This window comes from Ovis canadensis, chromosome 16, assembly GCF_042477335.2.
Source record: "Ovis canadensis isolate MfBH-ARS-UI-01 breed Bighorn chromosome 16, ARS-UI_OviCan_v2, whole genome shotgun sequence".
NCBI lineage: Eukaryota > Metazoa > Chordata > Mammalia > Artiodactyla > Bovidae > Ovis > Ovis canadensis.
Genome location: NC_091260.1, coordinates 43,438,113 through 43,582,291, shown reverse-complemented (window position 1 = coordinate 43,582,291; position 144,179 = coordinate 43,438,113). Strand labels below are relative to the sequence as shown.

The 144,179-nt window shown below is 37.1% G+C and overlaps 1 protein-coding gene across 1 annotated transcript; it reads right to left on the bottom strand.

Annotated features, from left to right (window-relative positions):
• Nucleotides 1–32,338: 32,338 nt before the first annotated feature.
• Nucleotides 32,339–132,094, bottom strand: FGF10 (fibroblast growth factor 10). The gene is made up of 3 exons (XM_069556399.1): nucleotides 129,061–132,094; nucleotides 40,355–40,458; nucleotides 32,339–35,277 (listed from the first exon to the last, which is right to left on the bottom strand). Exons 1-3 carry the CDS (start codon nucleotides 129,398–129,400, stop codon nucleotides 35,080–35,082), a joined length of 642 nt encoding a protein of 213 aa, XP_069412500.1. The 5' UTR covers nucleotides 129,401–132,094; the 3' UTR covers nucleotides 32,339–35,079.
• Between the last annotated feature and the right edge of the window lie 12,085 nt (nucleotides 132,095–144,179).

The following is a 144,179-nucleotide window of genomic DNA, read 5'->3' as shown; positions in this document are numbered from 1 at the left end:
ATATTAAAAGCTTATACTAAAAAATTCAAGGAAGAAATAATGTCAATTTTACACAAACTCTTCTAGAACAGAGAAAAGGTGCGAGAACACTTCTTGATTCAACTTATGAAGTCAGAATTACTTTTTGAACAAAACAAAGGCATTACAAGGAAAGAAAGCTGTAGACTGGTATTTCTCATGAACATAGATGCAAAAATCCTCCACAACATTTCAAATTAAATTCAAGAACTTAAAAATATTACAAGACCAAGACTGAGTGGGATTTATCCTGGGAATGCAAGGCTGGTTCAACATTCAAAATCAATGTTATCAATAAATACATCAGCAAACTAAAGAAGAAAATCCGTATGATTTGTATTTATACAGAAAAAGTATTTTATAAAAGTCAACATCTGTTTGTGTTGAAACTCTTACTAAACTGGGAATAATTTATTGTTTTAAACCCAACAGAGAAAGGATCAACCCAGAAAATATGGCTAGCATAATACTTACTTGTGAAAGACTGAAATAGTTCCAAGATTGGGAAACAGAAAAGTATGCTTATTCTCACCATAACTCTTATTTAACATCATATTGGAGGTCCTAATTGGTGCAGCAAGGTAAATAAAGAAGGAAGAAAATAAAAAATAAATACCATACAAAATGGAGAGAAAGGAATAGAGCAGTTAGCTCTTCACAGATGAGATTATTGTCTTTGAAGAAGCTACAAAGAATCAACAGTAGGTTGTTAGAATTAAAATGTGAATTTAGCAAGGTATCAGATACAAAGTCAAAATACAAAAATCAATTGTACCGATATATACTAATAATGAACAATTTGAAATTGAACTGAAAACTTATTTTTCTTTGTAAACGATGTTATTAAGAAGTTTGATTGGATGATTTGGGAGAATGACATTCTAACATGTATACTATCATGTTAAAATTGAATCGCCAGTCTATGTCTGATGCAGGATGCAGCATGCTTGGGGCTGGTGCATGGGGATGACCCAGAGAGATGTTATGGGGAGGGAGGTGGGAGGGGGGTTCATGTTTGGGAATGCATGTAAGAATTAAAGATTTTAAAATTTAAAAAATAAAAAACTAAAAAAGAAGAAGTTTGATTGGAATTTTGTGTGAATTTTCATAGACCCCCCCCCAAGGAAAATCACTTATTTATTGAGTTGGACTCCTCATGTTTCAATATACCCTTAATCTTATTTCAAATCTCTGATGATATAGTGACAACTCAACAATTAAGTAACACAGATTGACAAGAACTATTATTTTCAACAATAGATCAGAAACTGCTATGGTTGAATTCAAATCAATTGTGGATAGAAAAAGCTTGTGACCTGTGTTATGGCATCTCATCACCCCCAAAGCATATGCTTAATAAGTTATGATGAAGGGACAGCAAACAGAATATTTCCTGAATAGGACTGTTGATGGTGACTGTTGAAGGGACCTTTATATCTCTTGGAACCCAACATGCCACTATGCATTTCATTAAAATGGTCTGTCTTTCTGATTAGCTTATAGGGTGAACCTATTATGCAAGTAAAACAAAGATATGACCTGGTTCATGATATGATATGGTTCAGTTTTTGTTTACTTTTAACTTAACTGTTAAATTTTCTTCAAATCACTGACTTGAAACATGATGAGCTCCTGTCTCCATAATATAGATTTTTCTCTCTGTGTTTTGCAAGGTGCATCACACAATATGGCATTGTCATGTTTGTCACCTGCTAAGCTGGTGTTTCTCTTAAGTTACAATGTTGACACATGTACCATTAAATGTGTTTCCACTAGTCATATGAGGGACTGAAATTTTCTTCTTGGCCACAGGTCTTTAAGGCCCTCAACAGAGGAAGTAATTATTTTCAGGCCACCACAGTGACCTAAATAAAAAACATCTGGTACTTCTACATCCACTATTAAAACAGAGAGGTAATAACAGTAAGACCTACCTATTTGCTGATTAAATAGTTATTTTCAAATGCCATTACATATTCTATATTGATATGGTTGTGATTTTTCTTGAATATTTCCCTATATACATTTTTTCATTTGTTCATTCATTCTTCAAATATGTGAGTACTGAATCAAGATACAGAAATAATTGTACAGGAAGTACTGTAAAGCAAAACAAAATTGTATGGAATTATTTATAAGAACTAGTCAATCCAGAGGCAATGAGGTCTTCAAACCCAGAAACAATGAAAATTCAGATTAGTTCTTTATAGCTATAACCAAGGTTTCCTTTCCCTTCTGTTGTCTAGCTGGGAGAGAATCCATATAAAAGGCTTTTGTCACATAGTCTAAAACCATAACTATTCCAAGATTTTGAATTCCATGGCTAACTTTACTCCCCAGTTCTTTGTTTCAAAGAATAAAAAATTACATATATAAACCGCTTAAAATATAAAATTTTGCCAGAAAGGTAAAAGAATATGTAGCCTCCTGCTGATCTGTCAAAATAACCTAAAGGTAATGTATTTGAGCTGGAAGAAAGTGACCTTGAAGGTTTGTATCAGATTATTACTTATCCGCTGGAGTGGTAGGATCAGCTCAGAAATAGAAAGAAAAGATTCAGAAAGTAAAGTCTAAGAACTTTATGTCAGCAATAGTTTGTATTCATGTCCTTGAATTCTGTTTACCCAAAGGAAAACAAGGTCAAAAAGCCCAGCAAGTTTTTGTGGGCAGCTTTTATTAGTTCAAAGCGTTTATTTGCTTTGGTGGCTAATTCTTTGTGAGCAAATTCTCATGTTTTTCTGTCCACAGTAGCCACTCCATTGTTTGGAGAAGTATACTTTCTGTATTGTAATATTAATAACTAAAAGTAAATTGTTACTGCAGATGTGGAAAGGAGAAGAAAAAAGTTTCATGTTTCTTTGTATGAATGATGCCATTGGAAAAAGGATTTTATAAAATCAGAGGCAAGACTTAGTGCACATAAATGGCATCTATTAGTTTTTACAAGGTTGTTTTGAACTCACACTTTAAGTTTGGAAGTCTTGTTAGAGGAGTGCAGTATTAACAAGCTACAATCTGGTTCTCTTGATTCAGATAAAAATCAATAAAAACATATGGAAATACTAACAGAATATTACTGTTTAAGTGTTTGAACCATCTTAGCAGATATGAAGGAAAAGGACATCACTTTGACATTATTTCTTCAGACTAAGGGGTCTTATGTGGCCTAATGGATGTATTTAAATTTCCAGAAATCTTGTAATGGCTAAGGGAAAATATTTTTATTGTTAATTTTAGCTTCAATGAAACAGAATTTGAATCAGCTTAAGTTGTGCCTTAGATCTCCTGTAACATGATGATTCTTAAGTTGTCAAAACACAAAATATGAGGTTAATTATATCAAATTATATCGTTTCATTAACCATGAAGCTTCCCAGTTAGCGTTAATGATAAAGAACCCACCTCCCAGTGCAGGAGACATAAGAGCTGCGTGTTCAGTCCCTGAGTTGGGAAGATTCCCTGAAAGAGGAAATGGCAACGCACTCCAGTATTCTTGCCTGGAGAATCCCATGGACAAAGGAGCCTGGCAGACTACAGTCCATAGCATCTCAAAGATTTGGACACAACTGAAGTGACTTAGCACTCACACATACATTGATCATGAGAAGAAATTTTAGTAAGTTAAGAACATCAAAGAATATCTAAGCTCAGGTAGTTATTTTACATTATGCCAGAGGATATGCCAGGAGATAAGAGGAGGAGGGACAACAAAGAGACTGATGGAAGAGGCAGTATAATATGGGATAATCAGCATGATGGTATTTGGGTTCCATAATTATATGTTGTAGTGTTGGACTGGCCAAAAAGTTGGTTCGAGTTTCTCCATAGTAACTTATGGAAAAATTCTAATGAACATTTTGACAAACACAACATAAGTGTTGACCATGAAATGTGGGTCCTGGGAATACCAGTTCTTGCTTTGGGAAGATATTCTGCCTCTGTAAATACAGAATTGTGTACAGCAAGACCATGAAAGTAAATGATTCAACCATATTCATTGGAAGGACTGATGCTGAAGCTGAAACTCCAATAATTTGGCCACCTGATATGAAGAACCGACTCATTGGAAAAGATCCTGATGCTGGGAAAGATTGAAGGCATGAGGAGAAGGGGATGACAGAGTATATGAGATGGTTGGATAGCATCACTGGTGCGATGGACATGAGTTTGAGTAAGACCCCAGGAGTTGGCTATGGACAGGGAGACCTGGTGTGTTACAGTCCATGGGGTCATGAAGAATAGGACACTACTGAGCAACTGAACTGAACTGAAGAATCAAAGATGTGCTTAACTGCATGGATCCTTGCTCCAAAAAACCTTTGTAAGCACTGTATGTCAAACTGACTTTCCTTCTTTCCCATGCTGCCGCATTAGCAAACAAGGTCACCACCAGTGACTCTCCAGAACGCAGAGCTTGCTTCCATTATGTACCAGGCAGTCCTAGCCCCCAAGCAGAGAGATGAATAAGACAGCTAAGGTCCCTGTTGCCATGTCACTTACATTTCAGATGGGGTCCTAACATCAGATGGAGACCTGATTCACCTTTTGTTCTCTGTTTGACTTGTCTAAATCTTGTCTCCATTCTTTCTCTTCCCCAAAAGACTAATAGTTCCATGAAAATAGAAAATTGTCATATACTTCTTCCATAACACTAACACTTGCTAGGAACATGACTTGTTGACTGAACAACAGGAACGCGTGTAAAAGCAGAAGAAAAACTAGTAGTTGGGTAAAACAGTCTGTTTTGAATTCACTGTTCTCTGTCCCATCACTCTGTGTCACCTGCATAGATCAATTGCAAGAAATAGAAATGAGTTATTTAGGCATATTCTTAAACAGGGATGGTTGGAGAAATTGTTAAGAGAGAAATCATTAAAAATCAGACAAAATTACTTAGTGCCAAATAGACAGTAGGTGTTCAATTGATACTTCTCCCAAAATAATGGGTTGTCTTAATTATTGGTGGACTGTACTGCATTCACCTCATATCACACTGTGAGAGAGGTTATAAGAAAAACGGTATTTTTGAGTTCTAACTAGTGAATGAATTGATCCACTGAAATTCCAAGATCTAAAGTGGTCCTAACTATTCTATAAGCTATTGAGATACAGCTAAACTCAAATTATGATGGAATGACTCATGGTCTAGAGATTTTTAATTTCATAGGCTACTCATTTATGGTAAGAATGTTTTACAATGTAAAAACAAAACCCAAAACACAAAATTATCTGATAATCACTAAAGTTACTTGGTAATTTTAAATCCTAAAATTCATAAGATTCCTGACAGACTTAAAACACGGAAGCAAGGAATTCCCTGGTGGTCCAGTGGTTAGGACTCCATGCTTCCACTGCAAGTGGCACAGGTTCTATCCCTGGTGGGGGCACTAAGGTCCCACACGCCACTGTGGCTATAAATAAGTAAATAACATTCAATTTGAAAAAAACAGAAGTGTAATGTAATCTTAAAAATCCAAGAAATATTTAAGAGTACTTATATTACTTCAGTGGAAGTTACAACACCCCCATAGATTAGGTTTTGCTCAGCCAATAAGATTTGCTTCCTTGTGGTTTATGTGTGTTTGTGTTTAAATTGCTATAATTCATACAAAGGAATCGCAAATGACATAATTAAACACTTTCTATAATAAGATGTTTTGATATAATATGTAAAAGTACAAAGGATATTATTACTTCTTTAATATGTATGCTCATATCATCAGATAGGAAAGAAATTCAATAATTAATTCCATATCTAGTTTTAACTGGTAATGTTTAATAATTTGGGTTGAAATACAAAATACTCAAAATTTTGAAAAAATGACTTCTCTTACAGGATGCTGGAAACAGACTAAAAAGACTGCTTTACTAAATTAAACATAAGACAGATATCAGATGGGTTAGTATTTTGAAAAGAGGTTATGAGGATGGTCAATTTGAAGAAACACATCAGCACCTCACATTAATTACTCAGGGCAAGAGAGAGCTATAGATTTTTTTATTCTGTTTCCTTTCATTGCCCCTTTAATCATGGGATAATACACTGTTTTCAAAATAAATTATTCACCATGGAAGAAACTCTAGAGGTTGAAGCTGAACATTGGAATTCCTGGAAAAAAATTGAAACTCTAGTTTTGACTCCTTGTATAAAAGACTAGCATCTGTGAAGGCAACCAAAATAATTACTTGAAGTTACAGGAAATGTCATCTGCAAGAGTAGACAGAAGATGAAGTACTAAGAGGTTTCCCATCTCTTCTTATGGTTTAGGGGAAATTTTGAATTCAAGGAGAAGGAGAATTTGGGTGAAACATATTTCTGCTTCCAGTGTATGGAAATGATCCTTTATGTCGAAAAAAATGTGTAGAGGATGAAATGGAAATGATGTATATAAATAACACTTTCAAATTACATATTTTTAATATTAAATTATATTAATGCAGGTGTATAATAGTGGTTCACACTATTTTAAAGGGAAAGCAAGTAAAAACCAAAACAAATGGCAAGCTTTAAGAAGCACTTACACTCTGGCTTATGGAGGGGAATGGCTCACCACATAAATTGCCTTGACTTAATGAGGGCAGCTAATTTGTATGTAAGGAATGATATGATCATACCTGAAAAATATTTAAATTGGTGGCAGCATTTCTACCGACTCAATTATTTCTTTTCACCTAGGAATTACTATTTATTTTCACTACTTTAATTGAAATGGTGAGTTAAACACATTTCCTTTTTTTATTTAAATCATGTATATTAAATATAATAAAAAATACAAATGGGATCTATTCAAATGGTGAATATATAATATCTATTGGCTTCTCGGACTTTGTGGATGTTAAAACACCTGAAGATTATCTTCAAAATGTAAATTCAAAATATCAGCATTCTACACAATTTTTAATTAATCAAACAAAAGTGAGTAAAGGTAATATACTATAATATGATTGCATGAAAAAGGGAAGGAAGACGTGATTGCAAGGATCTACCACAGGGATTTAATGTAAATATTTTAAAAATAATTTTTTGGTATGTAGTTTAAATGGACCCAGAACATGAAAAATGGGTTGTGGTGGAGGAATTAATAATAGAAAGTACTGCATATTTGAAGACATGGAGGCGACAATATTCATGGCTCCTTCAGATTGTTGTTCAGTCACTCAGATGTGTCTAGCTGTTTGCGACTCCATGGACTGAAGGATGCCAGGCTTCCCTGTCCTTCACCATCTCCCAGAGTTTGCTCAAACTCATATCCATTGTGGAGAAGGCAATGGCATCCCACTCCAGTACTCTTGCCTGGAAAATCCCATGGGCGGAGGAGCCTAGTAGGCTGCAGTCCATGGGGTCGCTAAGAGTCGGACATGACTGAGCGACTTCACTTTCACTTTTCACTTTCATGCATTGGAGAAGGAAATGGCAATCCACTCCAGTGTTCTTGCCTGGAGAATCCCAGGGACGGGGGAGCCTGGTGGGCTGCTGTCTATGGGGTTGCACAGAGTCGGACACGACTGAAGTGACTTAGCAGTAGCAGCCGCATATCCATTGAGTCAGTGATGCCATCCAATCATCTCACCCTCTGCCATCCCCTTCTCCTCCTGCCTTTAATATTTACCAGCACCAGGGTCTTTTCCGATAAGTTAACTATTCACATCAGGTGCCCAAAGTATTGGTGTTTGAGCTTCAGCATCAGTCCTTTCAATGAATGTTCAGAACTGATTTCCTTTAGGATTGACTGGGTTGATTTCCTTGCAGTCCAGGGGACTCTCAAAAGTCTTCTCCAATACCATAGTTTGAAAGCATCAATTCTTTGGTGTTCAGCCTTCTTTATGTTCCAACTCTCACATTAATACATGATGACTGGAAAAACTATAGCTCTGACTATATGGATGTTTGTTGACCAAGTAACGTCTCTGGTTTTAAGGTGCTGTCTAGGTTTGTCATTGCTTTTCTTCCAATTAAAAGAGCAAATGTTTTGGGGTGAAATGTCAGCCTTCTGAATGGGAGAAAATAATAGCAAATGAAGCAACTGACAAACAACTAATCTCAAAAATATACAAGCAACTTATGCAGCTCAACTCCAGAAAAATAAACGACCCAATCAAAAAATGGGCCAAAGAACTAAATAGACATTTCTCCAAAGAAGACATACGGATGGCTAACAAACACATGAAAAGATGCTCAACATCACTCATTATTAGAGAAATGCAAATCAAAACCACAATGAGGTACCACTTCACACCAGTCAGAATGTCTGTGATCCAAAAATCTGCAAGCAATAAATGCTGGAGAGGGTGTGGAGAAAAGGGAACCCTCCTACACTGTTGGTGGGAATGCAAACTAGTACAGCCACTATGGAGAACAGTGTGGAGATTCCTTAAAAAATTGCAAATAGAACTACCTTATGACCCAGCAATCCCACTTCTGGGCATACACACTGAGGAAACCAGAATTGAAAGAGACACATGTACCCCAATGTTCATCGCAGCACTGTTTATAATAGCCAGGACATGGAAACAACCTAGATGTCCATCAGCAGATGAATGGATAAGCAAGCTGTGGTACATATACACAATGGAGTATTACTCAGCCATTAAAAAGAATTCATTTGAATCAGTTCTGATGAGATGGATGAAACTGGAGCCGATTATACAGAGTGAAGTAAGCCAGAAAGAAAAACACCAATACAGTATACTAACACATATATATGGAATTTAGGAAGATGGCAATGACGACCCTGTATGCAAGACAGGGAAAGAGACACAGATGTGTATAACGGACTTTTGGACTCAGAGGGAGAGGGAGAGGGTGGGATGATTTGGGAGAATGCCATTCTAACATGTATACTATCATGTGAATTGAATCGCCAGTCTATGTCTGACGCAGGATGCAGCATGCTTGGGGCTGGTGCATGGGGATGACCCAGAAAGATGTTATGGGGAGGGAGGTGGGAGGGGGGTTCATTTTTGGGAATGCATGTAAGAATTAAATATTTTAAAATTTAAAAAAAAAATAAATAAAATAAAATGTTAATACTCATTAAGAAAAAAAAATAAACAAATACTAAAAAAAAAAAAAAAAGAGCAAATGTCTTTTAATTTCATAGCTGCAGTAACTGTCCACATTGATTTTGGAGCCCAAGAAAATAAAATCTATCACTATTTCCATTGTTTCCCTATTTATTTGCCATGAAGTGATGGAACAAGATACCATGATTTTAGTTTTTTGGATGTTGAATTTTAAGCCACCTTTTTCACTCTTTCACCTCCATCAAGAGGATCTTTAGTTCCTCTTTGCTTTCTGCCATTAAGTGAGTCACTCAGTCGTGTCTGACTCTTTCAGACTCCGTGGATGGTAGCCTACCAGGCTCTTCCGTCCCTGGGATTTTCCAGGCAAGAGTACTGGAGTCGGTTGCTATTTCCTTCTCCATGGGATCTTCCCAACCCAGGAATCAAACCCAGGTCTCCCACATTGCAGGCAGACACTTTACCATCTGAGCCACCAGGGAAGCCCTTCTGTCATCAGGGTGGTGTCATTTCCATATCTGAGATTATTGACATTTTTCCCAGCAATCTTAGCTCCAGCTTGTGCTTCATCCAGCCTGGCATTTCACATGATGTACTCTGCGTATAAGTTAAATAAGCAGAGTGACAATATACAGCCTTAATGTACTCTTTTCCCAATTTTGAACCTGGTATAACAGGCAAGTTTGGCCTGCTTCGTTTTGTACTCCAAGGGGCACCTTCAGAAACCTGAATAAGTTCTTTGTGGCTAGGACCTATGTTTGATTTAACAGGATATTAAGGATGATTCCAAGTGGATATAGAGCAGAATATTATGACTGTTTTATATTATGATTTGTAAATATTTGTGTGATTACAAACTACATTTTTCTTAAATAACAATTAATAAATTAATCTTAAATTGCTTATCAAAATTTAAGAAGTTTAAGGGTAAGCTCATGTTACCTGGGCATTTTTCTAGTTAGAAACAAATATTTTTATAGATCCAGTATTAATGATTAGGAAAACTGAAGTTAAATAAGAAACATATTCTACTTTGTTTCTACTGAATCATTTATTAATACAACCTTAAAAGATTCATAGCAACATTTTCCAAATAACATTAGTTTGGCTTTCAAAATTCTTGGTTCCCTAAGAAAAATAGATTTTGCTGTAACACTATTCACTGTTTGATAGAATTCACATAATGCTGTTTGACTCTTCATTTATTCACTAGTGTAAGAAATAGTTGTTGAGGACAGACCTTATGTCATGAATGACCTATATACATAGGAAGTGCTAATCTGTATTAATAATTGTGGAAATAATTTAATAAATAATTTTCCATGATTATTAATGGCAACAGTACGTTACCATAAATGCTAACAATGAGTTACCAAGACACAGATGGGTTGTTAAAATATTTTTTAACGTTCTGCAAATATGAAGTGTTGGTGAGGGTATGCTGTGATGAGAACACTATGGAAATGTAGTTATTACCATAGTGTGAAAACCAATTAAGGAGTAAATGTTCATTTCCAAGCAATTCTGTTCTTAGGTGTGTGTATAGTAAAAGATATGTTTACAGGAGCCAAAGACTGAAATAAATAAACAAAACAAAGTCCTTTACTACTAGAATAAATAAATAAAAAGTGATATCTTCATAGAACTATACAACAATGGATATGAATTAATTGTGGCCAATTTATCAACATGGATGAATCTCAAACTGAAATTTGGGGGAAAAAGTAAAAAGGTACATACAATTTGGTTCCTTTCATACATCAAAAGTAAGCTTAACTACACAATAAGTTGCTTGGAGATACATTTATATGTGGTGAAACTATTGGGAAAAATGAGGCCCTGATTATCCCAACATTCCTTTCTCTTAGTTTTTTTCTCTTCCTTCCTTTGGTGGTACTATTATTCTTTTTGCCTTTCCTCTTTCTTTTCTTCTAATAATAGCCTGTTCAAATCTTACTTGTTTTTAATATCCTGTCACCATATTCCAGAATCTATCCAGACTTTTCTGTAATAAGTCTTTATACAATTATTTATCACATTATAACTGTTGCAAGATTATCTTGTTGCCCATGGTTTATTTATTTATTTATATTGCTAATTTCTCAAAGACAGAGATCATAAGGCCTTAATTTTGATTGCCTCAGAGCCTTCAGCAAAGGATAGAGAATATATCCAAATGCTGATACATTTTTATTGAATTATATTTTGACTGAAAGTCACGTATAAAATTATAAAACCCTTAAAGAAAGTCTCATAATGAAATTACAAGTGGGAAGAATTCTTTGTTGTGTGTCTTCAAAATTTAAAATATAAAGAGAATCATATCAGAGCTAAAGGTACGAAAGTTAAAATAGTGAAGATGGAATTAAGAAAAAGCATTCACAGTGTGTGTCTAGGCATGTGGGCATGACTTGTTAGAACTAAGTAAAGAAATTTGACATGTGTTGTCTTTATCCTGAAATATTTATAAAAATCATTAAAAACCATGTTATCCATCTTAGAGTTAAATTAAAACTAGATAATATAACCTGTAATTCTACTTAATTGGCCACTTGTAAATTCTACAGTATGCTAATATTTTAAAAGCAAATACATTTTCAAGGTTTCACTGTCCATCTTCTTTCTCTGAGGGCACCTCACAATGTAAATGCTTATGACCAATGGACAAAGGGCACTGGGGAAGGTTGACAGGGTCTGTTAGATATTAGGAAACTCAGTTTCTGTTTTACTTTTTCATTTAAAAGATATACCACACAGATAATTTTGTGGCTTGTATGCCCACTTTTGAGAGCTTTTGAATTAATCTAGTGATTGTCAGTGGAGGATGGGGAGAGGAGGAATTACCCAAGAAAAATGTTTACAGTTGACATGCACATACCCTACCACTACCCTTGGTGAGAATTGTGGTAATATATTGTAATGGTCTTTTACTCATATACAGAGAAAAAGAAAGCTCCATTAATGTAAAGACAATTATCCATCTAGAACTGAAGATTATAAAATACAATAATTCCCCCCAAAGAATATACTTTTTCTGTATTCCTTCAATTCCATTTCTTCTTCTCTCACTTATTAAATTACAGACTTTTGAAAAAATCTTACAAAATTATATGTAGTCTATAATTCCAATACATGAGAAGAAATATCCACGTGAAAAGACTTGGGAAAAATAATATCAAAAAATGAAAGTGCTATGTCATAGAATTATGGATTTTGTCTATTATGAACTTTTCATTATAACTATAAAGACAGGCTGCCAACATCTGATCCCCTGCATTACTTAATTTCTCAGAGCCTCTGTTTTATTTTACTAAAACAAATGAGTTGAAGTAATTGATGTTTAATGTATTCAAGTGTTAACATCACAGTAAGTTACATGTGTCTGAAAAATTTAGGGACCCAAATTTTCATTTGAACCAAACACTGGTCAAAAAACAAAAAAACTTGTAGATGTTCTCAGAATTCTTTTGATTTTGTATTTATTGAGCTAGGAGTTTGCATGTGTTACTTCCAATCTTTATAATACTGTTCAAGAACAGAATTACAACCCCTCTTTTATTATAAGCTAGTTGACATTCAATTCAATTCAGTTCATTTCAGTTACTCAGTCATGTCCAACTCTCTGCGACCCCGTGGACTGCAGCACACCAGGCTTCCCTGTCCATCACCAACTCCTGAAGCTTACTTAAACTCATTTCCATGGAGTCAGTGATGCCATACAACCATCCCATCCTCTGTCATCTCCTTCTCTTCACACCCTCAATCTTTCCCAGCATCAGGGTCTTTTCAAATGAGTCAGATCTTTGCATTAAGTGGCCAAAGTATAGGAGTTTTAGCTTTAGCATTAGTCCTTCCAATGAATATTCAGGACTGATTTCCTTTAGGATGGACTGATTGGATCTCCTTGCAGTCCAAGGGACTCTCAAGAGTCTTCTCCAACACCACAGTTCAAAAGCATCAATTCTTGGGTGCTCAGCTTTCTTTATAGTCCAACTCTCACATCCACACATGAAAAACCGTATCTTTGACTAGATGGACATCTGTTGGCAAAGTAATGTCTCTGCTTTTTAATATGCTGTCTAGGTTGGTCATAGCTTTTCTTCCAAGGAGCAAGCATCTTTTAATTTCATGGCTGCAGTCACCATCTGCACTGATTTTGGAGCCCCCCCAAAGAAGTCTGTCACTGTTTCCATTGTTTCCCCATTTATTTGCCATGAAGTGATGAGGCCAGATGCCATGATCTTAGTTTTCTGAATGTTGAGCTTTAAGCCAACTTTTTCACTCTCCTCTTTCACTTTCATCAAGAGGCTCTTTAGTTCTTCTTCACTTTCTGTCATAAAGGTGGTGTCATCTACATCTGAGGTTATTGATATTTCTCCTGGCAATCTTGATTCCAGCTTGTGCTTCATCCAGCCCAGCATTTCACATGATGTGCTCTGCATAGAAGTTAAATAAGCAGGGTGACAATATGCAGTCTTGAAGTACTCCTTTCCCAATTTGGAACCAGTTTGTTGTTCCATGTCTGGCTCTAAATGTTGCTTCTTGACCTGCATACAGATTTCTTAGGAGGCAGGTAAAGTGATCTGGTATTCCGATCACTTGAAGAATTTTCCACAATTTGTTATGATCCACACAGGCAAAGGCTTTGGCATAGTCAGTAAAGCAGAAGTAGATATTTTTCATCTTGATATTGAATTCAGCTAATAAATGACTGAGCAGGGATTTGACTATAGGTATGGCAGACTCTAATGTTTATATTCTCTCTACTACTTTGAGATTGTTGAGGCTAGTTCTTTAATTATGTGTATGTGGTCATTTGTGCCTGACTCTTTGCAACTGCATGGATTATAGCCTACCAGGCTCCTCTATCCATGGAAGTTCCTAGGCAAGAATACTGGAGAGGATGGCTAGTATTCCAAGGGATCTTCCCAACCCATGGATTAAACCTGAGTCTCTTTGATCTCCTGCATTGGTAAGTGGGTTCTTTACCATTGCACCACCTGGAAAGTTCTTTAACAGGACTGTAAAATAGATAATGAAAAACTGTATTCTCTTTCTTTATTTTGGGTGTGTGTGTTGGGGGCGGAATAATGAGAAGATGCAAAAAATGGTAATGATTTTCATCACTATACAGTATACAATTATATTACTGAAATGAATGAAAGATAGTTCTTTCTCAAACTTGGCTACTAAGTTTGGTTTTAGGCTGACCTGCATGACAAGTAACATGAAAAATATTTCCTACAGGTGTTTTTATTTTCCTATATCTTTGTAAACTATTGTATATGTGTGTATACTCTCATATGTACTTATTTTTGAATCTGTAATTCTACATAGGTGGCAACAAATCTGTTGCATATTTCATGCTCAATTAAAAAGAAATCTTACATGATTTCCATGTATTATGGAAAGATAGGCATCTGTCCCCTATTTAATTATGTCCATCCTGATTATGTTAAATGTGTTCTGGCCCCCATTAAGAAAAAAAAAAAAAAACTTTGTTAAAAATGAATTCCCAGCAAGAAACAGAAGGGACTTAAACAAAGGAATTCTAAGGAAAGCTTAACAGAGAAATATCTCAAATCTGAATTCTTAGACTGAATAAAATAATAATCCTTCCCTTCACCTCTCATGACTAATCCATACCAAAATGCAAATGTAACTTGAAACCAATTGTTTTGGAGGCTTCAGAAGTTTTGGTTAATTTTTCCTTCCTGTTACTTTTCACTTTGAAACACCTTTTGGCTTCTGGAATCTGACTGGAGCTAGGAGGGGAAATGCCAAAATTCTATGGGGAAGGCTTGTTCTTGGGGTAAATTAGACCTGACTTGAGGAAGTCAACTTTTGTTATAAACTTTATGTTAAAAAACTCTGAAATTTCCAGGGATTGAAAAAATGCAGAAATTGCAAATAATAAAACAAAATTTCAGTAATAATGCAAAAGTAGGAAATTGTCAGAAGCTCCATGAGGGTGAAGGGTGCAGTTTAAGCTTTAGAACTTAAAGCTTGGGTCCTCTGCTCTGTTTAACATTAATTCTGCTATCGTTTTCAAACTTTTCCTCTGAATTGCCCCAACTTAAAAATACGAAGCAGTAAGATCTCTTCATGCTCAATCATTAAGGACATACAAAAATTTTCAGTTCAGTTCAGTTCAGTCACTCAGTCATGTCCAACTCTTTGCAACCCCATGAATCGCAGCATGCCAGGCCTCCCTGTCTATCACCAACTCCCGGAGTTCACTCAAACTCATGTCCATCAGTCAGTGATGGCCTCCAGCCATCTCATCCTCTGTAGTCCCCTTCTCCTCCTGCCCCCAATGCCTCCCAGCATCAGAGTCTTTTCAAATGAGTCAACTCTTTGCATGAGGTGGCCAAAGTACTGAGTTTCAGCATCAGCATCATTCCTCCCAAAGAACACCCAGGACTGATCTCCTTTAGAATGGACTGGTTGGAACTCCTTGCAGTCCAAGGGACTCTCAAGAGTCTTCTCCAACACCACAGTTCAAAAGCATCAATTCTTTGGCACTCAGCTTTCTTCATAGTCCAACTCTCACATCCATGCATGACCACAGGAAAAACCATAACCTTGACTAGACGGACCTTTGTTGGCAAAGTAATGTCTTTGCTTTTCAATATGCTATCTAGGTTGGTCATAACTTTCCTTCTAAGGAGTAAGCGTCTTTTAATTTCATGGCTGTAATTACCATCTGCAGTGATTTTGGAGCCCCCCAAAATAAAGTCTGACACTGTTTCCTCATTTATTTCCCATAAAGTGATGGGACCGGATGCCATGATCTTTGTTTTTTGAATGTTGAGCTTTAAGCCAACTTTTTCACTCTCTTCTTTCACTTTCATCAAGAGGCTCTTTAGTTCCTCTTCACTTTCTGCCATAAGGGTGGTGTCATCTGCATATCTGATTATTGATATTTCTCCCAGCAATCTTGATTCCAGCTTCTGTTTCTTCCAGCCCAGCATTTCTCATGATGTCCTCTGCATATAAGTTAAATAAGCAAGGCGACAATATACAGCCTGGACATACTCCTTTTCCTATTTGGAACTAGTCTCTTGCTCCATATAGGTTTCTCAAGAGGCAGGTCAGGTGGTCTGGTATTCCCATTTCTTTCAGAATTTTCTACAGTTGATTGTTATCCACACAGTCAAAGGCTTTGGCATAATCAATAAAGTAGAAATAGACATTTTTCTGGAACTCTCTTGCTTTTTCCATGATCCAGCAGATGTTGGCAATTTGATCTCTAGTTCCTCTGCCTTTTCTAAAACCAACTTGAACATCTGGAAGTTCACGGTTCATGTATTGCTGAAGCCTGGCTTGGAGAATTTTGAGTTTTTGAATTTTGGGTTTTGAATTAAACCCATTACCAAGGAGGAATTTTGGACTTTCTGATCCTATGTTGTGGGAAGCTTCCCCTAGGGTATATGCGTGGCTCAACCACTGATTTCCATCAAGTTTCTGCCTAAAGGTCACTTTTCAAAAAGGTCTATCCTAACCACTCTGTATAAAATATTTCTGTATGTAGATTTATTTTTCTACATGGCACTCAATACAATCTAACATATCATATATTTAGTTCTTTGATTTCCATTGGAATTTAAGGTACATGAGCGCAGATTATTTTCTTTTTTTCCCTATTATATACTCAGAACTTAGACTAGCTCTTGGCATGTAGATTGCAAGCAAATATTTGCTGATGGAATGAAAAAAGTATATGCAGGTCAGGAAGCAACAGTTAGAACTGGACATAAAACAACAGACTGGTTCCAAATAGGATAAGGACTATGTCAAGGCTGTATACTCTCACCCTGCTTATTTAACTTATGTGCAGAGTACATCATGAGAAACACTGGGCTGGAAGAAGCACAAGCTGGAATCAAGCTTGCTGGGAGAAATATCAATAACCTCAAATATGCAGATGACACCACCCTTATGGTAGAAAGTGAAGAGGAACTAAAAAGCCTCTTGAAGAACATGAAAGAGGAGAGTGAAAAAGTTGGCTTAAAGCTCAACATTCAGAAAACGAAGATCATGGCATCTGGTCCCATCACTTATTGGAAATAGATGGGGAAACAGTGGAAACAGTGTCAGACTTTATTTTTTGGGGCTCCAAAATCACTGCAGATGGTGACTGCAGCCATGAAATTAAAAGACGCTTACTCCTTGGAAGGAAAGTTATGATCAACCTAGATAGCATATTAAAAAGCAGAAATATTGCTTTGCCAACAAAGGTCTGTCTAGTCAAGGCTATGGTTTTTCCTGTGGTCATGTATGGATGTGAGAGTTGGACTATAAAGAAAGCTGAGCACCAAGGAATTGATGGTTTTGAACTGTGGTGTTGGAGAAGAATCTTGAGAGTCCTTTGAACTGCAAGGAGATCCAACCAGTCCATTCTAAAGGAGACCAGTCCTGGGTGTTCATTGGAAGGACTGATGCTGAGGCTGAAACTCCAATACTTTGGTCACTTCATGTGAAGAGTTGACTCATTTGAAAAGACCCTGGTGCTGAGTGTGATTGGGGGCAGGAAGAGAAGGGGATGACAGAGGATGAGATGGCTGGATGGCATCACTGACTCGATGCATATACGTTTGTGTGAACTCCAGGAATTGGTGATGGACAGGGAGGTCTGGCATGCTGCAATTCATGGGGTTCAAAGAGTTGGACACGACTGAGTGACTGAACTGAACTGAATGGGTTTAAGAAGCCTTGAGAACAGCGTGCTGGGTAGGAGTAAGCATAAAGCAGAGTGATAAAAGACATGGTCAGGGTGTGAGCAAGAAAAAGATACTCAATTTTGAGTCTAGAGTACATGCATATACAGGAAAGTAGTAACCAGCACATTGACTGAAATTTTTAGTATTCTACTGTGATTTAGGAGCACAGTTGAAAGGGAACTGCTACTTGAGTTTAGAACTTCAGTCTTCTCTTCATCAAATTTGTCAGGACAATTGGCAGGAATGTAGTTTAAAAAGAGGGAACTGAAACACACAGAAAGAGGTAGACAACTTGTTTAAACAAGAGGAGAAGACAATTGGGAAAAATTAATTCCAGCTTAATTAAGCTATATATTTTGAACAGTTCAATCAAAATTCCAAAATGATGCTTCTAATTCCTCTTCTCTTTCTGTTTCCTTCCCTAACATCCCTTCCTCTTTACCTCTCCTCACTTTCCATTTCCTCCCCTTCCAAAAGGTACATACTGTATGATTTCATTATATAGCATCCTTGAAATGACAGAATTATAGAGAAGGAAAGGATATAGATGAGAAAAGTGAGTGTGGTTCTAAAAGGGCAAGAAGAGGGATGCATGTGGTAATGAGATGTTCTCTCATAGTGACTCAATTCCAGTATCATAGTCGTTATATTTTGTACTACAGTTTTGCAAGACACCCCATTCAGGACAATTCAGTAAAGAGATGCATGTTATGTCTGTATTACATTTTCTACAACATCCAAGTGAATCTACATGTCTCTGAAAATAAAGTTTAAAAATTTTAAATAATGAGCATTATGATGCTAGGGAACGACTGACACTCTTCCTCTAGCATCTTCCTGTTAAGGCTGTCCTGACACCAAATATTCTACGCATGTTTATTCCTAAATGCAATAAAGCAATATTATCCGTGACTTAAATTCGCTGGTACTCTCCTAGGTAAGCAAGTTGTGATGTACCTATTTGAGAGTAGAAAAAACATCCAGAAGAATCAAAATAGTTTTTAGAGGAACAAGATAATCTGAAAATTTATATAGAATAGAAAAGGGACACAAGGTACCTTGAAACATTTTTGATGAAGAACTTAAACAGATCTCTGTTTCCTTCCTCTGTCTGCCAAAAGACCAGAAGCAAATGAGAGTGTCCATTACACCAACTCTTCTCTAACACTTTGTGTTATCAGAATTTCTAATTTTTCCTAATTTGATGGGTGTGAAGTGATCTCTTTTTGTTTAATTTTCTTAGAAAATCTTAGGAGTTTTTAAAATATATTCTGCATACTAAACTTCTCAGTGCTATGTGCTGCATGTTTCTCCATCTGAAAAGTTGAGATTATGTGAAATAGTTTCCATGCTACACATTTTACCTTGCTTAAAATGTTGTTAAAACTTGCCTGAAACTATCAGGCATTCTAAACTTTTAATCATTATGATTGTGCTGCAGTTTTAGGAATAAACAAAAGTTTTAACAGAGAAGGTAGTAAAAAAATAATACACACACATATTTAAATTTTATTTATGATTAAAATGAGGGTATGTCTCAGTTTGCCTGGGACTATTCCTGAGACTTATGCCTATGGTCCAAGTATAATTGTTAATAATGTCCTTTTCAATTTCAAACACTTTTTTGGTTTGGATGAAAAATATATAAAGTCATCCTATGTAAGTAAGATAGGTGGACCTAGAAGTAAATAGAGATATCATTGGCTATCCATATTAAAGAGAAAAAATTTTATCCATATTTGACACCAGAAATATATTCCGTATGAACTGAAAATCTAAATATGAAAGAAATCTTCACAGTTATTAGAAATAATTATGAGAAAATCGTCACAGTATTACGAGAGGGACGAATTTCTTTAAAATGACATGAAACTACAAATCACATTAAAATAAAAAAAAATTCTTCTGAAGAAATTTAGAGAGCAACTTGACAATGTGTGTAGAAGTTCAGAGATGCTCATACCCACCTCCAGATACACAATGAAGAGATCTTTTGGCTTTGTGCTCTAAGGGATATGTATGGCAACAGTTTGAGGATGGATAAATATGTTGTGGTATTTTCATAAAATGGAATGCCATATAGCAAATAAAACAAATAATATACCAAATAAAACTTTGCACAAAATTGTATAGGAGGGGGATATCTGCCTTTTGAAATTGACTTGGTCACTTGTTTCTGTTAATGCATCTGCATCTCAAGGTTGCTGAAGACAAATGCACATCTCATCAAACATTATTTTTGTGAAAGTGAGAAAAAAGGGACATTGTATATTTTTATATTTTAAAATCTATTAGCAAACTCAGAATTAAGAAAAAAACTCTGTGTATAGCATGTAGTATTTTAGCCACCCAGGGTTATCTTAGACATAACAAAGAGTGAGGTCTTCAAAAAATTCAAGGGCACATATTAGAACTTAAAACATTGCCAAAATTGCTAGCTTATTCTATGTTGAACTCATTAAGCAGTATTAAAATATAGTAGTTCATAAAGTATTTTAGAGCCCTCATAAAAGAAACATTGCACATATAAGGTGAGTTAAATATATACTAAGTTTTCTTGGATCAAACTGTGAGTTGTACCATGTGACTACATCTAAGACTCGTTTTAATCTAAGTTTATTTTTACATCAAAAGGCTTTGTAATCCCTATGTCTATTTCTGGCTTTTGCTTATTGAAATATTTCCTCTAATCCATTAAATGAATAAATCCATTAAACTAATATTTACCCTTGGTCTCATGGAGGGTTGTGTATTTCCACTGGGCTTGAGGAGTCTTTCGATTTTTCATCTTTGGTTTCACTACAGGCCGCTGTAAGTTTACCTCAGTGTTAAAACTGTCTAAAGGAATTTCAGTCCTGAAGCATTTGCTTCCTGAAATTGGCAATTTGAATTTGAGGAACCAATCCAAGGACTAAAACTCAAGGATCTGGGTCAGTATCTAAGGTGAAGGGGAGTGGTAGTCTTGTTCTTTGTCAGTTCTGATTTTGCTTCTTCATCTCTGAGCTGAATATCTGTGTCACGTGTCCCCTTATTCCTCCTTTGACCTCTTTTCCTGCCCCACAGATGGTCGAGTGGTAGAGTTAATGGGAGGGCCTTGGGGCAGGGATGATGGTGATGAGGTTTTCAGTAGAATAATTAAGGGCCTATTTCACTCAGTTCTCATTGAAATACTTCATATTTCAATGAGAATTGGATTATATTGCTGATACTATGAATGGTTCTTTTTGAGACCAATTTGAATAATTTCTTTAAACATGTCTTCCATAGCCATAACCATACTCTGCATGTTTTGTATTTCTTCAGAGGCATGCAGGGTGTGCTCATCAGAATATAAATATAAACTGACAAATACCAACATGCTAAATAACAGTGTGGAGTGCCCTTTGACTTGTGAGAAGCGCTGTACCTCATTTCTTTGACTGGATTTGCTGTGTGGTAATTGTTACGGAAACATCTGGTTACTGTCACATATTTTAGTATCCGATCTCATTGCATGACATTTTGTTCTGTGACATTTAGTTCCCACTTGGGACTTGGAACTGGAAACCTAAAATTAAGTTTCATTTCCAACATAATAATAGGGAATTGTCCTGGGTAATGATGTTTGAGGTTACCAGTAATGGAATTTCAACATAGCACATTGGAAAAAATAATAGTAAATTGTTATCAGTGATTTTCTTTACAAAGATACAAATACTTACACAGGTTCCAGAAACTGTTTGGAGGGGCTGCTCTGAAAATTTTCTTAGTCCTGAGGCTATAATCCTTGGCTTTTTGAACTCGTAGTAAATAGAAATGAACTGTCTTATGGTGAGGTTCATATACCTACATATCTCTCATTTACCCTTTGTATGGCCTTTTTTGTTTCCTGTAAGGAAACATTTAGAAATATTCTTTTTGAAGTGTTTGGGTATATTTTTCTAAGCTTTAGGTTTTCCACAACAGAATACTGTCTATCATCCTTTCTTTCTGCTAGTTCTCTCATAAAATAAAAAGACTTTAGACAAATTCCCATTTTGCCTCTTCTCAGTTTTGGCAATTAGCTTAGTGCCCGTGCGCCTCTAGTTCATATCCTGGGCTTGATGAGAAACCTGTTCTTATGTTCCTATGCTGTTGACTCAAGCTGGTCCTAAATATTGCTGCTTTCCTCCTCATTTTGTTCCTTGTAAGTGTTGAGTCCTTCACTATTGGACTTACTAGACTCACATGTTATTTAAGTTAAACTGATGCAACCATACTTCAGAAGAAGGGGTAGCTGGTTTGTTGATAGTTTTGTCAAATAGTCTACACCTTGAAAACAAACAAAATGTGCTGACAGGTGTTTTAGATTTAGTTGAAGAGAAGATAGACTCTGTGATGGAGATTTGCATGTAGGGAGTTCATTGGGGAGTGTTCACGGGCCATCTTCGAGAGGTGAAGGAAGCAAGGTTAGCCAGAGGGGAAAAAATTTAATCTGAGATAAAGTCACAACAAATGTTTCAGCTGATGACCCCACTGAATTATTCCAAACTGAGCAAGAGGACAAGACTTTTATACTTGCATTGAGCTGTCACTGAATGTGGCTGCCACAGTAGGGGCATGCAACTTGCTTTCAGCAGCCGGGGAATGAGTGCCTAGGTACTGAGAAAGGGATCATGGCAGTGCTCCACTCATTCACTATGCAGGATTCTAAAAGCTGAATTGTCTTGGAAACAAAGATGATAGACGTATTTTTCCTCATTTCCCAATTATTTACAAAAGTATTAAGAATTTATCAGAAGATAAGTGACTACACAGTGCAGAATATGTATGATATTCTTATGTTTGTGTGTGTGTGTGTGTGTGTGTGTGCATGCCGTGTTCCCTATACATTTAAGAGCTATCACTTTCATTTTCTAAGAAAATGAGGCTTTGATAGGGGGAAAAAAGCTGAAATATTGCTAAGCTATTGCTTTGGCCACCTGATGTGAAGAGCTGACTCATTGGAAAAAACCCTGATGCTGGGAAAGATTGAAGGCAGGAGGAGAAAGGGGTGACAGAGGACGAGATGGCTGGATGGCATCACTGACTCAATGGACATGAGTTTGAGCAAGTTCTGGGAGATGGTGAAGCACAGGGAAGCCTGGCGTGCTGCAGTCCATGGGGTCCCAAGGAGTCATACACAAACTAAACAAAAACATTGCTATGCGAAGACATATATAACTTTTCTAGACACTTATGCTCACAGTGTGTATCCTTACTTCCAAATGAATATTTTAATACATCAATCCCTCTTGATTGTTAAACCAAACTTCCCACAGACAGTGTCATCTCCAAAACTGAAGTAAGACAGCTATGTCCATGCTTAAGTTATCTTGGCCTCCTTTGTTCTGATTCCTCAGATAGCCCATCTTTCCAGAGGAGAAAATTGTGGTTTAAAACCAAACTACCTCCTCATGAGCTTGCCCAGGGCCTGGTAATCCACGGTGCTGAGAGAAGCATGATTTTGGTGTACATTGATGGTCTAGTCAATGGTCAGAAAACGATTTTCTGGGAAGAAAAAAATAATACTCAAACCGAGTCTGAAGTCCATGTAGTGAAGTAATCTCTTGAGTAAACATAGAGATTTTGAAGGTGACACAGACATTATTTACAGACACAAGGAAATTTTTGCAAATGTTCACAATTGACCAATAAGAGGGCAGAAAATCAACATATACTGAGTACTTATGACTTGCCAGTCATTATACAAAACAATTAACTAATATAGTAGCATTCAATTCTTACTACTGTCCCAAGTGTATGAATAATTATCCACATTTTTTGTTCATTCATTTTTATCTTAAATGAGGTAAATTTTGTACATTTGCATTGCTAGAAAGTGGCAGAGCCAGGATTAAAACATGATCTCTTTGATTCAAAAGTACATGCTATTTCTCCCCAAAAAGTATCTATGAAGAGAGATGTGTCATTTAAAATAAAACATCTTAGAATTTCATTTCTGAAAATAATTGAAAAATAATATTGGGCTGTAAATGGTGTGGTTCTGATTTTAATTTTTTTTTTAATTTTGGTAACGTGCCAATGTAATAGAGGGAAGCCCTGGAGTAGGAAATGTCAGCCCACTACAGTATCTTTCCTTGGAGAATCCCCATGGTCAGAGGAGCCTGGTGGGCTTCAGGCCATGGGGTTACAGAGTCAGACACGACTGAAGTGACTGAGCACAATAAGAGTAATTTTGGAATCAGGAGACCTGCATTCATTTCCTGGCAGTAAGCTCTGGGAAAGAAAATTAACTTCGACTTCTCACTTATAAAATTAGGATGTAAAAGTAGTATGTAAATGTAGAATTTAAACTAAGTTACTACAGTCAATCCCTTCACAAAGCTTGAGCAAATCAGAGCTATGGTGTGTCCCAGAACCCATCTGTGATGTTTTGAATGTAAGTACTTCTGTGGTTACATGAATCACTGGGTTAGCACTGGGTTATCCCAGAGTGATTTTATCTCTGTAGCAGATGTCTATTTTGTTAAAGGCTGTTAGCTCCTTGCTTGTTTATTTACTAGTTGTACAAAAGAAGACGGAAGTTCAGATGGTAAAGGAAGCAGGGTAAAATCCTGAGCTCTGTAGAAATCCTGGAAATTATTGGCTTCACTGGTAAGAGAGCAGAGAAGGGAGGATAAACAAATGAATGAAGGGTTGGCAAATGTGACGGTAGTTACAAAACATCCTTGTTGTTTTTTGGTGCATAACACAAGTAGTCCATTGTTTTATACATCATTGGTTCTAGAGATGGATTTACTAAAATTTTTGGAAATGGGACCCTTTATACCCATCAATCTTGTAGTTGCATACAAGTAGGATGACAAGAACAAATTCAGTCATGGATTTGGATTCAAAAGTTGATTCTGCAGTTCTACTGGAAAGATTAAGATTTAAAAGTGGAAGCTAAGATTATAAATTAGAATGCATCTAGGTAACAACCTCTGGTGCAAACTGCTAGGATAGCATGAAACAGAAAGTCACTTGGATCAAAACATGCCCTGGAAGGAGGTAGGATCTGGATAAGAGAACAGCTGATGTCTAAGGTGAATAATATCAGTAATGTAAATATAGTCTCCTAATGTTCTATTCTGAGGTGAGCAATATTCCCTTTAAATATAAATTTTGATATATTAGCCAATTCCATTATTTGATAGTCATATCTCCTTTATTGTTTAATTCCAATTTTTTTGAAATAAATATAATTATGTAGTTGTTAACTCATAAAATTTGTTATAAATTATCAGTAATTAATGGAGGCTAGCATAAATAGGTTTATATTTGTATGTTCTAGTTTTTTATTGTCCCTTTAGTTATAAGGTGTTGATTTAAACAATAAGAACTCCCAGTAGAATATCTATTCATCATTATAGTTTTGGCCTACATCAAGAGATGGGAATACCAGACCACCTGACCTGCCTCTTGAGAAACCTATATGCAGGTCAGGAAGCAACAGTTAGAACTGGACGTGGAACAACAGACTGGTTCCAAATAGGAAAAGGAGTACATCAAGGCTGTATACTCTCACCCTGCTTATTTAACTTATATGCAGAGTATATCATGAGAAACACTGGGCTGGAAGAAGCACAAGCTGGAATCAAGACTGCGGGAGAAATATCAATAACCTCAGATATGCAGATGACACCACCCTTATGGCAGAAAGTGAAGAGGAACTAAAAAGCCTCTTGATGAAAGTGAAAGAGGAGAGTGAAAAAGTTGGCTTAAAGCTCAACACTCAGAAAACTAAGATCATGGCATCTGGTCCCATCACTTCATGGAAAATAGATGGGGAAACAGTGGAAACAGTGTCAGACTTTATTTTTTGGGCTCCAAAATCACTGCAGATGGTGACTGTAGCCATGAAATTAAAAGAGGCTTACTCTTTGGAAGGAAAGTTATGACCAACCTAGATAGCATATTGAAAAGCAGAGACATTACTTTGCCAACAAAGGTCCGTCTAGTCAAGGCTATGGTTTTTCCAGTGGTCATGTATGGATGTGAGAGTTGGACTCTGAAGAAAGCTGAGCACCACAAAATTGTTGCTTTTGAACTGTGGTGTTGGAGAAGACTCCTAAGAGTCCCTTGGACTGCAAGGAGTTCCAACCAGTCCATTCTATAGGAGATCAGCCCTGGGTATTCTTTGGAAGGAATGATGCTAAAGCTGAAACTCCAGTACTTTGGCCACCTCATGCAAAAAGTTGACTCATTGGAAAAGATCCTGATGCTGGGAGGGATTGAGGGCAGGAGGAGAAGGGGACGACTGAGGATGAGATGGCTGGATGGCATCACCAACTCGATGGACGTGAGTTTGAATGAACTCCGGGAGTTGGTGATGGACAGGGAGGCCTGGCGTACCGCAATTCGTGGGGTCGCAAAGAGTCAGACACAACTGAGCGACTGAACTGAACTGAACTGAAACTCATCTAAATTGCATATCGAGACTTAGATATAGTTATTTGATTTCTGTCATATTTGGGGTCATTGAGCAAACAATAAAATACATTTTTGGAGAAAAATGTGACATGATTCTGGGGCTATTACAGAAATCTATGGGTTAAGTAAAGATTTACTAAGAAAAACTGTATATTGGATTTTGTGGTGATATGACTTAGGAGTTTGTTGTGATTGTGTGATGTGAAGGTTAGAGTCAACAATTCTGTTGTATTGTTATGATTCCCACATGTGCCTGAGCACCTCCTAAACTTGAGTTCTATGGGTCTTAAGTTCAGACTATATTAGTTTCCTCTGGCTACCATAACAAAGTACCACTGTCTTGGTGTATTAAACAACAGAAATTTATTGTCTCACTGTGCTGAAGACTAGAAGTCTGAAATCAGGGACTGGCAGAGTTGATTCCTTCTGAAGACCATGAGAGAGAATAGCTTCTATGACCTCTTGGCAAAATTTGGTGTTTCTTGACTTGTAGACTCATCACCCCAGTCTCTGCCTTCATGTTCATATTGTGTTCTCCCTATGTATGTGTGTTCAAGTTTCCTGTTTTTATTAGGATATCAGTCATATTGGGTAGGTGTCCACCCTAGTCTAGTTTGACTTCATCTCTACTAATCATATCTGCAAGGACTCTACTTCCTAATAAAGCCACATTCTAAGATACAGGGACTTCAACCCTTCCTAGGGCCTATGTTTAAATTTTAATTTTTTTCCCAGTGGTAGGAATGAACAACTCAGATTTCTCAGAACTATTAAGTTTTCACTAGGGAATATTTATAAGCATGGAAGAAATGTAACTTAAAAAACATAGAGGAATATAACAATAATTTCAAGTACTCAATTGCCTCCAATAATCTCTACTAATTTTACTGTAGAGTCTATACTCATTTGATACAGTTGAAGTAGGTATTAGTTTAAAGTCCATACTTTGTAAGTCATAAACTTCTGCAGTTGAAATGTTGTGATTTGACTGTTTTTTTAGGAGATCCTTGAGGGTGGAATGCAGAACTTTCCTAGGGTAGGATGCGGAGGAAGGATGGCAGATACTGACTTTAAAATACTAGTATTTAAAAAATAATAATAATACTTAATTTCATTTGTTTTCTTTAAGAAGGTAAGCTTGCATTGTAAAATGCATTTTATTTCAAATTTTCAATTTATCAGAAAAGCAAGTAAGATGTTTGAATATTTATTTGCAATACGATTTGTCAGTGTTTCTCTTTCATTTTTCCCAGTTGGAAATCTCCCAAATAAACAGACATTTTTATATCATTTTTATAGATATTGGCTAAATATCATTGTCTAACATATTTATTGATCATGTCTCTGAAAAAAAAAAAAGGTAGTTGAAAAGTCTAGTGTTTTGGAGAAGGAAATGGCAACCTACTCCAGTACTCTTGCCTGGAAAATCCCATGGAGGGAGAAGCCTGGTAGGGTACAGTCCATGGGGTTGCAAAGAGTCAGACACAGCTGAATGACTTCACTTTCACCTTTTATTCACTTAAAGTGCAAGTTTTACTGCTTTTGTCCTTCACTTTTTAAATTTAAATTTAAAAATAAAGATACTTGACTAAAAACAAAGTCTACTGTTTAAATACCAGATGTTAAAATATTTATGATGTTGAGTTGATAAGTGACCCCTCACCTAAATGCCTCCTGTAGCCATAAAAAATAGCCTTTTTTGATTTATAACATCTTATGAAATACTGATTTTAATTTTCTGTTCCTTGAAAGACCTCTCCATGAATATTTTCATTGTCAGCATCTTAAATTGACCCAGAAATGATCATTAAATAATTTCAAAAATTGTAAGATTATCTGTGCATTTAAGATGTGTATAAGGTAATTAAAACTAAACTTCAGGAGGGTTAAGACCATACCGTGGTTGGTTATTCTACAACTAGGGTCACTGCCTAAGTTGTACAAAGGCATATGTTCAATTTACAGTTGTAGTGAAGAACATGGGATGTTTTGAGTCTTCATTTGCTGTTCTCCTCTCTAGAGGATACAGTTGCCTATATTAAATAATGAACACAGGCTCTTTTGTGGAGTATAATAAAAATGTGTAAGATAATACAGGCCACATGCATAGACGGTTGGTATAAGGCTTTTCTCTTTGTGTATGGAATTGTTGCTCTTATCATAGAACAGCCACTATCATGGAACAGCCACATGGAAATATTCAGTATTAGGCACTTAGGAATGAGACCAGCTCCTCTGATCTCATTAGTTTGATCATGATTATTCCATTTAAATGTGGTGTTTGTAAAGGTGTTTCCAGTAGATTGTGCACCTGCAAGTGCATTTTGTGTTTTATTATTTTCTAATTAGCAGCAGAAAAGAGAAATTCATGTTATAAAGCTTTCTTTTCTCTTATATTGAATATATGTAAAGCCTAATGAGAGATATAGAGCAGGTTTTTACTTTTGTCCTTTTTTATTTTACAATTTTTGAAAATTGAATGACATTTGAGTTTCAGATTTTCCTCTTCACATTGACATATTTGAAAATACTAGTACATACTCGGGATAAATATAAAGAAATATTTACAATGTCATGCTGTTGTAATATAGACTGATACTTAGTATGAGAGCTATGTTTTGACTTAGTGCAAACTTGCAAAAGTGAAAGAGGAGAGTGAAAAAGTTGGCTTAAAGCTCAACATTCAGAAAACGAAGATCATGGCATCTGGTCTCATTACTTCATGGGAAATAGATGGGGAAACAGTGGAAACAGTGTCAGACTTTATTTTGAGGGGCTCCAAAATCACTGCAGATGGTGATTGCAGCCATGAAATTAAAAGAGGCTTACTCCTTGGAAGAAAAGTTATGACCAACCTAGATAGCATATTGAAAAGCAGAGACATTACTTTGCCAACAAAGGTCTTTCTAGTCAAGGCTATGGTTTTTCCAGTGGTCATGTATGGATGTGAGAGTTGTACTGTGAAGAATGCTGAGTGCTGAAGAATTGATAATTTTGAAGCGTGGTGTTGGAGAAGACTGAGAGTCCCTTGGACTGCAAGGAGTTCCAACCAGTGCATTCTAAAGATCAACCCTGGGTGTTCCTTGGAAGGAATGATGCTAACACTAAAACTCCAGTACTTTGGCCACCTCATGCAAAGAGTTGACTCATTGGGAAAGACTCTGATGCTGGGAGGGATTGGGGGCAGGAGGAGAAGGGGACGACCGAGGATCAGATGGCTGGATGGCATCACTGACTCAATGGACTTGAGTTTGAGTGAATTCCAGGAGTTGGTGATGGACAGGGAGGCCTGGCATCCTGCAATTCATGGGGTCGCAAAGAGTCGGACACAACTGAGCAACTGAACTGAACAGAACTGAACTGGAACTTGTGTTCATCTCAGTGACCAGTTGCAGAATTATGGTGAGCATGCCTGTATTCAGGACCCTATTCTTGGCTTTGATACAAAAAGAAAGAAAGAATGTTATTTCTCTCTTTTAAAAAATGCCTTTAAAAATCTTGAGATCTCTCTGATTTGAAGGAAAGGATGAAGCCTAGTTAGCCTTAGCAAATAATGCACGATTAAGTCAGTAGTCTCATTTATTTTTATTTTTTTTTCCATCAACATATCTTTATTTTTTTTATTTTATTTTTTTAAGTCTCTTTATTTATTTATTTACTTACTTATTTTTAGTTTTTTATTTTTTAAATTTTAAAATCTTTAATTCTTACATGCATTCCCAAACATGAACCCCCCTCCCACCTCCCTCCCTACAACATCCCTCTGGGTCATCCCCATGCACCAGCCCCAAGCATGCTGCATCCTGCGTCAGACATAGACTGGCGATTCAATTCACATGATAGTATACATGTTAGAATGTCATTCTCCCAAATCATCCCACCCTCTCCCTCTCCCTCTGAGTCCAAAAGTCCGTTATACACATCTGTGTCTCTTTCCCTGTCTTGCATACAGGGTCGTCATTGCCATCTTCCTAAATTCCATATATATGTGTTAGTATACTGTATTGGTGTTTTTCTTTCTGGCTTACTTCACTCTGTATAATCGGCTCCAGTTTCATCCATCTCATCAGAACTGATTCAAATGAATTCTTTTTAATGGCTGAGTAATACTCCATTGTGTATATGTACCACAGCTTGCTTATCCATTCATCTGCTGATGGACATCTAGGTTGTTTCCATGTCCTGGCTATTATAAACAGTGCTGTGATGAACATTGGGGTACATGTGTCTCTTTCAATTCTGGTTTCCTCGGTGTGTATGCCCAGCAGTGGGATTGCTGGGTCATAAGGTAGTTCTATTTGCAATTTTTTAAGGAATCTCCACACTGTTCTCCATAGTGGCTGTACAAGTTTGCATTCCCACCAACAGTGTAGGAGGGTTCCCTTTTCTCCACACCCTCTCCAGCATTTATTGCTTGCAAATTTTTGGATCGCAGCCATTCTGACAACTAATCTCAAAAATATACAAGCAACTTCTGCAGCTCAACTCCAGAAAAATAAACGACCCAATCAAAAAATGGGCCAAAGAACTAAATAGACATTTCTCCAAAGAAGACATACGGATGGCTAACAAACACATGAAAAGATGCTCAACATCACTCATTATTAGAGAAATGCAAATCAAAACCACAATGAGTAGTCTCACTTAGATAGATGACAGGGATGCCTGGCATGCTGCGATTCATGGGGTCGCAAAAAGTCGGACATTACTGAGCGACTGAACTGAACTAGCTAAGAATTGTTTCTGATTTTGTATATGCCCAGCACCACCCTCTTTTGGTACACCGTTTTTCACCAGTTCCAGTAGAATGGGCTGCCAAAATCCACACCATGAAACTGTGGGACACGTGACTAAAGCTTGATCAATCATGGTGCCCATATGCTTTGTCCTACTGATTGCTCTAAAGGTTAGTACCTCACCCAAACTTGGCATACCTTGGATGCTCCCATTTTGGAATCCTGAGAAAAAGAGACTTGGGATTTGGGGCCTTTATAATTAGAAAGACATAAAATGGATACAGGCAGTAGTCAAGCAAATAAAGCCAATCAGAGGTAAGAGGAAATGAGTGCCTAGGAGGAAGAGGACTTTAGTTGCTTCATCTCTCAGTTCTGGTGGAACAAAATTGCCCTTTTGTTTCCAGTATCTTTCCAAAATACCCCCATTCCCCCCTTAAATCTTACTTTAAGTTAAAAAGAGTCTTGTCTAGTGAAACTGACAAGAATCCTTAATCAACAGGATACTTGTTCTCATGTAACTGTGTTACTACTTCTAATACTCTAGGAATCTCCTCTTAAATATTTCATGACTTCTACAAATAACTTTATTTAAACAAAGCTTAGATAAGCTAAAATCTTTGCTGATAAGGCAAAGGGAATTTTAATTTTTGCTGAATGATCATAAAACCTGAATTAAGAAACATCCAAATTATAAACTGTGTATATTAGTGATGATATATTTAAATGGTGTCATAACCTTGCTTGGAGCTTCCCTGGTGGCTCAAATGGTAAAGAATTTGCCTGCAATGTGGGAGATCAGGGTTCAATTCCCGGATCAGAAGGATATCCTGAAAAAGGGAAAGGCAACCCACTCCAGTATTCTTGCCTGGAGAATTTCATGGACAGAGGAGTCTGGTGGGCTACAGTCCATGGAGTCACAAAAAGTCACACAACTGAGAGACTAACACACACGTGCACGCGCGCACACACATACAACCTTGCTTGGATCCTGGCCCCAACTTGCAATATTATGTATTTTTTTCTCTCTACTTTTCAAATCAAACTCATTGGCTTACTCCATCCCCTTGAAATCAGATTTTGCAGGCTCCTGGCTTTCCTCCAAAAGTCTTTCATTGTTTCACAAGCCATCCTTGTTTTCAATTCATCCTTCTTTATCCACTGTGTAAACTAGGTGGACCTGAATACTTAGAAAAAATCGAAAAGCATTTGGTTGTTATTAGAGTAAGGATAGCTGACTCACACATGTAAAGCATTAAAGAAACCTTACAAATGTTTAAGTGACTTTTTTTTCTGTTGTTGTTTGGGGCTGTGGGGCATTTAACCACATCCTGCCAAGCACACAACACGTGAGCGTCTCTCTTAATTACCAGGTATAGTTTTAGGCTAATAAAACAAACAAGGACAATATTTTTATTTTCTTTACCCAGTATTTTTATTGATTTATTTAAATGTAACATACTATACACTGTTCAGCCTTTTGGGAGGTAGGAGGAGGGAGGGAATCTATATCTTTATGAGGAGTCTCCTTGAAATCAACACTCAGATGGATACACATTTGTGGCTGATGCACCTTGACACTGTAGTCAGGGCTCACACTTCCTACAGAGGCAGAACTACCAATCTCATGATTAAACAAACAAACAAAAAAAATTCAGGACTGGAGCCGCTTTTCCTTCAGTAGCACAATCCAGCTGCAAGGGGACCAGAATTCTATCTCCACATCAAGCAAATATGCCATTTTAAACGCAGGAGAATCTCACTACTCTTTACCAAACTGTTTCTATCTTTTTTTCTGTCCATGTGTTTATTCTGGGGGTGAGACAGGGGAGAGGTATAGGAGATGTTTTCTATTTTTGGCTTCTGCAAGCTTTGATATATTTTGCTAGAAGCTGTTTTAGTGTTTTGAGTACTAAGATGATGACTGTTTACACATAGTCTCTTGGTAATCTAAATGGCTATGTGAAATACGAATCCAGTTTGTGCCCTATTTGCTGTTACCATGGTCATCTAATACTATATTTGTCTCACCAAACATTTAATTTTGGTTGCGGGTGGTCCATGTTCATGTGTCAGGTGCAATTATTATTTTAAAATAAAACAACAAAGATAATCTAGTTCTCATAGGAATGCATTACAGTATAGCTTTCAGACTCAGTTACCAATTAAATTTTAACACACAGATTCCAACCACAAAATTAAACATTTTTAGAATCCCATTTGTCAAAAAGCAAGTTGGAAGCCAAGTACCATAAAAATGCAAGTTTATCATAAGCCAAAACATTCTGCCTCAAATGCATTTCCTTTGAAATCCCAACTTGTTTAAGGAATGAAAAAAATATGATCTTTAATGGAATTACTTTATGGGAAAGTTTCTTAATAAAGCTAATTTTTCAATAACAGATTAACTGGAAGTGCTGGTTAAGCATCGACACAATTAAGTTATTAGAGAAGATGATAAAACACCAGACTTTCTAGAGCTTAAACTTTAGTAAAAAGACACATTTAGTAAGTCTTTCCTTTGTACCAAAATACTGTGTCAAATAATAAAAATAAACAGACCTTTTCAAAACAAGAAATATTAAGATAAAACTGCAGTATCAGTATAATCTTATAGTTATCACTTAAAGTATTTAGAACAGATAGTATTTTTCTACACTTTTAAAAATCACTACAGACACTGCAAATAAGGTTTAAGTATTTATTTAGTGGAATACAATGTGATGATGACTGGTATGCTTTTCTGTACTGTTTTCTATACCTGCTCTAACAAAATGAATTTCAATAAGGTTACATTATGGAACCTTCCAAAGCTCTTAAAATTTACAGAAAATAAGTTTTATTTGGTTTTGCAAAGACTAGATCATACCATTTGAACAAATTTCAGCATATAGTTACACATATACCAGGATATATTTGCTCAGTTTAAGCCCCTGTGGGGGAGGGGGGTTGCACTTCATACCAAATTCCTTGATAGTTCCTGTGGGAGAGATACACTATGTGAGACTTGTAAAGTGTTCTTATATAGGCAGACAGCCTCTTCATCATTTACCACTGGGACATATGGCAAAAAATCATTAGTAAGTAATGAGCCTATGCTACTAAAACATATTTGACAATTAATTTTCTTTCTTTTACTGTACTTTTGGAGGCCCACTGATTTATTAAAAGAGAAGAATTTGGTTTTTTGGTCTATTGCTTAGGAAAGGAAGCCTTAGGAGTGAGGTATGTTTTAAAATGATGGCAAATATCTCTCACTCAGGCCATGTCGTAGTATTGTCATGTTTATTGTGGATGGTTCTTATGGCAGAAGTGCAGATGAACTCAACAGACAGCGCATGGGGCACTCACACTCTTTCCCCAATTTTATTTCCTATTCTTGAAGTGTTTGCCAAGTTTTAAAAACACTTTGTCATGAATATGCATGTGGTGTGCTAAAGAAATAGAAAAGGTAAAACAGAGAGCAGCTGCTGAGGATACTCTTTAAAACCCCAAAAGATATTTAACATCCTATTAAATAAATAACTTAGAAGGAAATAGAAAAGGATGAAGGCAGAATGCACAAGCATACCATTACTATTTGTTTGGTTAGAACAGTTTTACACTACCATGTTTATATTTTATAATCCTATCTGATTCTTCCATGACGTCACACGCAAAGCTCCTTTGGTTGTGCATATGATATGACCCAAGTGCTTTCCAGTAAATGCTTGCATGTCTTACTGCTCATTGAATCATTAGGCTTGAATGAGCAATGAAAGTCTTTGATATGAGTTCGTATTCCATAAATAACTTTCCCGAAGATCATTCAACAGATTGTTCCTTGTCCTTTAAGTTCTATCTCAGAGGATAAAAACAAAAACATAAACAAAAACTTAACCCCTAAACTCAGCCACAATATTGTTCACTTGGGAATAAATTCCATCCATTTGATCTGTTTATATTGTGATCACAAGGCAGGACACAGAACTAATTAAGAGAACATCATATGTCAGTAGAGAGTACAAAAACCTTCAAAGGCCTCCTTTCTTTCAAGCAAGCAGACATTTGCAGTGTGTCTTTGCCTTGTGAAGTACTGTCTTCATAAAGAATACCAACTATGCCTCATAAAGAGCCTTTGGTTATACTGCATCTGCAAACACTGCCTTCTTCTATGAGTGTACCACCATTGGAAGAAAATGAGCTGAGGTGTTTTTCCTTCGTGTTTTCTGTCCTCTTCTAGGAGCTCCTTTTCCATTCAATGCCACATACATTTGCCTCCCATTGTGCTGCCAGTTAAAAGATGCATAGGTATTGTATCCGTTTTCCTCTATCCTCTCCTTCAGCTTACAGTCATTGTTAAATTCTTTCTGCAAGGGAAAAAGAAAATCTTTTATTTCTGTGGTGATGACACTTGGCTCCATTTTACACAAACCACCCAGAAAACTCCATTTTCTGGGTTTTATTTGCTTTTGTCATCTGTACATAAGTTGTGTGCTTATACAAAACATCAACAACAGAAGAGTAAAACAAAAGGACAAAACATTCTACATTAGAAGGCACATGATTTACTTTAATTGATCACCATAACCACATTTGGGGCCCTTTTAAGGAGCTGATGTGCTTTGAGTATGACATGTTTAAGTGCCTAGAATGATTATTAAGAAACAAGCATTCTAGTAACAATGTTTATGATGAATGAATAATAAAGAATGTTATTATCATCCTTTTCTTTTTCAGAGTAATAATTGAGGTTCCATGGGAAAAACAGAATTACAGGGAAAAGGTGGGCTTATCAAGTTTGCAAATTTTATTTACCTATAAATCCACAATAAATATACATACATTGCTAAGAAAGCAGATCTTAAAACCACAATAGCTCCAGATAAACAAGAGACCCTGGGAGTGGGGGATATCCTTTTCTTTTCCAAATACCAGATTTCTCAATTTTGTAAATTATTCACAATTTTCCATAACTTGGAATTTTGACCAATTTTATTCTGAGGTTTAGGAATAGTTGAACAGTAGGACATGAGACAACCTTGCTTTATGAATTCCTGTGTCAGAGAAACTACAAATCTGGTAACTAGAACAGCTTATATAGTATAAGTCTGAAGACTTGAACCCTGAGAAATTCCACTTTGGAATTTGGCTTCATTTCAAATGGCAAAGTTTTTTTTTTTTTTTAATTTAAATTTTATTTTTTTACTTTACAATACCGTATTGGTTTTGCCATACATCAACATGAATCCACCACAGGTGTACATGAGTTCCCAACCCTGAACCCCTCTCCCACCACCCTCCCCATATCATCTCTCTGGGTCATCCCAGTTCATCAGCCCCAAGTATCCTGTATCCTGCATCAAACCTAGACTAGCGATTCATTTCTTTTTTTTTTTTTTTTAATTTTAGTTTTTTATTTTTTAAATTTTAAAATCTTTAATTCTTACATGCATTCCCAAACATGAACCCCCCTCCCACCTCCCTCCCCATAACAACTTTCTGGGTCATCCCCATGCACCAGCCCCAAGCATGCTGCATCCTGTGTCAGGCATAGACTGGCGATTCAATTCACATGATAGTATACATGTTAGAATGTCATTCTCCCAAATCATCCCACCCTCTCCCTCTCCCTCTGAGTCCAAAAGTCCGTTATACACATCTGTGTCTCTTTCCCTGTCTTGCATACAGGGTCGTCATTGCCATCTTCCTAAATTCCATATATATGTGTTAGTATACTGTATTGGTGTTTTTCTTTCTGGCTTACTTCTCTCTGTATAATCGGCTCCAGTTTCATCCATCTCATCAGAACTGATTCAAATGAATTCTTTTTAACGGCTGAGTAATACTCCATTGTGTATATGTACCACAGCTTTCTTATCCATTCATCTGCTGATGGACATCTAGGTTGTTTCCATGTCCTGGCTATTATAAACAGTGCTGCGATGAACATTGGGGTACATGTGTCTCTTTCAAATGGCAAAGTTTTTTTAAGGGGATCTTTTGTGACAAAGATTGATATCTCATTCATTTTAGAAATCTGGATTGCAGAAATCCAGATTTTCTCTCAGGAGGGAATAGCAAAAAGGAGATACCTTACTAATTTCAAAACTCTGACTTTAGAAATATTCTTTTTCCTTTATATCCAATCTAAAGCAGTTAAAAAGGAACTCGGGCTTTTTTCCTTCTGGATCTATCTTCTCTATGGAAACCAAGGGCATCTATATCTATATATATATGGAGACTATAGGCATCTTTCAGTTGAAACCTCTACTGCAGTTCAGTATTTCTCACTTCAGGACTTTTGGAAATTTTGACTATGTATATATTTAAAATAATTCAAGTTTTCTGCAGAGTAGATCCTAATTTTGAACATCATCAGAACCATAATGAGTAGGTATAGTTTAATGTTATCAGTTTAAGCTTTGTTTTCTGGAATCTATCCTCTATGTTTCTCCTCTATAAAGAATATTTAAATGTAATGTTCAAGTGATGACTTATTTGGCTGAAAGTAAGAGGAAAAGGTAAATTATTAAAGGTAATGATTTTAACATAACAAAATATTATGCATTAGAGATGATCTGAATTCTTAATTTGAGTTTATTTTTTCTCTTAATTCATCCTAGTCTGTCTGAAACTATATGGATTTAAAAGCAAAGAGGATTTTTTACATGAGCAATTATATTTTTTCAATAAAGAAGGTATAGTTTAGAGACTATGGAAGAATTTATATTTGAAATGGAGCTATATATAAAAAAGTATGAAGGGATGCTAAATTTATTTTTCCTTAAAAATTAATTTATTGAGAAATGTTTCTGAAAGTGAATTATACTTGTATCAGACTCCTCATCTCTGGTGTTTAGACCACTGAATATTTATACCATTGGTCAAATTTTTCTATCAGAATCTCTGGAGGAGACCTAGGAATCTATAGTTGTTTACAGCATTTAGGTAAATAATAAATATTAAAGGTTTTCAAAAAAATCTAGGCTAAAGCAAGATCTCAAAAGTAGAGTTTTGATAGTTTAAAAAAAGATTTTTAGATTTTCTCAGGATTACCTGGGAAATTTCTTCAGTTTTTAAACCATGCCCTATAAGCACTTATTCTATATAATTCAGTTTTATAATCTATCAGTATTTACTTAAGTCTATCAGTCAGGAGAAAACTCGATATACAATATAATACAATAGACACATTGATCAGAAGGCAAATAATGAAAATATAAGGGAGATATATGTTTCCCAAAAGGGAATCAAGGAAAGTATTTAAGAGAATAGAATTTATAGAGTTGGTTTAATCAATCACTTTGGGCTTTTACCAAATTGCTATTTTCAAGAAGGCTATGGAATCAGTGGAAATTGTCTGGAAAAAATACAGAGGGATTACAAGAGTTGTTACCTGATGAAAAGTGAAAATGAAAATTAGTTGCTCAGTCATGTCTGACTCTTTGCAACCTTAGGGACTGTCGCCTGCCAGGCTCTTCTGTCCATACAGAATTATATAGAACATGTACTCATGAATAATTTTGGTAGCTCCTAGTCCTAGTCTACCCTGAATAAGACATTGAATTTTAGTAGATTTTTAATTTAGTTTTGAAAAAGCATGCTTTTTTACTCTTCTTGGTGGTAACGCAAAATAGAAACAAACAGTGCACAATGGTTAGAGAAAGAGCTCATTTCTGAGACAGGCTAAAAGTGGAGTGTATTAGCTGTGATGAGTTAAACTACTTGGAGAGGTAGTTAGGTTTATGCATTGTACTATCTGTTTATTGTACGGTTCCAAGTGCTGAAAAAATCATGTGGGACAAGGCAAACCTTCTCCTCTCAAATTTCACAATCTACTCTGAGAAGACAGCCAACAACAAGCACATTATTGAGAGAACTATCTGATAAATGCCATTGGAGATCATTAACATGGAATGATGTGATAGAAAGCAACTGGGCATCTACGTTAGAAGTAGAGAATGAAATAAGTCACAGGCCTTAGAGCTCAAGAAGAGGCATAGACTCAGGGCATGAGCTGTGTTGGAATAGAAGAAACAGTGGGGGAATGGAAGGAAAAGTACTAAATATTTTTAGGACATTTGACAGTTATCCATTTTTCCTTGATGTCACTTTTTAAAAGAAGCATACTTTATCAATTAAAAATCATTTTAATCTGTTATTGTAATTAAAAATTTTATACTTGCTCTCAATCTAAATTTTTATTAGGTTTTACTTTAAAGCATTGGTTTTGACTGTGTATTAGTATGTCTTCAAAGAATATACACCTGGACCTCTTGCTCAGTAATTCTGATATAGTAGATTAAGGAGGGATGGGACCTCTGCAGGTTTATTGAAAAGAAAAACAGGAATATCTCCGAAGTGGTTATGCTCTGAACCCCCAAATGGAGCCTCATTTTTAAATGGTCCATTAGTTTTCTAGGTTCAGTAGTAGAGCTACAGACAATGAAAAACTTTAACTAAAATTTTTCTGACCCATTCACTCAAAGAGCATTTACTCTAATCAAAGAAACTGACCCAAAATATGCCTGATTCTCCAATTATAAGTGGGTTTTACAGGAATGAAATACAAAGCTATTGTATATCCAGACCAATGACAGGACCAATTTCCAGTGATTCTCAAATTGGGGGTACCAATCAGTAAAACCTGGAAACTCGTTAGAAATGCAAAGTCTTACAGACTTAACTGAATCAGAAAATCTGGGAATGTGTTTTAACAAATTCACCAGGTGATTCTGACACTCAAGTTTGAGAGCTGCTGGCCCTAGGGAGGCATTGCAGTCATCCTTATACTAATCAACAAAATAAGTTTATTTACACATTTTAAAGTAATATTCCCTGATACTTGCTATGGACCACAGGGGCGTATGTACCCAAAGCACTGGCTGGGTAACAGCTCCATCAGTGGATTAATAATTATTGTTCAGATAAATAAAATTTTGAAGTCGACTGAACAGCACAGAAAATTATGAATTTCTTGACTTGTCTCTCCATTTCAGATTTTAACAGAATACAAAACACTTATGCCCCTGTTTTATCTCTTGCTGTAACACACAAACATACATAGCATGTGGTTTTCTGCTCAATCCAAGATCTTTATTTTCAGTGATTCTTCAAGTTGTCTGCAGCATCCATGGCAATTTGGCCAAATGCTTCCGTGAGAGTCTGACTGGTTAGCTCAGAATATTCAGAATATTAGCATTCAAAACTTTGACTGATATGAGTGCCAGCCTGTGTGGTAGACTAATGAGTGAACAACAGAGGGGATTATAGAGTTGGAAGAGCTGCCTTGCCAGCCCTTGAAACTCCTGGTGACCAGCCCTTTGTGGTTCTATTTACTAGCAACAGAATGATAACAAAGCTATTTAATGTCTGGGGAAACATTGCAAAACTATGGTAATAATTTACTGAACTGGATTTTTCAATTAAAAGCAGAATACTTACCGAGCCATAGAGTTTCCCCTTCTTGTTCATGGCTAAATAATAGTTGCTGTTAATAGCTTTCACAGCAACAACTCCGATTTCCACTGAAGTTATCTCCAGGATACCTAAAACATACAATTTAAAAAGGCTGAACTTAAAGAGTCACATATACTTAATTGAAAGAAATAAAGGTCAGAAGAAGCTATTGTTCATTTTTAATGGTTCCAAAATCAAAAAGATGGGGGGAGGGGCAGGAAACACACCTTTTTCACTGTGCCTAAAAACACAGTCACTATATGGGAAAAAAAAAATAGTCTAAATGAATTCCCCTGCATTTTACTCTGAGCATATAGGGGAAAATATTGTTTCAATTAAAATACTTCCTTTGCTAACTCTGCATTTTCAACCCTATAAATATTGAAACAACTCTACTCATCTTAGCCTAGATTTCACAAAAAAATTATCAGAGCACACATCTGTACTATGGTATTAAACTAAATCTATAACATATGTCAATAATATGTCAGATTTACTTCAATCTGTAAAAACACTGGTAAACTATTTCTTCTTTGTAGGACTCAGATAAACTAAATCTCTTGGCTGTATTTAACTGATAAATTTATTTTTCACAAATGTGTTGACATTCTAAAATACAGAGAGACTAATCCCAATGTCCACATTGTCTTTAAAATAGCAGAATTGGTAGTCTGGGTTGGGAGAGAATCCATCAGTACTTTTGAAAGATTTAGTTTCTTTTTTTCTTAGAAAGAATGAAAAACTAAGGGAACTGGGAACTGATAGATAAGAGATCTTTTCTCCTAATACACAAGTTTTGGTTAGTACATCTAAAGATAATTTCCTCTTAAAAGCTGGCAGGTAAACTATCTACTTAAAATGCCGCACTAGCTTAGGCAAAGAGACCCCAGGTATTATACCTGCTTCTTATTTTTAAACTCTTGGGAAAGCTGTCTCAGGAAAGAGAAGTACACTGTGATTAGCAAAGGCCTCTGAATCCAGACCGCATATGAAACCTGGCTTTGCACTTAGTGAATGGCCACAGGAGAAGTCACTGAACTGCTTGTGTCTCAATTCCATTTGTAAAATGAGCAGCATATTAGTCCCACCTTTCTAGTTTTATGAGGATTAAATGAGAGTACATATAAAACAATTAGAAGTTGCCTAGAGCTCAGTGCTTTCTTAATTATTATGATAGGAAAGTTTTCCTCTAACAGTCACAGAGTTTGAAACTTCTTCTTCAACAGGCTAGGTAAATCCTGAATAAGACACACAAATTCCCACTGGCTTAGCCTATAAAATCAGAAAGCTGATATAAGTTAGCATTTATCCTGTACTTCCTATCATTAGAAACACCATCCTAAATGTGGTCAGCATATTGTGTGCTTATACTTTTCCCAAAAACAAAGAGTGTCCTTTAGACACGGACACCTGTTTTTCTTTCTTCATATGCTGACAAGCCATGTCATGGCCAGTAGAAGGGCTTTCATGCCCCAGAGCAAAGCTGACATCATTAGAGAGACTTGCACCAGACTACATGCTGTAGACGATTCTGTTCTTATATCCTATAGGAAGCCTGTGACCTAACACAGCACACCTCCTTATTAATAGAGCTAGACAGATTTCTTTTGGCAAGCTCAAACAAGGAAAGAGTGTGAAGAGTAAGGGAGACACTATCTGTACTTTTGTTCTGTTTTGCTTTATTGAAGTGCAGTTGATTTCACAATGTCACATTCTTTTCAAGTATTCAGCAAAGCAATTCATATAAATATGGTGTTGCAAAGAGTCAGATACGACTTAGCAACTGAACAACAACAATATATATGCATATATGTGTGTGTGTGTGTGTGTGTGTGTGTGTGTGTGTGTGTGTGTGTGAGATTCTTTTCCATTATAGGTTATTTTGGGCATCCCTAGTAGCTCAGGCAGTAAAGAATCTGCCTGCAATGCAGGAGACGCGGGTTTGGGAAGATCCCCTGGGGAAGGAAATAACTACACATGTACATGTGTGTTTTTCAGTTTCTTTTCCATTATAGGTTATTACAAGATATTAAATCAGTATCTGTATTTTTGATATCCCATTCCTTATGCTAGTAGTTGTTCTCAAGGGACAAACACATACATTTATTTGCACATGTTAAAAAGTACTTTTTTTTACTTTATTTCTTTAATTTTCACAATGGTCGTCTAAGAGGTTGGATTATTCTCAATTACAGATGAAAAACTGGATGATGATACTGAAGTTTTATAACTTACACACGAGGTGAGAAAGTGACATAGGTCAATTATGAGGGACCCAATACCTATGTCCTCTCACTTTCAGATTGTTTTTGCCTCTGTCTCTGACTGTGTTGCCTCTCCATCAGATTTCTTGCTTCTTTCCTGTTTCCACAAGGGAATTCTGCTGGAAAAACAACTGACAAAATGACTCATCAAGATAACAGTCTTTAACAACTTAATAATGTGCTTTTCCTCCCAACGATTTGGCATGCCATGGACGATGATGTCTGAGTCTCAGGGAAGGGAATCTAATATGCTTTATTTATGTCACAAGCAGAGGATATAGAACAAGGCAATGATAGGAATCTGGGACAAATATTTAGGCTGCTATTTGTTTTACCTGCCAAAAAAGGCAAGTAAGTACTATCAGTAAATTATATGATAAGCCCTTTGTTGGCTTTTTAACTGGAAATCGTTAGAATGAAAAAGGTTGATTTCAGCAAAGAATTAAAGTTTTTAAATGAGAACAAGTAGAATTAAGCTCTAGTAACAGACTGAGTTGGCAGAAGCAAAAATGTTCTGGTGAAATAAATATTGGCAAATCCTTGACTGATTATTTCTGAGAGTGCACTGCACATGGTAGATTGTATTTATGCTCAGAAACTCTTGGGTTTCTTTCTGTTTTGCACAAAATAGGAACACAATATTCAAAGAATTCATCAATCAGTTAACCTTTTTTCTTACTCTATAATCAGTTAGGGCAAGCTTGAAAAGCTTCAGTATGCTTCAAAACACAAAGAGGAAGACCTGGATGATTTAAGTTCTTTTGAGTTCTGAAAATAAACTTTTGGATATATCATATATCAGTAAGTCAGAATTCGATAATTTTGTGGGTAAAGGACAGTTCAGTTCAGTTCAGTTGCTAAGTTGTGTTCAACACTTTGTGACCGCATGGACTGCAGCACACCAAGCTTCCCTGTCCATCATCAATTCCCAGCTCAAACTCATGTCCATTGAGTCAGTGATGCCATCCAATCATCTCATCCTCTGTCGTCCCCTTCTCTTCCCACCTTCAAACTCTCCCAGCATCAGGGTCTTTTCAAACAAGTCAGTTCTTCGCATCAGGTGGCCCAAGTATTGGAGCTTCAGCTTCAGCATCAGTCCTTCCAATGAATATTCAAGACTGATCTCCTTTAGGATGGACTGGTTGGATCTCCTTGCAGTCCAAAGGAGTCTCAAGAGTCTTCTCCAACACCACAGTTCAAAAGCATCAATTCTTCGGCACTCAGCTTTCTTTATAGTCCAACTTTCACATCCATACATGACTACTGGAAAAACCATAGCTTTGACTAGAAGGACCTTTGTTGGCAAAGTAATGTCTCTGCTTTTTAATATGCTGTCTAGGTTGATCATTACTTTTCTTCCAAGGAGCAAACATATTTTAATTTCATGGCTGCAGTCACCATCTGCAGTAATTTTGGAGTCCCAAAAAATAAAGTCTGTCATTTTTTCCCCATCTATTTGCCATGAAGTGATGGGACTAGATGCCATGATCTTAGTTTTGTGAATGTTGAGCTTTAAGTCAAATTTTTCACTGTCTTTCACTTTCATCAAGAGGCTCTTTAGCTCTTCTTCACTTTCTGCCATAAGGGTGATGTCATCTGCATGTCTAGGTTATTGATATTTCTCCAAGCAACCTTGATTCCAGCTTGTGCTTAAAGGACAATGACGTGTTATGAATTTTCTTTGAATGTGCGAGGGACTTTCTAAACTTTCAAGTCTAAAGGACTTGTCTATTTTTTAAGAAAGAATCTCTCCCATGTTCTCTGTTCTTTATTAAGGATGATCAAGTTTGCCTACAAAATACTTTTGGAAAGTATGTTTCAGAGTTGTTGCATTAATAACTTTTGTTCTACAGGTATATGTTTTAATGCAAAATTGAATGCCAATTCGACAGCCTCCTAGGGGAAAGTGAGAAACAAGGCAGGAAGCTGTAAGAAGTAAGGGTGGGGAGTTGTTAGAGTCAAGGTATCAACCATCTTCTACTGACTCTAAGGATTCTGGCAAATAGGAAATATTTTATCTAAAAATATGTAACAGTTTAAAGAACATATTCAGTTCAGTTCAGTCAGTCCGTCATGTCCGACTCTTTGCAACCCCATGAATTGCAGCACCCCAGGCCTCCCTGTCCATCACCAACTCCCGGAGTTCACCCAGACTCAAGTCCATCGAGTCAGTGATGCCATCCAGCCATCTCATCCTCTGTCATCCCCTTCTCCTCCTGCCCCTGATCCCTCCCAGCATCAGAGTCTTTCCCAATGAGTCAACTCTTCGCATTAGGTGGCCAAAGTACTGGACTTTCAGCTTTAGCATCATTCCTTCCAAAGAAATCCCAGGGCTGATCTCCTTCAGAATGGATTGGTTGGATCTCCTTGCAGTCCAAGGGACTCTCAAGAGTCTTCTCCAACACCACAGTTCAAAAGCATCAATAGAAAAAGCTAATTTTAAAGCAAAAATTCCTTCAAGTAAATAATAGCAACATATGGTTTATTTTGAGTGATATGTGAAATCTTAATCAAGTTTGATAATCTAAGAAGAGTTATTGTGACAAAAAAATTAGCTCCTATTAATTGGCAAATTCTACCTAATGGTGCAGCATCGCTGTAGTAATGGGGAGGATTTTGAAAACTGATGAACTCCAAATGGAAATAATCTGGACATCATAATTTTCATGTAAATCAGTTTTTTTTAACTTTAGGGCAAGAGTTATGTTTTAATGAATCACTGAGTTGTCAATCTGTGGATGCAGCCATTCAGAAACATTATTCCCAGCTTCTGTCTCTCATCCATCTCCAGAAAAGAAGCATCTAACCTGTTTTTTCTCCAGCAATTACACTGGGCCAAGACTACTCTTTTTGGTCCATGATAATACACAAGCTATTGGCCTAGATGGTAACTCTCTCCTTAAATAACTTTTCATGGGTATAACAGGAAAAGGAAAGTAAAAGTGATTTATTAATAACAGAATGGATATATACAAGGGGGCAGTGAAATGCAAAAAATGGATGCGAAATCTGATTATCCTCTCCTGGCTAAACAGAGCTTGCATATATAAATCAATCCTGGAGATTATTTGAGTAAATTAATTCTGCTAGAATATTCAGTTCAGTTCAGTCTCAGTCCTGTCCGACTCTTTGCATCCCATGGACTGTATCACGCCAGGCTTCCCTGTCCATCACTAACTCCTGGAGCTTGCTCAGACTCATGTCCATTGAGTCGGTGATGCCATCCAACCATCTTATCCTCTGCTAGCATGTACTAAGCACCCATGTGCAGGGCTTGTGATAGCTGTCACTATGGAGGATGAAAAGACAGATGAGACACAATCTTGACCTGCAAGGAGTTTTAAAACTGGTTAGGATAAAGATAGGAAAAATTTAAGTAATTACAACACAAAGTACATATGTTAAGTGCTCTATTAGAGATAAAATATGCTGCCATGGTTTTTAGTAAAGAAGTCATCCTGAAGAAGATGGTTGGTATTTGAGATGAATCTTTCAAGGGGTAGGATTTTAATAGGTGGGAACTGAGAGGTTGAGGGGAATATTTTAGAGGGAGAAAAGTGAATGAGTGATGAAAGGCATGGAGGAGCGGAAAGAGCTCGGTGCGTACCTGAGCCGCTGTGGGGTCTCCCCACTGATTGCACTTTGTGGGGGACACTCAGTACATGTAAGGGTTCTGCTTGAGTAGAAGTGATGCTCTCCTGGATGAGGAATGGACTTTTCAAAATATGATTTGTGAAACATGGAAGCAGCTCAATAAATGTCAGAGACTTATGAATTCAGAATTAGTCATGTATAATTTTTTTCTAAACATTTTAACACAAAATAGATCATAATGCTGTATATGTAGTTTGATAGCTTTAGTCAGTGTGCTGAAACATGTCATGATTAGTATGTTACACAAATCCCATCCTCTCTAAACTAAACCTGTCTCTTTCTTTCCCATGAATTGTTCAGTGGCCCAGACAGATCTATTATATCCTACTACAGAAAAACCTATAGACCTCCTTGGCTTGTTATCACATTTATACTGCATTTCTCTGAGATTATGGGCCATACCCAATAGCATGGGCCTCAGCCTAACTGGCTCCAAATATGGTATTCAGTTTAGGATCACTCTGGGTCTATCTCCTTAATTGTGTATATTACTCAAAGAATCATAGCAGTCATAGTGATCTTTTTAAAAAAATTATTAGAAAAGTATATAGTTCATAATGTATGTTCAATATGTATTTATTGAATGAACAAATAAATCATAAGTGGTTAGTCCATTACTGGCTGATTAGATAAAATCTGGATATGTATTAAATATATTTTTTGTTTGACAGTAATCTTTGTAAAATCTTGAGATGAATTAGTAATTTCATATCCAAATAAAATGAAAATAAAAGTTAGATGATGTGCCAAAATGTATGCTTCAAAGGAAAAGTTGGTGAATTATAAAATGTAAATGTTTAATATTACTTTTAGGCAAATTATAACAAACAACAATAAAAGTTGTTTTATCTATTTAGATACTTTTCTCCATATTCTAGCAAACACTTGATTATTAGATTTCAAAAGTATTTTAGACAAGCATACCATTTAGTCTGCACAAAGGGATTCACTTCCATATAGAATAATTTTCTTGATAACTAAAGTTTCTAACTTTATTAAAAAAAAACTTGGGGCCCCTATATCTTCATGTTCTTTCATTTCCTTCTTCATATATGGAGATTGTGTGTGTGTGTATGCGTGCGTGCTCAGTCTTGTCTGATTCTTTGAGACCCCGTGGACTGTAGCCTGCCAAGCTCCCCTTCCATGGGATTCTCCAGGCAAGAATATTGGAGTGGGTTGCCATGCCCTTCTCCAGGGGATCTTTCTGACCCAGGGATTGAACCTGCATCTCTTATGTCTCCTGCATTGGCAGGCAGGTTCTTTAGCACTAGTGCCATGCCAGGCAGTGAACACTGGATTTACTGTCTGCTGAGTCAGAATGGTGCCAAGTTAACTAGTTTTTCAGAACTACACCTGTAGTTCTAAAACTTGAGCATTTGCACCAGAATCATTTGGAAGTCTTGTTTAAACACAGATGTTTTGGATTTTTTATTTGGTAGATCTGGGGTTGCTGCTGCTAAGTCGCTTCAGTCGTGTCTGACTCTGTGCGACCCCAGAGACGGCAGCCCAGCAGGTTCCCCCATCCCTGGGATTCTCCAGGCAAGAACACTGGAGTTGGTTGCCATTTCCTTCTCCAATGCATGAAAGTGAAAAGTGAAAGTGAAAAGTGAAAGTGAAGTCGCTCAGTCGTGTCCAACTCCCAGCGACCCCCATGGACTGCAGCCCACCAGGCTCCTCTGTCCATGGGATTTTCCAGGCAAGAGTACTGGAGTGAGGTGCCATTGCCTTCTCCGAGATCTGGGGTAGGACCAGAAATTTTAAATTTCTAGCAATTTCCCAGGCAGTGCTGATTTTGCTGGTCCCAGAACCACACAGTGTTCACATTCAGAGACAGAGCAGGACTCTGATAGAAACACATGCAGAGAAATAAAATTGCAAAATAATGGTAACAACATCAAAGCAAATTGTTAAAGAATGTGGAAAGAAGTACTGGGTTTTTCTTTTGCTTGTTTTTGATAGGTGTGGGATTCAATGTCTGCATAAGTGAGATAATGTGGATTTAGAGTTTACAAACAGATATAGTATACTGTTGTCTGTGGCCAGTTTTTTGACTTATAACAACGTTATTAGCAGAATCTTTATTTTCTTCTCCTCAATAAGGGTATGGAATGCTGGTGGAAACTTAAGGAGAGGGAGAGGGTGGGATGATTTGGGAGAATGGCATTGTAACAGGTATACTATCATGTAAGAATCGAATCGCCAGTCTATGCCCGCCGCAGGATACAGCATGCTTGGGGCTGGTGCATGGTGATGACCCAGAGATATGTTATGGGGAGGGAGGTGGGAGGGGGGTTCATGTTTGGGAACACATGTACACCCGTGGTGGATTCATGTCAATGTATGGCAAAAACAATACAGTATTGTAAAGTAAAATAAAGTAAAAATAGAAATTAAAAACAAACAAACAAACAAACAAAAAAACTTAAGTGCCTTAAACTATTCCTAAAGAAGTATTTTATAGGCATTTTCATAGGGTAATTGTGTTGACATTGGGCACTCTAAGAATTAAATGATTGTATTGTTCCCTTAAAATTGTGTTGATGGCCATGAAATTCTTACAGATCTGTAGGGATCCCCTTGATCTCCCACCCTCTAGAATAATCTCACTACCTTTAAAGGGATGATACCAGAGTGGGCTGCTCATTGATCTAAAGCTGGTCCAGCTTGTCCTATTATAGGCTCTGGCTGCCTTTTCAGCATAATGCAAAAGAGATATTTAGTTTCTCTATCAGCCACAGTTCTTTCAAATACCCTTGACATTCTTTTAGAATTGCAGACAGAAACAGAACCTACATTAGCAGAAAATCCTTACCACCCCTATGTAATATAATGAAATATACCTTTGTCAATTTGCTACAACACACAATGACCTTTTACATTCTCACCTGGTACTTCAAGTCAGAGGCTAAACTCTGACTAGCTTGGTCTGATTGATGAGTATGGTGGCAAATTCTAAAACATTTCTCAATTTAAAGCTATATTTTAATTGACTTATGCTGTAATTTAACCACTGTCACTGAGCTAACATCAAAAACGTATCAGAAATAATACAATCTAGACACTTTATTCCCTAGTTATAAATAAATGTTAAAGTGTGTTAAAGATTCATCTCATTATGGTATTTTTACAACAAATGAAACATGACTCTGAAGTTTTCCATATTGATCATAAGTCAATAAATATTTGCAGATGACCATCTAACGTGGCTCTGCATGACACTGTGCTAGATCAATAGATTTAGTAAACTTAATATTTTCTAAGATTTTTCCTCACTATCAGAGGTTTTTTGGCTGTTCTTTTAACTTTATTGAACTGTATCAGGACATAGATAATTATTAATAGTTTGTGTTTTCAGATATTACCTTCTGTGTTCTTAGGATAGATCAATAATGAGATAAATTACATGTTTTTAAGGATAAGAATTTATTTGAAATTCCTGAGTATTGTCCATAGCAAGTACTGATATAAATTAAACTAATTTGCAATATGAGGAAAAATAGTAAGCCTAGTAAGCCTAATTTTGCATTAAATAAAGACCTAGAAAAGCTTGTGTGCCCCTTGCTCTACTCCCAACTGCCAGTAATCCTGGAAAAAGAACACTGGAAATACTTACATGTTTGAGTCATTTGCTGTGACCCAAGATAATTGACACTGGATCCCATTTTACAATGGAATAAATGGTGGGAAATAGCATAAAACAGAAAGAGTTTAGAAAGGGAGACTGAAGATACTCTCAGGAAAATCCAGCACGATTCATTTGATTGGTAGGTAATACAGCCAAAATAAGGCAAAGAGTAAATATGGAAAATATTTCTTCTTGAAAGGTAAACTTTATTTCTCTGTCAGAAAATATATATAAAGTTTATAAAGCTATTTTTTTATTTTTTATTTTTCCCCCACTTCCTTTAGTAAATTAATTCTCCAAAAAAATTCTAAAGTGTTAGAATTCCTGATTTCTTGCCTGGGCATCCAATAACATCCTTCTTTGGCCCTCCTCTATCATGTCTCCTACATTTCACATTTTGGGGAAAAGCCTGAGGGAAACCTCATGTGGTTTATGTCTCTTTACTGAGCATTGGAGGGAAGGAAAGTCCGTCATTCTATGTAGAAATGGTGGTCTAAATACCAACCATATGAAAATAAAGGACAATCACTGCAATCTTACTACTGCTGGATAAATCTACAGACAATGCAAAATAATACTAGAAACTTGTTATGCACTAGAAAAGGCCAGCCAACTCCCTAAATTAGATCTATTACAATAAGGAGGCTTTGGTAAGCATATCAAATGTGATATTCCCTTCTCACCTCCCAGATGAAGCATCATAGATTATTTTGAGAAATATTTTTGGTTCAAACAAAACTTCTGATTAGTTTAAAGCTTTTAAAGCCTCAAAATTGGCTAAAATTACTAAATAAGAAAGCTTCATGTCATTTGTTTTTGTGAGGAAAGTTCAGGTCCTTTAAGGCTTAAGAAAAAGCTAGGTCTTAGTAAATTGTAGAGTCAGAGAAGAGCTTGATGAAATCTAGAGATTGTCTGGTTTATCTCTTTTCCTTCTGTAATAGATGACACCAGGGGACCTAGGGATATACAGGGACTTATCCAAGCACCTCTAAAAGATTACTTAGAGCCTGAAATAAATAGTTAGTACAAGTTCTTTCTACTGCAACATGAAGCTCCTATAAACATTTAAAAACTGTTGGCAGCCAGGCAAAAGTTTTCTATCTACTTAATGTTTTATAGACTAATTTATCTTACTCATTACACAGAAACAATTCATTCTAGTTGAGCTTGACCACTGCATTTTATTTATAAAGTAAGAAAAAATTTAAAAGCCAACATAAAGGATTAGAGGAATTGTTCCATGACATATTTTGCTAAATGATCACCATGTCAATATAGATAATTACTCTACAGTTATTCTTATAAAATTCCTATCACATTTACTAAATTTAATAATTTTCTTTAATACAACTAAATGTAATATCTAAATATCTTTTTTCCTCAATTTAATGAAAAGAATAAAATGGGTTAGTAGAGCACATCTTAATGTTGGATTTCTAGTAAGAAATAGTCTCACTTGATGCATTGAAGTGTTCACAAATTAGCTAAAACAGCCCTGAGTAACTTAAGCTACTTACTGCACAACAATTTTTAGAGTTCAAGCTCATGCATCACTTTGAACATGTATTTTGTAAATTAATGAAGCTTTTGCATGATATGAAATAGTATATGATTCTTTATTCTTTCAAAGATTCCTCCCATAGTTACTTAGATAGTGGATAGTTATAATACTAAGAAATACAAACATGACTATTTAGTATGTAGATTTTTATTTGATTATGCAAAAAAATTTACCTATTTATATATACTTGTCAAATTAAAACATTTATTCATTTGTCATATATAAAATTATGCATATCTGTAACTCATCATATTGCAATAAAGAATTCTGGCTTCTGCTGAAAAGGGAAACTTTAATCATACTCAGGGAAGGTCATGGTTCTGTGGGTTTTGACCAAAAGGACTGATTTATTTTGGTCACATACTAAGGTGGTAGTGGTGGTGGTGTAGTCGCCAAGTCGTGTGTGACTCTTGCGACCCCATGGACTGTAGCCTGCCAGGCTCCTCTGTCCATGGGGTTCTCCAGGCAAGAATACTGGAGTGGTTTGCTAATTCCTTCTCCATGTACTAAGGCTGAAGTGATTTTACCTCCAAAGTTCATAAAAATGCCCTGTTATTTTCCACACAAGTGACAAAGAAAACAGGTTTCTCTCAGGTTGGAAATAGAGGAAGACAGCGTCACACACTCATTACTAGTCACTAGTAATGCACACAGCCAGTATTTTGCAGAGTACATTGGAAGGAATACTTTCATAGAAATCAATATAAGGGATTTCCTTGGTACTTAAAAAGAGTATTTTGAGACAGTATAAACATAAAAATGAGCATAAAAGTCAGACAGAACATGGGAAAAGCAACATTGGACTAGGAAGAGATGTTTTAAGAACAGATATACCTTCACCATGTTGAGGAGTAGATTATTACTCCTTTAGTGAGATGCATCTGATCATTGATATTAGAACCCAACATATATCCTCTCTTATTCTTTGTATTTATACATGTAAGATAAAATATTATGTAAGGGTTTTAAAACTCTACTTTTATTGTTTCACTGTCTTAAGTTAACAGACTATCTATAAAGGTATTACTAGACAGGATAAATTTTACCTGACACATGATTTATGTTTTCCCATGGTTGACAAAGACCAGGGATTATCTTAATATACATATTATTTTAAAACCAATGCTTAAATTGGTTTAAAATAGTATACTTTTGAGAAGGAACACACACCCTTTAAATGAAAACACTATCTGATCCAAGTTTGAAAGGGAAAACTGTCAGTTAAGAGAACATTAAATGTAGGTGCTGGTCCCAAATAATCAGCAGGACCTTGTAAGAGAGTTTTAAAAAATGTCGAGAGGCAAATAAGTAGACTAATATATAATGTGTATATGTATAATATATATGCTTTTCAGACAAGTGTTGTTTCATAGTCATATTGATGCAAGTCTTAGTAAACCGTTCTGAATGAAGCACACTGAATGTTCAGTATTTAAGTGCAGATGATAGCTTATAACTACTATGTACTTAAGTTTTCATGCATATAAGATATGCTTTCTTGTATCCAAATTACAGGGGACAAAAAAAGAGAGAAAATCAAAACTAAAAGTTAATAGAGAAAAACTACTGAATTAAAATTACTGTACTGACTTATTTTGTATATTTTGCATTAAAATACATATCTAAACCATGCTAATTGCAAGTAGCTCATTTTATTCAATTAAATTTTATCCCAAATTGTTAAAATCTTTAAAAAATTGGAAAAAACATTCAAATAAAAGTTAACTTAAACTTCTTTGTAGGGACTTCCCAGTGGTCCAATGGTTAAGACTCTGCATTGCCAATGCGGGGGGCATGAGTTCGATCTCTGGTCAGGGAACTAAAATTCCACATGCTACAAGGTGTGGCCAAAACTTGAAAAAAGTAAATAACAGGTACATTAAAAACAAAACAAAACAAAAAAACCCCTTCTTTGTAGTATCCTTCAGTTCAGCTAGATAAAATTCCATATATTATAGTTTGAAGAACTGTTTCTACTTGATGTTTATCTGTTGAAATCTGAAAACATTTCCCCTAAGATGAAGACTCATGATATTACTTAATTCATATACTAAATTTCAAGGAAGCATTTGAATGGATTTGCTCAATTCTGACTAGCTTGTTTTGTCAAATAATTATTAAATTCAACAGAAATAAAATAATTTATAAAATTTCTGGTGAGTAAAATTTTAGTGCATGGATATAGGTAGAGAAAAACAGAAGTTTAAAAAGACAATACAAATTTGAAAATAATTAGTCAAATTGTCATCAGATTGGCAAAACACATTTAGGTAAAGTGGTTGATTGTTATTTAAGCAAGACAGGTTAATAAATTACTGGAAACATCTATAAAGAATGATCAACATTCAACATTTTCATACCATTCAAATTCTATTGTAAATGTTTCTTCTCCCACTAATTTAAGAAGGTCAGAAAAAATAACATGATTGTAATATAATTTGATTTAGTACAAACCCTGAAATATTTCACTGTATATTATTCTTGGGAAAAATTCAAAGTAAACCTTGTTTATTTGTTTTCATATAAGAATTTTTATAAATCATGTCCAAATAGATGTCAAATTTACAGTCATGATTTATGAGGGCATATATTTGATGCTTCTATATTTTACCAAAACAGACTCAGAAATTCAAGTGCCATGAGATGATATATATTTCATAGTAACTGTTATTTAACAGATAAATGAAAAGAAACATATATCTATCTTATATAAATAAACCAGTTAGAAAAACAATTTTTTAAATTTCAAAGAGCTAAAAACTAGCCATGCCCTGAAAAGCTTGAAAATTTTGATTAAACTATGGCAGAATATGGACATGGAACTCAGGATTAGAACTCTCTTAGGAAATTTTCACATATGGATAGGTTACAGTCACCATGGAACTGGACTTCTTTCTTTATGCATTTTGATACAAGGACTAGGCATGTCAAGGCAAAGTTCAGTATGCAGATAAGAACTATGGTGAAGAAAGAACTATAATGCCTTTGGCTGGAGGTAGGAAGAGCTTTAGCTTGCCTTTAATTTTTTGAAAGCATGACTCTTCTATTTCTCCAAATGGGCCACATCTGTACTGCCAGCACCTAGCCCATAACAGGTATCCAACATATAATCATGGAACAAATTAGTAATTTATCTGAAGGAACTCACGTGCAAAGTACCAATTTCAACTTTGGCAAACTTATTTTTCTCTGGAAAGAGGAAAAGAAAGCTCTTCTCCATTTGCAAGTATTCTCTCTTTGAGCATGCCAACTCTCCATAGGTTACACAGCGGGGTAAAATCACAAGCCAGTTCATCTTCACCTTCCATGGCAGGAATACAGAGAAACACAGCACCCTCTGCACCCCAACATCCTGCCCCAGTTTGTCTTCTAACCTCAGCATGGTCTCTATCCTGGAGACTGATGCCTCACATTATTTTTGGATGCACAATCAACAAAGTAAGGCACAGGTACCTTGAGGGACTAATTACCAAATGTAATCCTATGAAAATCACATCGACAAGTATTTGATGTTTTCTGTGTATGAAAGCCATCTACTGAACATAAAGAACCACTGTCAAGAGTAAAGTGGAATCCGAAGCCTAAATTGTTCTACTCCATCTTTTCATACTAAATTTTATTTGCTTCAATCACAGCAAAACCAAAGATTTCTCTGTTTTCTTTCCCTTCACAGGTGTACAATCATGGGAACCTATTTAAAAGTAAAAAAAAAAAAAAAAAAAATCCCTTTACCACAAAGTCCAATATCTCAGTCGATAACCTGGATGGTTTTTTTTACCTCAAAAACTTGGTCAAGGATGTTAAGGTAATGAGGTCTGCTGCAAATGTCCAAACATAAACAATTGCTTGCTGACTCTAAAACCCTGAGTGTTTTCATCTTGAGTGCTTAACAGCCTTCTGGCTGGTGTGATAGGAGATCCTATCTTTATTCTTCCAGCCAACAAAAAGCCATCTCATCCCTCTTTGCTTCTCAGTCAACACTTGAAGTCTGGAGAGTTTGACAAAATCTTTAAGTTGAGAGTTAAAAGCTACTGAGAAGAGTAAAACCATTTCATGCCCTTCCTCTTTCATCATCATCAGCTCCTCTTTTTATTGTTTCTGTAACCTGCCAGTTGACAAAAACAGCCGCTAATAATTATGTCTGTGGTACTAGGCTATGTGATCTAATTTCATAGACTTGTACCACATGTCTTGTCCTGTTACACAAACTTGATTTTCAAAATGAGAGTTTCAGAGACATTTTCTTAGCTGTCTTCCCATTCACAAACTTCAAGGGATATACACACTATGATGTTAAATGGCTATGCTTGAAAATCATTTTCATGGTTTTTTCCTTTCACCTTCATTCAACCCCTCCAAAAATACTGGCAACCCTGTAGACAGAGCAGTGTACTATTCTTTGGAATATGATAGTTTTCTCTTTTTCAATTGCCCTTGCTAGCAATTGAGGTAGCAAGGTAGCATGTAAGGTAATCGCATGAAAAGTCAGAAATATTTTTGATCTTTAAATTGAAGCAAAATATCGACACACTAACTTTTTTGGTAGACAAGATTTTCTGGCAAATTTATTATAGGCAGAAAAAATATATAATATATATATATACCAGTTACTTGCTTTGCAAGATATTTTTTCAGACAGATTCTTTACATTTCATTTATTTCTTACTACAACCTGAAAATTTCACCTATGCTAATAAATAATTTTTAAAAGTCTAAAAAGGAAAAAAAATAAGGAAAATTATTTCCAGTAGATTTTTATCCAGAATAACTTGACATATCTGAGGAACTGATATTATTGAAGATTTTGTTCTCACTGTTGGCAAATAAGTACACTGGACTGATTTCTTATACGATTTGGACCATATCTAATTTTCATTGTTTGTTGAAGCAGGTCTCTTCCTAAATGACTGACACATTTTGATCATTGGCTGTTAGCTTGATATCACTGTCTTCTACTTTGACACTACCAATCTAAACCAATACCCATAACCAATGATGATTCAAATGAAAAACATCACAAAAGGAGCATGTACCCAATATCAGAAACGTTTGCTTTGACATTTATGGCTCAGATGTTCTAAGTAGTTCTGGCAAACTTACCATCTAGTAGTCTCCAACACAAAACAGCTGTTTTAGGTGGCAAATCTTGTCAAGTTAAAGCACCCAATCCCTAAGAATGAATAATTGGCAAGATCTTGTTCCAATTCATCTTTAGTCTCTTCTGAATCTGGACAAACAACTGTAAATTTGCGCCAAATTCCTCTTCCTAAACTGGACAGCTTGGCTTCCCACGGAGACATAGAGTTTCAGAGCATTAGTGTCCCCAGGGTAACTGTCAGTACAAAGCTAGTCCAGGATAAGCCACATTAATAGCAGTTTCCTCTTGTCATTCTTATTTTTTTTTAATTCATGAGCTCATCCATAGGAGTTTTTTTGCTCCTTCAATATTTATCTGATACTTATTCAAAAATGTAAGGTGCTTCACCCTTTAGTAAACAACTTTTCAACATTTCCCAGAATATTAGATTTTCAAAAGAAAGTTGGCTAAAAAAGCATTATAAACAAGGTGAAAGCAGACACTGGTAGTTGATACTTCTCTTTCTCAACATATGGCTTATGTTACAACTGAACATGTTCCCAGCTTTTATCTCTGGGAGCTGTGAAGTTGACTGCTTATAAGGTCTCACTGTCTAATTAATCCTTACTTAAAATTCACCTAAGTAAGTCTAACATGGATAGGAAGTTGGTTTCTGTTAGTTGTTCCACCTTTCACCCTACTACACATCTGGGAAATATTCAGTTAAAGATCAGGTCCAAGCCTTTTGGCATTAAGTACCTCAAAACATTAAGATATCACCAGCAATTTGTCTCTGCTTCAGAAAATTAAAAGCATATTTGAGATATAAACATGAGTATGCCACTAATATTACTGGGAATAATTGAAGGCTATTATTTTATTATAATGTTTATTATGTATTTATATTCTCAGATAAAATAGGTAAAGTAAGTGCAAATGGTAATATTAACCTCCTAAAATAACTGCATATATATTTTAATATGAATACTAAAATATAGTCTATTAAATGCTACTGATTTTATTTATGGTTTTTGTACTATTAATGGTGGAGAAAATACATATCCTATGCAAGTAGTATATAATTTGTTTATCCGTTAGGAAATCAACATTACAATTTAAGTTGTTTAAATTACAGATTATGGATACTAGCTCACTTGATCAGACATCATCATTCTTTTGCTAAGATTATTTCCTTTTCAGTTTAGAATAGGAAGAACAAAACCTACGTAGGCCATTTACTTCAGAATCTGCTCCAATCTTAGCAGCTATGTTTTGGAGTCATATTCTGGATAATTTAAGTGAGCTTGTGGGTAACTCTCATTATAAACAATCATGACAAAGTTCTAACAGTTGATTATGACATCATGTATATACTGTTGCTAAAAGTAAGAGAAGAGATGAGTAAGTCAGGATTCTTAAACATTTATTTGGGAGCTAGATTTAAATTTCTTTGACAAGGCTGAAATTGAATAAGACTGGACATTCCTTAAAAAATGTATGCTGTTATTTTTGGAGTACTTTTATTGCTCCACTGAAACTCTGCTTCACCACATTTTCTATCCTGGAACTTTGCTCAAAAACTTAACCTCTGTCTAAGAAACTGCTTGTATTATATCCATCAACATTCAACTGCTTAGGCCTAATTATTTTAATGTGATGTTGGTTTTTATTAAATAATTGCATCGACACGTTAGAGAAAGAAAAAAGGAAGAGGAAATTGAAAATGTGGCTCTTTGTGCCTTTAACTGGAGATTCAGAAATTCTTCTCATGCAATTTCCATGTTTTGCTCAATGTTTTCTAATAAAGTTATGACATTTAAAGCATTCTTTTAAAGGTCATTTTGAAGACATGTGAGGCTGAGGGTGTTGTATGTGCAATTAGGGTTCCTCTTTCTGTAAAGCCTTTCCAGCTTATTAGATGAATGAAGATCCACCAGCTCAGTTTTCATCACCTTCTGTATCTTTGGGTCTGACATAGTGTTGTTGATCCTATTTTGCATGCGAAAAACATATGGGATTGAGAATTAAAAACAGTTACCAGCTAAGCTATAATAACATACATAACTAAAGACCACCAAGAGTAGAAATGATGCTAGCATCACATTAAAAGGAATGTGAAACTGTGCCATGAATATTATAGTTACTCAGTACTTAGTGAGTGGTTGATATTTACATGTGGACACTTATAGAACTGCAGCTGGAGACATCTATGCTGTGTTCTGATGGTAGTACAACTGAATATAAATAACTGAAGAAGAAAAAAAGACAAGTGCCTCCATTGCTATCCCCTCCCTCTAAAGAAAACAACAGCAATATTAAACCCATCATCTGTGTAAAGTACAAGTATGAACTTCATTTTACCATGGAATACTACAGAGATATGTTTTGCATCTCGTTAAAATCTTGTTTTACTCTTGGTAGGGAGTCTGTTGGTAGTAGTTCCAGATTTGGCTTGGCAAATTGCGAGCTGTATGAATTTGAAAGAAGCAGTTAACCTCTTGGAGTATCCTTCCTCATCTGTAAAGTAAAGAGGTTGCCCCAGAGGTGATTATCAAAGCCTTTTCCAGCTTTATAGTCCTATAATCTATGAAAGAGAGCCAACATTACAATTTCGGATTTGGCACCTGATTTTATACTAGCTAGTGTCATAGAACTGCTTATTTCATTGATCTCACATGTTGAACTTCTCTATGTAATCTGGTTTGACTTGGTTGTTTTCCTTTAAAGGAACTAGGCATACTAACCCTTTGGCAACTGCAGGTAGTTAAACTGTTAATCATACTTGGGGAAATACATGTGGTGCCTAGTGGTGTGCATGTCTTACTGCCCTCTAGTGGGTGAAACCATATCTTCCCTCGGCTACCCACAAGATAGGCTAAAGAAAGAGTTCAAGCTTTATGTAAATCACCTGAGGCTGGGTGCCAACTTCTGCATTACAAACTCCCAAGTGATTTCAATGCTGCCAGTCCTAGAACCACACTCTGAGTAGCAAGAGTTTAAGTGATTAGTGTTCTTTGACACATACTTGGTTGAAGTAAGGAAGGAAGTATGTTGAGAAAGAAGGACGAGGAAAAGGAGGAAGAAAGAGAAGGGCAGGAAGATAAGAAAAAAGGATGAAATCAGTCCACCAGACTGAAAGGTCTCATGTGGCAAAGCCACACTGCTCTTGATCTGGCCATCTCTAGAGAGTTTCTAAGTCTTAATATGATATTATATGCATTTGGGTTTACATAGTCTCCCTCCTAATATTTTATTGTATTTAGGTTAATTAGCAGAAAGTGAAGTCAGCAGATAGACCTATTAAAAAAACTAGAACTAGTGGAACTTAAGTCAGGATTTTCAATTCTATAATTATGTGAAAACACGCATTAAAGTCAGTCTAGACAGAAAATAGTCACCATATTTATGTAATTTACTGCAGAAGTAAGCTGCATTGATGGAACAATGAATACATATGGCAGATGAACTAAACTCTTACCTAGTGGGATTTCTCTCCAGAAAGCAGAGTGGTCTAAGTTTAGCAGCAAAAAACTACTTATGTGCAAAGCACAGTGCTAGGTACTAAGAGTACAGATCTGAATAAGACAGACGACAGTGGTGTTTTTGTCCAAAAGTTCATTTCATAGACAGGAAGAAAGAAAAATGAATATGTAACTATGATAAACTCCAACTTATAGTGTATCCCCTTGTACTGGACCCTATGTTTAGAACACTGTGGTCATAAACATTTATGGCTCCATTATATATCCTGTTGTATACAACAGGAAGCTAACATTGAAACAGCTTAGCATCAAGGTGCAAACTCTTATATGACATCAAATATGTAGGCTCTTAAGCACTACGTGATGTTGCGTTTTATTGGTTTTCAAAATGTTAACTAACAGACTCCCTCTGTGTGATTTGATTTCCATATTGTCAACAGCTGCCTCCTTACTCTTAGCAATGGAAGGAGATAATGCTGAGCCTGCCAGTTTGAATAATAAAAGATGTGTGTTGGATTCCACTATCTCTATGTTTGTGTTCCATGTGTGGGGCGTGTTATTGTTGGAAGAGGGAGGAGCTGGCAGGAGGAGGGAAGGCACAGCCTGACATTCTCATCTGTGTTTCAGCTCTGGTTTCCCACTCCATCAGAGCTTTCCTTCTTACAGTAATTCTTCTTGGTCTCACTTTTTTCCAGAAACTAACAGTCAACTAGTACAAAAGGTGATTCTCATCCCTTCCTCTTTCAACTAGGGCATGCAGTCCAAAGCAGATGGTAAACTCCATTAAAGCTAAATACCAAAAGGGCACTATTTCCTCTCAATAATAGTAAATGTTACTTCAAGTTTTTTTTTTTTTAACCAGTATTTTGCTTTAGTAAACCTCAGTTGCTCGAAACTTTGTGATGCTCTAAACCATTTTTCTGAATGAAGACATAAATGCCTTATTGTTATGTCTACAACTTCAGTCTTTCCATCTTCGCCCACTTTAACTTGTTATCCTTGCATTCTAGAGTGAGAATCCATTTGAAAGATACTGCTTCCACTGGCCTTTCTTCAAGTGTGTTTGGAATATTCCTAGGCCACCTCTATAAAAATTTCATGAAATCCAGCAAGAACAGATGTTTTCTCCCAATTCATTAAAAAGGAATGCTTGTCACTGCCTCACCCCAACTACAAAGGGGAATGTGGTCATTTCATACAAAATGAACTGAATTCAGTAATGTGCTTATCAATAGACATGTTATTAGAGGTCTTATTAAAGAATTTAATATTTGGATTACACAGAATGACATAATAGTTAAATGAATTATCTGACTTTACACAACTGATGGTTAGCACAACTGAAATTCCAATGCAGATTTTTTTTCAATCCAGCTGAAATTCTTTTCACCAGCTTTAGAAAACAAAGGTGCTCTGCAGGGTAGCTACCATCTGAAGTGGCAATGCCAGGCAAACAGGAGTGCTAATGCCTGGTATTGCTTAGTTGATTAGAAAATAAAGATGTGGTCATAAACAAACCAGAGAAAGCTCAGTGGAAATTGATCATAAATACTGGGGGTAAATAACTGTCTGTGAGAAAAATTACTATAGCAAAGAGGACCTTTCCTCACTTGAATCATTCTCACTTCAACACTCCCCCCTGTTAACAGTAGAAGATTTTTAATCATATGATATTGTATTTGGTTTAATTTAATCTCTTCCACATAGTTCCAGACTCAGAATTTAACTTCAACATAAAGAATAATGAATAGCAAAGGGATAAGTTAAAGACCGAAATAGCTTTTATTTTTCTTACAATAAGTTATAAGAATATACCTATTCTTATATAGGTGGGACCATGTAGATCGCAGCATGATAAGAATTATTCACAACAATGGTTGCTCACCAGAGATACTTATGCATCTTAATTATAAGAGGAAATGGCCTACTCTATTTTCTCTTTAAGTAAGTGCTATCCCACTCGAAGAGTTTCCAGATTTCTTTTTGGATCAAGAAGTGTTAAAAATGTTAATAATTGTAAAGCCTCCATTTGGCTGCATCTCCAATCCTGTTCCTAGCTAGTGTTCTCCTTAGTATATATCTTAGCACATAATAAAAACTCTCTTTTTATATTAAGGATACTTTATCAAATAAAATTTAAACAAAGGTCTTGGGAATTTTACTGTGAAGAAACATTCAGATTTTATGATCCCAGAGCTACAGGCTAAATATAACTTCTGGCATACTAAATTTATTCAGTGATCTACATCTTAAACATCATTAATAGGAATCAATGAAGTTCTATTTAGGTCACTATTTTAATTCATTGCATAACACAAGCTAAGCATGCAAAACAAATCCTCTATGCAAATTTACATTGCAGTTAAGTTACATGTTTATACTTTGCCTGTATGTTTAGCTTTAATTTACTGTTTTCTTCCGTATTTGCATATTGGAAAATCACATATTGAGAAAATGGAAAAATTCTGTAAATAAACACTATAGAATATTCTATATTACTTATGCATACCAACTTAGGAACTCATATAACTGTTCACACTCTTGAATACTGTCAGAGTATAACAAATGTTAATAGTGATGAAAGACTTCAACACTAAAAATGACCCTCAAATGTCCTTAGGACCTATATTATTCATCACCTGAGTCAAATTGAGGAGAGGGTCTATTTTTAATAAAATACTACCATTACTACCACTACTACTGTAAAACAATTTCTCCAATCCTAAAAATGGCTCTAATTTCTGCCGGTTATACTTGTGAAAGTTGTTAAATATTCTAAAACATGTTAATCAATTTTGTATTAATAATTCAAATTTATTTTGCAAAAAGAATATATCTCTGATGCCGAAATATGATGAAGAAACATAAAACTACAATTGAATTGTAAATAAACTACTAATTAGCTGATTTCAATAGTATAGTACAAGAAGATGCCATTATGATCAAGTGAGAGTTACTTAGCAATTCAAATACAGTTTGATATTAGGTAAACTAAACCTGCCTGAGTAACAGGCAAATTTGGCCTTGGAGTACAGAATGAAGCAGGGCAAAGGTTAATAGAGTTTTGCCAAGAGAACGTATTGGTCATAGCAAACACCCTCTTCCAACAACACAAGAGAAGACTCTACACATGGACATCACCAGATGGCCAACACCAAAATCAGACTGATTATATTCTTTGCAGCCAAAGATGGAGAAGCTCTATACAGTCAGCAAAAACAAGACCGAAAGGTGACTGTGGCTCAGATCATGAACCTCTTATTGCCAAATTCAGACTTATATTGGAGAAATATCAATAATCTCAGATATGCAGATGATGCCACCCTTATGCAGAAAGTGAAGAAGAACTAAAGAGCCTCTTGATGAAAGTGAAAGAGGAGAGTGAAAAAGTTGGCTTAAAGCTCAAGATTCAGAAAACGAAGATCATGGCATCTGGTTCCCTCACTTCATGGAAAATAGATGGGGAAACAGTGGAAACAGTGGCTGGATTTATTTTTTTGGCCTCCAAAATCACTGCAGATGGTGACTGGTAGATGGCTGGTAGTCACAGCCATCAAATTAAAAAACGCTTACTCCTTGGAAGAAAAGTTATGACCAACCTAAATAGGATATTAAAAAGCAGAGACATTACTTTGCCAACAAAGGTCCATCTAGTCAAGGCTATGGTTTTTCCAGTAGTCATGTATGGACGTGAGAGTTGGACTATAAAGAAAGCTGAGTGCCAAAGAATTGATGCTTTTGAACCGTGGTGTTGGAGAAGACTCTTGAGAGTCCCTTGGAGTGCAAGGAGATCCAACCAGTCCATCCTAAAGAAGATTAGTCCTAGGTGTTCATTGGAAGGACTGATGCTAAAGCTGAAACTCCAATACTCTGGCCACCTGATGAGAAGAGCTGACTCATTTGAAAAGACCCTGACACTGGGAACGATTGAGGGCAAGAGGAGAAAGGGAGGACAGAGGATGAGATGATTGGATGGCATCACCGACTCAATGGACATGAATTTGGGTAAACTCCAGGAACTGATGATGGACAGGGAGGCTTGGCATGCTGTGGTTCATGGGGTTGTAAAGAGCTGGACATGACTGAGTGACCGAACTGAACTGAAACTAAACCTGTTGACAGAACTAGTATTTACCATTAACTGAGAAGTTCAGGTCAAATGCAACACAGAAAAATTAAACAAAGATTAGAAGGATATATATTGAAAAGAGTAAGCAACATCATCACTACTTTTGAACAACAGGATTAGCTAACTTAAACAACAAAACCTACTGAAAATCTTCATAGTTCTTTAATTTAGATCATTATAAAATATTTAAAATTAATAGTTTTTAAATATTCCAGCCACTATTTGAAAAGAAAATGAAAATAATCCCTTTGTAAAATCACAAGAAATAAAAAACAAGAAATAATTATGAGACATATACAGAAGCTATAAGAAAAAACAAAATTTTGAGAGGTATAAAGGAAAGATGAGTATTAAAGACAGAAATATTATAAACATTTCAGTTTTTCATTTATTATGTTTTTAAATTTTATACAATTTAACCACAATTTCAATGTTTTAATTTAGCAAAGTGGTCTTATGATTCATTAAGAAAAATAAATAATAAAAAATGGTCAAATTTTACCTTTAAATATAAAATTGAGGAGAAAATTTTATTTTCAAATAAAATATATTTTATAGATACAATAATTTTCAAAATGTAAGTGGTACAATGAAATTGATAGATGGGATAAATGGCTCAGACACTAACTTCTGTATGTATAAAAATTTCCTTCTAAGAAGAGGAGACATGGACTTCCATTCAGAAACTCAGCAGGACCCTTTAACACTCTTCTATGTCCTCAAGAAGATGTCAGTTTTCCTAACTCTTAAAATTGTTAATTCTTGTTCTGCCCTCAACTAGATGGATTCACTAGTGTCGCCCCCCGTCCTCTCACCGAGGCTGAATACTCTTGAATTATGGCAACTCTATATCTGTCAAAAGCTTGTATAAGAGTATCAATGATTATGAGGGATATGGAATACATTCTTAGAAACATTTTAAAAACTATACTTGAATTAATCAAAAGCCATTGGCTTGAAATTAGCAAGTTAATACAACAAATTTCTTTTTGCGTATTGTTCTGTTTGTTATAAAGATAGAGCAAAAATGTATTTCAGCATAGTACACAATATCCTTCTTATTGGTTTCATTGGGTGGATAATTTGTCATTTTTAAAAAAATTTGTGATGTTTAAGGTAATTAGTTTTTTTAATATCTGTGAATTCTGATTTCCATAACACATTAAGCTTGTCTCACTAAATTGAAAATCTAAGGGGCACTATTTATGGTCTACTCTTTGCATAGGTATAACATCTGAAGGCAGAAAATTTGTGTTAACTCATTATTGAATCCTAAAGGAGATCAGTCCTGAGTGTTCATCGAAAGAACTGATGTTGAAGCTGAAATTCCATTAAGCTGGCTACCTGATACAAAGAGCTGACTCATTTGAAAAGATCCTGCTGCTGGGAAAGATTGAAGACGGGAGGAGAAGGGGACCACAGAGGATGAGATGGCTGGATGGCATCACCAACTCAATGGAGATGAGTTTGAGTAAACTCCGGGAGTTGGTGATGGACAGGGAGGCCTGGTGTGCTACAGTCCATGGGGTCTCAAAGAGTCGGACATGACTGAGCACTGAACTGAACTGATTCTTGACTCTATCTATGACTTCATTTTTTTTCTTTGCTTCATTTTACTTATTCTTTTTGACATTTTTTAACCTTTTATATTTCTTTGTAAATAATTTGAAATGACACAGTATAAAGAAAAATAACAGTATATCAAATATAGTTTGCAATTAAGATAGTATATAAATTAGAAATGGGCTCACTATATTTCTAATGGATAATTAGATAATTACCAATTTGGTAATTACTGATTTGGGCAAAAAGATGAATGATTGGATCTCTTTATCTTAAATCAATAATAAACTCCAAGTTAATGAAATATTACCTATGAAGAACAATATCATAATCAGAAGTAAAATTATAGGAAAATAGTCTGATCTCAGGTTGTAAGAAACATAAAACACATAGACAAACTCTCAAATTGAAAATTCTGAATTTGAATATTAAAAATTAATGATACTCTACATCAAAATACATAATAAAAATAAAAGATGTTTAAAAATAGAACATTTTCTACCACAGGTTTGACAAGGGAAGTAACCTAAGTCTTTTAAGCACTCACAAAAATTGGTGAAAAAATAATAAACTAAAACAACAGAAAACTGAGCAAATGACATAAAAATACAACTTGAAGAAAAACACAGGTTTTAGGCAGTGGGCTTCCCAGGAGGTTTGGTGGTAAAGAAGCCACCTGCAAAGCAGGAAATGTGAGTTCAATCCCTGGGTTGGAAAGATCCCCTGGAGAAGTAAATGGCAACCCACTTCAGTATTCTTGCCTGGAAAATCCCATGGACACAGGAGCCTGGTTGGCTACAGTCCATGGGGTCGCAAAAGAGTCAGACACAATTTAAGGACTAAACAACAACAGTTAATGAAATAAATCCAAATTAAAACAAGATAAAATACTTTGCTTATCAAATGAGCTAACATGAAAAGAGTATGATGATAGCCAGTATTGATGTGGATTTGGTGAAACTGCTGATAGGCGTGTGTGTGTGTGTGTGTGTGTATGTGCGTGTGCGCTCAGTCGTTCAGTCGTGTCCAACTCTGAGACCCCACGGACTGTAGCCCGCCAGGCTCCTCTGTCCATGGGGATTTTCCAGGCAAGAATACAGGAGTGGGTTGCCATGCCTGTAAACTGGAACATTTTTAAAACAAGCAGCTTACTAGAATAACCTTCAACCTTTGCCTTTAACCAAATAATTTTAGTTTTAGAAATCTATGCTGAAGTAATGGTTGCTGCTGCTGCTGCTGCTGCTAAGTTGCTTCAGTCGTGTCCGACTCTGTGCCACCCCATAGACGGCAGCCCACCAGGCCCCGCCGTCCCTGGATTCTCCAGGCAAGAACACTGGGGTGGTTTGCCATTTCCTTCTCCAATGCATGAAAGTGAAAAGTGAAAGGGAAGTTGCTCAGTCGCGACCCCATGGACTGCAGCCCACCAGGCTCCTCTGTCCATGGGATTTTCCAGGCAAGAGTACTGGAGTGGGGTGCCATTGCCTTCTCCAGAAGTAATGGTTACAGTTGCCAAAATCAGATTTATGTGTTAAATATACATTGAAATTATTATATAACACTGACAAACTGAAAACAATCCAAATGTCCAACTAAAAGTGTTCATTAAGTCATTCTTCTAACTTAAAAGGATGTGTTTTATTTCCACTGGCAATCATGAAAATGTCAGAAAAATGTTAGAGATACCAATACTTATTGATTTGAGGAATTGCTAATAATGTACTCTTTAAATATGGTACTGCAAGATCACAGTTCTATAAAAATGGCCATTTGGCATATAACATACAGTATACATCAGAAAGGAGGAAGATGATCTAAAATAACTGATTATTTCTGAGTGATGGCCTTATTGGTGATTTTTATTTTTCTTTAAAACCTGTATTTTCTACAACCAGTATTTAAAACTTTTTTCCCAAGCATAAAGTCAACTTTCAGAAAAGATGACTTAATAAAGTAGAGAGATATTAAAAGAAACAGAAATCATGAAGTTCCATGTAGACCCTGTAGGGTTCCTACAGTGACAGGAGCTCCTGTCTGCCTTTAGAGGAGATACGGATCTTCATAGGAAGACAGGGTACAGACACCATACAGGCTGACAAAAGTCAGTCAGTATGGTCCACTATGCTTAGCTTCCTAAGGCTTTGACATGTTTAAAAGATCAGCAGAGCTTCCCCTTTGCTTTCCCTCACTATAGCACAAGTTCAAAGAAACATTTGTTATGAAGAGGCTACATTGCAACAAAACCTCTCTCTAGCTTTGAATTACAATGTAAAGTTGATCCATAACTTTATTTATCAGAAATGCCCCAACAGCTGAGTTAGAGCACTCTATTAATTTTCATTAACCACTTGTAATTTATGTGTTCTGTTTCAAGTATCAAAGACAAATAATAGAGACATTTTATTGTTCTTCAGGGAGGAATGCAAGAAGATAACACAGAGAATTAATGTAGAAATGAAAGCTATATTTAGGTTGAGATTATCTAACCAGCTACTTAATAATAAAGCATGTTAAAAACGTCAGTTAGAATTTGGATAGATGTTCACGTAAAGCCAAATTAATGAATCTAATTTCCTGTTTTTTAGGACCAAGTATATTTAACTTTAAAAAGCCTCTTTCTGTTTACTATTTTTCTTTCAAAAAGTGACCCAAGAAAACAATAAATATGATTTAAATAGGGTATTTTTGAAAATTTCCAAAATATCTAAAGTCTCAAAACTGAGATTAAAATCCAAGCACATAGAACATTTTAAAAAATTAATTATTTTTATTTGAAGCTTGTACATCTAAGAATCTACATATTGCAAAGTGATGATCAAAATAGATAAATCATTTTAGAATTTAGTAATACAAGTAAATGTAGATTGGCCCACCCTTCAAATATATCACACATAATCTGAGTAGTGTTTAACTTAAAGTACAAATCATTCTGTCCTTAAAATATATTAAATAAATGTGAGGTTGGGGAAAATAGAAAAACAAAACACAAAATAAAACTTTAGTATAAGGCATTCTATTAGTATCTCTTTTTTAAATGAATGGCTTGTGCTATGCTGTAGCAAAAGAATTTTCCATGTTGTGTATTTGCAAATGATCTAAAATGCAGTGATAACCTACTATCAACACTCTACATGTGAAACTGTAACTTATTAGGCCCATGCTGAGAAATTCCACTTATTTCTTCCTTTTACACTTTGAAATTCACTGAAAGGTGGCCTCTTATCTGAAAGATCTCCTCTCATCATTTGACCCCTATCTTTAATACCTTATTTTCTGCTCTTTGCTCTTCAGCATCCCACTTTCTCACTTTGACTGCATTCTCCCCCTCTTACATACTACTTATTATTTTGAACAAAAGATTCTACTCTACTCCAAGCCATCTGCTCCTATTCTTTTTACTCTCCTATCAACACCTATCTTTGCCTCTGAAGACTTAGGTCTCCATTCTTCCACACTCTTTAAAATAAGGTAAAACTTTTTCATTTCCCTTAACTTTACATGTCTTTCTCCAGTATTTGGTTGATAAGACAGAAAATGGTTAAGAAATCAGAATTCATGGGAAACTGGGAGTAAGAAATTTTAGACAGTAGTCAGGCCTTTGCCCCAGTCCAATTGCTAGTCTTGTCAAAGTAATCATAAAATTTTCCATTTCACACATATTCCTTGTGGCTCAGCTAGTAAAGAATCCACCTGCAATACAGGAGACTTGGGTTCAACCCCCAGGTTGGGAAGATACCCTGGAGAAGGGAAGGGCTATCCACTCCAGTATTCTGGCCTGGAGAATTCCACGGACTGTATAGTCCATGGGGTCACAAACAGTTGGACATGACTGAGCAACTTTCACTTTCACCAGTTCACACAATTAAGGAAGAGTGGCAATAAAAATGAGAAGGATATCTTTTTTTTTTCTTTTTTAACATTTTTATTTTTACTTTATTTTGCTTTACAATACTGTATTGGTTTTGCCATACATTGACATGAATCAGCCACGAGTGTACATGAGTTCCCAATCCTGAACTCCCCCTCCCACCTCCCACTCCATATCATCTTTCTGGATCATCCCCGTGCACCAGCCCAAGCATCCTGTATCCTGTATCGAACATAGACTGGCTATTCGTTTCTTACACGATAGTATACATGTTTCAATGCCATTCTCCCAAATCATCCCACCCTCGCCCTCTCCCACAGAGTCCAAAAGACTGTTCTATACATCTGTGTCTCTTTTGCTGTCTCACATATAGGGGTATCATTACCATCTTTCTAAATTCCATATATATGTGTTAGTATACTATATTGGTGTTTTTCTTTCTGGCTTACTTCACTCTGTATAATAGGCTCCAGTTTCATCCATCTCATTAGAACTGATTCAAATGTATTCTTTTTAATGGCTGAGTAATACTCCATTGTGTATATGTACCCCAGCTTACTTATCCATTCATCTGCTGATGGACATCTAGGTTGCTTCCATGTCCTGGCTATTATAAACAGTGCTGTGATGAATATTGGGGTACACGTGTCTCTTTCCGTTCTGGTTTCCCCAGTGTGTATGCCCAGCAGTGGGATTGCTGGGTCATAAGGCAGTTCTATTTGCAATTTTTAAAGGAATCTCCACACTGTTCTCCATAGTGGCTGTACTAGTTTGCATTCCCACCAACAGTGGAAGAGGGTTCCCTTTTCTCCACACCCTCTCCAGCATTTATTGCTTGTAGACATTTGGATCACTGCCATTCTGACTGGTGTGAAATGGTACCTCATTGTGGTTTTGATTTGCATTTCTCTGATAATGAGTGATGTTGAGCATCTTTTCATGTGTTTGTTAGCCATCCGTATGTCTTCTTTGGAGAAATGTCTATTTAGTTCTTTGGCCCATTTTTTGATTGGGTCGTTTATTTTTCTGGAATTGAGCTGCATAAGTTGCTTGTATATTTTTGAGATTAGTTGTTTGTCAGTTGCTTCATTTGCTATTATGAGAAGGATATCTTAAAAATGGCAGTAGCAGTTCGAGACCAAAATAGTTCAGTTCAGTTTAGTCGCTCAGTCGTGTCCGACTCTTTGTGACCCCATGAATTGCAGCAAGAGTAGGTGCCAGGAAAAAGCAGAAGTATGCATGAACATAGAATTGGAAGGTGACATGAGAGTGATCCAAAGAACAGGAAAGATATACCTTAGATCTGTTTCTTTTCCAATTTCATCAAGGATTACCTGAGGGTTATAAACTTGAGTAAGAGTTATTGACCTTTGAGGTCTACTCTCTATCCATACAGTACTCATCTTTTAGGTTGGTAATCTCCTTTAACTCTTTCAAAAAAACATGCTTCATTCACCTAATATCAAAATATTATGAAACAATAAAATTTTGAAAGTTTAAGAACATATCATATACAGGCATTAAGACAAGGACTGTTAACCCTAGGACACAGTTTCTTTATCACACTGGCTATAGGTATTAACTTTGTCAATGTGATAGTTTTTCTTTTTATTATTCTAGCAATATTAACATATTGACTGCTAGCTTATAGAATTTACTTTATGACTGGAGAGTATCATAAACATGAAATTCATTTAGGCTCCAATGGAATAGCTGTCCTATTTCTAGGATTTGGGATCTACCATCTTGAGTAAATTCAAAAGAACAGAAAAGAAAACAGAATTAGAATACTAAACAAATTTAGTATTCTCCCTTACTGAAAAGGGAAAAGAAAATTTGGAAGGCAAAGGCAGGATCAGCCCAGGAAGAAGAAAATGTACTTCTGTATATAAATCCTAGAAGTTAATATGAGAATCATCCAAATGGGTTTATATGAAGATCTGAAATATATTGTCCATCTAACATGAGAAAAATTTATTCTAAACAATTCTTCCTTTGCTCTTATTTTTCAGCATCTCTGGGTTCTGTATGATCTCTAAGGTTCCAGAGCAAAAGTTTGTACCTAAGTTCTAGGCGAAATAAATGGCAATAAATGTTTATTAATATGATTGTTTTTGTTGTTATTTAGTTGCTAAGTTGTGTCTGACTCTTTTGCAACCCATGGACTGCCAGGCTCCTAGGTCCATGGGATTTCCTAGGCAAGAATACTGGAGTGGGTTTATATTTCCTACTCCAGGGATCTTCCTGACCCAGGGATCAAACTTGTTTCTTCTGCATTGGTAGGTGGACTCTTTACCACTGAGCTGCCGGGAAGCCCTTATTAATATCATAACTATTAAGTAATGCTTTATAATGGAAGGTATCAATACTTTTTTCTATTTATATTATACAGATTCACTGAACATGTGTTCTTAGAAATTTAATATATGTAATATTAGGCTAGATTAAAATTGATTGGATTTAGCTTTTAAGGAATTCTTAGAAAGAAGCAAAAATTAAAAAAAAACAACTATGTCACTCAATTCTACTTCATTAGGTTATGGATATGATTTACCAAATAAATGAAAGATCAACAACATAGTTCATTATTTTACATATCCAGGCAGGTATATGAATTAATAACACAACATTTAGCAGAGTTTATAACTAAGTGAATTACTTTAAAACTTAAGATTTTGGACAAAACAATGAAAGCTCTATGATGTCCACATTACAGACCAACTCTACTATAAGAGAATAATCTTGGAAGAGATTTCATACCATTATTAGAAGACCTAAATCGATGAGGGAACTCTTGGTATTGCTCAGTACAGTCTGTATGTTGGAGGGCTAGTTATAGGAGCCATTGTGGATGCTGAAATCAGCAGATGCTCAAGTCCCATAGTTGTCCCTGACAGTTGGAGCTGATTGTCCTGCCATTCATTGCAGGACCCCAAAAGAAGAATAGAAACAAGTGTGAATATGACCTGTAGTGACTGGGGGGAAATCATGGGATAGGGGATTGAACACAGAAATTAAAATCAGATAGACCTGTCTGCTTTTTATTATTTTGGGTGATATTAAACAACCCTACTTCACAGGGCGTACAGAACAGATTAAATTATTTAATGTGTTCAAAGTGTTCAACAAATAATGGATATTATTTCAATATTCTAACTGATCCGGTGAAAGTGAAAGTGTTAGTCGCTCAGTTGTGTCCCACTCTTTGCAACCCCAGGGACTGTAGACCACCAGGCTCCTCTGTCCATGGGATTCTTCAGGCAGGAATACTGGAGTAGGTAGACATTCTCTTCTCCAGGGGATCTTCCCAACCTAGGGATCAGATCCAGGTCTCCTGCATTGCAGGCAGATTATTTACCATCTGAGCCAATGGAGAAACTGATTCAGTATTGCAAAACTACTATTTGGTGATGACAAAGGCAGATCTGGGAAGGCAGCATGGTCTAACATAGACTTTAAAAGCTAGGTTTGTATTTCTTGAAAATGAAAGTTGCTCAGTCATGTCTGACTCTTTGTGATCCCATGGACTATGCAGTCCATGGAATTCTCCAGACCAGAATATTGGAGTGGGTAGCTGTTCTCTTCTCCAGGGGATCTTCTCAACCCAAGAAATGAACACAGGTCTCCTACATTGAAGGTAGATTCTTTACAAACAAAGCTAGTGGAGGTGATGGAATCCAGCTGAGATATTTCAAATACTAAAAGATGATACTGTGAAAGTGCTACACTCAACATGTCAGCAAATCTGGAAAACTCAGCAGTCGCTACAGGACTGGAAAAGGTCAGTTTTCATTCCAGTCCCAAAGAAAGGCAATGCCAAACAGTGTTCAAACTACAACACAATGGCACTCATCTCACACACTAGCAAAGTAATGCCATAAATTCTCAAAGCTAGGCTTCAACAGTACCTAAACCATGAACTTCCAGATGTTCAAGCTGGATTTAAAAAAGGCAGAGGAACCAGAAATCAAATTGTCAACATCCATTGGATTATCAAAAAAGCAAGAGAATTCCAGAAAAACATTTACTTCTGCTTCACTGACTATGCTAAAGCCTTTGACTGTGTAGATCACAACACACTGTGGAAACTTATGAAAGAAATGGAAATATTAGACCACCTTACCTGCCGCCTGAGAAAACTGCATGCAGGTCAAGAAGCAACCATTAGAACCAGACATGGAACAAGGACTGGTTCCAAATTGGGAAAGGAGTAGATCAAGGCTGTATATTGTCACCCTGCTTATTTAGCTTCTATGCAGAGTATATCATGAGAAACACTGGCCTGGATGAAGCACAAGCTGGAATCAAAACTGCTGGGAGAAATACCAATAATCTCAGATATGCAGATTTGACAGCACCCTTATATGGCAGAAAGCAAAGAGGAACTAAAGAGTCTCTTGATGAAAGTAAAAGAGGAGAGTGAAAATGTTGGCTTAAAAAACTCAACATTCAAAAAACGAAGATTGTGGCATCCACTCCCATCACTTCATGGCAAACAGATGGGGAACCAATGGAAACAGTGACAGATTTTATTTTCTTGGGTTCCAAAATCACTGCAGATGGTGACTGCAGCCGTGAAATTAAAAGATGCTTGCTCTTGGAAGAAAAACTATGACCAACCCAAACAGCACATTCAAAAGCAGAGACATTACTTTTCTGACAAAGGTCCACATAGTCAAAGACAATGGTTTTTCTAGTATTTGTGTATGGATGTGAGAGTTGGACCATGAAGAAAGCTGAGTGCCGATGAATTGATGCTTTTGAACTGTGGTGTTGGAGAAGACTCTTGAGAGTCCCTTGGACTGCAGGAAGGTCAAACCAGTCCATCCTAAAGGAAATCAGTCCTGAATATCCATTGCAAGGATTGATACTGAAGCTGAAGCTCCAATACTTTTGCTACCTGATGGCAAGTGCTGACTCATTAGAAAAGACCCTGATGCTGGGAAAGATTGAAGGCAGCAGGAGAAGGGGATGACAGAGGATGAGATGGTTGGATAGCATTACTGACTCGATGGACATGAGTTCAGCAAGCTGTGGGAGTTGGTGATGGACAGGGAAGCCTGAAGTGCTGCAGTCCACTGGGTAGCAAGGACTCAGAAAGACTGTGTGACTGAACGGATGTATTCCTTAATAATCTTATTATATCTTCATATGTGTGAATTTTGTTCTATTGCAAAGTTAGTGAACTTATACCTTCAGTTGACTACCTTTAGTTATTCTTTAATTGTCTCCTCTATAAAGTTATATTATTTTAGACCTAAAATTTACATTCATAAGCAGCACAGATAAATCAATGACCACCTGTGAAGTAACACATAGGTATTATTTACTACAGGATACAAAGAAATGGAAGTCATATTCTAGCACATAGATCTTTTAATTCACCACTCTAATTCGCTGAACATTGTATTGGGCACATTCTGGGAAAGGGCAAAAGAATTTGTGAAAAGTTCATAAATATTAGATATAGATGCCCATCTGTTATGTATGGTGAAAGTCATTCAGTCATGTCCAACTCTTTGCGACCCCACGGACTATAGAGCCCATGGAATTCTCCAGGCCAGAATACTGGCGTGGGTAGCCTTTCCCTTCTCCAGGGGATCTTCCCAACCCAGGGATCAACCCAGGTTTCCCGCACTGCAGGCAGATTCTTTACCAGCTGGGTTATCAGGAAGTAATATATAGGATGCTAACTAAATCGCGTAAGCAAAAACTTCACTAGGAGTTCAAGAGAATGAGGATTTTGGATTTAGGAATCTTACAGAATGTTTTATGGGAAAAACAGAATCCATTATTCAGAGTATTTACTGACTGCCAGCTTTAGGTCAAACATTCTTGCAAAACACAGGCAGAAGGAGGGAGGCAAAAGATCCCTATGGTAAAGGAAATGAAAATATTATGAAATTCTTTACCACTTCACACAGGTTAAAGTTCATCTACATTTTTTTCAAATATCAATTATATACTTCGAGATATTTCAAGGATTTTAGGTTAGGGAATGTTTCTTAGAGGAGTTCAATGATGTCTGCAAATTTAATGATATCGCTTTTTATTTTCTAAAGAGTAAAATTGCTGCTCTGTGCAGACAAATCAAGGCAAGACTATGATCAAGGAATCAGAGGTGGAAAGATACAAATCCAGACATAGGGACAAACAGGATGAGCTAAGTTGGGTGGTCAGACATCTGACAGAGAGCAAAGGGACAGCCAAAGAGAACAATGAGAGAGGTGAGCATGAAAACACAGGAAAGTTCTGAGGCTCAGGCAAGTGGCTTTCTCAGCCTAAGTACATCAATACATTCCATTGTCATAGTCCAGCTTTGAGGCTTAACCAAACTTCATCCCTGCATTGTGATAAATTCAGGCAGATATGACAACATGTCCGGTTTAAGACAAACCATTAACAGAACAGCATTTGGAACAACTGTACTTCACACTAGATTTGCTATAAAACTACAGGATATATGATTGGAAAAACTTAAAAATATTACATGAATGGTTTTTATTTCTTAATAAAACACAGTAAAAACGACAGATTTAAGTTGAGTGATAATTTGGGTAAAAGTTCATTTTTTTTTTTTCTTTTTAACAAAACTGGAGTTTTATAGGTTTTCTTTTTTTAAGTGACTCCCATTCCTGACTGACTTCTGCTTCTAGGGACAAATATTTTGTATTTTCAGTACTTAGGATTGAGAGATTACAAGTTTTCCTCTAAGCTTTTCTTTGAAACATTTGCTAATAATAACAGTAAGTTTCAGCATTGTTCTGATTTTATGGTATGTGCTGGGTCAGTGGTTTCTAGGGGTCAGTAAAGGAAAGGAAGTTTTTGGACTTTCAAAGGATTTCATTTGAAAAATAACTTTTTGAATTTGGATAAAAGCACTCACATATTCCTAGCAATTTCCCTGATTCAGGCTACAGCAGTATATATAATTATTTATTGACTTCTTTTCATACTGTATATAGTTTTGTCTGTTTAGTTGCTAAGTCATGTCCAAATCTTTTGTGACCCCATGGACTATAGCCCACCAGGTTCCTCTGAACATGGGATTTTCCAGGCAAGAATACTGGAGTGAGTTGTTTCCTTTTCCAGGGGATCTTCACCCAGGGATAGAACCCACATCTCCTGTGTCTCCTGTGTTGGCAGGCAGATTCTTTATCACTAAGCCACTTGGGAAGTCCTAACTTCCCTCCAATCAGTGTGCCTAAAGAATTTCAGTTTTCATGGTCAATGATCACATAACACATTATCTGTAACTTGAAAAAGCCTCATATTGAATGGATATACACTATTCTTCAAATACTTGTGAGTATTTTGCAGTGGTAAAAATTTATTTTAAAGCATACCTACTAGCTTTCTATCATTAGGTAGTTATAAGATTTCATGTGGGAGTCTAAAAATATAGTACCCTTAAACATAGTCTGCAAATGATAAAAGGTTGTGAATTACAATATATTATTTGATTATTGAAAAATAATTAATGATAAAATGAGAAAATTTGATTTGAAGATATTTTGGAGAAAATAAGCAAAGTTAAAATGAACTAAGATTAAATTGTCTGAGAACATTAGATTTCAACCAGATTTTTCTGTTTGTTTGTTTGCTGTTGTTTAGTCACTAAGTCAAGCCCAACTGTTTTGCAACCCCATGGGCTATAGCCCGCCAGGCTTCTCCGTCCATGGGATTCTCCAGGAAAGAATACTGGAGTGGGTTGCCATTTCCTTCTCCAGGGGATCTTCCTGACGCAGGGGTGGAACCCACGTCTCCTGCATTGGTGGCAGATTCTTTACTGCTTAGCCACCAGGGAAGCCTTCTGTTTATAAGAATATTAATACATTAAAATTTTGCATTATCACTGAACTTCTATTCATGGTAACTAAAGTGAATAACCATTATCATCATCCAAAATTTCTGCCTCAGTACAGGATCATTGTCTATAGTGTGTTTGGGAATTTTTAATCTTCAAATAGTCCTTTGACTTCAAGCTTTTCTCCAATTTCTTTTCATTTTTTTTCCTTCTCAGCAAAACATAATCTGTCTCTATATACCCATTTTTCCACTTTTCATTCTCTTTCTCAGCTCAGTAAAACTGGATTTCTACTTGACATGCTTTCATCAGGTACCAACAGATTGAAAGTGAAAGTGAAGTCGCTCAGTCTTCCATGCTGCTAAATCCCAGTGGTCTCTTCTAGGCTCACCCCTCATCTGCATTTGAAATAACTGTTCCACACTTTCACACTTGTCTTCCAAGAATTCACTCCTGGATTTTTCTTCTATCTTTTTGGCACTCTTTCTAAGTCATTCTTGTAGTTTCTCCCCTTGCTTTACAGAATATGGAGATAACTGGGTTGACTTTGGACTCAGACCCAGCCAGGTATTCTATGCCATCTCCTTGGGGATCTCTCAGCTTCATGACTTTAAGTTCCATACATGTGATGATGCCCAAACATACTTCTCCAGTGCTGACTTCTTTCCTAAGCTCATAAACCTCTAACTACTTGCCAGCTGCTCTTAAATTTTAATAGTGATCTTAATATCTCCAAAATTAAACAAACAATTTTTCCACCCAAAGCTGTTCCTTGCCCCCACAGATTTCTTCATCTCAGTACAAAGCAATACCAATCACTCTCTCGCATCTCTTCACCTTCCACCCCCATTTACTGTCAAGCACAAAGAATTGTTTGTTCTTCCTCCAAATTGTGTCTGGATCCTACTACTTCTCCACAGCTCTGTTAGTGCAATCCAAGGCACTAACATTTTTTTCCATCAACATAATGCTTCCATTTCCCTCCAACTATTTCTTGTCCCCAAAATAAAGTGATTAAAATAACCATAAATCCCATCATGTCATAATGTATATTAATTCCTTCATGGGCTTCCTCCTAAGTTAGAATAATTGTCAGGCTTCCCAGTATGGTCCTTGGGAACCACAGACTACTTTTTAAACTTTTCCCACCACTCTCTCCTTCACACACCATCCTCCAGTCCTACTGGCTCTCTTTCTTGAAAATATTGATTTAATTCTTCAGGACTGTTGCACTTGCATCCTCTGCCTGAGGCTTTATTTCCCCTGATTTTGACATGGCTGACTTGATCCCATCATTCATGTTTCTCTACAAATCATAGATAAATACTTTTATATAAAGAAACTGCCTTGAGGTAGCTCCATCCTGAACTTTTTGCAGTGACAGAAACGTTTGATAATCTATATTGTCCAACATATTAATGTAAGTGAGCGCTTAACATGGGGCTAGCGATATTCAGAAATGGAATAATACAATTTTCATTAATTAATCTAATTAAGATAGCTACTTATGGCTAGCAACTACTGTATTGAATAGTGCAGTTCTAGCACAGAACTTTGCTCTATTTTTTAACATACAATTTCATATCATAGTATTATTCTTAAACTTATTGATATACTTTTGAGAAAATTTTTTCCTTCTCTGCAGTGTAAGCTTCACAGAACAGGAACGATTGAGTCTGTTTGCTCCTCTGTACTCAAAGCCTGGAAGAGGGCCAAGCACATAGTAAGTACTCAATAAGTATTTCTAGAAAACATAAATGAATGAATGATGAACCCATCTCCTCTGTTGCTGGTTGAAGTTAGGCCTGTGGTATAGTATCTTTAGTTCAGACTATTGGTAGTAGTGTCCTCCCTGGCACCCTCATTCTACTTCTGCCCCAACTTGAATCTCTCCTTCATGTCACTAAGTGATCACTTGGAATTACTTCTGTGATCATGTGATGCCCTCCTTGAAGTTCTTTCTGGTGCAGGTCACTATCATGAGCATCCCTTAATGATATGGTGACTTCTACATACAAGGCTCTCCCTGCCTCTCATCTAACACTCAAGCAACACTGAGGAACTAGCAGTTTTCACACATCTTGAAGTGAAGTGAAGTTGCTCAGCTGTGTCCGACTCTTTGCGACCCCATGGACTGTAGCCTACCAGGCTCCTCCCTCCATGGGATTCTCCAGGCAAGAATACTGGAGTGGGTTGCCATTTCCTTCTCCAGGGGATCTTCCCGACCCAGGGATCGAACCCGGGTCTCCAGCATTCCAGGCAGATGCTTTAATCTCTGGGCCACCAGGGAAGCCCTGCTGTAAACAACCATTCCTTTTCATGTTTGGCAAATCCTTATGAATCCTTCAAAAACCCAAAGAAATGTTTCAATTTGGGTGATGATTTGCCCATGGCACATGTTGATTTACCCATGGCAAATCTTCCTTCTCTTGCTGAGAACAGCTCTTGTGTGTGTATGTGTGTGTGTGTGTCTGTGTGTGATCTATATTTAATACCTTATTGGTGGCTCAGGCTGTAAAAGCGTCTGCCTACAATGCAGGAGACCTGGGTTCGATCCCTGGGTTGGGAAGATTTCCTGGAGAAGGAAATGGCAATGCACTCCAGTATTCTTGCCTGGAAAATCCCATGGATGTAGAAGCCTGGTAGGCTACAGTCCATGGAGTCTCAAAGAGTCGGACGCGACTGAGTGACCTCACTCATGCTTTTATGGCTACATGAATATACGGTGCTTGGTTAGGGACTGTGGTTTACTTTTATAGCCTTAGCACAGAGCAAAATTCTAGCTGTAGCACTTAGTAAGTGCTCCACTGATGGTTGTTAATTAAATTCAGCTGGTGTCTTTACAGTAGGATTCCATTGTACTGATGGGTGGGACTCAGTGGCTCTGACTCTAGGCTTTTGTTTTTCCCACAGAAAAGTAATTTCTTTCATTCCATTTTTATTATATAGAACAACATGATTTTATGTATGTTAGGGCTGTATCATATTTTTATTGAATGTAGAAGGTAAATATAGGAGTCTTCCATACAACCACTCTGCAGTATGCCATTTTTTCTCAAGACTGTCAGATTTTGGTATAAAATGTATATAGAATCTGTCAAAGTGAAAATATTTTACAAATATGAGGATAGTTGACAGAATTCTACCTACCTTGTAGCTGTACCATGGATGAAGTGGTTAGTAAGGCACGGATAGTCTTGCAACATTTCTTTAAGAAAATGTGTGAACTATTCCAAAGGTGGGTCAGCAGTTAACTATAATTTTAATTATATTAAAAATATAATTTTCTTATATGCAATCACTGGTGATAGAAGGATGAAATATTCTGTGAGTATTAAACAAAACTAATGCTAATAAAATGTACTATTGGAATAATCCTGCCACAGTGAAAGGAGATTTAGAGACAGAAAAAAGGACACTGTCTTACTCTGGTCAGGCTGCTAACAAAACATTACAGCTCTGGATGGCATATAAACAAGAAATTTGTTGCTCTCAGTATTGGCAGCTCAAAATCTGAGATCAGGGTGATGCTAGTGTGGTTGGATGAGGGCCCTCTTTCCAAGTTACAAACTTCTCATTTCCTAACATAAGCTAGGGAATATCTTATGATCCTTTTATAAGAGCACTAATCACATTTATGAGGGTACCACCCTGATGACCCCATCACCTCCCAAAGGCCTTGCCTACTAATGCCATCACCTTAGGGGCTTAGGGTTTCAATATATGAATTTTGAGGGGATACATTCAGATCATAGCAAGCACTTAACATGGGATCTGTACTTCACTAGTTTTGACACTAACTATGCATATTTGTGTTTGACCTATCCTCTGAATTATAGAGAAAATTCAGCACAAATTTCTATCATTCCTGTCCCAGATAAGGTGGAACCTGTTATCCTTGCTTTTATCTCTGGAAGTTATTAGGAGTAGGTTGTGGATTTAGTTAATAAAAACATGGAATACTCAATTAAATCTGAATTTCAGATAAACAATGAATGACATTTTTTTAGTGTATACACATCCTGTGCAATATTTAAGGCACATTTATACTAAAAAACAAACCACTCACTGTCTGTCTAAAACCCATATTTAATTGGGAGTTCTTATTTTATCTGACATCCTTGCCTGGGGAGGAGGCTGGGTGGTGGTGAATTGTATTCTCCATGACCTATGGCTCTAAATTCTTGTTTGCACTAAACTCTCAATTGTATGTGCCCACTAAAAGTTTAACCACACCTTCCATGAGTCTTCTCTATGCTCATATCACTCATGTAAGCTGTTTCACACTGTGAAACAGAATTTCATTTCTATAACGTTCCTCTAAACTTATTCAACGCATTTGTGTATACTGCAGGCTTCACTTAACATTTGCATTTGCAGCTAGGGAGAGGATACAGATCTTAGTTTAAATACTTTAAGATTAAATAAAAGATGTATTTATTCTTCAGAATATTTTAACCACACTCTCTATCCGTCTCCTACGTTCCACTATGACTGGTTGCTCACTAACCACTTGTCCTATAGTCTTTTGTTTCCTCTTTTGTTTCACCTCCTCTTTGATTTCTTAAACCTTCTCTCCTGTCTTGCTACGCAGCCCAGTAGTGATTTCTATTAAGTTCACATGCAATGTGATTTCACCATCTTATCTTTTTCACAATCACTTTACAGATTACTTTTTTGTGGCTATGGTATATGTATAAGTCAGAATCTTGTAGGAGTCTTAATATTCATGAATATTTTTAATGATATGAAAAAGTATCCATAAAAAGACAAAGTTATAACCAGGATAAAATATACTATGTACAGTATGATATCCATTAGGGATATCACATAATATAGAATTACATAATCATAGATACAGAGAAAGGAATGAAAAAAAGCTAACCAAAACCAAACAGCAGTCACCTCTGGATTGTGAAATTATAGTGATCATTATTTTAATACCTTCTTTGATATTTATAAAAATGTACAAGCAATAACATTAGCAATAAGAAAATGATATATGTGTATATATAAACTTATAAATAACATACATATATGTAATGCAAAATTAAGGATACATAATATATACATGCTCTTAAATTATATATAAGAAATACATTCAGTTTAAAATCATTAATAGAGATTTTTGAAAGAAGATTATTTTTAATTTTTCCATGGTTCATTACATGAAAAAAGTCATATATTTGTTTAGATACTATAAGAACTTTAATAAGTTATTTAATAATTTAATTATTTAATAATAACTATAGTGATTTATGAGTTTGATTCATGCTTTAGATGGGAGTGAAGTTTTTTGTTTTTATTTTTTTTTTGCAAGAATGTTGTTACTAATTTATATGCTAAGAAAACTTGTTTACATTTGCACCATTAAGTAGCTTAGAAAATAATGCTAAATGAAAACTGTTGTATGTACAATATAACTCCAAGAATTTAAAAGTATTTAAGTAAATACCCATTTGTTGAAATTAATCTTCTCAGGTCAAATTGCTTACTCTGGTTGTTACATTACTAAAAAAAATAAGGTACTTCAATTTAGCCCATGCTGAAACTTGAATTCTCTTTGATTTTAAATATTTTATTCTCTTTATCTTAAGATAATAACCTATCATTCAGTTCAGTTCAGTCACTCAGTCGTGTCCAACTCTTTGTGATGCCATGAACTGTAGCACGCCAGGCCTCCAGGTCCATCAACAACTCCTGTTCATCAAAACCCATGTTCATTGAGTCGGTGATGCCATCCAGCCATCTCATCCTTTGTCGTCCCCCTGTTCTCCTGCCCTCAATCTTTCCCAGCATCAGGGTCTTTTCAAATGAGTCAGCTCTTCGTATCAGGTGGCCAGCGTATCCGAGTTTCAGCTTCAACATCAGTCCTTCCAATGAACACCCAGGGCTGATCTCCTTTAGGATGGACTGGTGGGACTCCTTGCAGTCCAAGGGACTCTCAAGAGTCTTCTCCAATACCACACTTCAAAAGCATCAATTCTTCAGCACTCAGCTTTCTTCACAGTCCAACTCTCACATCCATACATGACTACTGGAAAAACCATAGCCTTGACTAGACGGACCTTAGTCAGCAAAGTAATGTCTCTGCTTTTGAATATCCTATCTAGGTTGATCATAACTATCCTTCCAGGGAGTAAGCGTCTTTTAGTTTCATGGCAGCAATCACCATCTGCAGTGATTTTGGAGCCCCCCAAAATAAAGTCAGCCACTGTTTCCATTGTTTCCCCATCTATTTGCCATGACGTGATGGGACTAGATGCCATGATCTTAGTTTTCTGAATGTTGAGCTTTAAGCCAACTTTTTCACTCTCCTCTTTCACTTTCATCAAGAAGCTCTTTAGTTCTTCACTTTCTACTATGAGGGTGGTGTCATCTGCATATCTGAAATTATTAATATTTCTCCTGGCAATCTTGATTCCAGCATGTGTTTCATCCAGCCCAGCGTTTCTCATGATGTACTCTGCATATAAGATAAATAAGCAGGGTGACAATATACAACCTTGACATACTCCTTTTCCTATTTGGAACCAGTCTGTTGTTCCATGTCCAGTTCTAACTGTTGCTTCCTGATCTGCATACAAGTTTCTCAAGAGGCAGGTCAGGTGGTCTGGTATTCCCATCTCTTTCAGAATTTTCCACAGTTGATTGTGATCCACACAGTCAAAGGCTTTGGCATAGTCAATAAAGCAGAAATAGATGTTTTTCTAGAACTCTCTTGCTTTTTCCATGATCCAGCGGATGTTGGCAATTTGATCTCTGGTTCCTCTGCCTTTTCTAAAACCAGCTTGAACATCTGGAAGTTCACGGTTCATGTATTGCTGAAGCCTGGCTTGGAGAATTTTAAGCATCACTTTACTAGTGTGTGAGATGAATGCAATTGTGCGGTAGTTTGAGCATTCTTTGGCATTGTCTTTCTTTGGAACTGGAATGAAAACTGACCTTTTTCAGTCCTGTGACCACTGCTGAGTTTTCCAAATTTTCTGGCAATTGAGTGCAGCACTTTCATAGCATCATCTTTCAGGATTTGAAACATCTCAGTTGGAATTCCATCACCTCTACTAGCCTTGTTCGTAGTGATGCTTCCTGAGGCCCACTTGACTTCACCTTCCAGCATGTCTGGCTCTAGGTGAGTGATCATACCATCATGATTATCTGGGTTGTGAAGATCTTTTTTGTATACTTCTGTATATTCTTGCCACCTCTTTTTAATATTTTCTGCTTCTGTTAGGTCCATAATATTTCTGTCCTTTATTGAGCCCATCTTTGCATGAAATGTTTCTTTGGTATCTCTAATTTTCTTAAGTGATCTCTAGTCTTTCCCATTCCTTTTTTTCCCTCTATTTCTTTGCACTGATCACTGAGGAAGGCTTTCTTGTCTCTCCTTGCTGTTCTTTGGAACTCTGCATTCAAATGAGTATATCTTTCCTTTTCTCCTTTGGTTTTTGCTTCTCTTCTTTCCACAGCTATTTGTAGGGCACCCTCAGACAGCCATTTTGCTTTTTGCATTTCTTTTTTATTGGGGATCGTACAATGTCTGACACCTGTACAATGATCCCTGACTCCTGTACAATGTCACAAACCTCCATTCATAGTTCATCAGGCACTCTGTCTATCAGATCTAATCTCTTGAATCTATTTCTCACTTCCACTATATAATCATAAAGGATTTGATTTAGGTCATAACTGAATGGTCTAGCGGTTTTCCCTACTTTCTTCAATTTAAGTCTGAATTTGGCAATAAGGAGTTCATGATCTGAGCCACAGTCAGCTCCTGGTCTTGTTTTGCTGACTGTATAGTGTTTTTCCATCTTTGGCTGCAAAGAATATAATCAATCTATCGGTGTTGACTATCTGGTGATGTCCCTGTGTAGAGTCTTCTCTTGTGTTGTTGGAAGAGGGTCTTTGCTATGACCAGTGCATTCTCTTGGCAAAACTCTGTTAGTCTTTGCTCTGCTTCATTCTGTACTCCAAGGCCAAATTCGCTTGTTACTCCAGGTGTTTCTTGACTTTCTACTTGTGCATTCCAGTCCCCTATAAAGAAAAGGACATCTTTTGGGGGTGTTAGTTCTAAAAGGTCTTGTAGGTCTTCATAGAATCGTTCAACTTCAGTTTCTTCAGCATTACTGATCTGGAATAGACTTGGATTACCGTGATATTGAATGGTTTGCCTTGGAAATGAACAGAGATCATTCTGTCATTTTTGAGACTGCATCCAAGTACTGCTTTCAGAATCTTTTGTTGATTGTGATGGCTACTCCATTTCTTCTAAGGGTTCCTTGCCTACAGTAGTAGATATAATGGTCATCTGAGTTAAATTCACTCATTCCAGTCCATTTTAGTTCACTGATTCCTAAAATGTCAACGTTCATTCTTGCCATCTCCTGTTTGACCACTTCCAATTTGTCTTGATTCATGGACCTAACATTCCAGGTTTCTATACAATATTGCTCTTTACAACATCGGACTTTGCTTCTATCACCAGTCACATCCACAACTTGGTTTTGTTTTTGCTTTGGCTCCATCTCTTCATTCTTCATTTTTTCTGGAGTTATTTCTCCAGTAGCATATTTCTACACTATTTCTCCAGTAGCATATTGGGCAACTACTGGCCTGGGGAGTTTATCATTCAGTGTTCTATCTCTTAACCCCATAAACAGTATGAAAAGGCAAAAAGATAGCTGAACAAGGCAGGCTTTAAAGATGTGACAATTTATAACAATATTCTTACATAAAAGAGTAGCTTAGTTTATCATCCACTAATAGATTAGAGTGTGATACATAGATGGATAACAGATGAGTCAGTGATTTGTTCTTATATTTGAATGCTTAGAGACTGTGCCCAATGAGATATAGTCTCTGATTTATTTCAATTGATATGATCTAAACTTATTTTTCAAGCTAGATGGTTTCTGAAGTATTTAAAACAAAAATATTTGAAGAATTGAGAATTATAATTAAAACTTGAATTAGAGAATCACAAATACTGTGTGTACTTAATTAAACAGAGTTATATGCTGAAATGAGTGCTTCCCTTCTGAAAACAAATATGTAAAGTCTAGGCTAGGTTATCATTGGAATCTTGTCTTCTCTAAGCAGGAAGTCTTCCAGGTTACCAATGGCTAAATTTCTATGCCATTTCTATTGATATTTTGCTATTACTAATAGTTTGGTATTTTGGAGGTACTAGGCTAAATAACGGCTTCCCTGGTGGCTCAGACAGTAAAGACTTTGCCTGCAATGCAGGAAAACCAGGTTCAATCCCTGGGCTGGGAAGATCCCCTGGAGAAGGAAACAGCTACCCACTCCAGTATTCTTGCCTGGAGAATTCCATGGACAGAAGAGACTGGCAGCTACAGACCACGAGGTTGCAGAGAGTCAGACATGACTTAGCAACTAACACTCTGACTTAATAATGTAAATTTCCATTTTTGTGCATAAGACTTGGAGGAATAAAGTCAATAATCTATTATTCAACCAAATCAGTTTAGTTCAGTCACTCAGTCACATCCAACTCTGTGATCCCATGAACTGCAGCACACCAGGCTTCCCTGTGCATCACCAACTCCCAGAGCTTGCTCAAACTCAAGTCCATTGAGTCAATGATGCCTTCCAACCATCTCATCCTTCATACCCTTCTCCTCCTGTCTTCAATCTTTCCCATCATCAGGATCTTTTTTTCACATCAGGTGGCCAAAGTATTGGAACTTCAACTTTAGCATCAGTCCTTCCAATGAATGTTCAGGACAGATTTCCTTTAGGATTGACTGGTTTGATCTTCTTGCAGTCCAAGGGATTCTCAAGAGTTTTCTACAACACCACAGCTCAAAAGCATCAATTCTTCAGTGCTCAGCTTTCTTTATGGCTCAACTCTCACATCCATGCATGACTACTGGAAAAACCATAGCTTTGACTAGACAGACCTTGTCAGCAAAGTAATGTCTCTGGTTTTTAATATGCTGTCTAGGTTGGTTATAGCTTTTTTTTCCAAAGAGCAAGCATCTTTTAGTTTCATGACTGCAGTCACCATCTGCAGTGATTTTGGAGCCCAAGTAAATAAAGTCTGTCACTGTTTCCATTGTTTCCCCATCTGTTTGCCAAAAAGATTTAACCTAATAATGTGTACCAAAAGATGCACAATGGGTATATTCCTTCTTTCAGCACACATCATTCATGTGGATACATAATCTAGAGCTAAATATTTGTTGATTTGTCTATTTTTTTAACTTTAGGGTGTATAATTTAAGTCTTTTCTTTTTACTTTAAATGTGAATTTTCCAAACCATGCTTTAGTACTAATTCAGTTATAAAAATTTAGAAGCTAGTGAGTGTTTGTAGAATCAATTAGTTTATTAATAGTCATTCCTTCTCAGTCTAAGCAGAGACAAAATTTTTATAGTCCATGTAAGAAGAGTGCACTATGATACACTGACGTGTGGTACATAGGTGATATTCCGCACTGGTTACAACATTGGGCTTGATAACAAAGAGAACACCATGCTAGTGACCCATTTAGCAGGATGAGGGCTTTGGCTTTAAGTAGATTTTCTGAAGTTTCTGATGCAGAAGTGCTCAGTGTGCTGGAATCTATTGTCAGAACTCACAGGTTCAATGAAAGAACTACTTGCTTACAATGTAAAAGTTGCCACAGAGGAAACTCATGACTGACACTTCATGCCTCCATTCAACACCCACACGAAGGTGGCATAACTCTTTCCTGGGCTGAGGTACAAGCTAGGTTCTTCAGTTTTGGAAACAAAATATGAACTGTGCATTTCAGGAACTTTACCTGCCTCTTACTGAGCTCCTAACTGAACTTCGACTGAGATAACTTATTTTTGAAATCAGTAGTCTAAAGTCCCAAAGACTCACTACTGCAATAATCCAGATCAACAGGAGTATATGATTTGGACATAGCCCAGTAAATTTTTAGGTTCTGCAATTACGGGAACCTGGGCCAGATGATCTCTCTGTGACTCCTTTTTGTCACCGTTAAAGTAGGGATATTGATAGTATTTAATGTAAAGATTTTTCTAAGGTTTAATTGAGTTAACATATATAGTATGTGCTAAAGAAATGCATGTTATTTTGTTACTATTAAAAATAAAACTTTCAGACTTCTTACTTAGGCTTTTTACAAAACTGGATAATAGAGACTTTCTTAGAAAAAAATGTTTTGGATTTAAGAAAAAAATTTCTAACATGACATAGTGCCATGTGTAGGTAGAATGAAACCACTTAACCTTAGTGATTTCATTTTTCGTATGAAAATAATACTACTCACCTCATAGAGATCTTGTGATGATTATAAATTAGATTATTCAGCTAAAGTATCTAGGTCTAGTCAATGCTCTCTTACCACTTGTCAACAGTTTCCATACCTGTAATCTATCCTCTCTCTACAGTATTCACAAAAGAATCCAAAACCAAGAGGTATACTTACTGTCCAGATGACCTCTCTGTTATTGATGTTGTGGTGGTGGTTGTTAGTTTCTGTTCTGTTTGTTTCTGTTCTGTTTGTTTCACTTTGTTTTTTTGTTGAGAGCTATATGCTTTATATATTTTTTCTTTTTTCTTTATATTTTAATAGGCTTAGAGTGAAACGTTACATTCAATAGCAAGCCCAAGCATAGTTTCTAATAAAACAATAGCAACTAAGCCCTTATTATATAATTCCTATATATTTTTATTTCCTTATTTTAGTGGTTTTGTTTTGCATTTGTATTTTATTTTAAATTACCTCAAATCCTTTGGTAATTAGGTAGAAATAATAAAAAAAAATCCTGAGGGTACTTTCCAAATATAATGAGAGCTTCTCAGATACCTTCTAAATTGGAAGATTCTGTTCATAAAATTGGATGTATCTGGAAAATTTTTCTCTAGCAGAAGTTGGGGAGTGGGAACTTTGTGGAGGCTCTACAATCTCTTCCTATTAGCTTTAGGAATAAGCGAACTGTCTACTAAACCATCACTGGGGGAGAAAACAGTAATGTATCATGAAGAAAAAAAGCTCTTATTTTTGTTGTTAGAATGCAGCTGAACTTGAAAGGGGTACTTCTAGTTTACCCAGCTAGCTCGTATGTTTCCATTTATGAAATAAAATGAAATTGTAACAAATGCACTTATTCCATAAATAATTTGAGGATTTCCCCCTCTATCTTTGTCTCTCATACTGGAGCAATAAGACCAAGTAATAAAATAAAGAACAGGATAAAATGGTGAATAACAAGCTATAGCTCTCTGGGATTCTTTTCTTAGTTTAGATGGATTAGAGTATGTTGAATTTCCTTTCTTATTTAATGTTAGAGTTTCCTTTTTCTTAGAAGAATACAGAAAAAAAAGAAAAGAAACAGACTGCTTAACAAAAAACATACAAGATTCTTAAACTGCATCTCCAGTAACATTTAAATCTTTTCAAGTAAAACTCTTAGTAGGTGACATGTTAAATGTCTATGTTCTCAGATGTTATATATTTTTCTTTAGCATACATGTTACCTAAATATTGTTATGAATGGCATTTCTCAGAATGGCTAAAGAAGGTACATTCTTAATTAGAAGTGCTTATGAAATATAAATTAAATATAATCTGTACTAAATTATGCTTAAAATATCTTCCCTGACTCCAACTACCTCATACTAAAGGGAAGTTACAATTAATTTGTTCTTAAGTCTAATTGTATCTGAAGACCTTGCTGCTGCTGCTGCTAAGTCGCTTCAGTCGTGTCCGACTCTCTGCGACCCCATAGACGGCAGCCCACCAGGCTCCCCCGTCCCTGGGATTCTCCAGGCATGAGTACTGGAGTGGGTTGCCATTTCCTTCTCCAATGCATGAAAGTGAAAACTGAAAGTGAAGTCGCTTAGTCATGTCCGACCCTCAGCGACCCCATGGACTGCAGCCCACCAGGCTCCTCCGTCCATGGGATTCTCCAAGCAAGAGTACTGGAGTGGGTTAGGAGCTCTCAAATTTTGCTCATTGTTATTGCAGAGCTGTAAACATCACCTAATGGATGAATCTAAACTTTTCATCCAGTTTAGAAGGTATTCAAACAGACTCTGGTCTTCATATAATATTAAAATCTCTAATAGTGGTAGTATGTTTGGTTGTAGCACCAGATTCTGTATGGAAATTTGTTGCATTAGAAAAGTTATAATGCAGCTGGCATTTTAATACTAAATCTGTGATGGATAAAACCCAGGGCTACTGGTTCGGCTACTGCCTGCCCTGAGTCACACTATCTCCTCTCCAAAACACATGTAAGACATTAACAATCCGATAATTAGTGCACATTCCTGACTGCTCCTTAAAACCTCACTCCCAGATGCAGCTTTGGTCGGATCTTGGTTTTATTAGCTTTCATGATTCACTACTGCTGTAAGACTAGTTCCCTTTTCCATTCATTAAGCTTTCTATCTGGCTAGGCAGTGTTGATGTAAGCTCAAACCTTAAAAAGGCAATGACTTCATCCTCTTTGCATGTACCCAGTCTCCAAATTATGTGTCTATATAGTGCAGAACTATTGTTTCAATGGCATGAACAGGAAGACAGGACTTATAAGGACATTTACTTCACTTGTATTTAGAATTGGAACCATGGAGGGTAGGAGACAATTGATTCAGGAAGCATAGCTATTGTCTGTTAGACTCCTCAGGATGTGCAAAGCGTCATGTTACCAAAAGACTCTGATATATGTGGCCCCAATCTAACATTGCAAATGATCTAAAAGGGATATATTTATAGAAAAATCAAAGTATATTCCTTTTCTACATGGGATAAAAATGTCTTTGTTGTAGACATAATAAAAGATTTAACAGAAAGAGGAAACAACTTACAAGGATCTGATATAAACACAACCAAGTAGAACAGAAAATTTGCTGAGGACTCAAAAGTGTGGGATATTCTGGTATACAGTTACAATCTAATGATGCATTAAAATAGTACCATTTACCAAGAAAGTAGAGAATCAACAAGCATCTAAGATTCCTGAATTCAAAAACAAACAGTGACTTATCAGGTATTAGTGCACAAAGGTAGCAGAAAAACAAGGAGAGCCCAATGGCCCATATTTTTCTGTAATTCGTTTACAACACTAACATGAAAACAGTAAGTACAACATAGCAGAGAAGAGAAATCTTATATATGAATCAACGTGCCTATTTTGAGATTAGAGTGTGTTTATACTTAAAACATCATGATTCTGTTCTCCTAATCTGAATTTTATAGTAGGATAAATTGAGATAAATTATCTTACGTGGTACTTTTGAGCCAAATATTCAATGCACATCACTGCTTTCCCCAAGAGGCTTGTATCACTAATGCTTTAACAAGGGAATGCTAATCACACAACTCTCAGTGTCATAAAAGGGTGGGAGGTAAAACTATTACCATCTCCCCTAGGAAATCAAAGATTGGAATCTAAAGATTTAATTTCATCTTCATTCCTAAACTTTCACCAACTCCATTGTGGCTCAGAGTCCAGAGGTCGGCCAACAAGAACAATAAAGAATATTCTTTGCCAACTTCATTTTAACAAATTTGAGAATCAAAATCAATTAGGTAGATGACCATTAGCAATTCAGTTGAGCTTGGCCAACTACTCCCACTAAAAAGGAGTTTTTCTCATGGGCAACATCTAGATAAGAGATCTCACCCTCTATTATCAGGAAAAGTTGAGTATGTTTCAACTTATCGAAAAATCAACTCTCTTTGGCCCCTTTGGGGGAGAGAATTAGACCCAAATTCAACTTAGATTTAAGTCTAAAGTAATTTTATTAGCTGATCTACCTAACACTTTATTACACAATACATTCAATGTTGTAAACATGATTTTTGGCAATCTCTTACTTTAGCTCAAGAACTGAGTTGGAAAACACTGGACAACATTTGGATAATGACAATCTCATCTTGTCTCCCTTGGAGAGTAATAATGTAAACAAAATGAGCTCTTTACTAGCAGCCAAGTTCAGTGGAGTTTGTGTCTGTTCCTTTTCTAATATCAATGTCTCAGGGATATTTTCTGTGCATGTTTCTGGAGACAGAAATGTTCCATGTCTTTATTCACTAAGGAGATCTTATATGGCATTATCAACTGTTTCTCAGTCAGACTTTTCTAGTGAAAAGAGTTTCTCAAGAAAATCATTAATTTATCTGCTATTTTTAAAAGCAGTTCTAAAGTTCCCTGATACTTTAATGGAGGGAGTGTCCATGAAAAGGTGTCCAGGATGGTTTTAGTTGTTAGGAAGGGCAAGTGAGCCTTATCAAACTCATGCAATATTACTCAACTGCTACTCTGAAGAAGCAAGAATGAGGTGAGAGAGAAAAGAATTACACACTTCAGACTAACCAGGTGACCTTATAACCCTGTCCCTGCAATATACTTTGCTTTCACAAATCTAATGTTTCACTTCTTCCTGCTTCAACTGCCAAAAACTTTAAAAAAGAAGACTGTTACAAAGCAAAATAAAACATCATGTGTGGGTAGGTGAGGGGTGCCATTTAGATCACTAACACTTACCTGTAATTTCCTAAGATTTTATGAAAAAACAAACATTCTAATGTAACTTGGAAACATGATGAGTTACTTTGGCTGGACAACAACAAATCTCTCAAGTTGGAGTAATTGGACATTAGACCTGAAAGGGGCCATAGACATAATCTATTTCAACCTCCTCATTTTACAGCTGAGGAAACCCAAACCCCCAAAGATCAAGTAATTGCATCTTCACACAGCTCACAAGTACTGGGATAGGGCAGAAGCTATAATATCTTGTCATCTGTGCCTGTTCCTTTTCTCACTAGTTTACAGACATAAAAGTATTGATATATATGTGAATTGAAACAGTGAACTTGATATCAGGGAAGTGGGTGAAATTGAAAATTTCCAGTTGCAATTATGCTTAAAACAAAACTGTATAACATAGATCAAGTCATTTAACCATCTAACAGCCCACTTAGTATCCTACTTTACTGAGTTAACAGGCACCTGAGGTTCAATAATGGCACAGTGGTAAAGAATCCACCTGCTAATGCAGGATACACAAGAGATGCAGGTTTGATTCCTGGGTCGGGAAGATTCCCTGGAGTAGGAAATGGCAATCTGTTTGAGTATTCCTACTTGGTAAATCCCATGGACAGAGGAGCCTGGCAGGCTGCAGTCCATGGGGTCACAAACAGTCAGACAGGACAGAGCAACAGAGCACAGCACTGAGGTTCAGTGATATGCCCAAGGTCACATATCTCATTAAGGTGAAACCAGGATTCAAGCTCATCATCAAAGCCTGTGTCCTTGCTCTTAATCATATGGTATTTCACCTCTCTCATAAGGTGCTTAAGTAGCTCAATGACAAAGATGTCAATTAAAGGCAAAATTTTCCTGCTTGCTCAACATCTTGGTGGATATAGGTTTCTCTTTATAGCTAAGTACAGCACTTTTTTTCTTATAAAGTTATCAGGACCCTAAAGCCTCCTAAATTTTTTCTGCCATGGAGGTTCTTAGGAAGACCTGTAGTAATTATATATTTCCCTCCATTGACTTCAGAACTTATCATACCCACCAAATTATAAGATAATGAAATGGAGACCATATGAGGAAAAATGGAACTGGTGTATGCCAGAGGCTGAATGACTTCAAAAACAGGAGGCTTGGTGGAAGACAAAGGTATTTCCAGGTCAGCTTAGACTACTGGGCCCTCACTGATGGGGTTTTGTTTTTTTTTCCTTACCCTTCCTTTGTTTAAGACCTCAAAGAGTGTTACAGATAAGCGGATTGTGACTCACCGAGAATTAGGAGGCTTTTATATGGCAGAAGTTCCAATAGATAAGGCAGAACATACTCAAGGGAGATGATCTTTAACCTATGCTTGTTGGCTAATTTCTTTATAAAACTTCTGCAATTTAGAAAGGCTCTCAGCACTATACTATAAACTTTCAAGTTTTGGTAATCACTGGGATGCTTTCCCTGTGTGCAGTGTCCTGGGGCACATAATCTTAAATTAAGAACTGTTCCTTGAGATGGAGACTTTCTATTCAAGATTTTGATCCCCTTGGCTCTTCATTATTTGGCTCAATAAAGCATACATTAAGCAAACAGGAAGGCTATTTGAGTCAGAAGCTCTAAAAAACAAAAGGACATTATTGAACACAGACAGCTAGCTGCCTTCTTGCTCTGCTAATAAAGGATCCCTCCAGATTGTTTATCTAGTGAGCACAGAGTGTCAACTGATGTAAATTGTCCTGGAAACTTTCAGATGTAATTAACCTCAGTAGCCTCATAAGGCAGTTTCACCTATAATCCACATCCCAGTCTGTACCCCCAGAAGAATCTCACAGTTAACTCACCCCAGGATTGCAACATTTCATGAAGACTTTGTGATTAAAGCCAGACATATAGACAGTAAGAAACCATGTGGTGTATATTATCTCCACATATCAATTTTAATGGTGCATGCTCTCCCCATGACAACACTTAAAGTTAGTACATTTTATCTTAAATTGATATATCTATTTTTAAAGCCATGAAAAATGGAAGTTATATAATTAATAGGAGTAGCTCTCAAAAAATACAAAATTTCAGGCTGATGTTCTTCAAGAAAGACTGCTTTTGCATACATTTGTTTTTCATGTGATACAATGCATACAGCCCAAACCTCCAAACCTCAGTATGCACAAAGGCTCAAGGCTTCCACTGGTTGATTATGTGCAATTTTATTATACCCCAATGAGAGCCTCCTACTAAGATTTGAAATCTTGTAAAGGTCAGGGTACTATCTTACACTGCTTTTGAACCATCCGCAGTAACTTGCAAAGTGTTTATGTATATTTTATGTGCTAGTAGAATCTTAAGATCTTCTTCCTGCTATTGCTCCTGCTCAGTCTCTCAGTCATGTCCAACTCTTTGAGACTCCATGGACTGTAGCCTACCAGACTCCTCTGTCCTTGGAATTTTTCAGGCAAGAATACTGGAGTGGATTGCCATTTCTTTCTCTAGGAGATCTGCCTGATCCGGGGATCAAACCTGTGTCTCTTGTGTCTCCTGCATTGACAGGTAGATTCTTTAATACTTGCCACCTGTGAAGTCCAAGTATGCTCGGAACATGCACATTTTTACATAAAGGATCTTGTGATGAAAAATTATATTGAAACACATTGGCAAGATAGCATTGCAAAGATTAGATGCATACTCAAAGACACTGACATATGATATTCTGGATCTCCTAAGGAAAATAATCCTTAATTATTCTATGTGGCATTATATAGCTTTCCAAGGAAATCACAAAATCTTCCACATTGTCTGGGAGATGGAAAGTCTATATAAGTCTAATAAGACAAGGCCTTTTTGGGCCAGTCCTACAGACTGAATCAGAGGGAGAGTGTTGTTCACTGGACTTTTATGTAGAGACCTATCCAACGGCACACATAATCATTTGCATACGGACACAGTTACTCTTTAATGGTTGGTTACTTTACCCCTTATTTCCCAAGGTATCTTGTGTTGGATAAGCAGTGGTGGTCTAATTTGACTGGACTGGAAAATCTAATTCCATCTTGAAAACTTGTGATCTACATTTAAGCCTGTGATTTTTTAGAAAGTGCCACCTTCCTGGACTGAATCCCCTTCTTGGAATACCTGGATGCTTTTATGAACCCTAGGTGCTTCCCTCTTCAAATTATTCCCATCCTCACAATCCTGAAAACAATAAAAAGGCTTATGATGACTAGCATTCATTTGGTTGTTTGGATTATAGTGACATATCATGACTTCATGGGAGGATGTTTCTCAAAGACACATGTGGAGAATTTTGAAGTCCAAATGTTACAATTCATTATTCCACTGCCAGTTCAGTTCAGTCGCTCAGTTGTGTCCCACTCTTTGCGACCCCATGGACTGCAGCACGCCAGGCCTCCCTGTCCATCGCCAACTCTCAGAGTTTACTCAAGCTCATGTCCATTGAGTCAGTGATGCCAATCTCATCCTCTGTCATCCCCTTCCCCTCCTGTCTTCAATCTTTCCCAGCATCAGGGTCTTTTCCATCGAGTCAGTTCTTCGCATCAGGTGGCCAAAGTACTGGAATTTCAGCTTCAGCATCAGTTCTTCCAATGAATATTCAGGACTAATTTCCTTTAGGATTCACTAGTTGGATCACCTTGCAGTCCAAAGGACTCTCAAGATTCTTCTCCAACACCACGATTCAAAAGCATCAGTTCTTTGGTGCTCAGCTTTCTTTATAGTCCAACTCTCACATCCATACATGACTACTGAAAATACCATAGCTTTGACTAGACAGACCCTTGTAATGCTGTCTAGGTTGGTCATAACTTTTCTTCCAAGGAGCAAGTGTCTTTTAACTTCATGGCTGCAGTCACTATCTGCAGTGATTTTGGAGCCCAAGAAAATAAAGTCTGTCACTGTTTCCACTGTTTCCCCATCTATTTCATCCCCATGAAGTGATGGGACCAGATGCTATGATCTTAGCTTTCTGAATGTTGAGTTTTAAGCCAACATTTTCACTCTCCTCTTTCACTTTCATCAAGAGATTCTTTAGTTCTTCATTTTCTGCCACTATATAAAATGACATTATCTTCATCCTATGAAGATCATCTTTAATGAAAACAGATTCCATTTAATTGTTTAAAATACTCCATCAAAAAAAGTGGTTTTGAAGGGTAAGACATTTAGTATGTTGATTGAACTTTCCTACTTAGCTTCATATTTGAGTTTTCCTGATGCCTCTTGATATGCTCGTCCAGCTTTTCCTGCAACCTCCCACACTCCTTTCCCCATGGCAACTGCTCATTCTCCAATAAACATCTGTCCTTGATCCCTGATCATCCTGGCCACATTTCTTCTTGAGGCCACGGCCAATACCTTAAGGCCCATGCCATCACAGACACTTGTCTAGATTGGATATTTCCTTCAAAGAAAGAGCACCTTTTGAGTGTCTGCCTCTCTGGCTCCTTCGTGCCTACCTCTCTGTTGATTTTAGATACCATTCCATTTGTACTTAGTAATTAGGAATTTTTATAGGTACTTATTGCATTACAAACCTTGTCTTCTAAACTAGATGGAAGACTCTTTAGCATGGGGGCTGGAATATTATGCTTCTTTACATTACACCTTCAATCATTATTATCACTGCCCCTAAAAGTAGCAAGACACCTCTAGCAACTCCATTACCAATTGACAGATTGTCAAAGAATATTAAAGCTATGACTTTCTTTAGAAAATATTCTGTCTTAATGATTTACATCTTCTAAAGAGATCTGCTGCTGATGAAAAGATAGGTGCATTCCTAATTCTTCTTCCAACTTTTTCTGAATAAATGACCTCTTAGTTATCTCATTGGTCCAATACAGAATGCCCTGGAATGTCTATATTAAAAGGTACTTCATGGACTTCAAGCAATAATAAAAATTTTAAATGGAAAGGACTGCCTTGCAGAGGCAACTCTGTGTCAAGATTATTCTTCAGTGTTGAAATCTTGACTGGAATGATGACAATCAGAGTTTGCTAGTTCAGCTAAAAACAGCTTCTTCTGTCCCACAGAAGCTCTATGGGCCTTTTTAGCTTGTAGTTTATTGCTTTCTGAGTTCAATTTTTTTTTTTAAGTTGGAGCAATAACAGCTGAGATTTTTCAGACACTCACGAGAGACTTCTATTTTAATACTGAGGCATTCGAAGGCCACTCAAAGGGTCCACTCATCCCTCTCCTCCCCAGGGGCAGTGTCATAGATCTGAGAATCTGACAGTCTCCAAGAACTACTGGGTGCATGGAGATGACCCATAGTGTTAATTAGGAGAGTAAAGCTTGGTGCATCACCCTGAAAATCCGACTGAGAGTAAGAGTTCTACTTCAGATGACTGTTCATCAAGTAAGAATTTGGAAAGGGTCAAAGCATCCGGAATTATCTCTCCAGATAATAGCTCTGTTTAGGAGCTGAGCCAGGGAGGAGAGAGAAGTCTGTCTTACATAGTCTGGCAAGCCTTAGAAATGTTGGGCTTCTACAGATTCTTTGTGCCTTACAAACTCATTATTATGTTGCACTTAATAAATCTGCATTTGATATTTTCTGTAAGTTTACTTGAAATTTTACTAATTTTGGTTTGTCTGCTCAGCATTTTTGTAATTTCCACTTCCTAAGCACCTAGATACTATTTCTCATTCCCTTCATCTGAATTTTCAAAAAGTTCCTCAAATATACATAAATAATATATACACACAAAGCCACCTCTTATCACTCTCTCAGTTGCCCCCTTTACTAGAAAGGCGATCTGTATTTATTTTGTTCAAACAAATCCCAAACTTGTATGCCTTTGCCTTCTGCTTCCATTCCCTTCAGGTCCCTTGAGAAGACTACAATCTCTAAAATACCTTAGTATCTTAGGTAATACATATAGAGAAAGGATAATTTTCCATAATGGTTAGATTTGTACAGATCAAGTTTGACATCATGGCTCTGCTACTCACTGCCCTCATCTCACCAGTGATCCTTTAATTCTTCTGAAAAATGGGAAAATATCAACTCTTCCATGTTTTTGATAGAATTAACCTAGATATACATAAAGTTCCTGTAAACCCAGAATACAAGATAGTAGCTATTCTTATATTTCCTCATATTTGATAATACTGATACTATTTAGCAGCCCATCTTGTAAATGTTTTGTTATATTCTCTATTGTAGGTGGAGATATCAGCATATCAATGAATACTATGTGCTAGAGGATAAATACAAAGGCATTTTTAATTTTCCTAGATATGACAAATTGTTTCAATGCTGTCTTCCCTTATGTGAGCTATTCTCCCTTTATTTATAATGCCTCTAAAATGTTGGAGATATTCTATATAAGCTTTGTACTTGTGTGCTCAGTTGCTTGAGTCGTGTTTGACTCTTTGCGATCTTATGGATTGTAGCCCACCATACTCCTCTGTCCATGGGATTCTCCAGGCAAAAATACTGGAGTGGTTGCCATTTCCTCCTTCAGGGGATCTTCCCCACCCAGGGATCGAACCTGGGTCTCTTATGTCTCCTGCACTGGCAGGCAGGTACTTTACCACTAATGCTATCATCCTCTGCTAAAGAGATACCCCTTCAAGAAAATGGAATTAACATTACTCATTTTCAAATGTTCCCACCCAAAATGCTCTCAGGCCGTGTTAACTATTCCCTGTTTTGTTTTGTTTTTTCCGCCTCCACTGCACTGTTCTTTTCACTGACTATATTATATGATTATGTGTTTATGTGTTTATGTGTTTATGTGTCTGTTTCTGGTTCTAGACTGTGAGTTCCATGTGAGAGAGAGAATAAAGCCTAATTTTGTTGTCCCCAAAATATTTCAGAGTTTGGAATAATAGGTACTCACTAAATATTTGTTGAATAATGAATGTATTCCCGAATAAGTGTGCTCTGTGAATAAGTGTGCTCTGTGAATAAGTGTGCTCTGTGACTCTTCCAATTTTCCATGACAATATCAATTTTTCTGGACTTCATTTTGGGGAAAATCAATAGATAAATATAATGTGCCTAAAAATTAATGTTATAAAAATTTTTGTTTCACTTGCCTCAGATCTCTAAATGCCCATCATTTAATGCACTATTAATACAGTTTTCAACTTGTAATACAAAAGATAATGGCTCTTCAAGTGAAAACTTTCATTAAATAACTGGTATATCTCAATTAAACATAATTCATATTTAATAGCTAGTTGTGAATGTCACCAGGACACTTAGATAAGTAGAAATAATGAAATGGATATTTAGCCTGTCTTCTTGTTCAGTCACTCTGTCATGTCTGACTCTGTCATGTCTGACTCTTTGAGACTCTATGGACTGCAGCATGCCAGGCTTCCCTGTCTTTTGCTGTCTCAAGGATATAAAATTAGTGCTTTCAGTGAACCAGCAAGATTTAGCCAGTAGCCATTCTCTAAATCAATAGCAAATTTTAAAATATACATTGGAAGCTTTTAAAGACATCTCAAATAAAGCTTGACTGCTCTAAATTTTGTGTGAGAACTTGGGGCAAAGCAAGTTTCACAGAGTTTGGAATTTCACACCAATTATCTTACACACTCAAGGAGCACCAAAAAAGATGTCTGTTGAAAAGTAAAAAATGAATGTAAAAGGTTTGTCCACTTTAAATGTGATTTTCCAAAGAGGTCATTGACACTATATTTCTTCACTGATTCATCAGACCTCTTTACCATGTGAAGGAAGTAATTTTTGGCAATCTAATATTTGTCTATGTTATTAGAAAAATTTATTATTATCTCAAAAGATAGAGCGTCACTGACTATATATTTACTTGAAATCACTCAAACGTATCTACACTTGCAGTCTATAGGCAATCTTTATTCTTTGCACTTTTGTTAGTTATTTTCTAGGTCACCCTAGATAAATTTTTCCTTCACAGTTTGTCTCTTCAGCTCTTTCATATACCTACTTACACAAGTAAGATAGCCCTGGATCACATAGTAATGAGGCAAAAATTAGCAACTGGACTGCAGATGGTGACTGCAGCCATGAAATTAAAAGACACTTACTCCTTGGAAGAAAAGTTATGACCAACCTAGACAGGATATTAAAAAGCAGGGACATTACTTTGCCAACTAAGGTCCATCTAGTCAAGGCTATGGTTTTCCCAGTAGTCATGTATGGATGTGAGAGTTGGACTGTGAAGAAGGCTGAGCGCTGAAGAATTGATGCGTTTGAACTGTGGTGTTGGAGAAGACTCTTGAGAGTCCCTTGGACTGCAAGGAGATCCAACCAGTCCATTCTGAAGGAGATCAGCCCTGGGATTTCTTTGGAGGGAATGATGCTAAAGCTGAAATTCCAGTACTTTGGCCACCTCATGTGAAGAGTTGACTCTTTGGAGAAGACTCTGATGCTGGGAGGGATTGGGGGCAGGAGGAGAAGGGGACGACAGAGGATGAGGTGGCTGGATGGCATTACTGACTCGATGGACGTGAATCTGAATGAACTCCGGGAGTTGGTGATGGACAGGGAGGCCTGGCGTGCTGCGATTCATGGGGTCACAAAGAGTCGGACACGACTGAGCGACTGAACTGAACTGAATAAACACAACTTACTTTTGTCTGAATTGAATTGTGGAATTCACTATATATTAATATGTCAGCAACTGATAGCTTCAGTGCCTTTGTGCATGATAAGTCACTTCAGTCAACGTCTTACTCTTTGCGACAATTTGGACTGTATCTCACCAGTCTCCTCTGTCCATGGGATTCTCTTCTTCAACCCACTGGAGTGGGTTGCCATGCCTTTCTCCAGGGATCTTCCTGAACCAGGGATCAAACCCACGTCTCTTGTGTCTCCCGCACTGGCTGATAGGTTCTTTACAACTAGTGCCACCGGGAAACCAAGTTTCAGAGAGTACTGCAAAATGGAAAGAACACTTCAGGGCTCAGATCTTGGCTCAAATCTTGGCTTTGGAGACTTTCTAAGTTCATCTGAGTTACGTCTTCTTTTTTTGTTGTTTAAACTTTTAAGAAAAACCGTTTGAAGAAAAAAGAAGTTTACTGTGACTCTTTCTAAAGTAAAAGATGGAAAAATACTTTCAGATGGGAAGCTAAAGCCTTTAGAAATATTAAAGGAAGGTACAGGATTATATCCTCTGTGAATGGATAGGTGGTGGTGGTGGTGGCTAAGTCACTTCAGTCGTGTCTGCCTCTGTGCGACCCCAGAGATGACAGCCCACCAGGCCCCCCCATCCCTGGGATTCTCCAGGCAAGAACACTGGGGTGGGCTGCCATTTCCTTCTCCAGAATGGATAGGTACTCATCATCAAAAGATGACAACTCAACAATCCTATCAACAGTAATAGAAAGATACACATCTAGGGAATTTCATGATACCTAACAGTAATTAAATGCAGTCATTCTCAAGATAGGATCAGGCTGTCAGTCTCCTAGCCCATGGACTATGACAATGACAATTTTTGATTGTCACAACTGGGAGATGAGTATTACTGGTATCTAGTGGGAAGAGCTCACGGATGCTGCTGAGCATCCTACATCTCACTGGGCTGCCTCCCACAGCAAAGACTTAACCCAACCCAAAATGTCAGTAGTGCTGTGGCTAGGAAACCCTATTCCAGCAGAAATATAATAATGCAGTGGAAATATTATTAATTAGTAACCACAGGAAGAGAATCCTAGCGTAAGTACAATATGGTTAGTTTTTTCACATATATAACAAAGATTACCACCTACCCTGCCTAATTCCAAAAGGTCTTCTGAAAACCAAATAAGATCATATATATACATATACACATATATATATATCCTATAAAATAAATGAAGTATTTGAATGAATTCAGCCACAATATGAGTGAATCCTTTTGATTCAAGGAAATCAAGATAGAAATCTGGCAAAATAATCTTCGTGAAAGGCTTTCAAATTGAAAATGTAAAGTTGGAGGATATGAAACCAACATAAAAAAGTCAGTTGCAGGAGGGGACAAATGTATACCTATGGTTGATGCTTGGCAGAAACCAAAACAACACTGCAAAGCAATTTTCCTTCAATTAAAACTTAATAAATTTTGAATTTCTATACACTATCAACTGACTATCTGAAAAATAAAATGATTCCAATAAAAATAGTACCAAAAACAATAAAAAATTTAAGAATAAATTTAACCAAGGAGAGGACTGAAAATGATAGAACATTAATGAAAGAGTTGAAGACACAAATAAATGACAAATGTAAGGATTTTAAGTAGGTCATTGTAAAGATATTAAGTAGGTTACTAAGTTATCTCTCATGGTCAATAAGAAACCAAGACAAAATGAGCTAAAGAACCAGAACTTTAAGATAAAACGTCAATATATGTTCAGATATTATATCCAAACACTAGAATTGGCTATTAATGAGTGTTGTAGATTCTCTAATTAAGGTAAGTATTGTTAAATACCAGAGTAGGAGTGAGATGTCTAAAATGACATAGAATGTGTTTTGTAGAGTGAGACTGGAGATGACATAAATGACCTCAGAAAGCTTCTTCCATTCCTCCAACCTCCACTCAGACTTTATAACCCAAGATAAGCTGTCAACAGGCTCTGGCTGATTGTCTTGTAGGATTCCAGACACTGCCACATTAGGAAGCTCTTCAATCAATTGACTCCCTTTTGCCTCTTGCGCTCCTTTCCTGGTGGTCAATCTAATTCTCAAATAATTGGCCAAAATAAAAAGCTTTCTTTTTGTTTCTTTCTTCCTAAATCCTGATTCAGTAATGTTCTTTTAAAAATACATTTGGAAGGAAACTCAAAACCTTCTTCTTGCACCTCCCCCTTCTTGCTCCATAAAATTCCTACTGCACTGAGCCATGACTAACATGTACAGTATGCCTGCAATGAAAATTGTTTTTTTCCCCCAAATGTCCTAACTCCAGATTTTTATTTTATGACTCTAAGCCTTGATTAAGACATATGTTAAAAGTAAAAATCCATTTCATCCTAGGAAGTTTTCATCCCATTCCTAGGTTCCTTCCTTTGTCATTAAGGCACTTGATAGGAATATCTAACTTTACTAAATATTGCAGATAGTTTCAGCATGGAGAACCACAAACAGATAATGCTATTAACAGGGGAAAATACACAAGATTAGAAGGAGGAAACTAACTACAGATATAACTAACTAAAATTGTGTGGCCTGTATATATCTGGACAATAAGAGATAACATTTGATGCTTCCTCAAAATCACAGAAATAAATGAGAAATGTTAAAAGTAATATAGCTTGGGCATAATTGCCCACAGTCAGATTTTTGGAAGTGCAGAATCAATATAGAGTCTTCCCCTTCTTCCTATCACTATTATAGCAATCATCTTTGATTTGATCCTTTTGAAAACTGCTCTTCTATCACTCTGACCATAATATTTCCAGATTTTTGCTAACTGTAACAGTTCACTCTGGCACCTCTGTAACAATTATTTCCTATTTTGTCCTGCTTTAGTTTTTCCTTCCTCCCATAATGGAAACCAATTAGGACAATGAGGGCAAAAGGTTATATATACATCTGTCCCCCTTCAATTAACATCTTGGTTTATCTTTTATGCTTTGTTGAGAACAATGGAGAGAGGTGGGCAGAAATACCTCCTTGCACATATTTTCAATGTCAAAAAAAGGATTCTACATTTTGTACATTTGTGACATCTGAAATGACTCAGACACGGCAACATTAAGGAAATCACTGCTTCTTAGTTTCACGTTTAATTGTCAGAGCCAGGAAAGAAGGAGGTGAAGAAAGAAGGCAGGACTTTCATGAGCTGACACTCTTTGAGGGACTGGTCTAGGGAAGGCATGGCTTTCATTATGTTTAAGTGAATTAGTCTGTTTCCTTTAAACAGGAGAGATTAACAAGCCACCAAGGGCTTGCTGTGGGATTCTGACACTTTTAGTGGCTTGTGACATATGATTTGTGAGTATCAATTCGTCTTCAAAAGCAGAAAGCAAATCTACCATTAGCATGAAGTATGTCAAAAGCTGATTCTAGGTTGGTTTGGTTGAAATTCATTAGGAAAGACATTTTATAAGATGAGAAAATAAATATTTTATTTGATTCAATATTTGGATCATTTTAAAGTTCTCCTTTGAGCTTAAAAATAGCTACATGTAGATATAGGAGTTTAATATGGATGACTTTCTTTAATAAAGAGAATACCTGAAGTCTTGTTCTTTTAATAAAGAGAATACTTCAAGTCTTGAACTTGGGAACTGTTGAGACATTAAGTAAAAGGGAAAAGATCAGCAATTCTAAATAAACCTCTCTTAATATTTTGATTTCTCAGTGAAAGAGAATGTCTTCAGGCAGTTTGGCATTGAAACAAATATTTCTGAAACTGCAAGAAAACAGAAAAAATATTTTATTTTCATATGTGATAGATCAAAAGTATCATCTTTGATATTAAATGAATGATATAAAGAATTTTAAGCTGAGAGAATTGATAGAAAAAAAATGAACTCATAGTACAAAACTTTATTTTTGAAACATTTCCAGTTTATCATTCTTTAAAAATGTTACTCCTAGAAAAGTTCATATATTTTTTGATCTGTTTCTTATTTTAGTCATTGTAAAGACAAAAGTGATCACAGGTCAGATTTTTGCAGCTGCAGGTACAAATTTGACCAGAGGAGATATTTTTTTGGTCTTAATGCAGACAAAGTTGTCAAGGAGCATAAGATACTATATAAGGCTTTTCCAGCTATAAAATTTGATTTGCTGATGTCACACAATGTTGTTCACCTCTGCTTGATTAAAGGATTTCAAATGGGACTAGTTACAGTTTATATCTTATTGAAGAGTACAATGTTATAATGATTGAATATATGTGCATGACAACCACTCTACTAGGGTTCAAAGCCTAGTTCCACCACTTATTAACCATAATACTTCAGTGATGTTACTCAGTCTCTTAGTAGCTTCAGATTTTTTCACCTGTAAATTGGGATAACACTAGTATCCACATCTTATGGTTGTCTGAAGATTAAATGAGTACACATGTGGAGAAATATCAATAACCTCAGATATGCAGATGACACCACCCTTATGGCAGAAAGTGAAGAGGAACTAAAAAGCCTCTTGATGAAAGTGAAAGAGGAGAGTGAAAAAGTTGGCTTAAAGCTCAACATTCAGAAAACGAAGATCATGGCATCCGGTCCCATCACTTCATGGGAAATAGATGGGGAAACAGTCGAAACAGTGTCAGACTTTATTTTTCTGGGCTCCAAAACCACTGCAGATGGTGATTGCAGCCATAAAATTAAAAGACGCTTACTCCTTGGAAGAAAAGTTATGACCAACCTAGATAGCATATTCAAAAGCAGAGACATTGCTTTGCCAACTAAGGTCTGTCTTGTCAAGGCTATGGTTTTTCTTGTGGTCATGTATGGATGTGAGAGTTGCACTGTGAAGAAGGCAGAGCACCGAAGAATTGATGCTTTTGAACTGTGGTGTTGGAGAAGACTCTTGAGAGTCCCTTGGACTGCAAGGAGATCCAACCAATCCATTCTGAAGGAGAACAGCCCTGGGATTTCTTTGGAAGGAATGATGCTAAAGCTGAAACTCCAGTACTTTGGCCACTTCATGTGAAGAGTTGACTCATTGGAAAAGACTCTGATGCTGGGAGGGATTGGGGGCAGGAGGAGAAGGGGACGATGGAAGATGAGATGGCTGGATGGCATCCCTGACTCAATGGATGTGAGTCTGAGTGAACTCTGGGAGTTGGTGATGGACAGGGAGGCCTGGCATGCTGAGATTCACGGGGTGGCAAAGAGTCAGACATGACTCAGCGACTGAACTGAACTGATGTGGAGTACTTAAGACTAGGTATTCAGTATCATTATCTGCTATTATGATTTTATCTCATTCTAATAACAAAGCTGAAATGATATCTAAAACCATGGAGCTTGATATCAATAGTTGAGGATATTCACCCAGTTTGCATCAATCATTCAATGCTGCCTAATAAAATCCCTGTTACATTAAAAAAAAAAAAACCTTTACCTGTTTTTTCAGTGGATTCTGCTGATATCCAATATGATTTGTAAAAAAGCACGATGATGTCATATGAAGAAACCATATGTTAATCAAAACTGAACTGCCTCACAACATTTTCCATGGTCAAATAGAAAAATAAAGATTTTTATGTAGTCAGATTTTTAAAATATTACTGAATGCTTCATTTATTTTTAATGAAAAATAAGAATGAAATTAATGAAACTTAAGTTCTAATTTTTCTCTTTCTAGTATTCAGCTCTGCTCCATCAAAAAAATTCACTGTTACTAGTTAAAAACATCATTAGTTTGATTAAAATGTTAGTCACTGAATAAAGACATGAAATGGTAAGGAGCTCTAGAACAATGTGCCTTTACTCTATAATCACTGTCACCATAAAAGAAAATAATATGACAATTGATGGTGAATAAAATCAGCAGTGCTCAATTTCAGATTCTTTAATAGTTTAAATAATTTGATGCCTTCTTTTGAGCACAAAACATTACGGCAAAAATGCCTTGGGCCAATTGCTTCATATAGCACAACAGGATATAACAAATAATTTCAAACCCCAGGAAGTCTTTTTGGATTGTGAAAAGCCCAACCACACTAGTTTAGGTTGCTCAGAACAATAGCCATCTCAAACCAATAAATTGTGGTCAGTGTCAGTAGTTATACACTGTTAAGCTTGGCTGAACATATTCTGATTAATCTTATTAAATGACTTTGAAGCCTCCAGTACAAAGAAAAAATACCAAAAAAAGGAAAAAATAATGGAGGAAAAAAAAGATGTGTTGATGGGTGTGCTAGGTATTCTCACTCTTTATTGACAATTCCAGATTCATATTCTCTGTGACTTAGCAGAAGACATTCAATTTACATTCTATATGGACTGGAAATCTGGTCCAAGGGGTCTTTTATGATATAAAGAAGTGTAACTGATGCCTGGAGGAAACCTAAAGTTTGCGTACTCTGGAACATCCCAAGTGGGCACAGTCTCTTTTACTGTAGTGCCAGTCTTAGATATACGAAGAGAGGGTCATATACAGGAACTGATATAAATGTACTTTCCACAGCTGGAAGAAAAATTTCCTCCCGATAAAGAGAGAAGTTCCTCTCAGTAACACAGAAGACTTTAAGGAGCTATGTACGTTTGAATGATGATTCCTGAGGAAACTACAGAATCTCATCAATATTCCCTTTTCATGTTTCAGCTTTGGAAGCTGTGCTACAAACTCAAATGACTACTTTGAGGGCTAGTTTTCTGCCAAGACTCTTAGGATTAAAGGTGCTTGTGAACAAATTCCTGTGGCTTAAAAAAAAAAAAAACAAGTGAGAAGGAGCCCTGAATCTCTAACAGTTTGTTTACTCAACTGTCATTTGGTGTAGCCTCCCCAGCTCTCCCTCATAAATAGTAGTGGCAGAGCATTCTGCATGGTGCGAACATAGACAGCTTTACATGGGTATGGTGTCTTCTCTTCCCTCACCCCACACGTAGCATGCACATAGCTCATACACTTCCTGTAGTGAACTGAAAACTGACTAACTTCAGATCTATCAGAAAATCTACCAACCAAGGGGGATTTAACATTAACATATGTCTTAACTTTGAAAATACTTTCTTTTTACAGAATACATTATCGCTTTCTTCTTTCTGAGAAGATGTGCAAAAATGGGAAACATGCAGACATGGAGTATGCCCATGAAATTCATTCTGGCAAAATTTTCAGATTATCCAAAACTCAAAATACCTTGACCTTTCATTCCTCACCTCTACACTAGGCATGATGTCACACGTAATTCTTTTGTTTCTTAGAGGTTCACTGACATTAAGAATTGCTCGGGGATGTTTATTAAAGTTCAAATTCCTTGGTATCTTCTCTTATCCATCCCCTCTTCTCTTGTGCAGTATTTCTGGAATAAGACTCATAAATTGCCTTTTGAGCAAACATCTGGTTCATTCTCATCATGTGGTCCATAGGCCCAGCTTTGAAAAATACCTAGCATTGTCTATTGTTATTAGCTGTTTGAAACTGGGCCTCACTTTTTGCTTCAAACCTCTTTTCTAAGGATTTATTAAAAGGTATCTTATTTTCATTAAGAGAATTGGGTAGAGAATGGATTTCAAATCATAACTCACAACTGTCTCTGTGGCCATTCTATTGCTACCAAAGCTTAAGAAGACTGTTGTCAATTTATATGGATCTGTATTATTTGCTTGGTTTCAGAGACTACAAGCAAAAATCTTTGCTGCCAAGGCTAATGGGATTGATGCTCCCCTTCAGCATTCTCACTGTGCTCAAGAAAGTCCTGGGTCAGATCTTATCCCCAGTTTTCATGCACTAGTGCCCTATTCCTAATTGTACGCACCATTTCCATTTCACCATTATTACCTCTCTTCTCAAATTACCGTAACCCCAGTTAACAATGCTTCCCTGGTGGCTCAGATGGTAAAGAATCTGCCTGCAATGCAGGAGACCCACATTCAATCCCTGGATCAGGAAGATCCTCTGGAGCAGGGAATAGCTACTCACTCCAATATTCTTGCCTGGGAAATCCTGTAGACAGAGGAGCCTGGCTGACTACGGTCCATGGAGTCACAAAGAATCAGACACGACTGAGCGACTAACACTTATTCATGTATTCATTTAGCAATGAGTACTAAGGATAAAAAGGAGTAAGCTCCATAACCTCTAAATTAGGAGATGCCACTGTCAGCTTCCACTTGGAAAAAGTCCCATTATCCTAATCAATCAATTTGATTCAGTCACTCAGTCATGTCTGACTCTTTGTGACCCCATGGACTGCAGCACAACAGGTTTCCTTGCCCATCACCAAATCCCAGAGCTTGCTCAAACTCAGTCTATTAAGTCGGAATTACCCTCAAACCATCTCATCCTCTGTCATCCCCTTCTCCTCCTGCCTTCAATCTTTCCCACCATCAGGGTCTTTTCAAATGAGTCAGTTATTCACATCATGTGGCCAAAGTATTGGAGCTTCAGCATCAGTCCTTGCAATGAATATTCAGGACTGATTTCCTTTATGATTGACTGGTTGGATCTTCTTTCAGTCCAAGGGACTTTCAAGAGTCTTCTCCAACACCACAGCTCAAAATCATCAATTCTTCAGTGCTCAGCTTTCTTTATAGTCCATCTCTCACATCCATACATGACTACTGGAAAACCATAGCTTTGACTAGACAGACATTTGTTGGCAAAGCAATGTCTCTGCTTTTTAATATGCTTTCTACGTTGGTCATAACTTTTCTTCCAAGGAGCAAGCATCTTTTAATTTCATGGCTACAGACACCATCTGCAGTGATTTTGGAGCCCAAGAAAATAAAGTCTTGTCACTGTTTCCATTTGTCTCTCTGTCTACTTGCCATGAAGTGATGAGACCGGATGCCATGATCTTCGTGTTTTGAATGTTGACAATAAAACATTTATCTATTGTCTACCACTTCACAGGGCTTCCCTTGTGGCTCAGCTGGTGAAGAATCCACCCACAATGCAGGAGATCTGGGTATGATCCCTGTGTTGGGAAGATCCCCTGGAAAGGGAAAGGCTACCCACTCCAGTATTCTGGCCTGCAGAATTCCACGGACTGTATAATCATGGGGTCCAAAGAGTTGGACACAACTGAGTGACTAAATATAATTTCATAGCTTCTATTATTGTGACAAAATTAATTTTCTGGAAGATGAAATGCCAATTTTGGCATCATATATTCCCAGGCCTTAAAATTTCAAGATATAGAAACACTCATGATAATAAATTTAGAGTTATAATATTATGGAAACATTTTGAGATGTGAGAGGCTTAAACGCGGCTGTTATATGAATTCTATCCACAGTGAAAGAGGATAGATGATGCAGGGTATAGTTTCAAGGAGAACACAAGTTTAGCATGTTCAACATATTGAGACATTGAAATATTTCATAATGTACCACTTGCTTACATGTTAATTACATGAGATGGTTGGATGGCATCACTGACTCAATGGACAGGAGTTTGACTAAACTCCGGGAGTTGGTGATGGACAAGGAGGCCTGGAATGCTGCAGTCCATGGGTTCGCAAAGAGTCGGACACAACTGAGCTACTGAACTGAACTGAACTGATCCATTTATAAAACAGATCTTCTATTATCCTTAACCATAAGCCGGGAAGGTTCTCATGGGTTTAGCAAGCATCTTCAGGACACTGGCTCTTGGACCAGTAAGGAGGATGAAAACATTCTTTAATCCAGATTGAATTTATAACCCAATGGAAAAACAGGCCACCAGTATAGCCTAGTTCTGCATCAAACATTCAAAGCTCTTCTTTGCCTTTGGTAGTTCCCAGCAGTCAAAGTACTAGATGCAAATAAACTCTATTTTTAAAACAATGTTTTATAGATATATAGTCATTTAAACTTGTCATCAATTTAAATTCAACTAAAATTTGGAGTTCCATTATAAGCCTAATACTTTGCTTGATATAATAATTTACATAATTATTACATAAATAATTTACATAAATTATTTTAATCTTCATTGATCAGTTGAATCATGAGATTCTCGGAAACATATTTCAGTCACACAGCTAGTAAGTGGTGGATGAAATGTTGTACTTTACATCTATTTGAGTAAATAGATGCTTTCTATTTACTCAGTGCTTTCTATTATAAAATACTCTTTTTGTCAAATCACCATTAATTTGGGCCACATAAATCTGTCAGAGTTTACTATATGATTTTCCCAGGGCTGCTGGAATAAGTCAGCACAAACTTGGTGACTTAAAACAACAAAAATTATTCTCTCACAGTTCTGGGAGCCAGAAGTCCATTATCAGTTTCACTAGACTGAAATCAAGATGTTAGTGGAATCATATTCCCTCTGAAGGCTCTCCAGACAGAAACCATCCTTACCTGTTCAAGCTTCTTGAGGCCTATTTCTTGGCTCATGGCCTTTCCTCTGTCTTAAAGGCAACAGTATAGTATCTTCAGATCTCTCTCTGCTTCCATTATCAAATCACCCTCTACATTCTGTGTGTATGTAATCTCCCTATGATTCTATCTTATAAAGACATTCATGATGGTATTTAGGACCTACTTGGATAACCTAGGATAATTTCAGTCTCCTCATCTCAAGATTTTTCATCTAATCACATTTTTAAAAATTTATAAAATTCACAGGTTTCAGTGATTAGGTCCTGATATTTGCATTGGTCATTATTCAGCATACTATAATGCCTTCCACACAGTCCAAATTTACATCCATTTCACATGTAAAGTATACTCTACCCCAACACCTCCCCAACTTCCACATATCACAGCATGAATTTTAGTCTGAAATCTCATTTAAATATGATGAGCTTAAAAATCCCACATCTCATTACCAAACTAATCTAAATTAAGTATCCGTGAGACTCTAAGCATGATCCTGAAATCTAGAAAATAAAATATCTATGCCCAACATACAATAGTGGGACAGGCATAGCACTAGTGTTATAGTCATTCTGATTACGTAAAAAGGGAAAGGTAAAAATGGAAGGAAGAAAAGTGTCAAGAGTCCCACCTAATTTCAAAATTCAGCAGGACAAATTCCATTAGGTTTCAAGACTTGGGATTAGTCCCTTGTGGCTTGAAGGTTCTGCGTCTGTACTTGTGATTCTGCCTTCTAAGCCCAAGGTTCTGCCCTCACCATGATCCCTCCTTTCTTGAAAGCTAGTATGTGTTTGTAGCTGAATGGTTTTACCAGCCTGCTTGTAGAATCTGAGGAGTCTGACAGCTTCCCTTCATTTGGTCTTATTTCAGTTTTTTCAGTCCAAGCAGGCAGTGTTTCTGCTGACATAACATTCTCAAAAACTTTGTGGGTCTCCTGTGTATTTGTCACAGGCATTCATGTAAATAAACAAAAGGGTCCTCCCCAGATCTTTGAAATCCTCTATTCCTGGCTTCTGTTATGATGGCTAAGGGAACTCAAGTCACAGGCACTAGCATAAGGCTGTTCAGTCACACCATTAGCCTTTTCTTAAACTACTTTTCTTTTCTTTTTTAATATAAATGTATTTATTCTAATTGGAGGTTAATTACTCTACAATATTGTATTGGTTTTACCATACATCAACATGAATCCGCCACAGGTATACACGTGTTCCCCATCCTGAACCCCCCTCCCTCCTCTATTTTTCAAATAGTGAAGTCGCTCAGTCATGTCCGACTCTTTGCAACCCCATGGACTGTAGCCCACCAGGCTCCTCCCTCCATGGGATTCTCCAGGCAAGAGTACTGGAGTGGGTTGCCATTTCCTTCTCCAGGGGATCTTCCTGACCCAGGGATCGGACCCTAGTCTCCTGTATTTTGCCATCTGGATAGACTGATTGGTTCCATTTCACTTAATAGTTCTTTCTTCACTTTATCTCTCTCCTCTCACATTTTACTGTAAGCCACAAGAAGAAATCAGATGGCACCTTCAACACTTTTGTTAGAAACTTTCTCATTTATATTTCCAAGTTCACCACTTACAGCTTTCCACACAACTCTAAGACACAGTTTATGTTAAGTATCTGCCACTATATGACATGAATTGTCTTTCCTCTAGTTCCCAATAACATGCTCCCTATTTCCTCTATCTCTCACCAGAAGCAGTTTTAATATTTATATTTCTACCAACATTCTGTGAAGATACATATATTCTCTAAGATGATACAAGCTTTCTCTACTGTGCTCTTCACTTGCTTTGGAGTCTCACCAAAGGGCTTTTAATATCTATATTTCTACCAATGCTATATTTAAAGCAATCAAGGCTTTTTCTATCACATGACTCAAAACTCTTCCAGTTCATACTCATTACCCAATTTCAAAGTCTTTTGCACAATTTTAGGTTTTTGTTACAGCAGCACCCCACTCTGCAATATCAAAATTTGTGTTGATTTCTTGTAGCTGCTATAACAAGCCGCTATAACAAGTAGCTGCTGTAAATTTGGTGTCTTAATAGAAATTTACTCTTTCATAGTTCTGGAGGCTAGAAGCCTAATATTAGTTTCACTGGAGCTAAGTCAAAGTATTAGTAGGGTCAAGCTCCTTCCATGCGCTTTAGAGGAGAAATCTGTTTTTCTCCTCTTCCAGCTCTATAGCCACATCCCTTGGCTCTTGGCTCCTTCATCTGTCTTCACAGCCAGAGCACTGTATCTTTAAATATCTCTTTCTGTGCTTCCATCATCAAAGTGCCTTCTGCTGTCTATATGCGTCTAATCTCCCTGTCTCCTTGTACAATAACAAGTGATAGCATTTAGGACCAACTTTGATAATGCAGGATAATTTCCTCGTCTCAAGATCCTTAACTTTATTACATCCGCAAAATTTTATCATATAAATGTAACATTCACATACTCCATGGATTAAGACCTGATATCTTTGGGTGGCTGTTATTCAGCATACTGTATTTATTATCTCTCCTAAAATAAATATGCTCTTAGCATCTGGTCCTTAATCTAGGAAACGGTCAGACAAAAATATTTTAATAATTGTATTTGGTTTAATACCCTCATTTCACAGATTAAGTTTCTGAGGCCAAGATAAAGTAAATGATGTGCCTAAGATTGCATAGCAAATGTTTTGACATAGCCAAGACTATGAACCATATCCCTTTACTCCCATTCTTTGGCAGTACATTCTTCTTCTCTAAATGAATTACCAAGAATTGCTCATTTCTTGTCACCAAATTACCCCAGAACACAAATACAACTCTGAAGCCATTAATAACTATCCCACAGTCAGCATCAGTTTTAAGAGCGTAAATTTATCATACATATCCACTGAACATAGTCAATAGTAAACAGGCAAATTGGAAAAAGATGGGAAGCAACCAATTTCAAGGATTACACAAACTTGCATTCAGAAGTTTGTATGAATGTATGCACTTCACACTTAGTTAAGTAATGATGCCTCATTTGGTGTCTAAGTTCTCAGAATCGCAGAACTTAGAACCCTATGGAATTTAGAAGATAATTGACTTCAACTCTATTTTTCAAGTAGGTAATATGTTAATCATGCTTTCCAGACCAGGTGATGAAACCAAAGAAAGGCTTAAGTATACTGACTCAAGGACATGCAGTTAGAAAAATAATTTTATCTAATAAATGTTAATGGGAAGACCCATTATATGCTAGACAGTATATTAAGGGTTTGTATGCAAAGGTCAGTGTGAGGCCTATAGTGCTCACCCTCAACAAGTTTTCTGTGTATAAGGAAACTAGATGGGTAAATTAATCAAGTATGAGATTGTGTTAAAATACTAAATACAGGGTGCCTGGGAGTGCAAGTTTTGTGGAAACAATAGAGTGGTCAGAAAGGTTTCCTAGAGCTGACATCTAACTGGGACCTGAAAGAAAGGGGACTAGGGCAGGAACACCACTCCAATCAGACCTAGGAGTGTGTGCAAAGGCTTCACGTGAAGAATAAGGCATGTTCTGGAACTAAAATCAACTCAGTATGTCTATAATGGGGCATGTATTAAGAAATGAGGTGGGGCTGGGGGGCTCCATAGGCAACAATCTTGAAGGCCTAAAATGCCATGCAAAGAAATTAAGATATGATTCTGAGAACACTGTGAACAAGTGGAAGTATTTGAGAGGGAAATGGCTTGTGTAGATTTGTGCTTTACACAAACCAGAATGGCTAAGACTAGGGTGACTTTGCAACGAAGTACTTTGAGAGTGAACAAGAGTGCTGTTAATGACATGCCAGAACAAGAGGCACATACTGAGACTGGGCCAGGCCAATCAGGATGGAAGGTCACTTCCAAGACTGTCCTATGTTTAAACCCTGACTCACTTCTTCTAACAATATAACTTCGGTCTGGCACCATAACTTTTAGACTGAAGTCTGTCATTTAAAGATACTAAGGTGGCTCAGTTGGTAAAGAGTCTGCCCGCAATAAGGAAGACCCAGGTTTGATCTCTGGGTTGGGAAGATCCCCTGGAGAAGAAAATGGCAACCCACCCCAGTATTCTTGCCTGGAGAATTCCATGGATAGAGGAGCCTGGTGGGCTACAGTCCATGGGGTCACAAAGATTCAGACATGACTGAGTGACTAACACTAAAAATAAATAAATATTTATTTATCTATTGAACCATGACTTTTATGTTATCTTTGCTTTGTCTTTGGGTGGCCTAACCTACATTAACTTGAAGGTTGAAGATTTTTAAGCTTTTACCCCAAAATTATAATGATGATATACTTTATTAATAAAGTCCTGTAATTAGGAAAAAAAAAAAAAAGACCTTCCCAGGTGGTTCAGTGGTAAAGAATCCTCCTGCCAATACAGGAGTCACAGGTTCGATCCCTGGGTCAGGAAGATCTCCTGGAGAAGGAAAGAGCAACCCACTCCAGTATTCTTGCCTAGGAAATCCCATGGACAGAGGATCCTGGCGGGTTATCTAGTCCATGGGGTCATGAAAGAGTCAGACACAACTTAGCAACTAAACAATAACAAAAAAGATAGTATGGGGGTAACAGTGACCCATTTCACAGAATTTTTCTGAGAATCATCAACTAATGAAAACATTAAAATTCTGTATAAAGTGAAGTAAGGTGGTGAAAAGTGAATATGAAAGTGAAGTCACTCAGTCATGTCTGACTCTTTTCGACCCCATGGATTATAGCTCCTCTGTCCATGGAACTCAGGCAAGAATACTTGAGTGGGTTGCCATTTCCTTCTCCAGGGGATCTTCCTGACCCAGGGATAGAACCCAGGTCTCCTTCACTGCAGGCAGATGCTTTACCATCTGAGCCACCTGGGAAACCTGAAGTAAGGTGGTATGATACAGCTTTTCTGTTTAATTTTTTATTATCCTATGACTTAGAGATCTTTCCAGAAAATGGGATAATTAAAAGCAGCACAGTAGTCATAGCATAAAATAGTAATAGAAGCTAACATTTTTGAGCTCTTAAAATATACTGATCCTATGTCGAGTTTACGTTTATAGTCTCATATGTAAATTTACAGACTTATCCTTCCAACAATGATGAGGTAGGTGATATGATTATTCTCACTTAACAGTTGCACAGGTCAAGTCCCTCCTTGGAGTTCTTTGTCAAGGCCATGGGTGAAGCTTCACAGTTTCAGAACCCAGATTCTGCATGAATAAGTTTGTCTGCAAAGCTCATGATCTGAATAGTAGGTGCAGTTGCATATATGCTGTCAGTATCCTGCTCCTTTAGAAATATTTAAGTTTACTCTTCTGCAAGAAAAAGAGCTGTAGTCAATTTTATTTTTCTTCCTAACGCCCAAACCAAGTAACTCTAAGACAATTTAGAACAGCAACGAGAAAAAAATATACAGGTAGAGCAAGCAACATTGAGGGTTCAGTAGTTCCCTTTGGACTAAGGACTAAGGACTTCCCTGGTGACTCAGACAGTAAGGCGTCTGCCTACAATGCAGGAGACCTGGGTTCGAACCCTGAGTGGGGAAGATCCTCTGGAGAAGGAAATGGCAACCCACTCCAGTACTCTTGTCTGGAAAATCCCATGGACAGAGGAGGCTGGTTAAGTGTGTGTGGTCGCAAAGAGTCGGACACGACTGTACGACTTCACCTTACCTTACCTTAGAGCAAAATTGAGGGTGCAGTAGTTCCCTTTGGGAATCTGCTGTGAAATTGCAAAAATCTCTTCCCAGGGGTGGGTATAAGTCAAGAAGTTCTGCAGGAGAAGCTATTTTGAATTTTTAAGTAGCGATCATTTAGCAAATCAGGAATGCTAAAGATGATGCCATTCGGTGTAGATAAGAACTGCTTTTTCCTGTGCGTGAGTGCATGCTAAGTCGCTTCAGTGTCCAACTCTTCGCGAACCCATGGACTGCAGCCCACTTGGCTCCTCTGTCCATGGGATTCTCCAGGCAAGATTACTGGAGTGGGTTGCCATGCCTTCCTCCAGGGACTTTTTCCTGTACCTAGTACAAAAGTTCTTTCCTGGAGAATCCCAGGGATGGGGGAACCTGGTGGGCTGCCGTCTATGGGGTCGCATAGAGTTGGACACGACTGAAGCGATGCAGCAGCAGCAGCAGCAGCAGCAGCAGCAGCAGCAGCAGCAGTACGAAAGTAGTTCAGAGCTTTCTTTCTTTCTTTTTTTTTTTTTGGCAGATTAACTTACTGTTTTAATATTTTTAGGTTGTGTCAATTGTACTATAATTCATACTCTTTTCATATATCTCTGCTTTCTCTGTTTTTTTTCTTTACCTCAAAAAATAAAACAAATATAAAATAGAGAAGGCCAAGTTTAAATGCAAACTATGTAAATGTAATATTTTAGCAGAAAACCTAGTTCTCAAATCTAAGGATATCTACATATTTCCCTCTCCCATGATGGTACGCTCTGGCATATTTTGCTTGTATATCATAAGATACCCACTGATTTGCAAATTCTGCTCCACCCCATTGACCTACCTGCCTGTTATTTTCTAAAAGTCTCATGTCAGGTTCTGTGGCCACATGGTTCCATGCCTTCTTTTAGGATATTTCTTACTCTGGTTTTCTTATCTAGGCTATCTGGAGTTCCTTTTTCTCAGTGTGACACTCCCCTTGCCATTCATCCCTCCCTAGCTACAGGCTACTGTTTACTTAAGTTCCACCCTGCTTCTTTGGAATTTAGTGTAAGCTGCCTTGTGTTACCTTCTAACTGTCTTCGAAGATCTCCTGTTTCCCCCTCTAGATTGCAAACCCTTTGAGGGTATGGGTCAAAAAGGTCACAGGCATGGGATAAGAAATAGAAACTTAACTACAGAATTTCCTGAGAGCTGAGCATCTGGGATTATCCTGATTCAAAACCACATCATAACTTAAAATATAAGATTTATTGTGAAATATTTAAGAACTGAGTCACTTACTTTTCCATTTAATGCAGCCATCTGTCTTCTTCTAATCTTTATGGTTACCTGTTTTGTCCCTACTGTCTTTGCTGTTGGTTTCCTTTTGTTTGTTCTCTTTTATTGCTGCATCCTTGAACACAACTGTTACCTTCTTTACTCTTTATTTTTAGCTCTTCACTCTCCTCTCAAGTTATCTTCAATTTTATTTTTAAATTTTATCTATTTATTTTATTTTTGTCTGCACTGGGTCTTTTTTCTCAAGTTGCAGAGAGTAGGCTCAGTAGTTGTAGCTCACAGGCTCTAGAATTTGGACTCACAGACTTAGTAGCCCTGGGGCAAGTGAAATCTTCCTGGACCAGGGATAGAACCCATGTTCTTGCATTGGCAGATGGATTCTTAATCACTGGACTCCTAGAGTCCTCTTCAATTTTCAAATGTCTGTTGGTCTCTTAATGTGCCTAGTCTCTTAATGAACCAGACTTCTAGGCTTTTCCCCAACCTTCAGAACATTATGGATACTACAATTCCAAATCTTAAATTACTTCAGATGTTCTAACATTTCTGCTTTTTAAAAATTCCAAGTGCATCCCTCATCCCTTCTTCTTTCTTCTGTTCTATTATTTAGCTCTCATTTCCTCAAATAATCTGCTTGTTGCTTTCCTGATACTTACCCTTGCAATAAGAGGATTCATCATACTTTTTCTTTACATAGTACTCATTTGATGAGGGCACCATTAAGCTCTTACAAATACCAGCTTTTCCAATCTTCTCACTAAACCCTGGGCTCAGTGTGCATTTTCTATACTTCTTGGAGGAGGCACCAAAGTCTCTCCATGCTTTACCCATCTTCCTACCTCTCACCTTCAACAGGCTTTGGCTTCTCTAGCCTGGAACAGTTACCAACTGTTTTCTGTTAGAGTACCATGCTTTCCATACAATTACCCCAATTTTTCACCATATATCTTTTTTCTTTTTTTTCTGATACTGTCTGTAAAGTGAAGCTCTGCAAGAGCAAAACTATCTTTGTTCAGCATGTATTTAAGTGTCCGATAGTATCTGACACAATGCAGGCACTTAAGACATTTCTGTTGAATGAATGAGTGATCGCATTTCATCTTTACTATGGAGAAAAGAGGTAGGTATTGTTACTACCCTTGTTCTACTGATAACAACTTGCCCAAGTGATACACTATTGTCTGGCAGTTTGGAGCCTCAAATGCACCCACTTCTGTGTCTACAAAGCTTACTTTTGATCCAGGCCCATAGCTGTAATCATTTTTAATCAAAGCCCACACTTTTAACCCCTCTACCCTTTTGCCTCTTTAACAGGAACTCAGATTTAGCCTTCCTTACTCTGATATCATGGCTGCGATTACTTCTGTGGGATTCCTTTTAGATCGCAGGTTCTCATTTCAGTTAATTTAACATCCAGTTGAATGCCAGGGATTGGGTTATATTTCCCTCACACCTTTCTTGTCATGTCAGCCCTTTTGCAGCGCTACTCATTAGCTTGATCTCCTTCCTGAGAGTTCAAAACCCTTGTCTTCATCACTCCAGCAAACCATCTCCTCTTCCTTTCACAGTCTGTGTCTAAATGCTCTATGGACTCTCTGCCTTTCCTCTGGCTTCTAACATTCTAATTTTATGTTCTTTACCATCCCTCTTGATTCAGCTTGAAAGCATTTATGTAGTTTCATTTGTCAACTTCTTAATCTTAGGGATTAATATCCCTAGCACTTTTTCTTTTCATATTTCATATTTGAGGAATCACATCCTTCTACAGAGACATTCCAAAAAGTGCCCTGGAAATCTGGTAATCTGGCATGCTGCAGTTGATGGGGACCCAAAGAGTTGGACACGACTTAGCGACTGAACAACAACCTTGTTAATTACTGTTATTAATCACACTGTAAATATACCTCACTTCAAAACATAAATAGTATATAAATTAGTGTCATGTTTCCTCATGTTGCAGAATATTAATTTGTCTTTTAATAATTCTATCAGTAAATCAAAGCTATTTAGGGTTTGGGAATCCATCTATCTATATCTGCCTATCTATATAATTTGAAACTAATTGTAGAAAGAAGCTTGGCTTTTAATTATTATCATAGTAACAAATCAATCAAACATATGTAAATAGTCAGATTCTGCATATAATAAAAATAAATCTAATTCAGCAATCAGTGCCAAAAGTTCTTTCTTGAAAGAAGTATTTGAGTACACATATGCTATGAATTTAAATTTTAGCTCCTATCAGTTTCTCAGTATCTTTCTAATAAAGCTATGTGCATTTCTACATTTGGTCAACCTAAAATACAAATGCACATACATTTTACATTTTTCTTCTTTGATAACCACTATTAAAATGAGAACATGGGTTTCATTTTAGAGAGCTACAATTGGCAGGGTTATACAGAGGCACTTTATAATTTAAGTAAAATTCTGGAATTTGGAAATATTGAAGACATCCCCAAGGGGCTTTCCAGATGACGCTAATGATAACGAACTGATTTGTCAATGCAGGAGATGTCAGAGATGCAGGTTCAATCCCTGGGTTGGAAAGATCTCCTGGAGGGAGAGCATGGCAACCCATTACAGTACTCTTGCCTGGAGAATCTGTAGAAAAGAGAAGCCTGGCGGGCTACAGTTAATAGGGTCACAGAGTCAGATACTACTGAAGCAATTTAGCACACACGCATACGCACAAAGACCTCCAAAACAGCATTCAACTTTTTGAAGTAAATGATGATTAAAATATAAGTAATATTTGATTTCCTAAATCATCTTTACTTTCTCTTATAGAAGTCCAGACAAAAGGAAAAAGTTCACAAAATTGACAAAGTATTTAGTAAATGTTGCATATACTAAGACAATTTTCAGAAGATAGGTAAAATGAACATGTAGGGAGTGTTACTGGAACAGAATATTTAACCTGAAGGGAAAAAGCAAATTGATGACTTAGTAACCAGACAATTACCATCCATTGTCAGAAGTGGTTTGCTCACTTCACTAATGGCAAAGCTATAAGAAACTGGCCTGCGTGCTGGGATAAGGGAGAGTTTATTGGAGATTCAGTGAGGAGAGGCACCTGCTAGAGTATGTGGAGTTTGCATTGCTGAAGACTTTTATGCATAGAATATAAACTACATGTTTTGGATGTTATACATCCAAAAATGACTAGGCTACTGGCTCTAAACATAACACAGGATGCTAGGGAATGACGATGGATGACTTTCCCTTGCTTCAGTGAAAAATAAGGGGTTTAGAAACCAGGGAAAAGGGGGAAAAAAAGAAAACTAAAGAAGGAGGAGAAAATAGTGAAGTAGTGAAAGGATGATAATGCATCAAGGATTCACACTACTGATATTTCAGATATATAACTGCCTCAATATAGAAACGTTAGAAAGCAGTTGATGGGCCTTGAATTGTAGACTCTGTGAAAATGTCAAGTTATCTTCAAACAAGGGCAGTGCCTCAAAAACAAGTTAAGGATGAACTAACATACATTTATTAACATATTAATATATGTTGATTAGAAAACATGTCAACATAAGGTTCTTGAAAGAAAATAATAATGATCATAGAAAAATACCTGTTAAAAAATTCTTAGGTTTGCCATTATGATTATTTAATTAGAATTTATTTTTAAACTTCTTAAATTTTGCTATTTAGAATTAAGTTCCAGTTAGCCCACACTATTCATAATTAAGTTGTAGCAATATTATTAGGTTATATTTAGTTGACAGTTACTTGAAGTTGGGGATATATTGACTTAATCAATACTTTACCTCATCTATTATGGTTAGTTAAATGATTCATTAATATCTTAATGTCATCGTTCATTGTAGGAAGCATGCTAAACATTTGAAAATTCCTCATTAATGATAACACACGTAGTGACAGATTAGATATAGGTAAAGGTAGACAGGTCTAGGTTGAAGAATTATTAGGTGAATTATAAAATGAGGCAATGCTTTACTGCCAGCACCATGAATCTATCAAATGGTAATTGGATGCACGTGTTAGCAGCAGTAAAAAGTCACTGTCCAGTTGTCCACCTTACATGGGAATCTACTCTGAGTGTCGTGTTTGATTTATTGTCCCAATTAGAACATAGCGTTCAAAGAAAAGAACACAACTGACCTGATTTAAAAGGAAGGGGACCTTTAAAGCCATTATTTTGTGGGTGACCCAGCTCCTATTTAGATATCCGGGAACATTTTATTTGTGCAAAATCTGACTAAATCAATACTTGATTTTAAACTAATTCTGTAAAACATCAACACTTTTTGTTTATTAACTGGGTATCAGAGTGTCACTGGTGGCTTCCCAAGATGCTGGTAATATATTCTTACACTGATTTTAAAGGCACGTTTCTAGGTTATCATTCGTTATAAGTGACTGACTAGCACAGGTAGAAGTAACAGGCACTGACAAAAAAGAGTGCCGATTATGAAAAGCAAGTGCTTTTGGTATGCAAAGCCAAGCAACAAGCACCATTTTTCAAATGGCAAATGTAAATGATCTTAATACTTTGCAATATACATGAAAAATTAAGATACTTCTGCATAAAACAACTTAAGACAAAATGAGGTTCATTACTTTTCTAGATTGTAATAAAACGGTGTTAAAATTACAGTAACATAAATTGATGCCCAATTTTACTGGAAAATTAAAGGAGAACTTTAATTTCTGGGAGGGAAATGCTAATATTTTACTTACATTAAGCAAACATCAACTATGAATCCTGACAAATGTTGGAATAGTGGTACTAAAAATGTCATCTGAATTACTCTTCATTGCTAAGTTCGTAGAATTAATGTTAAGATAGATTAAAATCACTTTGAACTAATACACATGTATGACTCTTCCTTCTGAAGCATAATAAAGAAATATCATTTGTACTCAATTTTGGATAAGTATACAGACATTTAAGGCTTAGGAGAGATGGAGATATTCATACACAGCTCATAAACGTGAGGAATATTAGCTCCATTTCAAATGAGCCATCAACTTTTTTCCAACATTTTGGCTTGTGGAAAGTCAGACATTTGAATAATAAATGGGGTTTGCCTCTGAACATTAAGGTAATTGTATAGGAATTTAAAATGCCCATTCAGGTTCTACCATAAATTTATTAAAAATGAAGAAATCACCTGGATTGATGCTTTTCTCTCTAAATTGAGTAGTAAAAAGTGCAGAAGAAAAATGCATGCAGTAGGGTTTCTTTCACTGTATAAAACACAATTCTTCTTTTAAGTTCTGTGCTTAAACAATACATCGAAAAGACTTATTTTTAAAGAATGATACATACTTTTTTGGTACTAGATTACTAAACTACCCAAAACCCTAGAGATTGAGGTCTCTAAATTCTCAGACTCCTTTATTAGCATGTGATTTCTGCCAACTGTTCTCTTGAGTTTCTTCTAGTAGATGGTTATAAATTAGGTTTATAAAGAGGAAACTCTCTGTAATTGTGTATTTTTAATGGGCTTATGATAAATCCATCAAAGTGGAGGGTCCATATGGTAGGAATGCAGTAAAGGTAACAGGACAGTGTCATGTAAACATTAAATAGTGCCTTCCATCTTCATAAATCCTCAATCCTCACGATTAAATGCCACCAGTTGTAAATTATGCAACCAAATTTTAGAAAAAAACTACAACTTAAATAAGTTATCAGTGGAAATCATAGCTGTGTATGTTTTCTTTCCAGAAAACTGTTACATATTTATTAGGAGATAATATTCAAGTCCTTATTTTCCTCAAAATTGATATCCTTACCTTATTTAACTTCTTCCTAAAATAAGCAAGAACACTGGAGTGGGGTGCCATGCCCTTCTCCAGGGGATCTTTCCAAGCCAGGGAACGAACCCAGGTCTCCCGCATTGCAGGCGGATTCTTAACTGTTTGAGCCATTAGGAAAGCCTACAAAATAAGCTCTAATCCTGATTAAAAAGTCATAACATAAACCTTGATTGAGTATAGGGCAATAATCTATCATTTCTATGCGGTGAAGTACCTTTTGATTTGTAGTCGTTTTAAAACTTCAGGTCTCTAAGATTTGCTCCTATTAGAGTCATACATCAGAAGTTTCTTCAACAGCCCAATTTCACACTTGTATTTACAATCAAATTGTTTTATTACATGTGGAAACCATGAAACATTTGGTCCTCAGCTGTAAACTATTACTATATTTATGATATTCATGGATTTTTCTTAGTCATGTATTTCTAATGCCTTCTGTGAGATGGATGTATGTGTATATTGTGTGCCCTAAGCAATTATATTCTCAAACATAATATTAAAAGCGATATTTCACACAGAGAATGCACTACCATTGTCTGATACCATGTTGCCACCTGCAATGATAACTTTAACATAGTTCATCCTGCTCCACTGAAATTTTACGTATCTTTCAATTTCCTTCTAATGAAAAACTGGTATACATAGCAAGAAGCAATTAAGGATATGGATAATTTGTTTTTCAGAGTTTCCTGTGGCATCTACTTCTGATATATTGACATCAAAGTTGCCAGTAGTAGAGAGGTAGAAGAAATGCCATAAATCCAAATCAGCTTTGGCTTGAATCTGGCTCTGTCAATTTCCAGTTGAATGGCCCTGGGCAATTTACTTTTCTTGAGGGTTAGTTTTCATATTTGAAAAATGAGGATTTATCTAAATCATAAAATGATTATGAGTGTCAAATGAGGTATATATTTAAGACATAGGGCACAGCCTGCATACTCAGTGCACACTGATTTCTCTAATATCTTCCATACTCCTTTCCTGAAAGTACTAATTAGTGGTATGGCTTTCCATTTTGAAAATATCTATCTTCGACTGTCTCAAGTTTAGGGATGCATTTTCTTTTCACTAGACTCCTATTGTCTATAAGTGACAATCATGGGAGTAACCCACAGCTGTTTTACTCACATCCAGAAATAAGACCGTCAGTCCCAGTTGCAAGGGCACCTAACAGCTGTATCCAGCCTTTCTAGCAGGCCAGAACTGGAGCTGAGTGGTAATGTTTCAAGGGCAAAGCTCTAGATGTAAAGAATGATAAAACAAACCTAAATGAGCCTGAGCATATCTAGTGACAGATACACCACAGCTATTCTAAATTATTCAGGCTTTCTCAGACTTCTAGCAGGAGAAACATAATTCATCACTGTTCCCTTTATTCTGCTCTCACATAATGGCAAAGGAGCAAACAAAAATTACCCCACCACTAAAAAATTATAATAGTCACTTGAAATGGAGAAGAGTTTCTCTAGCATATGTATTATTTTTAGAACCATCCAATTTCTGGGAGCCAACTTTGGAAGTAGAAGCTAAAAATGATTTTGCAGTGCTAATGGGTGATTTCCTTACTTCTCTTTTGTTGGCATTTTGCTGGCAGAAAGCCAGTAAAACAGTCATTTAATTACTCAGGACATCACAAACATGTAGCCTGTGAGATAAGCTATTACTGTATTTTAGCAGCAATAATACTAGGGTCAAAAGCAATAAAGAAAATTAAGCTTCAAATAATAATAAGCTTCAAATAAGCAAACCTTAAAAGAACAGCTTTGTACATTGAGAACAATTAATAACTTGTTTAGGAAAATGTTACTGAAATGTGGTTTTGGACAAGGAACATCAGAGGTTGGATACCCCAATATTTAACAGGCTACCATTTGGTGGGCTGGCTGGCTGATTACCCTGTAGGCATGGCAAAGTTTGTTCTCATGTAATTATGCAACATTTAGACAATATCTTAATGATACCATGTAGTTCAGCTGAATCAGTCCAGCTGGAAATTATAGCAGCATTCTGATTACCCAGCCACATGTGAAATTAAAGCTTTTTCAACCTCTACTATTCACTTGTTATGTCTTGATACAGATGTTCTTGGAAAGCTTAAATTATTTATGGTTTGCCATTAACAGAGCAGGCTCCACCTCCTTTCATTTCAACCATTGATTAGGATTGCATTACTATATAAGGTATTATAATTTTAACGAGGACTATCAGTTATAATTTGTCACATAGAAGATGTATTAGTGTACTTTAGACAAGGTGAATAATTTCCACTTGTTTTTATGTGATAAAAATCATATACTTTTCTCTTTGCAGATAATTCTTACTGTAAAAATATATTTTAATGTGCACCCTGGAAACCATCTTGCTAAATGGTTAATCACACAGTGTACATTATTTTAGAAAATAGTAATTTAAGACACGTAAATAAACTACTATAATTGGTCCTTATATCACATTATAGAGACACTTAAAATACAACAATAACATTGTTATTTGTAAAAAAGTTTTGCTCAAGAATAACACTCTGAAATTTTATTATATTTCTTTTGAGTTATTTCCATGAAGTAACAATACAAAGAAAAATTTCAGTCCCTGTCCCAGCTTACTCTTCAGTAAGTGTTGGACCACTTCTTCCCCATCATCCTACCTGGATGGTACCATAACTATTTTGTTTTAGAAGTGAATAAAAATACTAAAAATTCAAATCAATAACCTAATATCTATATATCATATGTAATAAATTCCTGTAACAAATTATGGCAAAAAGAGTCATCATAACTGACTTTATTTCAGTTATTTCTAATGAATAAGAACAGGAAAAATATAGATAGGTAGTGGAGTACAGGTTCATCTCTGGTGATAACCATAAGATGGAATACTTTAAAACACTTATACAAATATTTTTATTACTTGTAAACATATTGCTAATTTTAGGACATGGAAGTAGCAGCTGAGGAGGAACATAAGTTAATTTAGAATGTGAGCCCACAAATAAGAAAAGTAAGTCTTACTCTTATAAATCTTTATTTTCAAAAGATAATGCTAAGTTCTGGTTAACTGTCTTTCCCATTAATACCAGATACTTTCTGGGCTAAGGAATCTGAAATCTATGACTCTCATATTTAAGTTAGCTAGCAAATATTAATATATGCTTGGAATTCCCAAACAATTGACACAAAAAAGTCCCTTGAAAAGGTGACTTGGAAGCACCATGGAGATAATGCTAAATGGTCATTAAAGACGTTTAAAGTCATTGTCTACTGTCTTCAGTGTGCCATTACATAGCCTCCAGACCCTTTCAAATTGCAATCAATAGAGGATGAATAAGTCTCACCACTTGAAAGTAAGCAGGAAAGGAAGCCAACAGTGTAATCTGGCTTTGCTCGACTGATTCAAGAAGAGACACAATGTCCACCCCTCCTCTTCTAATTCTTTCTCCCCCTACCCAGCCCACATCCCTGCAAGAAAGAAAGAAGAGAAACAGCTAAGGAAGGAAAGAAAGAAAGAAGGAAGGAGAAAGGAAAAAGGCAAGAAATCAAAGGATGGGGGCACACTTTGTACCGAGGAGGAAACCTCATCCTATGGGATAAACTATAACCATGGAAACAGACTTATGACTTTTACTTTGAAAATGAAAGAATGACAATGAAATTTGTGTGAGGTCTGTGTGACTCCAGTCCCAGATGTTTATAGCACTGTAGTACTATGCCTCTGCAATATGAGAGGTTTCAGAAGAAACGAGTACAGCAGGACACCACAAAGCAGCGCATATGCTATTGACAATGCAGACATGAGCATCATGTTACCAAGAGAGAAGGCAGGCAGAAGACAAATAGCAGCGGTGGTGCCTGCAGAGCTAACTTCATGGACTGCAATCACTCAAACCAACAAGAGGGACCAGCGACAACACAAAAAATCAAAACCAGAAAAATGTTTTCCTCCTGTCTACACTGGTGGTGGGGTAAAGAGATGGGGGTGGGGAGACAGTGAATTTGACTTTTCTCTCTTAAATAAAGTTCCCATAAAGTCCCTACAATTGACAGCGGATAATTATTTTCAGCTTGAGGAAACTGTCCTGAAACTCTTAATATGATTGCCAGCGAAAAGAACAAAATGTGTTTACTTGAGCCATTTCCAGAAAGGAGGGAAAGGAGACCTTGGGGTGAGGTGGGGAAGGACTATGGAGCAGAGAGAGGCATCTATGCACTGAGGGAACTCTTGGGCGCCCTGCGTGGTCCCGCGAGTGGCAAGCCAAGGAGACAGGGCAGATAGGGTGGCAAAGAGAGTGGGGGTGTTGAGGGAGCGCGCCGTGGGGAGGGCGTGCGAAGCACAATGTATACACGGGGTGGGGGGGGTGATTTAGTGTGAAAGTATCCCACTTAATCATTTTACAGGAGTTGGGGACGTAAATATTTAGCTGGCCACATCTGGAACAGATTTTACCCCCCTTGTGGGGTGGGGGTGGATAATTGGAAGGAGGGGAACACGCATTTGTTACTTACTGTACGGGCAGTTCTCCTTCTTGGTACCGCTGACCTTCCCGTTCTCAATCTTGAGAAAGTACTTGGTGAAAGAGAACAGCTTTCTCCAGCGGACATCTCCTTGGAGGTGATTGTAGCTCCGCACATGCCTCCCCGCACTGGAAGGCAAGGAGACGGACGAGGAGGACGAGGACGAGGAGGAAGAAGAGGAGTTGGTGGCCCCTGGTGACACCATGTCCTGATAGAGGGCTTGGCAGGTGACAGGGACGGAAGACACCAAGAAGAGCAACAAGAAGCAGCAGCAGCAGCCGGACAGGTGGGGAAAGGCTGAGGCACAATGTGTCAGAATCCATTTCCACATTGTACTGAAACTCTCGGCACTGGAAATTGTCTCATCAGAAGGAACATACTGGAAGGGTAAGACCTGGTGCGAGGCAAGGAGACAGCTGGAGGTGGCGGCCACTGGTTAGCTCCCTCTGGGCTCGGATCTGGCCAGAAGTGAAAGCATCAACATCCATAACTCCGCGGAAGGGCCGGCTGCCTCTCCTCGCTCCTTTCTCGGATCCGCCGCCGCGCGCGCCCTGGGTCTCCTGGTGAATGTGGACGTGGGTGGCCGCAGTAGCAGGAGCTGGTGGTGGTGGTGGTGGTGGTGTGGGTCAGTCTCCCTCCTCACTCCCCCAGGAGTTTACTTTGTTCTCTTCTTCACTCCTTTCTTCACCATGTTAAATGCAGGGGGAAAAAAAAAGTCTGAAAAGCAGATGACAGCACGGTGAACAAAACCCAAAAGGGTTGGGGTGGGAGGCTGGGGGAGCTATCTGCGCCCCGGTGCGGCTGGCAGTGTCCAGTCCCTCTCCGCACCAGCCCCCGTTCGCTAGCCAGCTCTGAAAGTGTGTCCCTCGGAGTTGTCAGAACCGGAGGCGGCTGCCGGGGTAGCCGTTGTTTTCTTCTCCCTGTTGCTTTCTCTTTTTGGTGGTGCCTGTTGATTTGAAGCCTCCAGAAAGTCACTTCTTGTTTGGGGTGGCGGGGGGGATGGCGGTTGGTGTTTTGTTTGGCCCTCTTTCCCTCCCCCCGCACCCCCCTTCCTTTGGAAAGCCCGCTTGTAAACAGGTTGAAGCCTGGAGTCTAAATGTCAGTGATTCTAAGCCAGAGGTGGGCTCTGCCTCCGCTGGTCAAACCTCATTTGCAGGGGTGGAGAAGCGGAGGTGGGGGGGGGGGGGGGTGGGTAGGAGGGAGGGGGTCAAACGGCGGTGGGACATCTGAAACCCTCGGCTGCTGGGAACGCCAAGAAGAGGGAGGGGGAAGGGGCTGGGAGAGCGGGGGAGAGCAGGGGAGCCGGGAGAAGGGAGCGTGATGCCTTTGCCCGGAGCTTGGGGGCTGCGGGACCCTGCCCGGCCCCCGGGGCCGCCGCAGCCTGCAGCCTCCGCCAGCGCCTCCAGCTCGGGCTAGTTGCAGCGAAAGCGTCCCTGTGCTCGGCGCGCGGGTGACCGGTGTGAGCTGTATCCTCGCGCTTTCCGAATGTTGCTGCCTTCCAGTCTGAACCAGTCTCCTCTGGGGAGCCCCTTTCTCACTTGTTTTCCACCGTACGATTTTTTTTTTTTTCTTTTGGCAGTGAAGTACTTGAGAGCCACCTGGAGCCTGGTGCTTGGCTGACTTTTTTTTTTCCCCTCGCTCCCAGGAGGGGAGGGGTGAGGGAGAAAGCAGAAGATGCTGAGGATAAACCTTTTAAAGCAGCAGATTATAAACTGGTGGGGCAAGCAGAGAAAAGGAAGACATAATTAGCTTCCTTTCCTCCTCTTCTGCCAGCTTCCAAGGAGGTCTCTTGCTTTAATGAATCTCTGATTTCTCGCTTCCGTTGCTGAAGTAAAAAGTTCACACTTTGGCCCTCTCTGCCTTTTAAGCTCAGGGAGATTTATCACCACCCTTAAAAGTCACCCCTCTCAGCGCAAATGAAATCAGGAACCGAAATGACCGATTTCTAATTGCTCACAAGGGTCATTTACAGAAGAACGCGTGCACTTCAAAGCGAATTCGCCTTTATTGAGATTGCGAAGATTTAACCTTAGGATTTGGCAGAATATTCTGTTTTGGTAGGCAATTTCCTTTGCACTTTGCCATGAAGGGGTATTTTTTTTCTCCTTCTGGCTTCAATTTTAATGTTTAAAAGGCTCTATTTTACAATAATACTGCACTACCAGTCACCCTCTTTTTTTTTTTTTCACTCACCACCGCGACTCCTTCATCGCTGACAGACTTGCTCGTGTCTCAGGTACAGACGGAATCAAGTCCCAGACTAGGAAGCCTTTGCTAAGGATTAAGAGGCACAAAGAAGGAGATACTGTGATAATCCTTTCAAATCTGAGAGAATTCCTGCAGATTCTCTTCAAGAACGACTCTAAACTAGGGAGAGCCTGACCGGGAGGAGCCACTGAAGATAAATCATATAAAGTATTTATGTGAGGCAGTTGGACACATGAAATTGCCAATATTTTATGGTTTTTGACCTTCAGAAGTGGCAATTTCATATGGTTCAAACTAATTTTTAGGCAGTTATTTTAAGAGGGAGAATCACTTCAAGATGAACTTGGGAGTTTGACTTCTGAAACTGTAATTTGGAGAGAATTAATCAGGCGAGCTTGTGTATATACTACAAACCACAGCCCGTACAATGTGCGTTTGGTCTCGGTCTACACTGAACAGGAGCAAATGCAAAGGAAAAAAAATCTAGCTTTGGAAATGGGATTTAGGTATATTGCAAATCATTGTTTGGTGACCTGATAAATGACTTTACACGCACGCTCTTCTATTTTCCTGTGCATTCAGGGTCTTTGAAACAGAACATTTTAATACTAGAACCAGGATTTTAATTGCATTATTAAAAAAAAAACACTACAATGCTTATTTAGAAGACTTTAACAATGTGGTTGACACAGTAGATTTTCATATTTAATATAATTAGCTCTGATTTCTGTAGCTCTTAATTAGAGAGTTAAGCAAATAAACAGCCTGTATCAAACAGGTCTGGTTCTTTCATTAAAGCTTGGATATTTAAAAAGAAAAAAAAGCTCATGGTACTAATTTCAATGTTCTAGTTCACGGTTTTATACCTGAGCTGAAAAAAATGCCTGAAAAAAAAAGCCTAATGTTGCTGAGGAACTAGAGTTTCAGTTCAGTTGTTCAGCAGAATCCAAATGTTTGAATGCACCACTAATTAAAACTACACTTTTTTAACAGTTATGTTTGATGAAACCATACAATAAAGATCCTGCCATGAAAAGTTACAAAACACAGGAAGTTATTATTTTGAGGTTTCTCTACACTGGACATCAACAATATTGGTGCCAGCTTAAGAGACTGTTTTTTTTAAACTTACAATAGACATCTCCCCCCACCCCACCTTCCAATCTCAAAATAGCGTCTGTGTCTCTCTGTCTCTTTCACACAGGCAGCACACATACAGACGTCTTTCAACTTTCTTATCCAGGAGAAGAGGCTGTTCAAACCTTTGCTAGAACTTTGTGTTTTTATTCTGTCTTAAGTGGGAAAAACACATCTTGAAAACTCCGTATTAAAACCTGGTTGCAGCAGGTGCAGTGTTTAAAAGTTCTAGAGCCCTTTCGCAGCTCTTCTGTACATCGTGATGACAGGAAGGGCATTTAGGAAACAGCCCAAAGGAAAAGCTGACATAGCTTTTTAGATTATATCTCATTCTTCTCTCTCTTTTCTGTACAGCCTTTCTTTTATAGCACAGTCGAATCCCTAAATACTCCACTGCTTTGCATTGTTGGGTCACCTCTTAGGTTAGCTGGAGAAAGCCTGAGAAAAGTTCCACAGGAAAGATGCACTATTTAACGGAATTCAATCTCTCCCAACAGATTTGAATCACTAACATAAATGTATGAATGTAGATTATATCTCTGTAATGAGGCCCGAATCATTCTCAGTTACTTCAAAGGACTGAAATTCTACCTTCCTTTTTTAGCATCAATAATCAGGTCTTAATGGATTCCTTTATTAATTGTTTCTCTGCAAGGATTGAAAAGGACAGTACAAGCTTCAGAATAGTGGTACCAACTAATTCTAGAAGGCTGTTTTTCTCTTTTTTCCAACCTCTGGAAGGCATGCTTTATTTCTGTGCCCTAAAAATATCCAGTAATGTTAAACTAAATCTTTATTGGGGGAAATAGATGTGGCCTTTTGTTAAACATGATGTCTTGTGAAATTATGGAGGCTTTTAAAAGCAGACTATGGCAGCAGCCATTGAGGAATCCTAAAATGTGGTTACTTAACCTCAGAGAAGCAGCTTGTGTGTTTGCTTCCAGATCCTTCAGTAGCTATTCTGTTGACACAGTTTACATTTTAAGTGTGTATTTCCTGAATTCTTTATGTTGCCTGGCACTATCTGTGGTTCACTTACAAGATGTGTGTTCTATTATGTGTGATGTTATTGGCAATGTCAGTAAGCTGCTTCAAATAATACTAAGGCAGGTCAAAAGTCAGAAAGGCTGTTTTACAGAGTAGACATGTGCAGGCCTCATTTCTAAAGTCTGCCGTGCAGCCCTTATGAGTATGTGCTCCAGCCCATTTTTTCTTTTGGATACAGAAGATGCCAGTTTAAGGTATTACAGGGCTTGTGATCTCCTAGGTTGCAGCTAGAGATGGTGTTAATAGTCATGATATTCGGGACAGATAAAATAGTGATATGTTGTTTTTAACTAGGAATTTCAGGTGAAAGGAAAAGAAGTCTTACCTCATGGAAAGTCATATAGTACTGCAGAGCCAGTGGGACTCTTAGCAATGTTTGACTCTGATATTCATTTTATAGGTGAATGAACATTGATGCCCGAGTCACTTAGTGGTAGAACAGAGTTTGGAGCCCAGGTGCTAGGTTATGGGCTGTTGTCCTAATTTTTTGGTAACACCTGTTTTGTCTATTTTCTCTTTCCTCCTCTCTGTTCTTCTTCTCCTTATCATTGACCACTCATCACTCTAATTTCTGAGATGCCAGCAAGGAAGTGATAAGAAGGACTAGGAGGCTTTACTTATGAAAAGCCAGTATTTCTTTGTTATAATAGATTAGCCAGAGAAAAATAATAAAATAGTTTAGTATTGAATTAAAGAATACCTGTTGTTTAGTCAAATAAATATTCATATACATATAGCTATATATATATATATATATATATATATATATATATATATAGGCCAGGGGGCTATTTTATCTAAGTCTGTGAAATGAACACAAATGGAAAGCAATGTACATATGTATTTCTAGAATATTCAAGGATAGTTTAAAATATAAAATCTAAGTCTATAAGTTATCTTCCAAAATATTTCAGCATCTTTTAGAAAAGTAGATTTATAATTTGATTTTGCTTTCTGTATTCTAATATTAAATTTCCAGAAAGCAGTATGATATTTCAAAGCATAGGTATTGGTATAGGTATTTTTTTAAAGTTTGAAACTAAGGTAGATTTCCTATTCCCTAGCTCAGTCTGCCGTCTATGGGGTCGCACAGAGTTGGAAGCGACTGAAGCAACTTAGCAGCAGCAGCAGCAGCAGCAGATTTCAAATAGACTTAATGATCTCTTATTGAGAATTAAAAAAATGGCCAAGATGGTAAAAAGGATCTTTAGAAGGAAAAAATATTCTATATAAGGATGTTTAAATCATATACTAAACCTCCCAAAATTCCTGGAAATTGAACTCTGCAGCTTGGCAGCAAATACAACAAACATATTTCCACCACGCTGCTGTCTGTCTCCTCCCAGCTGATGGTAAACAGAACCTTCCTTTGACAAAGCTGTGAAGTCTCTGCAAAGTTCTGTTTGTTTTCTGTGTTCTCAGCTGTCCCTTTGTCGAGCCATGCCTCTTTCCACTTCAAGCTCTCTAGGTTTCTTAGTCCTGTATCCTAGATCAAAGTCTTAACCATTCTGATTGCAGTCATTTATGTTTGGGAATCAATTGGCAGGTCATAGTGTTTTCTTTAAAGCTGCAGTGTTTTGTAACAACAGACATTTATAGTATCTTCATTTCTTCATTCTTTCACTAATTGGTTTTTATTCAACTGATGTTTATTGGTACCTATTGTTTGCCGGCTGGATGGCACACATCCTACATGTTGCAGGATTTTGCCAATAAATTAGACGGAGCAGCTTACCTTGTGAAGAACATGAATGAATGATTGGATGAACGAATGATTTTAGGCACTTTTTTACTGGTGGACAAAACAGGGTTATTTTAGGACTCAGACAGCAAATGAAGAGAATGAAAAGAGAAAGAAGAGCCCCTGAAATTGCTTTCTGGTTGTTTTACTCCTTAAAAGAAGAGCCAAAGGAAACCCTAACCTGTATTCTCGACTTGATGGGAGAGCCAGACTCCATCTTTGGCTGTTTTATGGTCCTGGCACAATCCCTCGCAGTGTCGCCTGCTCTCTGGGATTTTGGCTGAGTCCTTTCCACTAGCTAAACCCGACTCAATTTCCTTTCCTTCTGTCCTTAAACTCCTGGTTGTATATTTTGTGCTTTCTAGTGCATCATTTTAGTTACTTCCCAATAAGAGTTCCCTATTCTATCTGCTACCTTGTGTTCCTCACATTAAAATATGAAAAAAAAAAAGTGAATGTGTGAAAGTGTTAGTCGTGTCTGACTCTTTGTGACCCCATGGATTGTAGCTGGCCAGGTCCTCTGCCCATGGGATTTTCCAGGCAGGAATATTGAAGTGGGTTACCATTTCCTCTTTCAGGGGATCTTCCTGACCCAGGGATCAAACACGCATTTCCTGTGTTGACAGGTGGATTCTTTATTATTGAATCACCTGGGAAATCCCACATTACCTCTGTAACTAGCTATTTTGTTCATATGGATCAGTCAGGGTAAATTTTGTGTCTTAATCAGGACACTGACTATGGTATAAATCTTCTGTAGTAAGTAACCAGTGCAGAATACTGTGGGTTTTATATATATGCAAACATCCATAGGGGACTGTAATTTAATACAAAGTATGTTGAGAAGCATTTGCTTGATGTGCTATATTTCTTGAGCTGTATGAAAAGTAATGAGACATGTAATCTGCCTTTAAGAAGGGTAGCATCTAGTATTGAGTTTTGGTTGATTATTGCAGAAGTTTTTTGATTTGGTGAATGATTTTGAAGTTCAAAATTAAAGAGTAGAATGTTTTGGTTACCAAGTGTGCAATAAAATTGTTGTTGTTCAGTCCCTTAGTCGTGTCCAATTCTTTGCAACCCCATGAACTGTAGCACTCCAGGCTTCCCTGTCCTTTACCATCTCCTGGAGTTTGCTCAAATTCATGTCCATTGAGTAGGTGATGCCATCCAACCATCTTTCCCTCATTGTCCCCTTCTCTTCCTGCCTTCAATCTTTCCCAGCACCAGGGCCTTTTCCAATGAGTTGGCTCTTCACATCAGGTAGCCAAAATGTTGGAGCTTCAGTATTGGAACTTTCACATAAATAACTTTAGAAAAGGAATTCAGTAAAGTATAAATTATGTAAATGATATGTATCTGTGGAAAACTGTATTAAAAGATCTATATAAAATTAACTTTCTTCTTTTTAGTTTTGCTATGAAAATTTGAATGTTTTCTAATACAGATTTTTACTCAACTTTTAAATTATTAATTTTTGTGAGTAAATTTGTTGTACTGACTGACCTTTGCTTATGGTTTACTACAGAAAGGAAAGACAGGAAATTAGTATAATTGTTTTTTGGCCTACTTTGTTTTTATATAACCATAATTCTTTAAGAGTAGAGATATAGGCAACCTTGAAAGATACAGTTGGGCATAAAAGCTGGGTATGGGAAAAAAACTTTCAATATAAAATACATATACAGATAATTTTGTGGGTTGATCACTGTTTAGACAATTCCACAAATTTCACAGAAGTGTAACTTCTTTAAAAAATCAATATAGCCTAGATTTATGGAGCTCAGCTCAAGGATTTCTCTTTTATCCTCTCACCTTATCACCCTGCAAATGATAAAACTTTGAAACTTTATAGCTGGAAAAGACTTTAACTTCTTTAGGTCTTTGCCTTACAGATTTAAAAAAATGAAGAAAAAAAGAAGGCCTGAGATGACGAAGCAACCTGTCCAAGATGACAGTAATAAGCTAGTACATATGTTTGCTCCCTGGGCCGAGAAGATCCTTATAGAAGGAAATGGTAACTCGCTCTAGTATTCTTGTCTGGGGAATTCCATGGACAGAAGAGCCTGGTGGGCTACACTTGCAAAGTGTTTGGCACAATTGAGTGCATGCATGTGTGCATGCACACACACACACACACACACACACACACACACAGAGTTATACACTGAAGGTAGCAAATTGCAAGAATTTCGGCATTCACAGCCTTAATGGGTGTAATGCCCTTGCAGGAAGAATAAGGGCCCCTGCTGAGGCTGTGGAACGGCGAAGGAGAAAAGGAACATTTCAGAGTCTCCAGGGCATTTAGCAAGTCCTTTGGAGAATTCTCAGATTTTATTCCAACGTGTGCCTTTAGAAAAGCATGCCCTTGTGGTTGAGAACATATGAGGTTACCTCTAAATTAAGAAAGCTTCTACATAAATCCTACCTAAGGGATAAACCGTTGGAATGAATTTCAAATTATGTCATTTTAAATTAATTTCTGCCTAAGAATCTATAAAGGCTTATTCTCATCTATGTCATTCTGGCTTTTATATTTCTATTGAGTTAATCATTGAGGAACCCCTTAGAAGAAATGGATAACCATCATAGTCAACAAAAGAGTCTGAAATGCAGTACTTGGATGCAATCTCAAAAACAACAGAATGAGCTCTGTTTGTTTCCAAGGCAAACCATTTAATATCACGGTAATCCAAGTCTATTCCCCAATCAGTAATGCTGAAGAAGCTGAAATTGAATGGTTATATGAAGACTTACAGCACCTTTTAGAACTAACACCCCAAAAGATGTCCTTTTTATTATAGGAGACTGGAATGCAAAAGTAGGAAGTCAAGAAACACTTGGAGTAACAGGCGAATTTGGCCTTGGAGTACAGAATGAAGCAGGGCAAAGGCTAATAGAGTTCTGCCAAGAGAACACACTGGTCATAGCCCTCTTCCAACAACACAAGAGAAGATTCTACAAATGGACATCACCAGATGGTCAACACCGAAATCAGATTGATTATATTCTTTGCAGCCAAAGATGGAGAAGCTCTATACAGTCAGCAAAAACAAGACCGAAGCTGTCTGTGGCTCAGATCACAAACTCCTTATTGCCAAATTCAGACTGATATTGAAGAAAGAAGGGAAATCCACTAGACCATTCAGGTATGACCTATATCAAATCCCTTATGACTATATTATGGAAGTGAGAAATAGATTTAAAGGCCTAGATCTGATAGATAGAGTGCCTGATGAACTATGGACAGAGGTCTCTGACATTGTACAGGAGACAAATCCCCAAAAAAAGAAATGCAAAAAAGCAAAATGGCTCTCTGAGGAGGCCTTACAAATAGCTGTGAAAAGAAGAGAAGCAAAAAGCAAAAGAGAAAAGGAAAGATATATGCATTTGAATGCAGAGTTCCAAAGAAGAGCAAGGAGATAAAAAAGACTTGCCCAGTGATCAGTGCAAAGTAATAGAGGAAAACAATAAAATGAGAAAGACTAGAGATCTCTTCAAGAAAATTAGAGATATGAAGGGAACATTTCATGCAAAGATGGGCTGAATAAAGGTGAAAAATGGTATGGACTTAACAGAAGCAGAAGATATTAAGAGGAAGTGGCAAGAGTACACAGAAGGACTGTACAAAAAAGATCTTCATGACCCAGATAATCATGATGGTGTGATCACTCACACTCACCTAGAGCCAGACATCCTGGAATGTGAAGTCAAGTGGGCCTTAGGAAGCATGACTACGAACAAAGCTAGTGGAGGTGGTGGAATTCCAGTGGAGCTATTTCAAATCCTAAAAGATGATGCTGTGAAAGTGCTGCACTCAATATGCCAGCAAATCTGGAAAACTCAGCAGTGGCCACAGGACTGGAAATGGTCAGTTTTCATTCCAATTCCAAAGAAAGGCAATGCCAAAGAATGCTCAGACAACAACACAATTGCACTCATTTCACACCCTAGTAAAGGTATGCTCAAAATTCTCCAAGACAAGCTTCAGCAATATGTGAACTGTGAACTTCCAGATGTTCAAGCTGGTTTTAGAAAAGGCAGAGGAAACAGAAATCAAATTGCCAACATGCGCTGGATCTTCTAAAAAACAAGAGAGTTCCAGAAAAACATCTATTTCTGCTTTATTGACTATGTCAAAGCCTTTGACTGTGTGGATCACAATAAACTGTGGAAAATTCTGAAAGAGATGGGAATGCCAGACCACCTGACCTGCCTCTTGAGAAACCTGTATGCAGGTCAGGAAGCAACAGTTATAACTGGACATAGAACCACAGACTGGTTCCAAATAGGGAAAAGAAACGTCAAGGCTGTATATTGTCACCCTGCTTATTTAACGTATATGCAGAGTACATCATGAGAAACGCTGGGTTGGAGGAAACACAAGCTGGAATTAAGATTGCCGGGAAAAATATCAATAACCTCAGATATGCAGATGACACCACCCTTATGGCAGAAAGTGAAGAAGAACTAAAGAGGCTCTTGATGAAAGTGAAAGAGGAGAGTGAGAAGAAAAAGTTGGCTTAAAGCTCAACATTCAGAAAACGAAGATCATGGCATTCGGTCCCATCACGTCATGGCAAATAGATGGGGAAACAATGGAAACAGTGGCTGACTTTATTTTGGGGGGCTCCAAAATCACTGCAGATGGTGATTGCAGCCATGAAATTAAAAGACCCTAACTCCTTGGAAGGAAAGTGATGACCAAACTAGACAGCATATTAAAAGCAGAGACATTACTTTGTCAAGAAAGGTCTGTCTAGTCAAGGCTATGGTTTTTCCAGTAATCATGTATAGAGGTGAGAGTTGGACTATAAAGAAAGCTGAGCCCTGAAGAATTGATGCTTTTGAGCTGTGGTGTTGGAGAAGACTCTTGAGAGTCCCTTGGACTGCAAGGAGATCTAACCAGTCCATCTTAAAGGAGTTCAGTCCTGGGTGTTCATTGGAAGGACTGATGTTGAAGCTGAAACTCCAATACTTTGGCCACCTAATGCAAAGAGCTGACTCATTTGAAAAGGCCCTAACACTGGGAAGCATTGAGGGCAGGAGGAGAAGGGGACGACAGAGGATGAAATGGTTGGATGGCATCACCGACTCAATGGACATGGGTTTGGGTAGACCCTGGCAGTTGGTGATGGACAGAGAGGCCTGGCATGCTGCGGTTGATGGTGTCACAAAGAATTGGACATGACTGAGCAATTGAACTGCAATGAATCATTGAAAGTTTGAATATTTTGGCTTGATATATTTAAATTTTATGGGCAGAGAGAAAATTAAGCTCATTTGGGCATGGATTAAGCTATGCTCTTCCTACTTTATAGCATTAGGTAGCAACATTTTCTGGTTTTATGTATTTATCTGGTATTGTTTTTACTATTCTACCTATATTTGCCATGGTCAAAAATGGAGAAATATATGAGAAATATTTTAATCCCATATTTTCTTCCATTAGAAGCTTAATTTTGGAAATTACATTAGTCATTCCCTCATTCCTGTCATTTCACACACACACACACACACACACACACACACACACACACACACCCCTTTAAGTATTTCTTATTAGCTGTCTAGTATTGTTTTGAATTATTGGAAAATAAAACCTGTCAGGTCATTTAAAATTGATTAGAAAATATTTTTTAACCTCAAAGCATGAGTTAGGAAGATGACCAAGAATTAAAGGACTCATTTTCATTAATTTCTCTTTTCTTTTAGTTTTATTGAGAAATAACTGACATGCATCTCTGTATAAATTTAACTTTTCTGCGTATTATACAATGTTAGCTATAGTCATCACAGTGTGTTTACACATAACATTTATTTTGTAACTAGAAGTTTATGCCTTTTGACTACCATCTTCCAAATACATAAACAACTTTTGCAGTAGTTTATTTACCTATAACATTATTATTTATATGAATTAGTACTAGATTCTGTGTATTAGAGAACAATTTCTAGGTTGACAGAAATAAAACTAGTTTAAAAATTGCTTAGTGGAGCAGAGAAACTAGTCTGTTGTAATTGGAAAGAAACTATGAATATTTGGTTTATCAAAGAAAGTTAAACATATCAGTAATAAAAACTGTAGACAAACTAAGTTCTTTGTCATCAGTGAATAAGACTGCAGAGGAAGTAGAAAGCAATATTAATCTTAGAAGTATATGTTGAAGTCCAGGAGGATGGAGAAACCTGCCCAAATGACAGGATTCCCACACAATCCTGTGAATAGAAAAAAGCACTGAGTCCCCAGACTGAGTGCTTTGAACCTCAGAAATGCCAGCTAGCAAAGTTTGAGGGTATCTGTTAGGAAGATCTGAGAGGTAAGGATGTTGGTACATTGCAGTATGTCTTTTTGTATTTTTTTATTTTAGATACCTGCTTTTATTATTTCTTCCAGAAATTCAGGGTTCTGAATGTAGGCTCAAATGAAAGCATGTCCTCTGCTTCTTTAGGCCTTTTCCATTTTTTGAATTTATTTATTTATTTTTGACTGTGCTGGATCTTCCTGCTTTGCAGACATTTCTCTAGTTGCAGTGAACACGACTACTCTTTGTTGCAGTGTGGGGACTTCTCAATTGCAGTGGTTTCTCGCTGCCAAGCATAGGCTCCAGGGCACACAGGCTTCAGTAGTTGCAGCACAGACTCAACAGTTTTGGCATCTGGGCTTAGCTGCTCTGTGGCGTGTGGGATTTTCCCAGATCGGGTATTGAATCTGTGTCTCCTGTGTTGGCAGGTGGATTCTTTACCACATAGCCACCAGGAAAGCCCTGTTTATTCCTTTTCTCAATGTGGATGTTCGTTCTGCACAACTGCCTCTTTGGCTTCCTTCTTGACATCGTAGCAGTAAATGTAAAGAGAGCTTTTCCCCCTAACTTTTGGGCTGTGCTTTATGTGGCAAGTCATCCTTCTCCTTTTTCTCTTGGGGGCAGAGATCTGACTCCTGAGCTGGCTTTATGCCAAGATGAAAAATAATTTGCGTATTTTGCTTAGAAATTTAAGCCTGGTTGACAGCACATAGATTTTACATAATTAGCAGAAAATCAAACTTTCAAGCTACTTGAGGACATTCCTAGTGAGCAACTGAAACTTCCAAAGATGAGGATTCTTACCACAAGGCCCCAATCTGACCACTGAAGATCTGAGTGAAGTGAAAGTGAAGTCGCTCAGTCGTGTCCAACTCTTAGCGACCCCATGGACTGCAGCCTACCAGGCTCCTCCATCCATGGGATTTTAGAGGCAAGACTACTGGAGTGGGGTGCCATTGCCTTCTCCAGCATGAGACTAAATCATGTTTTCAGAGAACAAAGGGAGACCTAGGAGAAAAAAGTCCCTATTTGCTCATTGCTTCTTAGTTAGAATTTAGGTAACAAACACAGCTGCCATTTTCAACTTCACTTTCATATTTTGAGTTTGAATTGAGTTGAATTTTTTTAATATACTTTTAAATTAAGTAGAAATTTAAATTAGAACAAACATGGAAAACCTAAGGACAGGATCTCCCATTATCAAAATCCAAAAGGAAGTTGACTATGATGTTAAAAAATCATAACTTTCCCCATAAGCAAAGCCAGTGGGGAAAAGTGACTAGTTTATCCTTTGGTAAATAAGCAAGGGAAATGAGATACAGACAGCAAGGAAGCCACATATTTGGTAAAGATAGAAACCTCAGATTTTTTTCTTAAATAAAGCAACTTCCAGATTTAGCAATATAAAGTATAATTAGTTTTGGTATGTAGGAACATTTTATTGATAAACACTACCCTTTAAGGCCTACTGAAAATATACAAGGCTATATCCACATGACAGCAGATAGATGTTTTAGGAAGAAATTAATTGTTGTATAAAGTTTGGGGAGCCAGTTTCATTTGCATCATCTTTTGTCTTAAAAATATTTGCTTTTGTCATTTGGAAGGAATCTTTATTTTTTCTTTTTTCCCCTGTTTGAATCATCTTTATTACCAAGTAAATTTTCCAAAGCCATTCTGCCCAGTGACTACTAGGGAAAGTTGGAAATCTATGCCTGACATGTTGGTTGATGGGGAAAAAGAGAGCTCTATATACTTCACCTTCCACCAGGAAAGAGCAGAAGCTGGAAGTAAAGAAGGGATGATGGGAAGGTGAAGTATTTTGTCACACAGGCTGCTCCCTATTAGGGCCCAGTGATGGGGGGTAGAGAGTCCAACCACTGGGGCCCAGTGATGGCGGATGGAGAGAGCTCAGCCACTTGACTGTCTGGCATGCAAATGGAAGGGGCTGTGATCCAGATGCCAGCCTTTCATCAAAGCAACCACAAAACCAAAAGCCTGAACCTTGGCACTTTCCTCTTTGGTGGCCAGAAGTTGAGGATGCACTGTTCTCATGTCTAAGGGTGTGTGATGTTCCAGTGGATGGGGGCTGGGAGCTTAGGTAGGAACTCAACAACAGGCAGTGGCTGCTCCTTTGGTGCACATTTTCGACAAGGAGAACCACCTTAACATCCCTTACATAACGATCATTTTTCTCTTGTAGTGTTTCACTTTCAGCATTATTGTATAGATATTACTAGAGTTAGTAAAAGTAACATGCTTTTATTTAAAAGAGAGAGAATCTTTTACCAGGCCATTTTGAATGAATTTTCCTTTAGAAAAGTCTTAAATATATGTAGAATGAGAGAATAATGTGATTTAATTTGGGCAGTGTATGGAAACTCAAATCAGTCTTTGCCTCAGCAGATGTTGTGTATGCTATGTGCTGTTGAATGTTATTTGAGGTTTATTTTCTCACAGAGGTGTATTTCCTGGAACTGTCTCTTGAAGGAAAATATACAGTTTCTCAGCCTTTGCATTTGAGACTTCCATGTTGCTGGAGGCTGCCCAAGTCTGTCAAGATGGAAGCTAAATGTAGAATGGCAATTGCTTTTTAATCTCTTTTAATTGTGTATGAGTGTGCTCAGTCCTGTCCAACTCTTTGCAATTCCATGGCCAGTACCCCACCAGGCTTC

What these genes read in the sequence shown, in the direction of transcription:
- FGF10 (XM_069556399.1), bottom strand. Translation starts at nt 129,400, where the DNA reads ATGTGGAAATGGATTCTGACACATTGTGCCTCAGCCTTTCCCCACCTG. An exon ending in GAAGGAGAACTGCCCGTACA is followed by an intron (nt 40,459 to 129,060) that starts GTAAGTAACAAA and finishes TGTATGTTTTAG; the next exon opens with GTATCCTGGAGATAACTTCA. An exon ending in AGGGGAAACTCTATGGCTCG is followed by an intron (nt 35,278 to 40,354) that starts GTAAGTATTCTG and finishes TTTCCCTTGCAG; the next exon opens with AAAGAATTTAACAATGACTG.